This window comes from Lygodium microphyllum, chromosome 26 (genome assembly GCF_053477565.2).
Source record: "Lygodium microphyllum isolate KBCC chromosome 26, Lygodium_microphyllum_v1.1.10, whole genome shotgun sequence".
Classification (NCBI taxonomy): Eukaryota; Viridiplantae; Streptophyta; class Polypodiopsida; order Schizaeales; family Lygodiaceae; genus Lygodium; species Lygodium microphyllum.
This window is the reverse complement of record NC_141160.1, coordinates 103,653,718-103,797,896: the sequence shown is the minus strand read 5'-3', so window position 1 is coordinate 103,797,896 and position 144,179 is coordinate 103,653,718. Positions and strand designations below refer to the sequence as shown.

The 144,179-nt window shown below is 39.8% G+C and overlaps 1 protein-coding gene across 2 annotated transcripts; it reads right to left on the bottom strand.

Annotated features, from left to right (window-relative positions):
- Positions 1–43,916: 43,916 nt before the first annotated feature.
- LOC148013621 (ATP-dependent zinc metalloprotease FTSH 8, mitochondrial-like) lies at positions 43,917–98,599 on the bottom strand. 2 transcript variants are annotated; one of them, XM_087668368.1, is made up of 8 exons: positions 98,370–98,595; positions 78,538–78,823; positions 78,191–78,268; positions 65,546–65,682; positions 64,861–65,334; positions 63,947–64,714; positions 45,373–45,600; positions 43,917–44,792 (listed from the first exon to the last, which is right to left on the bottom strand). In XM_087668368.1, exons 1-8 carry the CDS (start codon positions 98,418–98,420, stop codon positions 44,304–44,306), a joined length of 2,511 nt encoding a protein of 836 aa, XP_087524494.1. In that variant the 5' UTR covers positions 98,421–98,595; the 3' UTR covers positions 43,917–44,303. The 2 variants fall into 2 exon arrangements, with proteins under 2 accessions (XP_087524494.1, XP_087524495.1); XM_087668369.1 differs by lacking the exon at positions 43,917–44,792 and adding an exon at positions 44,870–45,160 and having other exon boundaries at positions 98,370–98,599.
- Between the last annotated feature and the right edge of the window lie 45,580 nt (positions 98,600–144,179).

Below are 144,179 nucleotides of genomic sequence, written 5' to 3'. Positions count from 1 at the left end.
ACACACACACACACACACACACACACACACACACACACACACACACACACACACACACACACACACACACACACACACACACACACACACACACACACACACACACACACACACACACACACACACAAAATATGAAAGAATCGAGAATTCATGATTGAGAGAGTTAAGAGGTGGAAAAAGAGAGAGATAAGTGTTTGTGGTGCTAGATGTTATACTATTGATGATGAGAAGGATAGTAAGATGTTGTGGTGGTTGTGGCAATGATGGAGGTAGTGGTGCCAACAGTGGTACTTAATATATGCCCACAAGGAAAAGAGGACCAATTGGACTATGTGGACTCTAAAAAATGGAGGTTGCCAAAACAAGGCTCACTTCTCACATATACTCTCTGTAACAAAGAGACTAGAGTAATTTAGACTAATGTGACCACCTTGAGGTGAAACCAATCTTAGGGTAAAAATGCCCTAAACTCATACTACACCAATGTTTTGGTAGCCTGCTCCGTTCTAAGAATCAAGCACTTTGAGGCAAATAACCTTAGGCTAGTAAACCTCCAAGCAATAGACTCAAAATATAAATACAATGCCCTAAATTCATATAAAGCTAGCTTGAAAAGTTTGGAATTTAGTGACCAAAACATAAGGAATATGAGACCTATGGAAAGATTAAAATCATTGACAATTGGAAGGCCATTACCAACTACCAAAAATATCTTATAGGATGAAAAAGTCACCTCAATGTAAAAACCTTCATTGGCCCCCTTGATTTCATTCTTGACTCTTGATAATCAAAGGCTAAAACCCCCAATCCCCATCTATAGTGCACATTCATCAACCAAGAGGATCCCACTGATTGTTAAAGTCATCCAAGAGCAAAAAGACCACCTTGATGTGAAAAGTGTAATTGTTGACTATAAGATGTGAAAGCATTAGTCTTAACAAAAGTTAAAATGTAGTACACCATTGAGGTCAGGCAACTATATTTGTGAAACTAGGAGGGTTAAACTCCCGATATCCATTGAGCTCCCAAACTTGAGGACCCATGCATTTTTCAAATCTTGGAGACTAGGCAACAATGTGTACTATAACAAAGTGGAGTATACCTAGTTAGACATACGCACTTAGAATTAACTCAAGCACTTGAATTGCAACAAAAGAAACCAAAAGATCTTAAAGGAATGTCATAATAAAGAAAGCCTAAAAGCACTACATGCAACTTTACAGTAGATCTAGGTCAATTCATTTGAATCATCCACAACTCCTAGTGGTGGTCATCCTACCCTTGAGGGAACTATTGAATGTTCCAAAAAACCCTTAAATCATCTATTAAAAACCCATATTAGAGTGAAAAACTTAGTTTGTGTTGATTGTCACATGTTGAATTCTATTGTAAAACCCCACCTCAAGGAGAAAAGGAGGCTTGCCAATTATGTTGAAAAACGAATATATAGGCTCATGTGAAACCCTTATTTCTCTTACAACAAAGAGGCCACCATGGTCTGCATCAACTATAGACATATCCCAATCATGGTTTTAGGGTAAGGATAAGCAAAGGTGTGTAAAATAGCTTTTTAAAGAGATTGATAGTTGAACTTGTTACAAAACATGCTTTGAGCAAGAGATGGGATGAGCTATGGGGAAAAAAGAAGAACAAGTAGAGAGTCATGATGTCATGAAAGAGACTTGATTGATTTGATCATTGAGTGAATACATTCTTTAATAGCTTTTGAGCTAGGACACACTTTTTCCTTTTTGCTTATTATGGGATACAATACCTCGATATACATTGCATGTACCTTTAGCACTACCTATAGCACCATAAATCTTAACACTCCCCCCCTAAATAATTACATGAAAGGATATAGTCCCCCCCTCCTTAATGCCTACAAGGATTTTTACCTCATGTAGTGTCAAAAGAGTATATGTAATACAACTTCTTAGAAAGGAGTTTCATTACAATGTTTAGATGAGGACGATTCTTGTACATAGTTGGCTTTTTTATTCGAGTAGTGTTTCTCAATGTGTCAAGATTTATTGCAATTTTTCACTTGGGTTTTCCATTGTTCTAGCAATCTTGATCCTTTTGTGAAGCTTTCTTGCATGTTCTACAAACAATCTTTGAAAATACTTTTCTATAGAGTGTATAAAGACATGTACACTTCAACCTTTTAACTTTATTATATCAATGAAGTCAAGGAGTTATAACTGTTTAGATCTAACTTGGAAATATTCATTAGAATGTTTATCTTTGAGTTTTTATGATTGGGATCCAAAGGTTTTGCCTTATTCATCCCAAGCTTCTTTTTCTTTTGTAATTCATGATATATGATTAAGAACATCATTTAATAAGCCTCATGCAATTATCTCAAGTGCTTTATTACTTTTTCTTTTCCATGTTGGATTATTAGCACCCTCACATTCCTCAAATATTTTCCAAAGGTATCTTCACATTAAGTGATACATGGTTTTCATTTTACAAGTTTCAAAACCATTACCATTGGTTTTTTTCCATCGCTTCAATTTCAATCATTTTAAGGATCACGATGTCTTAGCAGTGACTTACACATCTATGTCTATCTCCATACATAAAGAAAATTTTGGAATTTACAAAGAGATTTATTTAGTCAATGAAGGATCCTACATACAAATAGCCTTTTATATACAAATTGGTTTAGGATAGGTAACAATATGAATAGGAACCTCAAATAAATGGATTTCTTGATAGGCTAGTGTGAAGGAAGATTTCAAAACAATTGGTTTTAAAATTATAGTGTGAACAAAGCTTAATTCAAACTAGTTTGGGGATAACAAGCATAAAAGAGGAGAAGGGCTTTATAGGTATACCATGGTGTTACCTATGGATGCACTTATATAGGGAGTAGTAGTCAAGCTCTGCTTGGGTTGTGTGTGATATCCCAACTTTAATTTCAAATCTTCATGACTTCTCGTAAAATGGATTTGAAGCACTCTAAATCATTAAATAGAGAAGGTCTCGAGCAAAATGGTCCAAGGTTCGTACCCGACATTTTCCCATATTGATAAGGATACTAGCCATCGGTCACAAAAGTTACCGCGTGAATGTGAGTCAAGGGCCATAGGTCGAATTTGACCAAACGCATTTAAAACTTGGAAAGTAAGATAAATCACAAAGCTTTAAGCTTTAAATATTAAAAGCTTATGAAAATAAAGAAGAAGGAGAAGAAGATATCAACGAACAGGCCCGCCCCCCCTTTTTTAATTAAAAAATAACGATGCCTTAATCCCCAATTTTGGAATTCCTATTTTCGGATGAAAAAGCATGGATTCTCCTTTTATAATTCAGCAATTAACTCCAGCAATCTCCCCCTCTTCTCAATTGGACGAGAGCCTTGGATTGAAATAAGATCATCCAAGAGCTAGGTGAATTAGTCATGGCATCTTTGGCAACCTCTCTGGACCTCAAAGATCAAATTGCAAGCATCATATTGCATCTTGAAAGCTTCTAGATTGTTGATTTGCCAAGTTACCCTCCATAAAGAGCTCTTCTTCTTGGCCATAGACCTTCTTCTTCAATTAAGCTATAAATACGAGGTATGGGGAGCCCTTGAGGGCAGTTCCAGCAAGAGAGGAGAGGCTCTTCTCAAGAGTATAGAACGATAGGAAGTGGGGCAAGAGAAGTGTAAGGATAGAAAACCTTGTCAGAAGACAAGAAGGATATTCCGCAAACTCTTGAAATCAAATTCTCCTTCCCTTCTATCCTATTTCTCTGTAGAATCAAGACTCTTCTCGATTTTTCTAAATTCTTGGTGATCGCCTTCCCCCATCAATCACAATTCTGTCAATCTAATTATCCCCAAGATCCCTCGTCAAAATCCCCTTATCAATCTTGCGATTAAAGACCATGGCCCTGAAGAAGAAAGTTACAAAGGTCATAGAGGTAGGAGCTGCTAATAACGTTGCGGACACAATCACTACAAATGGAATGACGAGTACTAGGGTTACAAACGAAGGTGCGAATACCATCAACCAAGCATATGTCATGGATCCCCATGTACTATATTTTATAATTAAGGTAGCTAGCATGCTATCACCCCATGAATGGGCAACAAAAGCTACATTCACAAAATAAGATTTTATTCAATTCCTACATATAGTCTTTTAAAAGAATTCTTAACTGCAAATTCCAAGAGGTAACTTGGGTCTGAACAAGATGAACCTAAGCGAGTACAAGGAAGGTATTGTGTCCCTAAAAGATTTAACATTTTTTATTTGTGTTGATCAAACGAAACCTCTAATGGGTAATCACAGACACTAATCCTCGGTATATAAGAGACATTGAGATGAAATTGCCAAAGAATACTATTTGTAATTAAACTAACTAAGATTTTCTTTTATTGCGGGCAAGGACCCACGAAACTCCAAAGGGGTTCTTCTAAAGAATAAAATTATTGTTTAGATTTTAGATTCAGTCCAACTAGATCTCGAGGAAGGGAAAATCTAAGAAGACTATTGGAAGATATTGCCACTTATGCTAATTTTTCCACTTATACTAATTTTGCCTTGATATTATGATTTTTGGAAAGAAAAGATTTGTCTTGGAAATAAATTTGTTAAAATTAATGCATTCAAAATAAGATGTTTGTGATTGTAAGTTAGGTTCTAATCTTTCCTAAAATCATTAGGCTAAAAGATGGATGACTGAGTATAGATCGCCAACTGAGGCAGTATTCTGAAAAGCACAGAACGTCGGGACTGAGACAGTGTTCTTAATAGTGCTAGACCTCCCCAAGGCTAGCGTGAATAAAACCTATTCCAAGGGGTTTTCCCTTTTGTTTCGCTTTAGTGAGTATAGACCAATCATGACGCAAAAGGTCTTGTCGTAGGAAACTCTAGTTTGTAGGAAGAGGTAAGGATATGAGAGGGATCTGGTCATAAACTCCTTAGGCTCTTACAAACTGCCAACTACCCTTAGATTTCCAAAATGTGTCCTAGAAATTCCAATACTAGTCGGGGAACGAAACTTGGAGAGAATAATACCTTCAAACACAAAACATTGTAAAAATTCATTTTTCTGAAAGGAACTATTAAGAAGGAATTGCTCAAACCTGTTTTTTTATCATGAATTAAAGGTGTATAATGAATTTGTATCAAGAGATAATTCAAAGAAATTGTTTTTATATGTTGAACCTAAAGTGATTGGAGCCCCAAGAGGAACACCAAGGAAAAGAGAATTCTACTGCAAGAAAATATCTCTTGTAACATCAACAAGCTTTTATTTCATTCTTTTGATGACCAAAACAAAGAAAACAGCAATTCTTCACGCAACATCATAGTAGATATCGCCCACGGATTTGATAGAATCAACCATAATATTCAACATCTTCATAGAATCCTTCAATAGAACAAGGAACATAAAAGAATACACTATTTTTTAATGGAAATTAATCACATAGTATTCATCTTCAATGTCTTCATAGTTTTCTCTCTCAATCTCTCATAAACAGATACACTGCTTTGATAGAATTGATTCTCTCTCTCTCTCTCTCTCTCTCTCTCTCTCTCTCTCTCTCTCTCTCTCTCTCTCTCAATAGTACATCATCTCCTCACTACAATGCTAAATAATGACTCTCAATAATCCTTCTTAGGTCATGGATGCACCTCCCAAGATGTATGTCTGATGCGAAGAGGCACCAGAGTCACTATAGTGTCTCTTCATAGCTCACTACCGTCACTATCTCTCCAGTCTTCTCTTTAGTCTTCACTAGCTGCTTCTTCCATTTGTTTTAGCTCTTTTGAACTTTCCAAAAGTTAGAAAACTTTTCCAAAGTCACACATACATTCTACAAAACACTTACAGAAGATCTACAGAACAGAACAGGAACAGAGCAGAGACAGAATAGAGACATAGGCTTTACAGAAGATTTACAAAGGGTTACAGAAGGTCATTCAGAGAACAATATATCCTCCTAATTCATACTAAAACCATTCCAAACTATCAAAAACTATTCAATAATCTTTCAAAAGATTTCAACCTTCAACCTTCATCAATCATCAAACTTTGCTTCATACAGAAGAAAATCAGAACAAAACTGAGGCTATACAAAAGGTATCATAACCAATCAGAACCTTAATAGAACCTATCAGAACATCACAGAGCCTCATATTTCTACTAGAAATCATCATGAGCTTCCAAAACATAATCAATATCATCCAAAACACTCTCAAAACACTTCCATTAACAACCATATATCACTCTAAATCCATCAAAAAACAATCTTTCAGACCTCAAAAACAACAAAAATCCATCAAAAATTCAGTCTTTTTTCACTCTCAACATATCCCCACACTTAGAAAGGAAGTGCCCTTGCAACCTAAGGAAAAGAAAAATATAAGTTCACTAAAGAGATCAATTTAATCTTTCTTTAATATCTTCAACAATCACTCCACCACGACCCCAACTTATCACCTATATCTCTAGAAAAGAATACTACTAAAGGAAAACTTCGTTTTCATTCGCACATCTGATAAACAATAAAAAGTCATGACAAATTTGTAAAGGATATAGAGGTTCTTCAACTCTTCATCGTAGACTTGCCATCCACCATCACCATCAATAGTTGAAAAGAGAGCTCTCAAACAAATTATTCAAATAGCACAAACTCATCACATACAAATTATTTCAAAAGCGATCCAAGGATAAAGACTCATCTACAAAATATTTTGGAGGATTCTGAAAGAATTGAAGGCAGCACATCCGTTCTAGCAAAACAAGGTATCTGCTAGGTAGACAAAGGGCATGAAAATATAGGACATCCAACTATTGGGAATCAATATTCACATTGACATTCATACAAAGCTTTGGAATGGCCATTTGATTGTTATGGGAATGCCTATGCATATATGCTAAGTACCAAGCAAAATAGGCTGTCAATCTCACTAAAGGATCTAGAGATTGTGAATATTGTTGAGAAACATGGAGGTAATTTTGGTATGCTTGACTAGGAGTTGTCCAGTCCCCTGGAATTAATGGCCAATTAATCTGTGGTCCCGTGAGAGAATTAGTTGAGCTCCATCCTCTTCTTCTCAGAATTTGCTGATCAAATCCTTCGTACCCACTAACCAACTGAGGGGGTTGAGAAATAGAAGTGGCAGGAAATGGAAGTAGAATAAGTAAAAGAGGATGAAGAGATAGGTAGGCAAAATCATAAAATGAGGAATAAGCTAAAGAAGGAGTGGCTGAAAATTTAAGCGAATCAGTTAGGAAATGTGTCAATTGATAAGCAGGAAAAGTAGAAGGTATAAGATGGAGAAGGACATGGCGGAGAAGGGAAAAAGACTCGATCTTCAATGAAAGAACAATAGGTAAAGATTGGAATTTGAGAAAAACCCCGAGGTTGGAAAAGGAGAGGTAAAATAGCTGCTGAGTTGAATTGATAAAGGGAAAAATAAGCATCATAACGATGGGCCATTGTTGATAGTACAATAAGCTAGGAACAGAGGGACCTAAAATAGATTGTCGATGGTAGGCATCAAAGATGGATGAATCAAATGGATGGTTCTTGGAAAGATAAGCTAGGAGATCCACCCTCAGTTGGTTAGTGCTCTGCACATAAGTAGAAGCTGTATTCTGGTATTGGTTCATGACTACATAATCAATCATTGAATGCCATAAAGTATCAGGGCAAGTAGCCACTTTAGAAGAATAGCAATGGAACATGTCATCTATCCTCAACTCCAAATAGTTGACATATAAGGCAGCTTGTAAGACCACATCTCCCACATACCAAGCCAGATCTACATCATCTGAAATTAACATATCACCTCGTAGATACATATAAGACAACAACATGGTATCCATCGTCACGGAATCTTCAAAGACCATACGGATAACTTCTGTCAGCAAATCAAAAGACCAAGCTCCACTCTAGCCATCCTCTGGAAGAGGGAGATCCATCATTGAGAGCTTAATATAGAAGGCCAACTTCTGTAACTGATAGTGGACAAAAAAGGAATGGTCGGGAGGAACATACTCCTGAAATTGCTCAAATGTAGACCATAATAAATCCATCCTGAACTATAATCTTTCCACTTTATCTTGAAACAATGGACATAATGTGGCCTGTCTCTGGAGAACTGCCAAGTCCTGCTGAGATATAGAAGGAATCATAGGAACACTAGGGCTTGGAGGAATGGACCGTGATTGTGCCAGTTGGTCCTGCAGCTGCTTAATCTGGGAAGCTTGGGATTCTAATGTATTGTGAGCATTCTGCAAAGTTGAGAGTTTCATATCTAAAAGAGTCTTAAACTCTTGAGCTTCTTTGGACATTTTTTCTTTCTCTTCCGAAACTCTAGTGACCTCTGACTAAGCCTCTGCTATAACTGAATTTTCAAAGAAGATATTTCTTCTCTTTGGGTCTCAATCATTTGTGTCTGCTGCTCCATCTGCTTAAACAAATTGGCAAGAGTGTCTTTAGCAGAGGCTAACTCTATGGTTGCCTTATGCATCTGGTCTTTAGATTGCATCAATTTTTCATAGAAAGAAGCATATAACTGTTGAATACACGCTGTCGTTGAGAGTTCAATAGAACTCTAGATGTCGTTACAAAGGAAAGGAATGGCATCCCCTGACATTAAACTGTTCAGCGAAGGAATTGATATTTCCAAAGAACCCTCTCGATGTGCCCTAAATAAGTTGTTGCATGTGAGGTAGGTAGGGAGGTCACTTCTAGAGGTAGTAGGAACTGTTACTGAAGGAATGACTGGGGAAATTTTCTCTGCCACACGCTTCAAGCGCTTCCGTTGAATGACCAATGGAGGAGGGAAATCAAGATCCTCTATGTCAATGGGTTCTAAATCCTCTGAAGGTGGAGGGGGAGGAAACTGATCAAATTGTCAGAGAGAGAACTAGGGAGAGAGAAAGAAGAGAGAGAAAGACTGCAGAAAGAGAGAGAAATAGAGTGACGAGGAGAGAGAAAGACTAGAATTGGAGAGAGAAAGACAGGAAAGGTGAAGAAGCCATGGAAGCTTGGAGCAAGAAGGGAGAGAAAGATTGTAATTGTATTGATATGTCAAAAGATGTGAAAAATTACAACTTCTCTCCTTATATACCAGTGTCAGTGTGACATGGCATATTATTAACATTCTAAGTATTCCCAGCTTCTTACAATCCATCCCTTCCCAAAAGTTTTTGTCCCCAAAAACAAAACTAGAAAGAGCTAAAGAAAAGATGGATAGAACAGAGTACTACTCTGTTTTACAGCTTAACAAATAGGGAATGAGTGAAGAATTTATCATTACAAGGGCTGAATTTGAAGTACGAAAAGTGGACCCTGCTATATACATGATTTGAAGAACCTTAGAAGCCATTGGAGCCATAGAATCTTCAACAAATAGTTCCAGAAGAAAGTAGACAGCTTGCTGGAATAACAGTCCCTGCTGGACCAAATCAGCCATAACTTTTGATAGAAGTGTCCAAATGAAGTGTACCACATATCAAAACGAAGCTCTTGAAGAGTACTTTAAGCTCATGTAGATAGCTCAATTCTGAAAATGAAGTACGACAAAAACTGTTCTAAAACAGCGTGCTGTCCTGAACCAGTCTGCACCAATACTAGCTCCATAAGCAATAGGCTTCAGCCACTAATGTATCCTTCAAGTATGGATACTCATCCAATATTGAATCAGGTCTCCAAGAAGCCTCTTCAGAGGGTAAACCTCTCCATTTAATCAAATATTCCACAATAGAACGTGATCGAAGCTTCTTTTCACGCTGACCTATAACAGCCTCTGGGATGTACTGAACAATACCATCTTCATCAATAGGTGGCAGCTCATCAACTAAATCCACTGGATCACCATAATAGGGCTTGAGCTGACTAACATGGAAGACGTTATGAATCTTTGTAGAAGAGGGAAGCTCTAGTCTGTAAGCCAAATCTCCAATCCGCTTAAGGATCCTATAAGGACCATAGAATCTGTGGGCAAGCTTATTACTGGATCCATCTTTCAATGTAGAATACTTGGATTTGGGCACCTTCAACAAAACCAGCTCTCCTTCCTGGAACTCTAAAGGCCTCCTCTTCTCATCAGCATACATCTTCATCTGATCTTGAGCCTTCCTTAGATTCACCTTACATTGCTGAAGAAGGGTCTGCATTCTATCCAACTCTTCCTTCCCATGAGGGTTGATCTTTTCGTTAAAAATGACTGTGGGTAGGGGCACCTTGTAACCATACAAAGCCTCAAAGGGTGAAACTCCTATGCTCGCATGAGTGGAATTATTATAAGCAAACTCAGCCAGGTGTAACCAAGAATCCCATGAGGTTTGGACATCATAGCAAAAATGGCGAAGATAAGTCTCCAACCATTTATTAACTCTCTCTGTCTGTCCATCAGTTTGGGGATGATAAGCCGTAGATGGAGCCAACTTGGTACCCATAGATGTAAATACCGCTTGCCAAAAGTTACTCATAAACTTTGAGTCCCTATCATGGACAATCACCTGCGGTAATCCATGCAATCTGAAAATATGCTCCATAAACTGGTTGGCCACCTGAGAAGCAGTAAACTGAATTTTTGTTGGGATAAAATGAGCTGCTTTGGTGAGTCTGTCAACCACCACATAAATGCTATTCCACCCCTTCTTGGTAGTAGGTAAGCCAGTGATAAAGTCCATAGTAATATGAGTCCATTTACCCGTAGGAATAGGCAATGGCTGCAATAGACCTCCTGGCTTATGGGTGCTATCCTTATTTTGCTGACAAGGCATACACTTCATAACGAAGTCCTTGACATCTTTCCACAGTCCTTTCCAATAAAAGCTCTTGCTGATCCTGTCATAAGTCTTGAAAACTCCCAAGTGTCCAGCTAAAGGCGAAGAATGCATCTCCTCCATAATTTTTCGCTTGAAGGAAGAAGTAGAGGGAATAACAATCTTGCCCTTCCACCAAATAAGACCATTTTTAAGCTGGTAGTGCGAGTTTTCTTCCATGAGACCTTGCTGTAATTTCTGAAAGATTTGGCTGAATTCCTCATCTAAGAGATATGCCTCTTGTAGCTCTTCAATCCAATCACTATGTAATTCCGTCATGGCTGATACTTTGCAGGCCCACATACGAGAGAGAGAATCAGCCACTATGTTATCTTTGCCCCTTGTATGAGTGATGTCAAAGTCATAATTTTGTAATGTTGCTACCCATCGTCGTTGCTTTGGAGTAAGATTTGACTGAGTAAGGAAATACTTGAGTACGCGATGATCACTATGCACTCTGAATCGGCTGCCATATAAGTAATGGTGCCATTTCTTGATTGCATGCAGAATAGCCAACATTTCCTGATCATAAACATTCATGGCCATCTCCTTATCAGTAAGCTTACGGCTTTCAAATGCAATTACTCCATGCTCCTGAAGCAAAACAGCCCCAATGCCACGGCCACTAGCATCACATTGTATAGTAAACTCTTTAGAGAAATCCGAGCATACAAGAATAGGAGCGGAGGTAAGTAATTCCTTTAACTGGTTGAAGCTGCTATCTGCAAGAGAATCCCAAAAGAAAGCCTCTTTCTTCAACCTGTCAGTTAAAGGGGCTGCAATTGCCGCATAATGCTTTATAAATCTGCGATAGAATGAAGATAGACCAAGAAATCCTCTAAGAGAGGTAGTAGTAGTAGGCTTTGGCCAATCTTTTATGCATTGCACCTTCTTGGGATCAGCCTGTATTCCTTTTTCACTGACTATATGTCCCAAGTATTCCACTTCAGTCTGCATGAAAGAACACTTCTTCTCCTTAGCAAAAAGCCTATGATGTCTCAACACATCAAAAACCCTCCTCATATGCGACAAATGATCCTGAAAAGTCTTGCTGTAGATCAAAATGTCGTCGAAGAATACCAAGACAAACTGAAAGAGGAAAGGTTGTAGAATCTTATTCATCAAGCTTTGAAAGGTAGCTGGAGCGTTTGTAAGGCCGAATGGCATCACCAAGAAATGGTAAAGCCCACGATCAGTCCTAAAAGCAGTCTTGACCTCATCACCCTCTCTCATGCGAATCTGATGATACCCTGATCTCAAATCAATCTTCGTGAAGAATCGAGCCCCCTTAAGCTCATCAAGCAAATCATCTATCCTGGGTATAGGATACCTGTTCTTCACTGTTATCTTGTTAAGATCCCTGTAGTCAATGCACATTCTGAAAGATCCATCTTTCTTTTTGACTAACAGGACTGGGGATGCATACGGTGAAGAACTTGGTTCAATGAATCCCATTTCAAGAAGCTCTTTGATTTGCTTGGCTACTTCCTCTCGTTCACATTTTGATAGTCTGTAAGGTGGCTTATTGATCGTCTTTGAGTTGGGTTCCAAATCAATGGGGTGATCCACCGCTCTCTTAGGAGGCAATGAAGTAGGTACTTCAAATAGATCTCTGTACTCCTCAAGAAGAGCTGTCAAGGCTGGATGGTTTGCTGAATTTTTGGGCTGATCCTGTGTTTCTTTGTTCAAATGCAATACAAATATTTGTGAGCGCTTCTTGTACTCTTTCTTGAGTTGTTGAATGGTGATAAGCTGAAAATCAGATTTACTAGGGATCCCTTGTAAACGGATGAGCTGTCCATTGGAGAAAAACTCCATATATAACTGTGAGAAATCCATAGTAATCCTGCCTAAGGTCATCAACCAGTCACAACCAAGTACAATATCTATGGGCCCCATTTCCAAAGTGATCAGGTTTACTTTGACTTCAAAATTTTCAGCCATCAGCAAAGAAACCTGTGGACAAATCTGTGTGCTGATTTCCTCTTCACCATTAGCCACTTGTACTCTAATGGGCTGCTGTAAGTCGGTGGGAACACAATTCAACTTGTACAAAATGGATTTATTGACAAAACTGTGGGTACTGCCACTATCTATCAGGATGAACACTGGCTTTCCACATATGCTTCCCTTCATACGAAGTGTATTAGGGTTCTTAGATCCCGTCCAAGCATCCATAGAGATAGAACAATTAGTGGCAGCAGGCAACTCATTACAAAATCCACCAGGATCAAATGGAATATCACCGCCTGGATCAAAAGGAAAAGAATCAGATGGATCATAGAAGTACTCCTGTCCACCATCATCCTCGAAATCTTCATTTTCAGCATTGATTGGGACTGCATTAACTTCATCTATGTCATTTTCAAGATCCTCAAGAACTAGCATACTCTGAATTTTTGGCTTGGCATTTTTGTATACACACTTTGAAGCATGGTCAGGAGTATACTTTTCTCCACACTTGAAGCATAAGCCTTTGTCCTTTCTTTCCTTGTAAAGATCCATGGGAATATTTCTAGAATTTGTATTGGCTGAAGTAGACTTAGGCTTATTGTCACCCTGCTTAAATTCAACCTTTGGACTGTTTGCTGTCCTGAAATTGCCTTGAAGCCTAGAAGCATTAAATGGGGGATAAGTTGGTATCCGTATGCTCCCACTAGGCATATGGTTGCTGCCATAATTGTTACCAACTTGCCCTTGCTTTAAAACAGTCCTTGGCTGTCCATAACTTGGCTGAAATGAAGATTCTTTCCTATACTTCCTTCCAAAGCGCTCTGCAAGCTCAATAGCCTTGAAAAGTGAAGTAGGATTTTGCGCCATAACATCAGCTGACAAGGATGGTTCCAAACCATACATGAACTTGTGTAACTTGGCCTCATCACTGATGTTTTCCACATACATGGTCAAGTTGAGGAATTGGTTTGTATATTCCCTTACACTTAGGCTTCTTTGTTCCAAGTTGTACCATCTTCGTTCTAACTTCTCTTTCTCAAGAGGTGAAACAAAGACTTCAGCCATAAGTGCCTTGAAAGCTTCCCAATTCTCAATAAGTACATTCTCTTTCTTGATATACCTCCACCAAGTGTGAGCAAATCCTTCTAAGTGCAAGGAGGCAAAGTGTATCTTCATAACATCAGTTTTAGGAAATATATCAAAATAAGACTCCATCTTAGAGGTCCATTCCTCTAATTCTGATGGTGAAGATGACTGGCCATTGAATTTGGATAAAACAATTTTGTCCTTGAATTCTCTATCATGGAAGGGTTGCTGTCCCAAAACTGGCTGATCAGAATTTCCAAGTACAGAACCCCCAAAATGAGATTGAAATCTTCCAACAGGTGGCTGAGAATTACCCTGTAATCTTCCTGTTGGTAAAGCACCCCTAGAATGCTGTGTATGCAGTCCAAAAGCTTGAGTATTGGCACCGTTCAAACTGCCCAAATAGTCATCATGCCTTTGTGAAGCTTCTCCCACTTCATATTGACTATTGGGTATGCCTCTTCTTCCTATGATTCCATCTCCATGACCATTTTGGTTGGATGGCTGAAGTGGAACTGAAGGATCAGTATTTGAACAGGCCTTTTCATTAGCTTCTTTTGATGCCACTTGTAATTGTAAAAGTTTAGAGACTTGTGCCATGAGTAGTTCATTGGACATTACCAATCTATCAATGGAAGCCTTAGTCTGATCAGTAGATTGAACCATCTGATCCATTCTTGATAGCATGGCCTCATGTCGCTCTCTATGCCTTAGTTCATGGGCACACAAAGTATCATTGAGCATGCTAATTTCTCCTTGTTGAGGCTCTTCAGGGTTCTCTTGAAATGTGCTTTCCATCATAGAATCCCTGATTTGCTGTGCATAGTCCTCCTGGACCTTATTTTTGCCTTTATGCCCTGCCATAATAGTGCAGTCCTGCAGTACCCCCTGTCAGTAAAACGGCTATAACTTTGGCTAGAAAACTCCGATTGCAAAACTTTTTTGTGCGAATCGAAGCTTACAATGCCCTCTTCGAGATGAGCTATAGCACGCTATAACAGGTTTAGGACAGAAAATTCTGTAACTGACTTTCAGAGTCTGAACTGTCCAGTCCTGCACCCTGTTTAGACCTGTAAGTGCCCTGTTTTGACCCTGTAATGCAAGAAAGTAACCTCCAAAGGCTACCAAACCCTGCAAAGGGGTATATAGGACCTGTGGGTACCCTGTAGTACCTGCACCTGTACTTCAGTATCAAAGGGTGTACCTGTATCCACCTGTAAATACCCTGTGGGTAACCTGAAAATGCCCTGTTTTACCCTGTTTTACTCCAATAGGTACTTGAGTCGTTGGAAAGTCTTCAATCTTCAATTCTCCACTCGCTGTACCTGTGTGAGGGATAAAACGGCAGGACGGGCTCCCTACACGGGCTCCGAATCACCGGGAGGTGGGCAAAGTTCCCCCCGGGTCGGTTGGTTGCACCCCTTCGGGATCTTCGATAGTGAGGGAGGGTCACCTCTCTTTTGTCCCACTATCTCCCCCGGCATCCACCTTTTTCCTCGGTGGGAATATCAACATGGCAGAGGCTAGTGTACTAAGCAATCAGCATGATATGCATTTGGAAAATATTCATTCAGCCTTTCATGAGATGCAATTGATTGAGATAAAAGAACTTGAGATGGGAGAAGGGTTTTACCTATGCAATTCAGTGACTCACTGATTGCTAGTACTTACCCTTTACAATTTTCCAATTTAGGCAAAAGAGAATCAACCAATCAATTGGATTAGGGTAAGCAAATGAATCAATCAATGTATTCAGTCCATAGGATTCAAATGTTATGCTGAAATCTCAAATTAAGGCCCTTCATTCACTGATTGAAGCTAATATGCATTAAGCAAGCATTGCATTCATGAATAGATGAATTCAAGCAAAGGTTGGCTGAGAATTTGATGAAAATGTTCAATTCTTTAATCTCTCAGTCAAATGGCTTAAGCTCAGCAATTGGATTAATGAGAGAGATTAAAAATTGAAGAGAAATACCTTGACATGGCTGAAAATAACTTGCCAAATGCTTGATAGGGCTCCCGGTTGTCCAATGTTAGCAAAATAATCCAAGAAGCTTGCTTATCTGATGGTAGAGACCGATCTTGAGGCTTCAAATGCTTGAAATTGAAGCATTAAACCCGTTTCCCCCAAATTTTTGCTCCATTGAAGCTCTTGATCCTCAATCTTAAGCCATCCCGTGCTTAATCCTTGCAATTTGTTGAAGAATCCTTGCTGAAATGATTCCACGGGCCAAAAGGATGAAGAATCTTCAAGAAATTGTCAAGAAATAGAAGCTTGGGCTGAAGCTTTCATGGCTGCCCATGGACTGTTCATGTAAAGTTCAAGAGATGCTGAAGAATCATGAAAGGAGCTGAATCCTTTCCCTTTTACTGATGATTAAACTTGCCAAGGGATCAGGAAGAGTGCCAAGGCTGAGGGAGAGCAAGGTTGGAGCAGGGCAGGGCTGGAATCAGCCCGAAAATTGCGCCGCAATTTTCGGGGCTGTTTCTGGCCTGTATGCTGCTCAATCTTGAGCAACCTTATGCTCAATCTGAAGCTCTTGAAGTCAGGGATCTATTCCAGGTAGATTTTGGTCAAGAAGATCTGAGGTGAGAGAGATATGAGTAGATCTTGGGGCTGAACCTCCATGGAACCTGCAGGAATTTCCAGGAAAGGGGAAAGAGAAACCCCTCTTTTCAAAGTAACCACAGTTTGTTCTCAAACTAAGCCCGGTTAACCATTCTTTACCCTAGTTACCTCCATTTTTGCATAAAATTTGATGACGTCCAGCCATTTAAGCCTTTACCCGCCATATCTGACCTTGGATAACTCCAGATGTAGTCATTGCTAACTGTAGTTGTCCTGCAGCACTCCACTAGTCACTGTCTTGTACCATTTTTGTCTGAAATTGGTTTTGAAATAGGAAAATGAGAGTGAAAATGGAAGAAAATAATGGATCAAAGACTGAAGCTCTGATACCACTTGTCAGAGAGAGAACTAGGGAGAGAGAAAGAAGAGAGAGAAAGACTGCAGAAAGAGAGAGAAATAGAGTGACGAGGAGAGAGAAAGACTAGAATTGGAGAGAGAAAGACAGGAAAGGTGAAGAAGCCATGGAAGCTTGGAGCAAGAAGGGAGAGAAAGATTGTAATTGTATTGATATGTCAAAAGATGTGAAAAATTACAACTTCTCTCCTTATATACCAGTGTCAGTGTGACATGGCATATTATTAACATTCTAAGTATTCCCAGCTTCTTACACAAATGGAGGAGGAGAAAGCACACCCTTCTTGAGGCCTGAATATGTCAAAAAAGCATATAAATATGAACCATAAGTTATGTTGGTAACATTCCCTCTGGTCACTTTGACAAAATGTTGGTCCATCTTCGTAAGAAGGTAAGTACTCCAGTCAATGGCAACCCCTTTAACACCATCCTGGAAGCTATGAAGAGCTCCTTAGACAAATAGTGGGATGGTGTCTTGGCAGGCATAAACCTGTCTTGGAGAAATTGGCAGACTAGCTTCCAGAGAGGACCAGTGATCATTGGAGGGAAAACTCCTAAAGTGTTAATCACCTTCTTGACATCAAGGACCTCTTTAGTCTGCTTCTGTAGTAGCTTGAAAATCTCGTCATTTGAGAATAAATGTCTGGCTGTAACAAAGGGTTCTCCTTTATAGGGAAGAGACAAAGCCTTCCCCAACCCTCTAGGTGTCAAAACCATGGAAGTACCATGAACCAAGCCCGATTTCTTACTGTATGACGCAAGAAACTCATCACATAGAGCTCGATCATTTGGAATCAAAGGGAGTGAAGCATCCACAAAAGATGCAAGGCCAGCTTTCGCGATAGGCTCAAAAGTCAGTAGGAAAGAATAATCCCTACTGATCAATGGGACATACTGAACATGAGGAGGAGCTTGAGGCGCCATTCAAATGGAATATACACACACCACAAACACAGACAATCATAGAGAATGCTTGCAAAACAACAAAATAGCTATAAAAAAGAAATCAATCAAAATAACCACACACAAACGTAACTAATTAATTGACCACCCCAAACAATCTACATCCTAGAAAAAATTTGGCATGACCCCTACACATATGCAACCAAAGGCTTCATGCTATGCAACAAGCAGTCACCCCCCAAGACCCTGTATCAAGCAAAAAAAGAAAACTACAGACCGCACCTGTAATCGTATCACACAATCAAACCATAATACCTCAAAAACCTAATCAGGACATAACCAGAACTTTGATAAACAAAAAACAATATCAGCTTAAAGGACTATACGTACCCATCCCACGAAGCGTATTTATTAAAAAGGGAAAAAAGTGTAGTGAGGGGAATGATTTTAATAAAGGGTTCATTTTAAGAAATTATTAACAATGGTTGAAATTTTATTAGGTTGTAAACCTTAATAAGAAAATGATGGTTCATTTTTAAATTTTTAGTTACAATTTATTAATGTGAAATTGTGCTTTTAACGAAACTCGGACTGCGATCCCCAGACTTAAGTCTCTAAATGCATATTCATTGATTAAAAATTTAATGTGTCTGAAGCGCTCTTCTTTTTCAGCGCATGCATTTTTCTGTGATGGCTGGTTCGTTTTTATTTAAAATTAAAGTACCTCTGAAGCACACGTAGCACGTGCAAAGTGAACAGCATGTTGATTTTAAGTTATTAGAAAAATGTGTGTTTAGCGCGAGCACGCATGAAAAAGTGGGTAAATAAAGTTCATTTTAACAATTAACTGTGGTTAAGGGATGACCAAAATAAATAAAGCATGAAAAATAGATACCTGGTAGGGGTGTGTATGCAAGAGACTGAGGGTGCACTAAGTAGTCCCAAATGCAAGGAATCCAACAAAAAAGCAAAAACCACTAACCGAAAAAAATAAAACACCTTAGTATTTGAAAAAAAAAACAAAAATAAAATAAGTAACAAGGCAATGTCAGTGGGATCATATTTAGTTTAGGCAATGTTCATTAGTGTTTGGGCGAAATTGTTATTATTATTATTTTTAAATTGTAATTTAGGTGTGTTTTGATTTTGTATTTTGTGTTTTTTGTATATTTTTTATTTTAAAATATTTGATTTATTAGAGTATCAGTCAAACCTAATTAGAAATGAAACTATCAGGCTTCAACAATGGATTTGTAAATTTTTTAAATTATTTTGTAATTTGACAGCTTATTTTTGGATGAATTTAGATTAAAAGTTTATCATTTGGGTCCAAAAATAATAGGATGATCATGTGCCAAGGTGTTTTTAGCTTAGAAAATATTCCAAAAGCAATGAGATGCATTTATGGAAATTATTGTGATTTTTTTGAATTTAATTCTGATTTTTTAGGATTTTAATGAATTTTTCTCAATTTTTAGTAAATTTTAAAAGGATTTTAAATATTATTAATTTTTTGGAAAATAATTTTTTGTATTATACTCAGCAAGATCAACCAAAAAATTACCTAATTTAGTAAGTAATTTTTTAATTGAATTTTTATGATTTTTTAAATATTTGTAAGTGTTTTTAGGTATTTTTCTCGGGTTTGTGGAAAATCAAAAAAGATACCCGGGCTACGTGTGAACAATTGTGTGTGCTCGGGGACGGCACGCACCACCGTAGGGAGAAGACCAAACGTGCGTCCTCGTGCGTGAACACTCGCAAGCAACTCTTATATGCAAAGGCACACCTGGACGCCTGCACGAACATGCGTAGACACGAAACCATCGAGCAACAAGTGGCTGTGTGTGGGGGGGTGGGGGTAGAGTGGTGTAGGGGTAGGAAAGGGGGCTAGAAGGGAGAAAACTGGGGTTAGGTTAGAGGGGGGTTAGGTTAGTGTGACCAGGGTAGGTTAGTTGAATGAGGGATAGGGGAGTTAACTAGGTCAGTTAGGTTAGCTAGGTCAGGTTCGCTAGCTAAGTTAGGGTAGTGAGCTAAGGCAAGTTAGTTAACTAAGGTAGGTTAACTAAGTCAGTTAGGTTAGTTAATTAAAGAAGGGTTAGGGAACTAGAGGAGGGTTAGGAGAAGGAAGGAGGAGGCAGCGGAGGAGAGGAGGGAGCGGCAGATGAAGGAGGAAGAGGAGGAGGGGAGCGGCGAGGGAAGGAGAGGAGGGGGGTGATGCGATGGAGGAGAAGAGGGGAGGAGAGAAGGGATGAGGAGGAGAAGGAGGAGGGCGATGAAGAGGAAGAGGGAGGGGAAGCGATGGAGGATGGAGGAGGAGGGGAAGGGATGACAATGAGAAGAGGAAGGGAGGATGGAAGGGGAGGCGATGGTGGAGGGAAGAAGGCGAGGGTGGGAGGGGAGGCGATGGTGGAAGAAGGCGGCCGATGGAGGGAGAAAGAAGCGGATGCGATGGAGATACGGCCGAACAGGTAAGTAGTTTGTGTGGTTTTTTTGTTTATTTATTTTTTGTGTTTTATTATTATTATTATTATTATTATTATTATTAAAATTTTTAAAAAAGTGAGTGAGTTAGTGGTTTGGGGGTTGTGTGTGGTTTTGTTTTTTGTGTTTTTGTTTTTTGTTTTGTTTTTTTTTGTTTTTTTTTTTGTTTTTGTTTATTGGTTAGTAATGTTTGTTTTTATTTTTATTTTATTTTGTGGGTTGTATGTGTGGGGTTGTTTTGTGTGTGTGTGTGTGTTTTTTTTTTTGGTGGGTTGTGCGTTTGGGGTTGTTTTAGTTTTTGTGTGGAAAGACAGTAAAAAGGGAACACACCCGTGTTCCGCGCGCATGCGCAGGGCGGGAGAGAAGGAAAAAAAATTTGCATCAACGGAATCAGACAGGATAGGGACGACAACACACGAGGCACAGAGGCCACGGGGGTAGGTCGAGGCACTGAAAACCAAAAATAGGCGCGTTCACGTGCGACACGAGAGATGTGGTGACAATCAAGAGGAAGAAAAATTAATAAAACCCAAACCAGACATCGGATCGAAAGTCCGTAAAAAGGAAAAATGTGCCCAAAGACAAGGAGAAGATGACATAAAACTGAAACACGGGTTCCGAGGCAAAATCAGGGTGTGCACATGGAAAAAACATGAAAAGCGGCTCTAAAAATATATATGAGGATTAATATGGAAAAATCCGCTCGCGAGAACGCAGGGCGGAAAGAAGGAAAAATGTGCCAAATAATGTGCCCGACAAAGCTATCATGTCAACACACAGTTTCGACCGAGAGAGGATGCGTTCACATGGAAAAAACCCAAAAATCATATTTGAAAGGGATTCGAAAATTAATATGGAATGATCCGTGCACATGAATAGAGGACAGCAAAAAGAAAAAATGTCCAAAAAAATATAATCGTTAGGGCTAACACATCAAATCTCAGTTCGGATGGGGTTAAAAGGTGTTCGCATGGAAGAAACAAGAAAATGGCGCTAAAAAACACCAATGAAAATTAATAACAAAAAATCCAGATGTGAAACAAGGCAGAGAAAAAAAAGAAAATTTGTGCAGAAAGGGTGGCCAGACAAGGCAATCCAATTAGAATGGAATTATGAAAAGAGTAGGGTAGAGTCACATGGAAAAAGGGCAAAACAACGCACGAAAAAGACACAAAAACTCGCAAAAATTAATAACGAACAACCCGTTACAGTGAAAGGACAGGGTGTAAAAAGGAAATGTGTCCACGGGAAGGCGTAGGACAGGACTAGTACGCTAGATTATTGTTGGGAAGCGAGAAGGATGTGTTCACATGGAAATATATCCAATGAGCGGGAATTGCTTTAAAAATTAATAACTCAAGAACCATCAGTCGGAACAGGGGTTGGTAAAAAGGAAAAATGGGCAATTTGAAGGGACGAACATGGACGTAAGGTTGGATTTAGATTCCGGTGAACGTAGGATGCGTTCACATGCAAAACGTCAAAACAAGGGAGAAAGGGAAATAGGGAAGAAACTACCCAAAGGGTCGGGTAAAGCTAGACGGGTGGGTGGGAAAGGGACCCCATAATGCATGATCAACATGAGGCATATACAGGGGGTATGCATATCAGACGTGTAGGAACATGTCCCCACACTTAAAACCTTAACGGACATAGTAGATTGATCGACATGGCCACAGACTTGTCAATCGACTAGACACTGGCGTCCCCACACTTAAGACATCACATACACTTGCAAACACAAAAGTAGGGTTAGGGACACTTGGCCCGTTTCGCGTATGGTTGAAGGAACCATCACTGCTACAGAAGGATTGGAGTTGGTTGCAAGAGAGATACCACGGCTCGCTCCAGTGTTCAACAAACATGGCAGGGATCATGCAACAACACCCAGGGAGGTAGTTGGTTGATGAAGCCCGTCGGGGGAGATGTCATTGACGAAAGATAGTCACTCAACTCACGGGCACTCAAATGGAATGAGAGAACAGTCACTCGCCCCATAACTTACATCACTCGAGTTAATATTGATGGAAACCCAGATCTCACACCCGGTTTAGGAATTGACAAGGGGGTGGTACAGAGGGAGTATTCCAGGGTGCACAATTGATGGTGCATCTGTGCGTCCAACCCCATTTGGCATAGGTGCAAGCAGGAAGGCCAGGGAGCCTTGCAGTACCGTGTACCGAACAGAGTGACGTGCCCTGTGCTAATGGCAGAGACCCATCCCATGTGTGCATATGGAAATGGGAATGTACCTAACGCCAATGGTCATAACGTCCCTCAATCCTCACCTCTCAATACTTGATTGAACAAACATTCGTCACACTCAACCTGCCCTCTGTCTCACACTCTGTTGAAAGATACAGAGGGTAGCCCATTCCTGAAACCCATTAATGTAATCCTCACTGTCACTTGGGCAGAGCTTGTATGCCTTGTGCACTTTTGATGGTGCAACAGTGCATCACGCCCTGTGCTGACATACAGTGCAAGAAGGAAAGCTAGTGAGCCTTATGGTGCAGTGCACAAGAACAGATCGTGCGTTGTGCATTGAGAGGCCCATCCCGTGCATACAACACTCCATTCACATATCTCGCCTCTCATTTTTTTGAAGGGAAAGACTGGTCACTCAGCCCACCCTCTGTCTCACATTCACTGATAGATATAGAGGGCAACCCATACACACGTCCCCATCCTGTTAGGATGAAAGCTCACATCACTCAAGGGGTTGGTGATGAAGATCGTGTCGGTTGTTTTCATTAGGATCTTGCAGATGAGGCGTACCCAAGGCGGCAGCCAACAAGTCGGGTACTTCAATGATTTGTAAAAAAGGTCGTCTGTTAAGAAGGGCAAACAGACTGATATTGCAGAGACAGTGCACCAGGGGAGGTGGCTTCAAATTACTTTCTGGAAAGGTTTTATTGGTGAATTAGCTATCCTGAACTGCAGGGTGTTACCACCTTTTCCACAATCAACTTCTCGCCCAAGGGTGTTTCCACCTTTTCTTGGAACGAGGCCTGTTATGACACGGAATTTCTTCCTTTTCTCCCATAACAATTTTGTTTTTTTCTTTTTCTTTTTATTTTTCTTTTTTTTTTTGTTAAGAAAGAGAATGGTAGAAATACCATGTGCCAGGACCAACCTCGCTACCGTTGTTGGATCAGACAAGAAGAAAACAAGGTCGGGTTGAGAGGTATCTATGAGGGGCTAGCAAAATGAGACCGCCTCATGAGGAGAATCATAAGGGCTATCAGAAGCACGAAGAGAAGGATGGTGCGACGCCTAAAAGGGAGAGGGTAGGTCGACTGTGATTGTCAAGTTCCCCAGGGAGGGAAGTACTTCTTCAGACGATAGCCATTGATCAAGAAAGGATCATCAGAGGCATCAATGGTCTGCACCTGAACATAGCCATTAGGATTGATAGGAAGTACCTTGTATGGGCCCATCTACCATTATTGAAGCTTGCCATGAAACTTGCCAAATCTCAAATCATAGGTTAGGATAACATCACCTTCTTTGAGCTCCTTGTGCTTGATGAAACTGTCATGATAGGCCTTGCATCGCGCTTGAGTGGTTTCCATGCACTGTAGAGCCATCCTTCGAATCTCATCTAAACATTCCAAGTGCAGGAGGCGGCGTTGTAGGGACTCATCATCTCCCAAGCATTCTTTAACTGCCACATGCAAAGAGGACAATTCCAACTCAACAGGGAAGACGACTTCTGTACCATACACTAGTTGAAAAGGGGGTTTGTCATGTAGCTACCTTATGGGAGGTTCTGTATGCCCAAAGGGTCTCTGTAAGTCGATTGTCCCAGTCGAATGATGTGTGGCAATCGTTCTTGTCAGGATCGAGCAAAGGATGTGATTGGTGACTTCAACTTGGCCATTGGCTCTAGGGTAGTAAGGAGTGGACTTACAATGGTGGATCTTGTACAACTCTATCAGCTCCTCCATGATTTTTTTAAGGAAACGAGTACCTCTGTCACTTACCAGCTCAAGGGGATTGCCAAAATGGGTGATAATATTCTCATACATGAACATGCATACGTTGTTACCATTGTCCCGCTTCAGGGCTTTAGCGTCACACCACTTTGTGACATAATCCGTACATACTAAGATGTATCTGTTCTGTTTCCATCTAGTAGGTGGATCAATGGGGCCCACAAAATCAATCGCCCACTTCTCGAATGGATTTAGGGGAAGAATAGGTTGCAGTGGCATGGCACTTGTTTTGGTGGGTTTATCCATTCGTTGACAAGCATCACATCTCTTACAATAGTCATATGCATCCTTGTGGAGGGTCGGCCACCAGTATCCTGCTAACAGAGCCTTCCTGGATGTCACTTCTCCTGTGAAGTGTCCACCACATGGTTCGTCATGGCATCCTTTAAATACTATGCTGATTTCATTCCCTGCAACACATCTTCGCAACACTTCATCTTTTCCTCTCTTGTACAGTGCACCGCCTAGCAAGGTGTAGGGGGGCTGATTCTAACAGAAGCTTCTTCTTCTCATGGCTTGAGATGCCAGGAGTGAAAGAAGAGAAGGATCGAAAGGAGAGAAGCATCGAAGCTTGCACTTGAGAGCTATGACAGGAGAGTAAGAGCAAGAAAGAGAGACACAAGAAATGGGAACTCCAACATTCACAATGTGTGACCGGGCCTTCCTTTATTCAAACTGTCACTAAAAGAATAAAGAATAAAGTGACGATGATGGGTGCCCACCACCTGCAGTGTGTAGTGATTGTGACTGTCAGTGTAGTAATACACGGGCGGCTAGGCGAAGGTGCCTTTACCCCCAACAACCTCCCACTTAAAGGTGAATCTACCCTAGTGAGGAGTGAAAAGAAGAAAAAAAAAAGATAGTACAACATGTACACATGTACAACATGATGAGAAAAGATGTCATCTCATCCCACGCCCATCAACCTCCTGAGGAAGGTAAAGTGCTCTGTAGAGAGGCTTTTCGTGAGCAGATCTATAGGATTCTAGTCAGTCGAGATCTTGACAAGATCAACAGACTTGTCCTCAATGACCCCACGTATGAAGTGATACCTCACCTCAATGTGTTTCGTCTTCGCATGGAAGACCGGATTCTTGGCTAACTGAATAACACTCATAGAATCCAAATGCAGTGTAGGAATAGCATCAATACCAAGGTCAGCAACCAAACGACCCAACCAAATGGCCTCCTTGCAAGCCTCAGTGGCTGCAACATACTCGGCCTCTATAGTAGAAAGGGCCATGCATTTTTGCACCCTGGACATCCAAGAATTAGCACCTCTAGCATAGGTGAATACATAGCCGGAAGTGGACCTCCTACTATCTGCATGTCCTGCATAATCAGAGTCAGTGTACCCCACGACTCTTGTATCTTGGCTGCCATAGCATATGCACATATCTGCAGTGCCCTTCAGATACCTTAGGATACCCTTCATGGCATCCTAATGCTTCTTGCTAGGTGTTGCCATATAGCGTGCCACAACACCAACTGCAAAGACAATATCTGGACGAGTGGCTATCATGGTATACATAAGACTGCCCACTGTGGATGCATAGGGAATCTTGGCTGTCTCGGCCCTCTGCTCATCTATCTGTAGACAATCAGCCTGTGAGACCTTCACATAAGAAGGCAATGGACAGCCAATAGGCTTTATATCCTGCATGCGGAAGCGCTCAAGGACTTTATGAATGTACTCCCTCTGTGACAAGTAGAGGAGTCCATGATGCCTATCACGTCTAATGAGCATACCAAGTACGTGAGCAGCCTATCCCAGATCTTTCATCTCAAAGCTCTTCTTGAGCTGAGCCTTAAGAGCATCTAGCTCATCATGAGCTTTCCCTGATCAGCATATCATCCACATAGAGTACCAAAATCAATAAAGAACCATCATGGGCTTTCTTCGTGTAAAGACATGGATCCATAGCACTCCTGTTATAGCCCTGTGACTGCATAAAGGCATCAAACTTATGATACCACTCCCTAGGTGCCTGCTTTAAGCCATAAAGACTTTTCTTCAATTTGCACACTAGGTGCTCCCTGCCAGGTTTTGCAAAGCCCTTAGGCTTCTCCATATAAATCTCATCATGCAAGTCCCATGTAAGAAAGCCGTCTTGACATCCATCTAGTATAGATCCAAGTCAAGCTGAGCAACTAAAGCCAAGACTAAGCGCAGGGTGGTCATCTTAACCATAGGAGAAAAGACCTCATCAAAGTCCACACCATGCTCTTGCTTAAAACTTTGCTACCAATCTAGCCTTGTATGCCGGCTTGGGGTGTCCAGGGGTACTTTTCAGCTTGTACACCCACTTGCATGGCAAAGCCTTCTTGCCCGTAGGCAAGGAAACCAAATCCCAGGTGTCATTCTTATGCAAGGAGTCTATCTCAAACTGCATAGCCCTCTCCCAGGAGTCACTATCACCCCTGCGCATAGCCTCATCACAAGTGAAAGGCTCTCCTACATCTATAACCAAGACATAATGCATCGAGGGCTAAAATCTATCAGGTGGACGTCTGTCTCTAGTAGACCATCTCACGGTAGGCTCTGCTGCCTACCCAGCTACCTGTCCAACACCTTGACCATGAGCATCTGCTGTAGGTGTAGGCTATCCAACTGGCTGTGTGGGAGCTCTCGGCTCCTCCTGAAATATGACCCTGCGGATCTCAACAACTCGCTCAGGCTACCTATGCATTTTGTCTTCATGGAAGACTACATCATGACTGCGGATGACTTTCCGCGCCTGCGGATCCTAGAGACGGTAACCCATCTCTCCTGCATCCCCATAACTAAGGAAAATGCATTTGACACTCTTAGGATCCAACTTACTTCTCTTGTCCCTGGGCACATGGCAAAATGCCTCACATCCAAAGACATGGAGATGCGCATAAGAGGGAGGTTTTTCAGTCCATACCTCCTTTGTAACCTGGAAATCCAAACCACTAGAGGACGATCTGTTTATGACATGCATAGCTGTACTAACTACCTCAGCCCAAAAGTTATGTGGTAGGCCTGCATGGCTAAGCATACTACATACACGATCCTCGATGGTTCTATTCATCCGCTCAGCCAAACCATTCTGGGGGGGGTGTAGGGGGTGGTCAACTGACGCTTAGTACCCCTCTCATCACATAACTGCTGTGGGAGCTTTCACTCAACCGCCAAGACCCACGAACCACTTATTGTTTCAAGCGTTCCAAGCCGAGCACTAATGGCTACCTCTCACATAACCGATGCGCCATCCATATCTACGAGTGTAGTCAGCTTACCTCCGTGCCATTCGAGTTACCTCCTCTCCCGCGCACTCCGGTAGCTCCACGATCCAAGTGTAAGCTTCAAGCAAGCTCCATCTTCAAGCTCCACGCTCCAAGCTCCATTGCCACGAGCAAGAGAAGAGAAGAGAAGAGAAGAAGAGAGGAGAAGATGGAGAGCTTCTCCTCCTTGGTCCCTCACCCTCACACACTCACTCCCTCACACTCTCACACTCCCTCTCTCAAGCACAAGCTCAAGCAAGCAAGAACAAGAAGAAGAAGAAGAAGAAGAGAGCTACTTTTGGCCACACACAAGAATGAGCTTCTCATTCACTTTTCAACTTTATATACAAAACCCTAAATCCCTTCTGGGCGGTCATCCCCTTTTTCCCTTTTTTACATGGCCGGCCATAGCCTAGGCCCTTTTTCCTATTGTCCTTCTATCTTCCTAGCTTCCTTTCCACCGCCCATCTACATTTACAAATTGCACGGGTGAGAACCTGACACTCCTTGAATTAAACCATGATGCGTTTGCGCTCTTTTACAAAAGTTTTGACTTGCGCTTTTCCTTGTGCGCCTTTCTCCCTTATTTAGGACTCTTCTCCTTGTGCATCTTTGTCTTCCGTTTCTCTTTGCCTTGGCCTTTGTCTTTGTCTTCTGCTTTAGCTTTTCTGGATTTTCCACCTTCGTTCTCTTGAGGGTTAACATTACCCCCCTCCTAGACGAGTGCCAGTCCCATGGCACTCACCGTCGTAGGTAGCAGGCTGTAGCATGCACCGAAGACGTGGGTGACAAGGACACCTGTGGTTTCCGTGGAGGAGTATTGGTGGTGGTGTGGCAGAAGGTCCTGGGAGCCTGTTGGTGGCCAAGGTGGCTGGTGGAAGGTTGTTGGAGTTGATGGTAGGGCTATTCTGTATTGGGGATTGCATTGATGGCTAGCACAAGTGTTGGTTTGTTGGGGATTCTGCACATGACGATTCTTTGCGGGCTTGTCGGATGGCAAGGGATAAGCATTCAGAGTTGGGTGTTGATGAAGAGCGAATGACACTTTTATTGGAGTCTTCAACACCTGCAATTGAAAACCTCTCATGTGGTCTCTCCCTAAGAATAGTGGTAGTCTTCTCTATTGTGCACAAGATATAGTGCAATTAGTTTGGGAGACAGGTCGAACTCTAAGCAAGCTAAGAGTATTGTCCTGCACTTGAGGACCCAAACTGTGTATATACTTCGGTGCAGGTATTATGTGAGTGCTTGTGCATACTTAGATATTACTTAGTTAGAAGTTGAGACTGTTAGACTTTCATTTAGATTGAGAAATATTGGGATTCAAAGGCTATGAAGAATTGATATTACAGAGATGATTGTGTTACCAGCCTTGATGCTAGAGGAACTATTGTTGAGATAAAGAGATACACTTGAGATTTTGCAAACCTCTTTGTAACATGTGAGACATCGAACAATTGAGGTAGCACTTGGAGTGAGCTATGCATGGACAAGGGTAGAGCATCGTGCGAATTGAATCGTGGATGATGAAGAGACGTTCGCCCTTGTTGAGAGCGTGGCTCCTGCCCGAACATAGAGTTTGGCCAAGAAGGAGGAGGTAATCTTTGGCCATGCTCTGTTGGCTATATGTGCTTTTTCTGCAGAGGTGTCATTGGGTTCTCATCCAGTGGCATTTCCATCATGGCTTTTGTTTCTTGGTATTCCTGTCACTTCCTCCATAATGGTTCTTTGTGGGGTTGGTGGTCTTGTGGTGACTTGGATATAAAACGCTTCTAGACATTGACCTCTGTCATTCTGCATCAACTTGTCACTTCGTGAGAGTACATGCTCGCTTGCATTAAGTACATCGGACCAATGCAATCATATTAAGACATAATTTTTCAGAATGCTATGATGCTTATCCCATTACTTGTTAAGGTCGCATACATTAACGATAGGTGAAGGAAGTGTATACAAGTGGGGATCTTGCCCCTTTACTCATCAAAAACAAAAAGTTATGGCATGATGACTTGCCAAGCTACTTGTACAACATAGGGGCTTAGTCGATAGGTACTAGGTGGGGTGAGTCCGGTTGGCTAGGCGACGGGGGCGGTGCTAGTGTGGGGCTCCCGTGAGGCTGAGCAGGGAACATGTCGGCCGGGACATGAATGGTGTAGTCCCGGGCTGCTACCATTTCCAGAATGTCTTTAAACAATTCATTAAATTCTGTCCTATCCCTGGCTGCCCTTTCTGCCCTTGAGCATCTGGTGCCCGAGTGTACGTTGGGGGTTTGTGCCACTAGTGTTGCCACATGCTGCGCGTTGCTTCGAGTCTCCACTTTCTTGGCCCGGGGATTCTTCAGCCTTCGTCTGGGACAGTGTCGCTTAGGGCCTCGCTTCTTCGCATACCTCTTGAGGGTGGGCACGTAGCGCATCGGCGAAGGGGTGTGTGCTGCATGTTCCCATCGGCAGAGGAGAGCGTCTTTGCAAGCCAGCTGCCCTAGGCTCTCCATGTTTTCCTCGTAGGGGAACCTGCAAGGTGCGAACCAAGGGTTAGACCTTGATACAGGATACAACTGTTCGCATGGTAGGGATTTTAGTGTGGTTTATCAAGCGTATACGACAAGAAGGGGAGGGGTGAGGTATGCAGTGTTTGTTGTAGAGGGATGGCCCCCATGATGATGTTCGTTTTACCTCCAGTTATTAATAGATATTGGCTTATGCTAAGTTGTGTGGACTGGTTGTCATGGAGTGGGATAGGGCATATCCTCAAAAGGATAGACCAAAAAGGGAAGAAGGTGTATAGAAAGGGACTACACCCTGTCTACACCATCAGAGTTGTTGGTCAAGGCTTCCTATGGTGGTAATGTGGGTTGCATGCCCTTCACTTGGAGGTGGGGATGGTCACACGGCTTTTAAATGCGTGATGAGAGGAGGACTTGATGAGCTTAGTTTGTCAGACCCAACTCTTCTCCATGTGCTTAACTATCATTACTTGTGTGTGTTGACATTGTTTATACACGGTGACACAAAAATCAGTGTTTATTTATATACATATTTATGAATCCATGTCACTTCACGAGGATAAGAACCAAGTGTAGAACTCGGGGCTGTACCGGAGCGTGGCACACGCATCCAATATTCGTGGCAGCTTACTCAATACCGATAGATATTTTGCCACATCGAGTAGCATGGAACCTTGTCCGAGTCTACTGGCTATATGCAACTCCTCCTCGGTGAGAACCTTATCAAACAAAGCGTTCTCTTGGCTAGTTCCAGTTAAGTCCATACCCCGAATGGCAGTCAGCACTCGAAGGGAAGTTGGTGCCACATAGGTTGGGTCTCTTTGAGACCGCCATTTGGCCAATTGCTCCTCTGAGACTGTCATGATCTGAGCCCCTAGTTCGGCCATTACAACGCGGCTTTCGCACCAACGCTGCTCAAATTGACTCTGGCCTGCAGACAATCGCTTTAGTTGCTCTATGTCTACGAGATTCGGTCGGCAAAGCACTTCATTGAACGTGACGGTTAAGCCCAGTTAAGATTTGTTACAACAACTTATACTCTTCTCATATGTCAATTCATCAATCCCCTCTCTTGGGCCTGTTCCATAAGACCACCTAATCATGAGGCAGAGAAACTACCTAGGAATGTTATGTTATAGCTTAAAGGGGGGGAATGTGTGTGTGTGTGTGTGTGTGTGTGTGTGTGTGTGTGTGTGTGTGTGTGTGTGTGTGTGTGTGTGTGTGTGTGTGTGTGTGTGTGTGTGTGTGTGTGTGTGTGTGTGTGTGTGTGAAGCAAGTCTAATCCTTGACTCCCCTCCCCCCACCTTTCCCCTTCATCCATCCCCATCCCCTTACCCACACCACCCCCCTCTGCCTTGCATACCTCCCCCCAAAAAAAGTGTGCCTCTAAAAAAAATTTAATAACATGTTTATCAAGGTGTGACTTCTAAGTTATGTAATATGTTGAATATTTAACTTATATGACTATAAAATGAGTGAAATATTTGTGGGGTAGGATATTAGATTTGGAAAAAGTTTTATATAAGAATTTTAAAAAGCATGTAATTCCAAGGTAGCTTCCCATAATCATCTCCACCTTCATACAATTAGGCCAACTTGCCCTACATTCTTCCCACCTCTTTCATCTTTGAATATGAATTATTCATCATGACCTAAAGAAGTGAAGATGACATTTCATTTACAACATTTTATACCTATTTTATTCTTTCCTAGCCCCCTTTTTAGTCCATCCCATAGACTAAAAGGTTCATGTATGTTTGCATTAGGGAAAATTTGAGGCCATTTGTTGGTCCTCTAAGGAAGCTTGACCAAAATATTCCCTCAAAAAATGGGGACATTGTAAAATCTAGCAGTATTATTCCCTAGGCAAAGAGAAATCTTTGGTATAGCTTCATTGTCCCTTTTCCAAACCCTAACAACCCATATATCAATGGAAAAATCTTGGCGAGTAGGTTCTAAAAATGCAATCTCTGACAAGTTTGGAGTTCGTTTGCAAAAATTTTATGGTTCCCCTATTTTTTGAGGGAATATTTTGATCAACTTCTCTTATAGGGTCAAAAAATGGCTTCAATTTTTCCCTAATGGTCTGTATAATCTAGCACCATTTTTCTAATAGCCAATGTCATGAAGGTAAAGGTAAATAAGTATATATATAGATACAAGTTAGTTTTTTTCCAAGCATGCATGGACTTTGGTGTGTTAATTCATCAACCCCCTGACTTTGGTGTGTTTATTCATCAACCCCCTTTTCTAGGTTTCTTGTATCAAACGACCTAATCACTTGGAGAGACACAAGGCATAGAAATTGTTTAGGAATGTCATGTTATAAAACACACACACACACACACACTGAGTGAGTGAGTGAGTGAGAGTGAGAGAACCAATTATAAGTATTAACTCCCCTCCCCTATCCCACACCCCCCTCCATCGCCCCTCCCCCCCCAAAAAAAAAGAAGTGCGCGTTTGAAATTTTTTGAATAGAAAGGTTCTTAATATAAATTTTACATGAGGTGCATTTATAAACCCCTTTTATTTTTGGAAAAATGTAAGTCAACAAAATGAAAAAACCCTTTCTTTTGAGCTCATGTGGTATATTACATGTTCTATAAGGTGACCCTCCCCCCCTCGAGGTGCTATGAGTTCAAATCTATGAAAAAGGCAAGAGAGACTCAACTGCCATGTGCGATTGAGTCCCCTAGTTAACTCTAGTAGCATATCTTTTGTGATGCTTTGATATAGAAGAATGGCTACCGCAATCAATGGTAGTTACTACAAGATTCATGGTCACACATGCTTGACAATCACTCCATTGACCCAATTAACTAGGATACACCTACGTGTGGCCTAGCTTTAAGGGGCAAAAAGGTGGGAAGAGTTTGCAATTGAAGTGAAAATTATATTATTTTATAAATAAAGTAGATTCAATAAATGTCATGGATTGTCTAGCCTAGCATTTCTCCAAATAACTTAACCAAATGGTGCAAGTTCGAACTTTGCTACCAAAAGAAAGTTTTTACTGAACCTTTTCAAGCTGCCCACTTTTAATAATCTTCCCGCTCCCAAGTCACTGCCCTAACTAGGTGTTTGTGGTTCTTCAAAGAAGTTACATATATACTTAAGTGGCCCATGTTTAGAGTTGCGCAAGGTATACACTCTTAATGACCCAACAAAAACTTGTCACCAACTTTTAGACTTGCACTTTAGCTGAAGTTCACTTTTTGGTCCTGCTCTCTAGAGAAGGACCATAGTTTTCATGTGCATTGTTTGAAATCTGTGAACAAATGTCAAGCTGACATGAACTTTCTAAATTGATTTTAGAATGTTTATTACATATTTTCTTTCTTTCCTTTTTATTTTCTTTCTCAAAAGTGGGTACTATGAGTCTCCGCCTACATACACCTAAAAATTTTACTAGCTCAAAAGAAGTTGTGTGTGACTATACACATTATTTATATGCAATTTGATATTAAATATATCTAGAAAATTTTTGAGGCACAATTGTCCCTTCTTGATGCACTCATATGACTATGCTTTAGTAATTGAAAACATACAAAATGAGATGAACTACCAAAACACATGCTCATTATTGAAAGTGCATCTAATAAATATCAAGGATCTATCAAGTTGATAATCATTAATGACACTGGCAATGGTAATGATGTCATGATCAATTCGTTTAGTGACCTTATATGGTAATAACTAGTTACAAACTACTACATATGGAGATGATTTCATTGATCAACCAATGACGATAGGTAGACTAATGGATCTTCTTGACAATGCATATTTTTATAGAACCGAAACATCATTGTTAGCCAATATAAAGAAAAGTCGTATTTTTCAATAACACTACATGAGTAGAATTAACAAAAGCTAGGCTTAATTTTTTGTAATTTAGTATTATGTTGATTATGCATCAACTAAAATTTATATACCTATTTAACCATAATGAACTGTTACAATTATCCAATGTTCATAGTTCAAAAAACTAGATAATGCAATGATATTTTAACATGTACAATCTAATGTATGTACTTAATTAGAACTTATATAACTTGATCAATACAAGGGCAATACCATATTCTTTACAAGATGAACTTGTCTTATACTTTATCATTGGCTTTTAAACTTGCACTTTAGCTTAAGTTTACTTTTCTTAGACTCGCACTTTAGCTTAAGTTCACTTTTCGTGTCTAAACTTTCTTTTTCTTCCTAAAGCAAAATCTTCAAAAAGGCCTTCCTTTTTTTAATTAAAGACTTAGTACTTTGAGGTCTTCTTAGAAATAGCATGCCAACTCTCCACTACACACTAACACAAACTTGTTCTTTAAGCCCCAATGTATTGTTCAAATGTATTTCTTATACTCTAGAGATCCCCTTGAATGACATTGACATTGTCATTAACATACATTTGATCCCAACAATATGTTATCGCATTGGCATTAGCATCTTTTTTGAATGTATTTCTTATTCTTGTTGATCCTCTTGAAATACATTGGCAATGTCATCAAGCATACCCTTGATCCCTAACATAAGGCCATGTGAAAGAGACAACCCCTCAATTACACCTCTTTGAATCAACCACTCTAAGTCTCTCAAGACAATATTTTACACAATAGCCAATTAGAAGGGGAGTAATTCAACATGGCAAGATTTTACACAACAACCAATCAAGAGGGGAATATTTAGTTGAGTCATCCATATGAAATATCAAAATTAAGGATATCCCTACCACTGTCCTCGTACCTCAAAACCACCATGACCATTTCAACAAGCTTAAGCTGCAAAAGCATAAGAGAATAGAGCCTTCACAAAAATGACACCAACACTTTTTTTTTTTAATCCCATTTTATTTAAGTTTTCGAGAGAACAAATCCCATACAAGTGCATCATAGGCACCCTCTATGTCAAGGAGGCCGATCATAATAAATTTGGCATCTTAGAGGCGGAAGCTGTCCAACCAATGCCAAAGTCAACTCTCAATATTGACTGCATGGATCTTTCAACTTTGTATAAAGCTATATTTCCTATAGTTGATAACCTCATGATGTGACCTTTAGTTCTCATGGTATGCAAGCTTTTGCCAAAAATCAATATGAAACATGTAGCATTGTAAGACGCATACAATCTTTACAAACTTGTCTTCTTAGAAACTTTGGGAGAAGCCAGATAACCCTTTTGTTAACCTACTAGGATGTGTAATCAAGGGTTATTACTTTATTCAATACAAACCCACACATGTTTACATATCCAAGAAATGGACATAGCGAAACATCACTCCAAAGAGCCTAAAATGGATGATCTTAATAATATTTCAATTTTCAATTTCTAGGTGCACCTCTCAAGTCCTTGTGCTAAAGTAGGTATGATCCAAGCAAGGCACCTTGAAAGATGTGTCGAGGTTCTTTTTTGGCCTAGTTATGATAATGCTACCTCTAGAAACTTCTAGGGTTTTTCAAAACACATACTTATATAAACCATAGACAAAGCTTGACGATGATAATAGTGCATTGATAACCTCTATTATGTTTATCAAAAAAGGCTAAATAGTCCTTCAAAACTCATACACAAGTAACCACATACTTATTATTTGGGGAGAGTAGTAATGCAAGGCTTAGAGTTAGAGTCATCTATCAATCTTTGTTCGTCCTGAAGAAGATCATGCAAGGAGATAAAATCCCATGCAAGTCCATCATAGGCATTGTTAAGTCAAGGTTGAATAGAACAAATTTGGTGTCCTAGAGCAGGAAGCAGTCTAGTGCCAAAGCTAATTGAAGATATGGCCACATGGATCTTTTGACTATGTATAAATCTGTAATGCCTAGTGCATATAATCTCATGTAATGCAACCCTTATTTCTCATGGTGCATTGAACATGAAACATGTAGCACTATAAGAGGTGTCCAAACTTTGCAAACTTGTCTTCTCAAAAACTTTCAAAGAAGTTGGATAACCCCTTTATTAAACTACTAAAATGTGTAGTCAAGGGTTCTCACATTATTTAGCATATAGTAAAACTCAAAGCCACATATTTCTATATCCCCAATTATGGTCATAGTAAGTCATCACTCTTGAGTGCCTAGAATGTGTAGTCAAGGGTTCTCACATTCTTTAGCATATAGTAAAACTCAAAGCCACATATTTCTATATCACCAATTATGGTCATAGTAAGTCATCACTCTTGAGTGCCTAAAATGGACAATCCCAATAGGATTTCAACTTTCAATTTCCCAACAAGCTTATTCTTGTGTCTGGATAGCTTGAGTCTACCACTTTTCCTACAACTCAGAAGAGAGGTAAATAGGTGAGTCTACTATACACTCATGGACTTCTTTACTTTCATGCTTTCATAGGGAGTGAGACAATAGAGTATAGATGGTTTGGAGCAATAGTACGAGTGAATATGTGTGAGGTAGTTTGCACCATTGGTGATCTAAATTCTTAAAGTAATAAGAGTTCGTCATCAATGCCCCATTCTTGATCTTTCCATTAGGCCTATCATTTTTATTCTATGGTCAAGACTAAATAGAATCAAATCAATAAAGGTGCTCATATTCGTACATTGTAGATGGCTAAGAGGTATTGGTGTGCTTGAGAGGGATGGAATGATGATACACTGGCCTTCATTTTGGTGTTTCACCTTGATTTTTAGGTTTTTGGTAGCTAAATGATTATCATAATTATCTTTAGGTTAACTCATACTTCTTAAAGGCTAACCAACCTTATTTGTTTTTTAGCAAATCATGATTGCTTTTCTACTCGTGAGCACAATGTTTGGCTGATTATAATTGGTCAAAAGCACATCATGTCTACTATTTTATGAACACAATTGCTTTCTTGAGTGCCCAACATCATTACTAGTAGGCACTTTTTCCTTTTCACCTTCCAACAATGACTACACTTGCGTAGAAGGTGACCATGATTGCTAAAAATTAGGTCATGATTGTCCCAAACTTGACCATGATTGGCTAAAGCTTGTTGACCATGCTTGTTTCCACAACCTCACTATGACTCATGTGTATCACCTAGAGAGTCAACTACAAAAAGACTCTAAGAGTGGCAATATACCTATCAAACCCTAGATGTGTTGTCAAATTTGTGGAAAAGAGGCAGTAGAGGAGATAGGGATTTAGAAAACAAGTGCAAGAGGAGAAGAAGAGCTAGAAGGGAGAAGGATTCACCCCCCTAGAGGAGGAGAAGAGAGGAAGAACAACAGATTTGCATCCAAAGGAAATCCACCATATAGGGCATTAGAGTGCCAATGTATGTCCTGCATCACCTCTTTATAATTGACTTGCCAAGAAATCAAGAAGAAATCTTGATGTTAACAAGTCTTCTATCTTCTCTACATCTTCTCTCCATATCTTGATCACATCATGTTCTCTCCAACTGAAGCATAGAGCCACATCTCTAAGTTATTAATCATCCCTTCAAACCATATATGACTTAAATATAGCCATAGCCAACAAGAGAGGGAAGATAAGAGACACACCTACTACAAAAAGCCAAACAAGAGTGAGGAGATGACCTAGAAGCCCTAATTTTTATCTCAAAAACCCAAAATATCATAATGAATTCACTATAAGAGAATGATGATTGACTGGTGATTAAATGATTATGACTACTAAATGATGATTAATGATTTCTTGGCCACATTCATATGGCCATGACTATGTGCTTTCTACACTGTCTAGAGCCACCATCACATGACTCTCTAATGCCACATCATCACATGATGGATGATTGAGGATCTCAACCATGAGTACAAGGCTACAGTTGTATAACTACACTTAGTGGTAACTGCTTGAAAAATGACTATTAAGTGCTTGGGTGATGACTAATGACTACTTGAAAACATCCAATAATTGCTACATCATCTAGAGTAAGTCTTGGGTGTAACCACATTGAACAACTTGACCTCACACCACAGTCTCACCACTAACCTCACCCTAGTTCTGAGTACCCATCCTTCACAACAACTATTGTAGTGACTCTCTCACCATGACTAAGTCATCATCTTGACTAGGATTGTGAACTAGGACTCCTTGTGTTGCTTTACTTGACCATGGGTCTGAGATAAATGTCATTGAGCGGGGATTGTATAAAAATGGTGCATGGCCTGTAGACATTGATCATGGTTGGCGAATGAGGGCTACAAATAATTCATCAGGGGAGCTCTATGCTGCATGTCCTAATGTAAAAGTGACGATTGGTGATGTATAGGAAGAGCAACACTTCTTTGTGCAAGATAATTCCTCATATGCAGTGATTTTGGGACAGCCCTATATTACATGTGTGCGTATGAAAACAAAGATGCTTGTGATGATGGTTCTGTTTATGCAAGAATCAAAAGCAAGGATGGGAGAAAAGCAGTCCAATTTCTTATTGTTTTTGTTAATCGTCCTAGAAATCGTGATACACTTCGAGAGTCTCCTTTGGTTCCAAATGCAAGGGAATTCAAAGACCTCGATTTTCATTAAGCATTGTTGTAATGCGGGGCTACAATGGTGTTGTTCGGTGGGTGTACTCGCCTCTTGATGAAATGAAGCATGTATTTACTATTGGTAATTCTCAGTTTACAGCAAACAGTTCATGTTGGTTTAAGCCTATGGAAGCTATGTGTAGGGTTGAATGCATATCTATGAAATGGGCTATTAAGAAATTGAGAGCATTGGGGTTGTTAGCTGAAAATGATGGCATTTCATGCATCTTTTATGGGTTGAATATTATTGACACTATGGCTGAAATTTCAACAACTATACATGTAAAAAATGAGGCTGAAAACAGAGTGTTGTTAGTATGTTCTTTCGATATGTATGATGTTATAGCATTGTTTGCTCAGCAAAAAGGATTACAATGGGCTGAAGCACTTGTGGAGACAAAGTATAAGACAGTTGACAAAAAGGTGAAACCAATTGCTTTGCCACTTCCACCAGAGAGTGAGGGTATGTATGAAAAAGTGTCAATGCAACCAAGCTTACAAGATCCTAAAGATATAGGTCATCAGTTTACATCTGAAACATTACAGGAATTGAAAGTTGATGCAGAAGGGTTTCTTTTGCCTACTAAGAGATACTGTTTTATGCAGATGTTGGCTAGACATGGGAAGGCATTTGCATTTCAGCCAAGTGAAATAGGTTGTGTGGATCCAAATGTTGTCACTCCTATGGTCATATTTACTGTGCCACATGTACCATGGAACTTGAGGCCTATTCCAGTGCCTATAGCTTACTTGCCAAAGCTGATGGATTTGCTAAATGAAAAGATTTGCATGAAGATCTTGGAGCCTTCTTCAGCCCCGTACTCAAATCGTTAGTTTACTATACCCAAAAAGAATGGGGCTTTGAGATTTATTCAAGACATGCAACCGGTCAATAAAGTGACCATAAGAAATATGGGTGCAAGTCCTATGGTTGATGAATTTGCAGAGGCTTTTGCAGGCAGAGTGATCTATTCTTTGGGTGATCTTTACTCGGTTATGATCAGTTTCAACTTGCAATTGAAAGCAAGGATATGACAACCATGAAGACTCCTTTGGGGTTAGTACGGATGTGTACTCTCCCACAAGGTGCAACAAACTTAGTGACACACATGACAAATGCTATAAATAGGGTACTCATGGATTTTATACCACAATTGACTATGCCCTTCTTGGATGATGTTCCAATCAAAGGGTGTGCAGTGGATGAAAAGAATGAAGAGATGGATGCTCATGGATGCAGACCATATTGTGGATTGTGAGAGGATTTTGACACATCTAGAAGAGGTGCATTTAACTCTTTTTGGACAAAAGTCTGTATTTGGAGTTGAAGAGGTTTTGATTGTTGGGCATATGTGTGGACCTTATGGGCGAAGGCCATCACCAGCAAAAATAGATGGGATTGATAGAATGCGAGATGTATGCACGAATGTATTAGAGGTGCGTAGATTATTGGGTGCATGTGTGTTCTATTTGATATGGATTCCTCACTTTGCACATGTAGCCGATGCTCTTTATCAGCTTCTAAGGAAAGGTTAGAAATTTCATTGGGAAAGGAAGCATCAGAAAGTAATGAAGAAATTGAAGCAACTCTTAAAATCTGCTCCTATGTTGAGAAAGGTTGACTATTCACATGGAAAGCCTATCATTATTACTGTTGATACAAGCCCAATCAGGATTGGATGGGCAATTGGGCAAGATGATGAGGAAGGGCAAAGATATACAATACGCTTTTGTACAAAAGTATTGACTGAATGGTTGAGAAGATATCTACATGTAAAAAGAGAATTATGGGGAATTGTGACAACCCTTAAATGTGATAAGGAGTATTTTATGGGTGCTCATGTAGTCATTGAGACTGATTATTTGCCGGTATTGGGTATGATTACTAGTTGTGCTACCCCAGACATTGCTATGCTCCGATGGATTGCATATATCAAATCTTTGAACCCTGAATTTCAACATATTGCAGGAAGAGATAACCCAGTGGCAAACATGTTATCTCGAGCACGCTATGAGAATGAAGATGGGATGATGGATGAGGGGGAAGAATATGACTTTCTTATGGCTGAAAATGATATTGCAAGAGAGAATTTAGCAATGCAAGGTGTTGCTACGACATTAACAGAAGCTTGGACAACAAAGAGAAGACACTTCAGATGTTTTGCATCTTGTGTAGAAGTGTTTCTAGAAGACAAATATGCAAGAGAGTGGCTGAGAATTTGTCAATATCTCAGTACATCAACAAAGAGAGATGAATGGTCAGATGAGGAGTTTAAGAAGATCAAGAGGAAAGCCTATGGATTTTTCTTAAAAGATGGATACTTATGGAAACATGCTAAAAAGAAACAGGGTATGCCATTGCGAGTTTTGGGTGATAGAGGTTCACAAGTAACTGTCATGCAAGAATTTCATGAAAGCTTATGGACTGGTCATAGAGGTCTTTGGGATACTTTTACAAAGATCAAAGAAAGATATTGGTGGCAAGGTATGTATAAGGATGTTACTCACTTTGTGGAAACATGTATGACATGTCAAATGTATTCAACTATGAGACATCGGGATGGATTGCAACCCACATATCCATTGTCTCTTCATTTTAAGTGGGTGGTGGATTTGGTCACAATGCCTACAGGTCTTTGGCAAATGAGGTATCTTGTGCTTGCTCATGAAGACTTGACTAATCAAGTGAAAGGGAGAGCTCTACGTACTAAGAAGACAAATGCCATATGTACTTTTCTCTTAGAAGAGATCTTTTGTTGATATGGCTGTGTGGGAAAAATTACTACAAATAGGGGTGAGCTAGATGCAGATGAGGCTCATGATTTCTTTGCACAATTGGGGATAAAGCTTGCTTTAGCATCAGCCTATAACCCTGAAGGAAATGGCAAAAGTGAAAGAGGTCATCTACCTATTGTGAAGGCATTGGCAAAAGCATGTGGAGAGAAGGTAAAAGAGTGGCCACGATTTCTCCCTTATGCTTTGTGGACTGACAGAACAACTCATAGTGCTGTTACAGGATATATGGCTGCAGAATTGATGTATGGTCAAAAACCTATCATGCCGATAGAAGAGATGACAGTCACATGGAGTGTGTTACCTTGGGAGGAGGAGTTGAATCGAGAGGAGTTGTTGGCCTTACGCATTAGGCAGTTGGAAAGAAAGTTAGAAGACATAGAGGCAGCAACTGCAAAGTTAAGGGCAACAAGGATACAGAACAAGAAACGGTTTGACAAAAGACATTGACTAAGACCAAGAACCATAAAAGATGGGGATTGGGTATTGGTTTATGATAGCAGTTTAGATAACTAGCATAGTGCCATGCATAAAGTTTCCAAAAGATGGTTTGGACCCTATGTGGTAAGACAGGTGTTTGCCAATGTTAAGTAACCCTTTCTCTTATGAAGCATACAAGAAGTATATATCAACTATCTTTAGTCTTTCTACCTAGTGGACTCTCCATAGTTCATACTAAACCGAAAAGTTTCGACATGTATAAACTCCCATGTGCGACCAATTACATGACCAAAAACAATCATATACTACCCAACTTGATGGGGTTGCCAAACATCTAGAGGAATGAATATTGGTCATGGTGTGTGTACCAAGCAGTTAGTGGTAAGCAATTGTCAAGGGTTTGATTGTTACATGTGTTGTTATCTTAATTAGTTCCTTTTATTCATTAAATTTTAAGCTCCTTCAATATCATGTGCAAGCTACCTCCTCTAAAATCTATAGGAGTCCTCTAATAGTGTGCTACATGACCACCCCCAAAACTTCTCACTAGTGTATAGAAGAGATTTAGCAAGGTCAATAACTAGAAGTTGATCGCATTTTGAAGTGAACTTTGTTGACATAAAATCCACAATACCACAACATATTCATGCCAAATGGGTTCCAAAGATGCCCCAATACCATCCAGTTTTATATAAAACACCCACTTTGTATACACAATAACACTTTTTCATTATTATAGATACACACAAGTGAAAACTCAATGCAACTAATCTTAGCTAGGAAGGTGTTGAATGCTACTAAGAAGGGAGGGGGAATAACTATAGAATAAATCAAAATTTGACAAATTTGACACCAAAAATTGAAACTATATTAACTTAGTGGCATTGTGTAAACGTAATATAAATAGGGATCATAATAAAGTTACTCTTCTAGATGCATTATTTTCTTGTTTTCATATAATTCTCACTAGAATTTGTTAAATAAATGTGCAAATGGCAAGACTTCCGACTCTAACAATGATCAATGACGCTCACTTACCTTTCAGAATCAATGATCCTAGAAACAAACACAAGATTGTGTTCACCATTGAACAATGTAGGGAGTATGCCTTACAACATACCATTTGGGGCATTTTTGGATCTTGAAAAACTTTAAGAAGCTAGTTAGCAAAATTAACAAGTCCAAAAAAGTAGTGGAATAATGTGGTCTACAACTCTACATTAAAACATGTAGCAAGCCCATTTACTTGACCCCATGTTTGAACTTCGTTCAAGACTATGAACCAACTCAAAAACTAGTGTTAGGATATTGGGTAAGGGAAGAATGTTAATGGAGTATAAGTATAGCACAACTAAAGAAACAACGCAAGGTCATGATTACTGTAACCTCTAGCCCCGTTTCTCAATTTTCAAAAGGAATTTCATCATCACATTCTTCCATTTTTCCCTTAAACAAAATCCCCCTCCCCAAAAAAAGCCAAAAGAAAAAAAAAACACCCACACAAAAGAGGAGGAAAAGTACCCAAACATCTCGCATCAATTTAAAAAAATTGCTCAAAACTGGACGTGTTCAAACAAACCAATCAGCATTTTCATACCTATGTCATAAATGCATATATGCATATGCAGAATCAAAACTTGTTAGTTTTTCTAACCAACCTTAAAAGTACAATCTTTCTCACCTATTCACATAATAAATGCACGGCTGCTTTTTTGAGAGCACTTGGATGTTTGCTACCCAGCATTAAGCAATCATAGCAAGGTAAAGGGGCCAAAACAATAACCTCCCCCTCCCCCTTGGATATCTTTTAAGAATTTTAAAGATATAAACCATAGCATTGGGTTCGAATAAAAAATTGGGCATTTGAATACTTTTTTTCAACTAGACCTAGCTACAATGTAAGAATTCACGATAGACTCGCTTTAAGAGGGCCAATAGCGCAACACTCAAGGATGCATTATTTAAATTTGTGTCATAGCTTAAAGTAGCTTAAAATGATATATCTTTTGTACAAAATCATCACTAGGGGTGCATTTCGCTTTTGGAGGGCATTCAATTTATTGGCATGAAGCTGATATAATCACACAAGAGGAAATTAAAGGTTAAGAACCCTTGTTCCTCTTCTTCCTTGAGATAACCTACTAGTTCGTCTGTCCTGTATAGATCACCATGGAATGTCCATTGAGATACCATTAGCAACTAGTACTTTTGACCTTTCCACATCAATCTCTGGAAAAAAATGGAATCTCCAATGACAAACCAAGAACTTTTACTTACAAGAGGTCAGCTGTAGTTTTTCTTTACAAGTACAGATGACATTTTTGAGTAGTCCAAAATGGAGGTGTGTCACCTCCCCATATACAGGATATATCTCCTTGATTTTCATGTTTACAGCAAGGATACCCTGCAGTCTTTCCTTTTTGTGCAATGTCATAATTTTAAATAAAAGCGGACATCATGCACAAGGCTGTGAAGATCACCCTTGACAAATCAGATGAACTTGCACAGAAATCGATGGCTTTACCTTGTGGTAGGCTTGAGCAAAGCAATGGGCAAATTCGAATCTCTTTGACTCATATCAAGAACAGCACTCCACAGAGGAATGATACAAAAAAATGCTCTTTTTCATCATCATCGTCACGAAATTGCTGGAGTACCTTCCAAAGATGGTTGTTGAGAGCTATCCCCATCCTCTTGTTTGTTATCTTCATGCTGGACTTCAGCCTCTGATACTTCCTCCTGGAAGCCCATTTTGAACCTATCATAATTACTTATCTCTGCAGCCTTGAATGGTCTTTCACCAAGAATCCTCGTCAAATCATCTTGGTGAAGGACTTCTTTCTTTAGAAGCTCCTGTGCAAGTAGTTCCACACCATCTTTATGCTCACGAATAAGCCCTAGAGTGCGCTTATATGCTATTGAGACCCATTCTCGCACCTCCTTGTCAATTATTTCTGCTGTTCCATCACTGTAAGGTTTTGTCATTTCGAATGAATCCTCCTTTTGAGGGAAGGATAGGAGTCCCACCTTCTCACTGAAACCAAACACTGCCACCTGTTGATAAGTCATTTTTGTCACTTTCTCGAGATCATTCTGAGCACCTGTTGATATCTTTCCCAGTAAGACCTGCAATTACTAAGATCTCAGGATAGGCTATCATGTTTGCAAACCATTTAACACATAAGCCACAAACAAAATATCAAAGTAGGTAGACCTTTAACCTTAACAAATTGGAAACAGCTCGTCCATCAAATAATATATACGTTTGTATTAGAATCATTAGTACCAAAAGCCCATAAAGTGCACACTTTGTACATTTGTAAACCTTGGGACAAATTATGGGAAACAAACAAAGGTCAGAAGACTCCTGATTTTCTTGATTATGTTTCTACATTGCAGATATATGTATAGTACCAAAAGCCTGCAAACTTCATACAGCCCTCCCTGAAATACTAATGTGTCTGTAAACCTTTGGACAGAGCTTGAGCCAGATTCTGAGTGAACAACAAACAAGGACTTTTAAGATCTTGTCGTCTATTTGTAAACTCCAGCAATTATGAATATCTCAGACACTTTTTGACTTTTTCGTAGAAATGCATTAATGAAAATCTATATCCATGATGCCATAAATTAAAACTCCAGCAAGTTTAGCATCATAAGTCCAAATTAAACTGAATTTTGCCTCAAATGTTAGAAGACGATGTACCTCTTCAGAAGCTCGCCCTCCTAATGTCATGCAAGTCATATCTAGCAATTGCTCCTTGGTCATTAGAAGGTTTTCATTTGGGACGTACTGGGCAAAACCCAAAGCCGCAGTACCACGTGGAACTATAGTGACTTTTAGTAAAGGTTCTGCATGCTCCAAAAACCATCCTACAACAGCATGACCTGCTTCATGGTAAGCCACTGTTCTTCTTTCTTCCTTGCTTATGACCTGGAGAGGGCTACAGCATGTTATCTCAACAGATCGAAGAAAATCATATGCACAACTGAAAGTGACTACTTACTGACAACACTTGATAGGAGTTCAAAGAAAACACCAAGATCCAGAACATATACTCAATATCCATCAGCAAAGGGTTAGAAATTGTTCACCACAAATCATCTCGAAGCAACGAAAACTGACAATTTGAGAAAACCAATGATCAAAGCCTTTGTACCAGTTATTATGACATCCAAATCAACAGAAACTTGTATGTGCAGACAACAGAAACTTGTACTTGTGCATGGTGCTAGCTCATCCAATTATCCAGGGTACACTTATGAGAAAAACTATGTATCATGATGGCATTGTAATCAGTCATCCTCTGGCATTTTGCTGCAATTTGCATCAGAACAATAGAAGCAGGAAACGCCCCAAAATGCCCCTTGGGAGGAGCCAAAACGCTGAAACGCAGAGAGTTGAGCCCGAAATGCATTTCCCCAGCTGAAACGTTGGCTGCCACATGGCGTTTCACCTTGCGAAACGTTTCGGACTGCACGTTCCCCACATAGCCGAAACGTTTTTGGTTAATCAGCTTGTTTTTCAAAATACGATAGTGATTGTTATTTACATCTTGTCACAAATGTTTCGTCCAAACATTTTCTTTTTAATGTCTTGATTTTAATAAATGTTTAAACATTTCTTTTAATGTCTCGATTTTTAATGTCCAAGTGATTTCTTTTAATGTCTCGCTTTTGTTTGTTTTGATCATGTTGTCCAAACGTTTTTAATAATAAATGTTTTAATTTAAAGTTTCATTTTTAACTATGTTTTGTTTTAATTGTGACGTCCAATTTCCAAACGTTTTTTATAGTAAACGTTTTAATGTTTGGCATTTAATCTTGAAAGTTATTAATAATAAAGTTAAAACGTTTAATAGTCAACATTTTTATGTTTTGTTTTAAACGGGGCTGCGTGGCATGACCCAGCTCCAGATGTATTCGAAGGTATTGCGATTAGTTCGTTTCTTTCACAAATCCGGATTCCGTAGTGATAGTTGTCATGCTCCAGAGTCCAGAGCCCAAGCTTTGTAACAGAATCCAGATCCTCTCTCTCTCTCTCTCTCTCTCTCAATACAGCCACTCCCTAAAGAACTTCAGTTATGAGCCTCTCTCTCTCTACCACACCATAGACTGACAATCCACTTACTATTTATGAGCCTCTCTCTCTCTACCACACAATAGACCGACAATCCACTTCCCAACAAATTCCAATTATGAGCTGAACAGTGAAAACAGAGCTAGGACTGCTAAACTTCAACTATGAACTAAGAGCTTAAAACAGACGTAGAACTACCACTAGCAACTCTCTCTCTCTCTCTCTCTCTCTCTCTCTCTCTCTCTCTCTCTCTCTACAACAGTCCGCCTGCAGATCTCTCTTTCTCTCTGTCTAATATATTTCAATCATAGAAATAAAGTAATTATCATACCACAGAGTCAATAATCAAATCTGTCATAAAGTTTCAAAAATAATGGAGGGGTAACAATCAGGTCTAGAAACGTTATAAATATGCACTTCAGCTTCGCCCCATGCCATTCAAGGCTAGAGTATCCAACTTAGCTTCCACACACACACACACACTCTCTCTCTCTCTCTCTCTCTCTCTCTCTCTCTCTCTCTCTCTCTCTCAGCCCAAAGCTTTCTCTTCCTCTCAAAATATGAATCCCGAAGCTGCTGAAGCCTTTCTCAATGAGACTAGCACAGAGGAGACAACCCAAGCCGAATATTGGTGGGATCAAGTGAAGATCTTACGCAAGTACAATAGTAAGAAAGGTGGAGCTAGGTGGTGGATGCGACATGACTATGGCATTGAATAAGGTGGATTGGTAGCAAGGGTGAAAGCCCATCAACTTGGTCTTAGTGGAACTGGGATTAAGTCTTGTGCCAAGCTCCCTATGGAGGAGTATGTTCGAAAGGACAAAGAGCACAAAATGTTTCAAGAAACAAGGACTCCTTGAAACCCCTTTGCTATTCCAACATCAAGGCAAGCCACTAGCACAACCTCTAAACCTCATGTACATGGAACTGCAACATCTTCTCAACCAGCCTCCTGAGGTGAACAAAATACTTTGTTTACTTGTTGGCATCCCCAACGTAAGGCACAAGCGGATGCAGCAATTGTTGTGAATAAAGGGTCACCGTGCCTTTTACGGTGTTTGGGTGTGCACGCACCCTTATGTTGAGCTAAAACACACTTTTCAACTAATTAGCATTCTTAAAACAACCCCAAAACGCACTTAAATAATGCAAAACCCTAAAAAGGGGAGCAGTCTGAGAGAGTTTCAGTGGTCCCCCAAAAACCCTAATTCTTTGAGGCACCCTTCAACATCTATAAATAGACAAGCTGCCCCCATTCAGCCTTATTCCCGTCTCTGCAGGTTTCACACCTTGAATGCAAATTTCAGCCATCAGTCCACACACACGTGGCTGTCCAGCCCTAGACACTGCTGCCACACCTGATGCTGCTATGTTTACTTCTCTAGTGTGTAGGCGACAGCTGGCAGCCCATCTCCATCATCAGGCGACAACTTCCTCTATTAGGCAACAACTTCTCCACACCAAGCAACACCTGCCCACCCTCTTCGTCATCTGTACAGCTTGCGTTTGGTGCTCCTAGTCCTCCTGAGACCTACATTTGCATCCTTTCAACCTACACTCTGACTGGTGGTCACAGACTTCGGATCCATCTCCAGTGGATGTCACTCTCCGAGACACTGCTCTGCCCTTGAGTATCTGTACACTCTTACATTCATTTGCAGTATTCATTCACTTCAAAGTTGTGTTCTTCTCTCCCTTCTTCTGTTTGTGTTTGAGTTTCTATGTTTGAGTTTTGAGTTTTGTGTTTAAGGTTTGAGTTTTGAGTTTAGGGTTGGAGTTTTGCTTTCTGTGTCTGTGTTTGTGTCTATCTCTTTGTGTTTCTGTCATGGTCATACACTGTGTTTCCTCAGTGCAAACCCTGGTTTTTCTTCACACCTTACACATGTACTGTGTGTGTGTGTGTGTGTGTGTGTGTGTGTGTGTGTGTGTGTGAAATCAAAAACCTAAAGTGGTACTTTTTGAGATTGTAATCACATCGCATCTCTCTCTCTCTCTCTCTCTCTCTCTCTCTCTCTCTCTCTCTCTCTCTCTCTCTCTCTCTCTCTATATATATATATATATATATATATATATATATATATATATATATATGCAAACAACAGCATTGCGTTAGGTTGCTAGAGTTGTGTCAAGATAGTCGTCAAAGCTGCATCAAGATAGTCCGTCAAGCTGCTTAGATTACTAGAGTTGTGTCAAGACATTCATCAAAGCTGCATCAAGACAGTCTGTCAAGCTGCGTCACACTACCTGTCAAACTATGTCAGTCCGCCAGGCTGCATCAGACAGTTTGTCAAACTATGTCAATCCGTTAGACTGCGTCAATCTATTAGGATGCATCTAACAGTTCGTCAAACTACATCCATCCATCAGACTATTCAGATTGCAAGAGGCAATCTAATCAAAATAACGAGCCAGATTTCTCATTATTTTTCAAAATTTCAAAGGTTTTCTGAATTAAATCTTTGGCCCACTGACACACGTTTGCATGCATAACCACAATGTGAAATTTTGAGCCGAAAAATCGGGGCTTTTTCTAGATTTGGGGATTTTGATGCAAAACAGGACAATTTGATTCAAAATTTGCAAATTTGGTGCACATTTGCCCAAGAAATTTAGGGCTTTTCCCATTTTAGTGAAATTTTGTCAATTTCACCAAAATTTGTGCACATCGAACCCGAGAAAATTAGGGCTTTTGTAGAATTTCATCAAATTGTGTAAGAATTGCCTAGTATATGCACTTGGGTACATGTATTGATGCAATTCACGTGGATTTGCCTCTAAAAATTTGGGGCTTTTGACCGCAATCATCAAATTTGTGCCCAAGAATGCATTTGGAACAAAAATTGCAACAGAATTTTGGAGATTTTACATGCAATTGGTGCATTGGCTTGAAAATCTGGCTGTAATTGATTGTGGAGTGCAGTAGCAAACATTCTCTAATTCTGGAAATTAATTTCCAGATCTGAAATTTCTGCAATTTCTTAATTTTCACTGCTGGCTGGAACTTGCAACGTACTGTGGTCATTTGTGTGACATTTGGGCTTGCATTTGTTGACATTTGAGTGAATTTAGTACTGCAAATCATGGCTGGAAACAGTGACAGCAGCAGCCTTTTGCACATCAAGAAGCTTGAGGGTGCACACAATTTTGCAATATGGCAAAAACACTGCTACAATGTCTTGGTGCAGAAGAAATAAGTGAATCCCATCAAAGCGAAGGGAATAAGACTAACAAGTATGGAACAAGAAGAGTGGGATGAATAGAATGAGCTTGTATGCTCTATCATAGAGCACTCAGTATCAACTAACTTGCTCTTTAACATTGAGAAGTTGAATTCTGCATATGAAATGTGGCAAAGACTTCGGGAATTGTATGCTCAGAAAAGTGTAGCCAGCAAGGTCTATTGGCTGAAAAAGTTGATGGACCTTCACATAAAGGAAGGTACAGCCATGTCTATACATTTGAATGAGTTCAACTCAATTTTCAATCGGGTGATTGCTTTGGATTTCCACATTGATGATAAGTTCAAGGCTACTTTTTTGCTATGCACTTTGCTTGACAGTTGGGATACTTTCAGCACAACTTTGAGTAACTCAAATGCTAAGCAAACAACTCAACATGTAAAATAATTCAGCAAACAAGTCTTCTAATGCATTGCACACTAGGGGCAGATTTCAACAAAAGGGCAGTTCTAAAAATAGAGCATGCAGCAAGTCTTGCGGAAAAAATGCAAAGTGTCATCATTGTGGCAAGAAAGGACACTACAAACATGACTCTTTTCAACTGAAGAAAGAGAAAGGCAAAAGCAAAAATACTAAAGACAACAAGGCTGAGAAAAAGGACAACCAACCTGCAAAGAAAAGTAGTGCAAAGATAGAGGAGGTAATTGTAGTCACTCATGAGAATGATAGTGACGGTGATATACTCCTTACTTCTTCTTTTAGTGCACATGCGTTGATTGCAAATTATGATAATGGCAAGAAAGGACACTACAAATAGGACTATTCTCAATTGAAGAAAGAGAAAGGAAAAAGCAAAAACACTAAAGACAAAAAGGCTGAAAAAAAGGACAACCAACCTACAAAGAAAAGCAATGCCAAGATACAGGAGGTAATTTTAGTCACTCATGAGAATGATAGTGACGGTGATGTACTCCTTGCTTCTTCTTTACATGCACATGCATTGATTGCAAATCCTGATGATGACATGCACACTTAGATACTTGATTTAGGTGCGTCTTCTCATGTCACACCACATCGTGAGTGGTTTTCTGACTACAATGGTGGTGCACATGGTGTTGTCCACTTGGGGGATAACTATGCATGTCAAATTGCAGGTATTGATAGTGTGAAATTGAAATTTCAGCATGACTCCATGTTTGTTTTGGTAGAATGTGACGCATGTACCTCAGCTCAAGAAGAGCTTGATAAGCACAGGGCAACTAGATGACAAAGGCTATCATACCACCTTTGGGAATAGCAAATGGAAAACTTGTAAGGGTTCTTGCATTGTTGCCAAGGGCTCTAAAAGTGAAATTTTGGACAAAGGGTATTACAACAGTTGTTCACTTGATTAATCAATCACCAAATATATCTTTTGGGTTTTTTTATTGTTGAGAGAGTGGGCAAGGGGAGGCAGGCAAGCCACCTTCATATGCTCACTTGAGAGTATTTAGCTGCGAGGCATTTGTGCACATTCACAATAAAGAACGCAACAAACTTAAGCCAAAGTCCTACACATGTATTTTTCTAGGATATGGTGATGAGGATAAAATAGGATATAGCTTATGGGATCCCGAAAAAAAAATTTGTACGTGGCAACGATATTATCTTTCGGAAAGATTGCATGCACAAAAAGTCTGAAAAGACTCAGTCAAAAGGGTTGTATTCCAGGAAGATATACCAATAGGACAGTAAAGAATGTCTGCTGGACAGTAGCAAACACCTGTTGTAAATGGCTAAAACCAGCCTTCCTTCCATGGATGGGTGGTAAATCCCTGATTACAACTTAATTACAGCAGAAAACAAGTAATGAAAATCTGAAAATACAAATTTACTTACCGATCATGGACAATGCACACCCGATTGGCCCCAAATTTGGCGTCCCTTTCGGTATTTCTTAAGCTTTATTGAAGAATAAGTTGATTTACAATAGGATTTTCCCGATCCCCTTCGCAATCCAAACTCTCATTGCTGTCCAAAGTGACCAGCAAGTCTTCAATCTATTTTGCCCCTTGATTCGGGCACTTGATTGGCCTTCACCCACTTCATAGGCAATGGAAATGCCAAAATTCAATGGCTGGCTAGTCCTCCATCTGAATTTAGCTGAAATTCACCTTCAACCCTAAAAAATCCAAATCTTAGAGCTTCCAATTTCTAACACGCTTCCCAAGGCTGCTGCCAACCCCTCATTTCTACTGTAAATTAGGGTTTATAGTAGAGCAATTTGCAATTTCTCAACCTCCAAGGGTCCAAATGCTAAGATCTTCGAAGCAAGACTGTAAAATGGCTAGGAGAAGAGAGAGAATGCTGAGGAGAGAAAATTCAGAGTTTTGTCGCGAAGAATGACTGAAAATCGATCAAACCCAGTTACTACCTTGCCACAGTAGCTTGTAGATGCAAAGAACTAAAGAAAATCAGTCATTTACTGTTGTTGCCCTATCTCAACAACCTCTAGATACTGTCACCTGCTGTTGATTGGTTTTCTCCTGCACCTGGCTGCCTCACAAGGTCCTCTAATGGCTGCAAATCAGACCAGCAATATCTCCTCCCTCCCTCCCTCTTGCAGGTTGAATACACAAAAAATGCCTCTCGAGCCTCTAAAGACGTTTTTCAGTCTTGCATGGGCATTTTTTACAAGTGGCAACCTTTCCAAATGGTTTTTCCAACCTTATCCATAATTAAATATTAATTTTTAATCTTTAAATACTGAAAATTAATCTAATAATTATTTTGATGCCCTGAAAAATAATCTAACTAGCCAATAATTAAATTGGCTAGGCAACTTTCATTCCTAAGTGTCTCTACGCTATCTTTGACCATCAGATTGGCATTAGGTACCATTAAACACCACTTCTTTTGTGTCACCAACTGATACTTATGGCCAAATGAATGACCTAGGCCAACAACTGGAAACAAATACCACCAAATAACTGTGAGACATAACTTATAGCAACTTTTGCCTTTGACATCCCATGATTTTCTCAGATCCCAAGCTCATAAATTTACTCTAATCCCAGTTACACCTCACATATGCAACATTTACTTAACCATGTGATTAAAAATTAATCCACATGTTAAGTGAGGTTTCAAAAATACATATCCTCATGACAACCCTCCCCCTTGAAATCCTTGCAATCGTCCTCAATTGCACTGCCAAATGCATCAAAAGCAAAGTACTACACTGAAATTTCCATAGAACATCATAGTCAACACAACATTGCATACTGCTGTTCAACCATTCCATATGCCCAACATATACTGAAAATCACCGGCCAACATAACATAAGACTCACAAAGAATCTCAAAAACATTGCCAGATTATCATGTGACGTCCATTACTCATGAGCTCAACTCATCTAGCAAAACCAAACCAAAGCATAGCATAACCAAGCATAAACCATGGCTAAAACATCAATGGCATCATAACATATGCTGTTGTCCATGAAACTAGATATAAACTATTGAAAATTGAGCATAATCTAATGATAAACTAATAACTTGCTGATCTGAGAACTAATCACAAACTGCTGCAAATGTGACCCTAAACTAATCACAAACTCGTTGCAGAAATTGACCAGCAATCAATGCAAAAACTTATGCAAAACTAATCCAAAAAGTGACCATAAACGGTTCTCAAGATGATTAAAAATTGAGCTTAATACCACTGAATATTAATGATCATACGCTGAAAACCAACATTTGATAATCAGCCCCTGATGATCATTAACTAATGCTACACCAAGCATAACCAATGCCATACCAAGCATAACCGATTACACACCGAGCATAACAAATGCAAATGTACAGTTTCAGAGCTGCAGTGAAAACCATATCGGCCTGCATACCAAACATAGTGACTAGTACACTGAATAGTGATCTTCTGGCAAACATACTGTTCAGCTACAATACCCTAAATATATGCCAAATACATTTGAGATCCACTACTTCTAGAGTTGTCCATTACTAAGGAGCAAAGGTGCCAGCTCCCTCACAAGCATCAGGTAATACTTTGGACCTCTGCTCTGCTGAACCTGATCGAGTCTGAACTCTTACTGGAAAGCATCAAGGCAAAGCTACAATAACTGAGGATGGTCTGCCAAGTCATCCTCCTCATCCATTTGGCATCCATTGGTGAATAATTTTGAAGCTTCACCAAGTACCTTCTAGAACCCTTACCCCTGATCTTGCTCTCTGTGTGTCAAAATCTGCTCTAGTATCAATATTTCATTGAGCTCTTTAACCTCTAGCTGAATTTCAGCAGACATATCCTTTGGCGCATCACCATAAAAAGACCTCAACAAACTGACATAAAAAGCATTATGTATCCGCTAATGTGGAGGTAATTTCAGCCGATATGTCACATCGTTGATCTTTTCCAACGCCTGGAAGGACCCATAGTATCTCACACTCAACTTCGAATACAATCTTTCTCTTCCTTTCATTTTTTTCCAACCTTGCCTTTTCAAAACGCAGCAATACATAATCACCCTCTACAAACTGCAAAGCACGTCTATGGCGATCAGCAACCCTAATTTGCTTTTCTTGCGATCTCTAAAGTACATATTTTATCTTTGCACAGACTACATCCAAGTTTTCCACATAACGATCAATCTCAAAGATCTTATCCTTGGTTTGCAGAATCACTGGAAGTTCGCATTAGCATCCAACCTTCCACTGCTTGCTGTGAACAAAACCCTTAGACTACACACATCCCGACATCTTTTGCCTATCATGCTTTACCTTCTACCATACGATACATGTCTTAACAAACTATTCTATATCATACCTCAAAGATAACCAATAAAAAAAATACTCCACTACCTTCACTCTGGCATCAATACCTCTATGTCCTGCATACGAAGAAGCATGACTTTCAGTGATAACTCTAGGCCTTAACTGCTTTGTGACACACAGTCGTCCATGCATCATCAAAAATCCATCTCTTACACAAAGTGTCCATCCCTTTGGCCATTGCAAATGTCACCACCTAGTGATACTTTTTGCAATTGCTTTCCTTATTTACTTAAATAAATATTTTATTTTTCTTTTATTTAGTTGTTGTTTCTTTTTACCCCCAAAGTTCTCTTGGAATAAGCCGGGATCTTTGCATGGCCAGAAAAGGCAACCATTGTGGAACAAATTTGACTAATGGTTTGTCTGAGCCTTAGGACTAGTTCCATATAGAATGGACACCGAAGAATAGAATGCCAGTGGTTTGGGACTGTGTGCTTAGCCACTAGAGATGGTGCAGGACAATGAGCCTCGCCTAGACAAAAGATACACATGTGAGAATGCTCACGGAATAAAAGTCCCTATAACTAAGCCACATTATACTTTTTGATGTGGTTGCAAAGATAAAAGTTGCTTAGAACAACTTGAGGAATGCAAGGGTCACCATCCCTAAAATTTAGGGAGTTACTATTTTTGGACCCCAGAATCTGTTCGCGTCATTATCTTGGTTTTTGCACAAGGATTAATTCTCTAGTCTGTGCCGAGGTCAAATTTTACACCGATCATGGAGAATTTTAGACCAGAAGGTTTAAGCGGGGAATTTGTTATATGTATGCCATGTGGCACAAATTCCCAAAAGAGAGAGTGTGTGCATTTTTAAAAAAACGTAATAGGCATAAGGGGCAAATCAGAGAATGAAGTTCTGAGGAGCTGAGGGCAGATTGCTGCAATTTCATCAGCTATGGAGAGTCCATCTCTGACTCATCTACGGAGGTAGAGCTTGCTCCCTCTAATCAACACTCTCTCTATTCTCAGAGGAAATGCTTGGCATGATGGGTTGATTCCATCGAAGGGTTTTTCCACTGTGATTTAGTGCTGTTCATGGGATTGTTTTACTACTAGAACGATGCCAGAGTAAAAGGGATGTTGTTTTGGACATGCTAGACAGTAAGAACAATGAATTCAGAGATCTAGACAGTAAGAACAGGGAATTCAAAGATCTGCAGACTGTCATTCTGCACATGAATCATTGAGTTTTGGTCACAGAAAATGCTTTCTTAAAAGGGATGTTGTTCTGAACATGCTAGACAATAAGAATAGTGAATTCAAAGATTTGCAAACTCCAATTCTGCACATGAATCATTGAGTTTTGGTCACAAAAAATGCTTTCCTAAAAGGAATGTTGATCTAGTCATATTGTACTATCCTTATGCAGCTGGGATTTACTCAGAAAAGATGAAAACCAATGGTTCTCAAGTTATGTATTTTGGAACGTTTCATTTTTGTAACTTTCCATCTTTTAATTGATAAAGAAATACCGAGAGGGGCACCGGTCTTTGGGGCCAATCTGGTGTTGAGCGAGGGAGTGAGGTCTCTGTGTTTGTGTGTATGAGAAAAGACCACGTATTAATTGAAGGAACTACTGATAGACCAGTTTCAGCAAAGCTGATCATAAACATTAGCAAAGTTCAATCAGCAACATATTGCTCTTTCATGGCATCCAACTCAATGTGATAAACCATATTGACAGCCGACAACTAAGATTTACGTGACAATGCATCACTTTTTTCACTCTTTCTCTGCGATTTGTTTCTCTTTCTAGCCCTATTTTTCAAATCTGCCCTGATTTTCAACTTTATTTTCAGATTTACCATTTTTCTCAGCCTTTGACTCTTTGACATGTGACTTGGTATCATCATCATCATGGAATCCTGCATCCTTTCCACGAAGCAATGTGTCGATTGTAGTTACAGTTTCTATAAGTTGAGACATGTTGGAAACAGTGGACTTAATGCAAAAAATCCCAAATACCCTTTGGCAAACCACTAATATACTTCTTCACCTACTCATAGAGGGGTACTATGCAATAAGAAGTAACTGCCAATAATGCATCCCAAAACTTCTTATTATACTGATCCAAGTTCTTGTAGTCTTTGGAATTCAACCGATTCCAAGCTGTCATAATGTCTACTTCAAAGGTACTTGTTAACCAATTTGAAGTAAACATTTACTTGAACTAGATCCAAGTGGTAGGTGGCTTCCCTTGAATAAGAAGTGTACACCACCACTGCAATGCATTTCTCTTAAAAAATGTGGCTACCTTGCATATCTTAGATGCCTCTGTGAAGTTGCCTCCAGAATAGGCTGCATCAAACTGCTAAATAAAAGCAAGTGCTTTCAACCTATCTTGTGTACCACTGAAAGGCTCAAACTTCACGCTTTTGCCACCGTCATAGTCCTTCAACAGACCTATGGCAGTCAAGTTATCATAATAGGCTGCTGCAAAAAGAATGCATTGGCTGTATTTGCATAAAAACCAGTACTATTTGAAGCACCTACATGACCAGCACCAAATCCTTGTGCTCCAACAGTCCTTGGGGATGCCGATACATATCTGTATGGCCTGCTTTGTGCCCCAAGCATCATGCCTATGCTACCATACATGGGATTAGGCATTCCACTTGCATTACCCGGATACATTGGGTGTTGTGAGCCATGCATTGGCTGCTGCATACCATAGGGATTTGTGCCATACATTCCTATATGCAGTGCCTATCCAGTCATAGCATGAAAAATGGTACCACCACCAAAGTATCTTTGTTGTCCCATGCTTGCATGTGCATAATTGCCTTACTACCCATGTTTCCATGGATTAGCACTACCAAGTTGGCTCATGGATGCAAACTATGCTGATCATCCTAGCTGCAAGAAGTCTACTTCAGCATGTGTCTTCACGTTCACAGGGAGAGCAATCTCTTGGATATCCAAGTTGCACAAGTGTGTTGCAGTCTACTACAGAGACCGAGCATGTGGCTGCCACTGAAACATGCAAGGAGGCTTTATGGCTTTCACATCTCTTAAAGAATTCACAATGGGATAGTTTAATAAACAACTACTCTCATCTTAAGATACGTAAGACAATGCACAAATGTTTCGTATATTCCTCTAATGACTTACTATAAATTAAAATGTCATTAAGGAAAATGACTATCCACTTTTCAAGATAGATCATTCATCATCTATTGAAAAGTTATGAAAGCATTGATCAATCCAAAAGGTAAAACCAAAATTAATAATATCCATACCACGTTCGAAACGCAATTTTCAAGACATCAGATATCCTCCAAAGACATCTATATATGCTAATGTCCAAACCTTAGATTCATTGTGGTGAAATAGTACACACCACAAAGTCAATCTATAAGGTCATCCATCCTAGGTATACTCCTATAATATTTGATCCAAATACTCACTAACATTTGTATTCATATTATTATTATTATTATAAAAATTTAAATTACATAAAAAATTATATGATTGAATTTTTTCAACAAAGCAAATATAAGTTATAACACTTAGATCAAAAAAATATTAAACAAAACCCATTGTTAAAATCATATATACATTATTTTTTGCGATCTCGAAAGGTAAATAGCCCTTAATCACATGGAAACGACCATCAAGCTTAAAAGAAAGTATATGATTTTTATAATCCATATACAAGGAGACCTATTCCTCAAAGAATCATGGCATGTCAAAAATGGCCTCAACATCGTCGAAGCTCATAAGTTGAAAATCCATAATTTGATGTTATTGTTAAATCAAAAAAGTATTAAGTAAACTTCATTATTAAAATCATGTTCACATTATTTATTGTGACCAAAAGGATAAACAACCCTCGATCGCATGGAAATGACCATTAAGCTTAAAAGAAAGTACATGATTTTTATAATCAATATACAAGAAAATGCATTTTTCAAAGAACCGTGGCATACCAAGAATGACATCAACACCGTCAAGGCTCATAAGTCAAAAATCCATAATCTGATGGTATTGTTGGATCAAAAGATTCAAGTCCAATACCAACTGATCCTAGCAATCCACTGTAGGGCTCTCCGTATATTAAACACCATAAATTTGGTTAACATGTACCTTATAGAGTCGTACTCCATATACCAAACAAGAAAAAATAAAATTTTAGTAAAACCGTTATCAAAAAAAACTAGAACCTCTTGGCCATTTATACCCTCCGTAACTTTCAAAAGGTCGTGCAAGCCAAATATGTTTTTATTAATGGAACCACTATTACTATTAGTAGTATCATAGTTGTCTCCATATATAGTACTGCACCATCCATAGGATACGGTACGGTACACATTAATACGATTTCGTACGAAAAAACAAGATAGCTTTGGTCACACCCTCCTAGCCTTTTTTTTTTCTAGCATCAACTTCTCTTGTTTGTATAATCATTTATGTGTGATATATCCAATCCCATCCATTAATGTTGTAACACATGTTGCACATGAAGCATATACCATAGAGGTTTTGGCATATTACTCTCAAGTAATCATCTTGTATACTCTAATAGCATTGCTTTTTAGGCTTTTACATACTTATTCTATCATCTTTAATCCAAAATACCTAAGTTTTTTTTTCGTACTAATATCATATTGTACCTTGTAAAATCTTAAAATACCATTTAGTATCATATTTTATCAGACCATACGATATCATACATTTCGTACCTAACAACTATGGCTACCATTATCAAAGCAATCTTTGAATAAAATTTCGAAAGATATACCTAGTGCTTCAAGAGTATTTATCGAAGTCTTGAAAGTAAAACTTCAACTTTTTGTTCTATGTACGCTCGCAATTACCACAAAAGTAATCTATCTGATAGCAAGCGAAACAACAGCTCTTCAAGAGATCCTCGCTATGAGTAACCTTGTGCTTGCCATCCTTTTTCTTATGCAACTTCAAAGACGGCTAGCAAGTTGCTGTTAAAATAGCCGATTTTTTTTACTTCAAGACTAAGGTAGCTCGATGGAAAGCCCCCATCGATTGGTTACCACTACTTGCAACTAACATATTATCTTCTTCTTTTTTTCATACATGTCTTGCAAACGTTCTCCAACGAATGAAGAGGATTACAAAGTACCTCATTTTAATAGTCTAGCAACAATCCAAAAAGGCTTTTGTTTTATGCAATAAATCTTTAAGATCCTCTAAGTGCACATCCAAGCTCTTCTTTCCTATATCAAGCTCAAATAATTTTTGAAAACTTTCAATCCGATCATTGATCACAAAACATTTCCAAAAACTTTATTGAAAATCAACCCATTTCACTAGCTTAGAGTATAGACCTACCCATTGAGCCTACACCTTCCCTTATAACATGATTTGTATCTGCCTGATACACTGGCATCATCAAACTGATACAAATCAAACTATGTCGCCCATTTAGCCAACCATGAATTGATGTTCGTCTCATCACATTCATTCTTCTTTTCTTTAAAGGAATCGGTTGGAATTAAAGAGACAATGTCCTCACAAATGAAAAATGAGAAGTACGCAACTCAACTAACTACCATTGCATTTCTTTTTCTTAAGCTTGGAAACTTGCTACAAGGAACAAATCTCTGTCAAATTTGAAAGAAGAGAAAGCTTTCAAATGCTGCTCGTGCGTGTGTTTGGGTTCAGAGAAAGCTTGACGCGCATCCCATTGTATTGAGGTTCAATAAAAACAAGCGCATCAAAAGAAGATACCCTCCTATGAGGAGCCATGATATTATTAAGAGAAAATGAGTGAAGAAAAGAAATGAAACTTTTTGTAAGAGCGAGATATAACAATTTGAAGATGGAGGAGTGCGAGAGAGAAGAATAAACAATAGAAGTGGCAATTTGCAAGATTAAAAAGCAATCTCTATTTAATGTCTTTTTTTTTGGGCCAAGGAGAAGAAGAGCTTTAGACGGACAATAAATGTCTTGGTAAAGCCTTTCGAAAAGAAGACTATTTTCTTTTTAAAAGAAACAATTAATAATTCTCTTTTTTTTAAATTAAAAGAGACGTGTGGCATTTAAAAATTTAGCCACACCTATCTAATACACATATTGCCCTCTACATTTGTTCGTCGAGAAGGAAATCACAATTCCTCCCAATCCACGTGGCCAAAAGTCAAAACCTCCCTCCCCGTCTCTCCCCACCCCGACTTACCCCTCAGTCGTCACATCAAGTCCACTAGAATATCCCAACTTGACGTCCATTCGAGGACGTCCCATTCTTAAGGTCCCAATTACTCTCTCGTCTACCGTTCATCTTGATTGCTCTTGTCTACCATTTGTTGAACCGTCTCCATCTCTCATCTTGAAACTAGCCTCCCTTTCTCTCACAATAGTGGTACTAACCCGATTAAGAACTTAATTATAGCAATTAATCAAATCACAAAAACTAAAATGTACACTTAACCATACAATCTTGGACAGTGGACACCCTAGTGGTCCCAAAATTGATGCCCCTTGCAGTATTTATTTAGCTTTTATTGCAAATTGATGGAGTACAATTGAGATCCTCTAACCTCCTCCGCTAATCCAAGTGCCTCTTGCTATCAAAACTCACCAACCAATCTCCAAACCGATTTGCCCCTTGGTTTGCTCAGGGATTAGCCTTCACCCTACTTCTTGAATGACGAACTCAATCCCAAATCTAATATTGGCTAGTTGGCCTCTTGAATCTCCCTAAAATTCCTCAATTTCAATTGTTGAAATTCAAGTCCTAAGCACTCAATTCTGAGCACACATCCCGAGGTGGCTATCAAACCCTAATTTCTACTATAAATTAGGGTTTACAGTATAGGTTAATTGAAATCTCTTCCTCTAATGACTTAAACTACTAGAAGATGATGAGGAGAGTTGGAAAATAACTAAAGAATGAGAGAAAATGCTATAGAGAGAAATTTCATAGTTTCATCGTGAGAACTGCTAAAAAACCGTTGTTGCCCTACTAGAACAGTCATGGAAGTTACCACCTATAACTTAGGACCACCAAAAAAATATTGTTGTCCCCTCCTGTATGTTATCACCTACACCAGAAAGACCTTGAGTTGCTATCATCTGATCCTAGAGGGCTCCAAACTATTGTCACCTACTACAGGAAAAATTAATTTAATAGTTATTCTAGTGCCCAAAAAAATAATTCCACCAATCAATAATTAAATTGGCTAGGCCAATTTGTCTGCCAAGTATTCCTAAGCACTTATTAGCCCTTAGACTAGTATTAATTAATTGATTAAAGCCTAATCTTTAATGTCACCACTGACATTAGTGGCCAATAAATTGGCCTAGGCCCAAATCTAATGTCGGATACCATCCAATACCTATCAAACATAACTTATTACAAATTTTGCCTTTGACGCCAACTAATATCTCGAGGTCCTAGGTCCCACACTATGAAATAATTAACTTGCATCTCACATATGCAAGTCACATTAGCACATTTGATTAACTTTTAATCAAATGCTAAGCAAAGCAATAACATTTCACATCCTCATGACACATCTACCATGTCAAGCTTCAAGGCGGCCACCTGCTGGAAACAACTATGTTTTTCTCTCAATCACTCATTCTCTCTCTCTAATCATCACAACACTTCTCTGTTTTCCATAATCCAACTGCTTCTCTCTCCACAACATAATTCTCTCTCCATGACATCCATAATCTGATAGTAATGTTTATGCTCAAAAGAAAGATAGCGCTACCATTAACGATGATTGAAACGTTAAGTGTTAATGTTAAAGTAACATTTAATGCTGCATTAACATTAATATTAATGTTGATATAAAACTACTATCATTTGAATTTCAGATGCTTGTCCGAGCCACAAGGTTACAATTTTTGGCGTCAATTTGCCATAGCCTTGGAGTGGCAGCTCCCTAGACTCCACTCGTCAGAACCTCAAACAAAACCTACCTCGCAAGCATCTCCTCAGCACAAAACCCGATCACGAGTATGATGGATACCCTGTAGCCACATTAACCACGGGTCTTCTCATAGCCATAACAGTTGTCCAACTTTTCAAGAACAAGAGTGCTACTAGTGAGCCATTAAAAGGATTAGCACTTATCTAAAATCACAGTGTACTAATCCCTATTTTATTATTCTTGAAACAACCCTAAAAAAGCTATTGATGCTGATTATAAAAATAAAATGGCTTCATTTGTGCACGGTAGGACAAATGCACTAAAAATCCTCTATAAATATAATCAATTGTGGGCATCCCTTTATCCCTTTGGCTATTCATCATTGCCACCTGGAGCTATCAGCCACCTACCCTCTCACTGCTGCCCATATCCCATCTGCAGCTGCTGCTGGCCTATTATCAGCCTGCCACCTTCACCTCAATCTGCTGAGGCCTGTTTGGAGGACATTGTCATCAGTGGCTGAATGCTTCAGCTGCTGCCCTGCCTGCCTATCCCTTCATCAGCAACCTGCTGCCCAGCCAGAAGCCCTCATTCGGGGCCAGCTACTGCTAAAGTTTAGGCAGCCACTGCTGCATTTCAGGCCACCCTTACGTCAAATGGCCTGCTGCATCATAAAACAACCTGCGTGTGTCATCATCCATGAGTGATCAGCAGTATCTTTCTGCCTGCTGCCTGCATTTTTCTGTCTTCATCATTCTTGCATCATATTCGCTCTGAAAGGCTGCACTTTTCTCCTCATGCTGTCACACACATCATCATTAGCCTGGTGGAATGCTTCTGCTGCATTTTGGGATCCATCACTAGTACGACACACTCTCAGAGCTGTTCCCAGCATCTCTGACACCACTCTCAGCTCAGCTCATCCCCTATCCTTGAGACAAAGGTTTGAGGCCCCCATTGATACAGAGACCCTCTTCAAGGCCATGACATTTCTACAGAGACTGTGGACTTAGACAATGGCCAAGTGCAAAAGCCCAATCAACAACCACATATAAAGAATTTGCACATTCATCTCCACCCTCAGTCACATACACACACCCCAAGCATTAAGTTTTAACAAAAGCATGTCTACCTGCTGTATCTGCAGCTTTGTGACCGAAAGCACAGGCAAATCCAATCAAACCACAATAAGACTTTAACACGGTTCAAAACAATGGAGTAAGAAAGGTCAGACACAATTAGGCTCATGAAAACAATAAGCAGGCTAAAAACTAAAGAAATTTACTATGCTGTGTAAAGAACATGAGCAAGTAGATGACCAATGACCTTATGTTTCTTTTCCAGTCCTCCAATTATCCTGTCAATAGCTGCCTCAAAATGCTCCATGCATATTTGTGTTTGTTCCTTTCTTGCTGCAAAAAGTGCCGCTTCATTGCAGACATTTGCTATGTCAGCACCAGCAAACCCTGGCGTAAGTGCAGCAAGTCGTTCAGAGTAATATGTTGCAGCCTTATCAAGTTTCAGTTTCTGTAAATATATACGGAATATTTGTTCTCGTCCTTTTATATCTGGTCTATCAATTGTGATTTGCCTATCAAATCGGCCAGGCCTCAATAATGCTTTGTCTAGAATGTCAGGCCTGTTAGTGCCAGCAAGTACCACCACACCCGATGTAGTCCCAAACCCGTCCATTTCAACAAGCAGTTGATTCAATGTACTTTCCCTTTCATCATTCGCTCCAGCAAAACCTCCACGGCCTCTCGCTCTGCCTATAGCATCAATTTCATCAATAAAAATAATGCTAGGAGCAGCCTGCCTAGCTTGTGCAAACAAATCCCTGACTCTTGATGGTCCAACACCCACAAACATCTCCATAAAATCAGAGCCACTGATAGATAGAAAGGGTACTCCAGCTTCTCCAGCAGTTGCTTTAGCAAGGAGAGTTTTTCCAGTCCCAGGAGGACCAACAAGCAATGCTCCTTTGGGTATTTTGGCACCCAATTCCTGATACTTTTTAGGATTCTTTAGAAAGTGTACAAACTCCATGATTTCCAATTTTGCCTCGTCACATCCAGCGACATCTTTAAACAGTACCTGAAATATAAAGTAGTTAGATTCAAGTCTTAGGCCTGAGAAAGAAACTCACTTTGACCACGGCAGACAAAGGACATATAATCTACACTGCCATCAATTACAGTAGTTGGGTAGTACAGAAGAACTAAACCAAGATAGAAGCAAACCTTATCTTTAGGGTTTTTGCTAAGTTTTGTGACACGGGCCTTCCCTACACTGAAGAGTCCACGTGCACCGCCGAAACCACCTCCACCACCACCTATGCCCAATCCACTCTGCATACGCCGTGAAAGATAGATAAATCCTGCAATTAGGAGGACTGTAGGGGCCAGCCTCATCAACTCTTGCTGCCAGCTTAGTTCATTTACGTAAATTACAGGCACGTAATTGTGTGGGTCAATACCCATTGCTTCTTGAGCTTCTTCAAGCTTTCGCTCGAAGGACTCTACACTTCCAATGTAGAAATAATATTTGTATTGGCTACCACCTGTGTTGGACCATGAATCTTGCTTTCCATCACTTTTTGTAGCCTGTGAAGGACTATTTTTGACATATACCTTTGCCACACTTTTATTCACAACTTCAATGCGGTCAACTAATCCAGGCTCAAGAAGCTTATTCTTGAACTCTTGAAAGCTTATCTGTGCGAAACAAAGTTCTATTAATAAGACTTTAAATCAAGTTATGAAGCCATAAAATAAAATTTAAGGGTCGAACATTTTGTTTTGGAGTTTCTTCCAAAATAATACCATTCTTATTTAAAAGTATACCATCTATGAGAGAAACAGTTACATCATGAGAAACTTGCGAGATGGCAATCAGTTGAGGAAGTGCAAAGGGAAAAGGAAGGACCTCTTGGGCATCATTTCGACCCAGTGATAGAGAAGCAAGCACAACAATAGTGCCAATAGCTGTCGTTATGAATGATCTTAATTGATCCTTCGTAGCCGATTCACCAAAACCTTTTTGATCATCTGACTTTGGCTCTTCTGCACAATCAGAAAAGTAGAGAGATGTCAATAGAATCTTACTCTATCGCAATTCCCAACTAAAATATAATTTCAAAGGTGGAAAATGGAGGACATTTAGATCCAGACTTATGACATACATCCACTCACAAGTGTTGATTTCACTAGCTTTTTTTCACACACACACACACAAAAACCAGTAAAACTTCAAAAGAGGCCAGGAGACTTTGTGAACCACACATGACCAAGAACATATCTAATTTTCTTTTACCTTTGGTACAAACACAACTATAAGAAAACATTAGCTGATCTCATACTATACACAACTCAACATAGATACCTTTGAAGAGCCTATTCCATGGTTCACGGTTCACCACTGTTCCCAAACATATCATTGAATTATAAAACCTCTGTACACAAATGCATACAATTCTAAAACAACCTGCAATTGAAGCCTCGTTTTGAAGTTGATCCGGTATTTCTAGCAAGCCCTATCCAGAGCTTACAAAATGGAACCCTTGCTTTGAGCCCCAATATTTCTGTAATGCCCTATCTAGAGCTTACATCTCCTTTGCATGATTTTAAAGCATGTTCTATCTGTATTGAGATTATAACTCTCTGCAAAGTTTTAAACCAGTGTTCTGATACACATTAATACACACAATTATTTCCTCATTAGCATAGCATCATGGGGAAAGAAAAGGGAGGCTGCCAAACGACGACAAAGTAATTTAAAACAACCTACATATGGTAAAAGCAACAGCGGCCAAAAATGTGATAGACAGTCAATGGTGACTGACAATTTGATGGTGAGGTTGACAGAGGTGTTGACTGAGAGGGGCCTCCGCACACAAACAATGCCCTTATTCACTGCTTAACTTTATAGACCTTCGGACAGCAAACGGAGCCACCATTAACAAACTTCTCTTTTGGTGTAGTTGCAAAGTGCATGACATAAATTCTACATTCCAGGTAAACCAGCAAACTATGCCTTGTGCAAAGCCCCTCTGAGACAATGATAGTGGTTTCTCTATGGTTTCAACATTGAGATAGAGATGGTGACACGGGTAGTTTCAACTAACATCAGGATGATGTGACCATGATGTGACAAACAGATAGTGACTGTAGCAATGTGACAGACAGTGATGACCTCACAGTGAATGGCAACAACAGTGACAATGATGATGACGGTGACAGAATGATAAAAGGCCAAGCTTTTGTCTTGCTTTCAGCTTGCAACATTACAAAAGACAAACGTTTGTGTTGCTTTGGCTTTAGACACTTTTTCAAAAAGATATCAATGCTAAAAAGACATTGAGCTGTTGAGAAGCCCATTCATTGACTGCATTTCTTTTCATTAATTCATTCATCACAAACCCAAAAAGGGGTGGGCACCCACATTGTGGGGTGCCATCCTAGATTGTCCATGCCTATAAATAGGGCACTAACTCCCCACATTCATAGTCATTCATCCACTCTTTCTATCAGATCACTCCATCCTATTAGTCCTCTCCATTCCCCAGCCTCTCCACTGCTGTTTACACCCCCACCGGGAGGACAACCCAGTTCGTGGATGATCCTTCATAGTTGTCTAATGCCTGGCAGCCTGTATCATCTGTTGCAGCAGATGCTGCCACCCAGCTGAGACATCATCAGGATTAATGCAGGCAACACCATCCACATCATCAGGATTTGCATTTTGATGCCTTGGATCTCTTCAGCATCTGTTCCGTCTTCTACAAGCTGCCTGCTGCCCCTCCATGCTGTGTTTTGCTGCTGGGAAACCCTCTACTGCTACATTACACCCCGAGGCAGGCCGTCTTGCCATTCTCACTCTAGAGCTCAATGGTTGCTGGTGATCGTCTCTTTCCTCTTTGATGGCATCTGAGGACTATGTTCCACTCCCTCTATAGTTGTCCTTCACCATTCAGCATTTATCTTTGACTCCCTGCTGCCCAGGGTACTGCATTTCACTCCCTCCACTGTGCAGATTTCCTACAGGCATTGCCGCCTGATCAGCCAAGATGATACAGTCATCTTCAAGCTTTGCTCCATTGTATCACCACGATTCAATGTTCATCATTCTTCACTCTTCTTCTGATTTTTTCTTCTTTCAATGTTTTTTGTACACTTTAGTGTTTCTCCCCAAAAACCCTACTATTTAGAGAGCTAAAAGATCCTCTTCATTGGAGATGGCAAACAAAGATTGCGGGTTCGACATCACCTTTACATTTCCCTTATTTTTGCTGTATCGTTAGAAGATACTGTCAGAGTGCAGCGGTGCGGAAGTGTAGGACTGAGAGAGAGAGAACGCAGAGAGAGAAGAGAGCGAAAGAGAGTGTGCTGAATACAAAGATATGCAGATATATACACGGGCGCAGTGCGCTGGACTGCGTGTCTCCACCTCGACGATGCAACCTGCTGTTCACCTCGAAGTCCGCTGCAGTCTGCACTGTCTCCTGTCTGAAATCTGCAAACAGAGACGGAATCTGCGCGTGCCACCGGTCTATAATGTGCAAGCAGAGAAGTGTAGGAGACTGCTGGAATCCTCGGCTATTTATAGCCAGGGAACTGGGCGAAGACAGGGCAGGTCGGCTGCATTAAATGCAGCGGACTGGACTGCAGGCAGTCGGACTGCCACGTGGCAGTCCGACTGGACTGTGCAGTCCCATACCGTACAGGCGCTGATCTTTAACACCCCCTCTCAAAGCCTGGGCAGGGCAGAAGCCTGAGGATCTGGAATGCCTCCGAAGTAGAGCCTGGGGAAGTGCCTTCGTAAACAAATCTGCAAGATTGTCCTCCGTCTTGCAGTACTCCACAGTGATGGTCTCATCCAGAAGCTTCTCCCTGATGAAGTGGTACTGGATCTCTATGTGCTTCGTCCGGGCATGAAAAACAGGATTCCGTGCCAAGGCAATGCAACTCTCATTGTCACATTGCAGCAAAGTAGGACGAGTCTGGGGGCAGCCAAGCTCCTCCAACAATCTCCGAAGCCACATAGCTTCACATGTGGTGGAAGACACGGCCCGATACTCCACCTCAGTAGACGAAAGGGCTACCGTGGGCTGCTTCTTGCCACTCCATGAGATAACACCTGCACCCAAGGTAAAACAGTAACCTGTAGTAGACCGCCTGTGGTCCACATCACCAGCCCAATCCAAGTCGCTCCAACCTGCAAGTACAAGATCTGAACCATCTGTCTTTGCGGGATAATGAATCCCTAAATCAAACGTCCCCCGCAAATACCGAAGTATCCTCTGAGCAGCCTCCCAATGCACCGTCTTAGGTTCACTCATGAACCCTGCCAAGAGCCCAACAGCAAGTGTTGAGAAGCCAAATCAAGGATCCAATCAACTGACAATAGCGGGAAGCATCCACCATAGGAGAAGCTGAATGGGAAGTGGCCTTCCAGTTCGGATCCATAGGAGTAGAAAGGGTCCGACAATCCTCCATCGCAAAAGACACCAAGAGCTCCTGTACATATCTCTGCTGAGAGATGAAGATCCCCCTCTGAGAGTGATAAATCTCATGGCCCAAAAAGAAATGGAGTAGACCCAAGTCCGTCATCTCGAACGTCAGATGTAAAGCTGACTTCGTCTCTTGGACCTACTGTGCATGATCACCTGTGACAATCAAATCATCAACATACAACACAAAAAGCACACAACCACCCTCGGAAGTGTGAACATAAAGCTATGGATCGGCCTTAGAACGCCGATATCCCAACTGAGACTGAAGGAACGAATCAATCTTCTCGTTCCATGCACGCGGAGCTTGCTTGAGGCCATACAAGGCCTTCTTCAACCTCTAGACTTTCCCATCTGAAGATCCAAAGCCAGGAGGTTGCTCAACATAGATCTCCTCCTTCAACTCACCATTGAGGAAGGCCGACTTCACATCCAACTGGTAAACAGGCCATCTCCTATGGCCAGCCAAGGCAAGAACAGCTCTAATGGTCGCCATACGAGCAGTGGGAGCAAAAGTATCATGACAATCAATCCCTGGGCGTTGTGCAAAACCTTTGGCAACAAAGCGAGCCTTGTGCTTATCCAAAGAACCATCGCTAAGGTATTTGGTCTTAAAGACCCATTTGACGCCAATCACCTTCTTATTCGGGGGGCGGGGCACGAGTGACCAAGTGCCATTCCTCTCAATAGCCTCCAACTCGGCTTCCATAGCTTTCTTCCATGGTGCGGACTATAAAGCCTCCTTCACGGAGGTGGGCTCTCGATCCTGCATAACACGGGTCATCAAACAATAGTTAGAGCAAACTCAGTAGAATGCACCTGGTGCCTCCGTGACCGCCGCGGACCATCTTGTGGTCCCCACTCCTCAGGAACCCCCTCAATCCCTGAATCACGGAGTGTGTCACAGGCCCAGCGAGGAGGAGGCCGAACCTCCCCTCGTCTCTCTCCATCATCTGAAGACTCTAGAATATCCACCGGTGGTAACTCCTCAGGGGTGACCGGTGGAACAGTAGACTCTGTGTCAGAAACAAAATCATAATCAAAAGACATGGGCTCCAGTGGAACTATAGCAAGAGCCCAACTCTCCCCTAGATCTCCAAGAACGCAATGCTCCTCACCCGTTGATATAGCCGGAACCTCCACAAACCGCACATCGCGACTAGTGTTCCCATCCCGCTTGACGGGATCATACAATCGATAGCCTTGGGATTGAGAGCTGTAGCCAACAAATACCTGTCTTCGGGAAGCTGCTTCAAATTTATCACGGTGAGCCTTGGGATTGGGAGCTGTAGCCAACAAATACCTGTCTTCGGGAAGCTGCTTCAAATTTATCACGGTGAGCCTTGGGAATGTGAACATAGGCATCACACCCAAAGACCCTAAAGTAAGAAACATCGGGCTTAGTCCCAAAGTAAGCCTCAAAAGGGGTCATCCCTTCAACGGCCGAAGTGAGGGATCGATTAAGGATGTGGACTGCAGTAGCCACAACCTCGGCCCACAGGAACCTAAGGGGTCTGTCGATGCTCCATCATGGTGCGCGCCATCTCGATCACACTGCGGTTTTTCCGTTCAAGAATGCCATATCCGGATGATAGAACCTTCCTTGACCCACGATCAAGGACTGGCACCGAATTACTGTCAAACTCCACCAAAAGTCCCAGGGAGCAAATCTTATGAACTGACAGGAGATGATACCCTAATCCTGGTACATGCAAGACCTCTGAGGTATGGGTATCACCACGTCCATCTGGAATAAGCTGCATCTTACCCCGTCCTGCAATAGATACTGAAGAACTATCTCCAATGAGAATCTGCCCACGCGAGGATCGCAACTGGGCAACACCATCTGATGAAGGAGTCATGTGCCGGGAGGCACCACTATCAACGATCCACTCTCGAGCCTAGGGAGCCGTCATCGCAGCATCAGAAGCATTCGGTGAAGAGTCCTCAATGACAGCTAGATGAAGAAATGCAGCTGATGAGGGTGCAGCCACCGCTCAAGAATCCTTTGTGTCCTTCTTGTTGGTGTCCTTGTCTTTGTCAAGGCAATCCTTCTTCCAATGGCCAGTCTTTCCACAAATATGGCATGTGGATTCTTTGTCCTTGTCCTTGTCCTTGTCCTTGTCCTTCTTTGACTTGTTATCCCCCTTCTTCTTCTTTTGGTCCTTCTCCTTCTTCTGAGAGGCTTGACCTGTCAGCGCCTCCGACTTGGAAGCATTCTGTCCCTTTAATTGTTCCTCTTGGTCCAAGACCATAGGAACTAACTCTTCCCAACGAAGAGTAGACTCTCACCCCGAAGCAATAAGGGCAGAGTAGAATGTACGGAATCGTGGCGGCAACTGGAACGATAGTGTGATCGCCATGTCTTCGGAGGAAATCGGCTTCCCCGCATTCTGAACTTGCATCTGGAGCTGCCTTAGCTTGTTGATGTGCTCCCGCAGCGAAGAAGACTTGTTTACGGACAAGGTCCGCATCTGTACCTCCAAAGAAACCTGCTTCATAAGGGTCATCCGATTGTACATCCAATCAAGCTCCAGCCATATCTCCCGAGCCACCGTCAAGTGCTCGATGTGCGCTATCACGGCTGTAGTACAAGATAGAAAAAGAAAGAAACGAATCCTCGCATTCAGTTTGTCCCAGTGAGACTGAGCCTTGGCCAACTCCGCACGAGCATCAGAAGAGAGTTTGGACTCATCTCTTACCGAGGGCCGGTCGATCTCCTCCTGTACAAGCTCCGCCAAATCATAGGACTCAAGGATGGCCAACATCATGACGCGCCAGATGCGGTAGTTGTCGCCGTCGAGCTTCTGATCTGCGGGAAGAGCCGGTAAGACAGGCACCTTCCAGTCCATAATCGACTGGAACTCCAAGTCAATCTCTGTAGACATCTTCACCTGTAATGCCTTCACAAACGCAAAAGCAGCCCCCTCTGACTGTGAAAACTCAGCCAGCTAAGGCTCTTCTGCGTCCTGAAACTTCTTCACCCGCCGGAGGCGATGAAAAAGCAAAACCTGCACTTGTAAGCTGAAAACTCAAAACTTCCTCCACGTCAAACAGCAGTAAACAGCAGCAAATCCACCACCTAGAATCCTTTCTTGCGCGCCCACGCTTGCTTCAGCCTTGTTCCGAGGCGCAGCCCTCCTGTCTGCCCTCAAAACGCTGAAAACGCAAATTTGAGTCACGATAGAAACTCCTCTTCAGGTTGGTTCTGCGCTCAGTCAGCCCTCTAACACTGCTCTGATACCGTGTCAGAGTGCAGCGGTGCGGAAGCGTAGGACTGAGAGAGAGAGAGAACGCAGAGAGAGAAGAGAGAGAAAGAGACAGTGGAAGATGAAGATCTGCTGTATAAAGTGTGCTGAATACAAAGATATGCAGATATATACACGGGCGCAGTGCGCTGGACTGCATGTATCCACCTCGACGATGCAACCTGCTGTTCACCTCGAAGTCCGCTGCAGTCTGCACTGTCTCCTGTCTGAAATCTGCGAACAGAGACAGAATCTGTGCGTGCCACCGGTCTGTAATCTGCGAGCAAAGAAGTGTAGGAGACTGCTGGAATCCTTGGCTATTAATAGCCAGGGAACTGGGCGAAAACAGGGCAGGTCGGCTGCATTAAATGCAGCCGACTGGACTGCAGGCAGTCGAACTGCCACGTGGCAGTCCGACTGCACAGTCCGACTGTGCAGCCGACTGCACAGTCCGACTGGACTGTGCAGTCGGCTGATCTTTAACAGATACCCTTATCTTTAACAGATACCCTTATCTTTTTCTCCCTCCCACCCTCCCTTTACACATTTGCCACACTAGTGCTATGGCCTCCGTGCTAGCCGAAGGATGTACTGCTGGGTGCACCTCCTGCAACAAGAACAATCATACCACCAACAATTGTCAACATCAACCTTTGCTCCCTACCCCACTAGAGCACACACGTCTTCCCCCCCTGCATTCCTTGTGCCACCTCACCATTCTATGCATTAGAGATCATTCTACATCAACTATCAAATTTATATGCTCAAGGCAATAAGACGCACACGATGCACACTAAACTAACCCCTTGCAAGCAAAAGAGGCTCTAAGACCCCGTGAGGCGATATGCCCTCTAAGAGATCACTGCAATACGTTAGGAGGTTTCCTCCATCCATTTTCGCATCTAGTAGCTTCCACGGCCCATGATTCTACAATCCGTTCCACCAAGAGGCGATGGGCATTGGGTATCATCTCCTTGTCAATCCGCTCCTTCAAGAGATAGTGGTTTTCGACTCCACCTCCGCGTTCTACTCCACTAAGAGAACAATTGTTGCCCAGCTTTGGCTCGCCACTCACAAGCACTAACCATTTCCCCACCTACTTTGTATGGCTCCACAAACATTGACTCCGATGCAAGCATCCAGGAGTTTCTATGAGATACCCCTCCCTCCACTCCCTCTTCTACTCAAGTTCGAGAGGCCACGTCTAGGAGCTACCTAGCTTTTGTTCCATTGGAGCCCCAAATACCTTATTCAACACTCCCAACAACATTTCCTTCATCATCAAACACTCTGGAGGCCATGATCCATGAGTATTTAGATTCCCTCTCTCTCTCAAAGGGGATTCAAAGGGGACTCATCTTTCTTCACCTTCTAAGGAGGGGGATCCCATTCCTTTAGCTTCAGAGGGGGTCCCTACTCATCGGGTTCTTCACAAATCCTTAACCTTCTTGGAGTGGTTGTCATCTCCATGCAATCTCACCCGTTGATTCCCATTGATACCCAAGATCTTCAGGTTCTTCCTAGTTCAGGGCCTTGGATGTTTCAACCCTAACTTGGTGGCTAGACCTTCGTATTCCTTCCAACATGGAGTCACAGAGCTTGTGGCTTCTCTCCCAAGGTCGAGTTTTGGATACTATTAGTTCATCATGTCTATTGTTCTTCACTACAAGTTACCTTACACATGGAACATTCAGATTACAAGGTGGATAAGTTGCCCTACAAATGGAACATTTAAATCACAAGGTGGATCTTTCCTCTCTTGCACATCTTACGGCTTCTTTTTGGGCCTAAGAGGGGGTGTTGAGAAAACCCATTCATTAACTACATTTCTTTTCATTAAGTCATTCAAGTTTCACTATTACACCCCCGCCCCCATTTTGGGACGCCATCCTATACTATTTTTTCCTATAAATAGGACACTAACTCCCCATATTCATACAGTATCATTCATTCATCCACTCTCTTTCCATTAGATCACTCCATTCTATCGATCTTCTCTCCATATCTCAACCCCTCCATTGCTATTTACACCCTGACCAAGACAACTCAATTCGTGGACGACCCTTCGTAGTCGTTTGATGCTTGGCGGCCTATACATTTGTTGCAAGCTATGTTTGCTAGCAAGATGTTGCCGCTCAGCTAAGGTTTCATCAGGTTTGTTGCAGGCAAAACACCATTCACATTATTAGGATTTATGTTTTGCTCCCTGGTATATCTCTGACATTCGTCCCGTCTTCTATAGGTTGCTTGCTGCCCCTCCATGCTGCATTTCACTACTAGGAGGCCACCTACTACTGTGTTTCACCTTGAGGCAAGCCACCTTGATGTTCTCACTTTGGAGCTTGGTGATTCCTAGTGATCCTCTCTCTCCTCTTTGATAACACCCGAGGATTGCGTTTTGCTCCCTTTATAGTTGTCTTTCACCATTCAACATTTACCTTCGATTCCCTACTACTCAAAGGACTACATTTCACTCTCTTTACTATGCAAATTCCCTACAGGTGTTGTTGCTTAATCAACCAAGACAATGCAATCATCTTTGAGCTTTACTACATCATATCAGCATTATTTATTCAACATGATTTAACATTCAATTTTTCTTCTCACCATGTTTATTGTACGCTCTGTGTTTCTCCCTGCAAACCCTACTCTCTCTCTGATATGGTATGAGTGCATACAATCCCGTCACTTTTCTTGACATGAGCTTCATAAAATAACTATAAAGCTACATCCAATCTAACATAGCAAAATCATCATCCACTTCCAACAAGCAATTATAGGCAGCCAACATTGACAACCAATAAGCCACCAATCAACTTACTACCAAGAATGATTGGATTAGTGTACGCAACATTGTTAGTTTGGGCAAAGGTAAAATCATTGTAATCTCCTTCATCAACATCTCCTTAATTTCAAAAACTAGTAAAATCATCAGCATCTCCTTGATTCATAATCATGATCTGCCTTATTTCATGGTGTCATGACTTGAATGGTAATAATTCTTATTAACTAACTAGTATACTTAAGTATCTTATCTTCCCATTCTTGATTCTAAGTTCTCTTCTCCTTGACTTCTACTACTTTTGTTGTATTTGTGTCATACACTTAAAGTTCTAGTTCTTTGTTCAAGCATTTCTTTACAACCACCTATTAGCAGACTAGTCGACTCATGAGTGAGTCTAAGTGTGCTTTAGTCGGCTGGGCACACATTTTCTGCATTTTTCCATTGCTTGATCTATGGAGTTTTTGTCATTTTATGCTGGCCGACCTGATTATTTTATTATTATTCAGCTAGCCAACTTTTTGTTGTTCGTGGCCTATTTATCGGCCACTACTCCCTCCTCCTTAGTCATTGTTAGCATACTCGATTACTTGCAAGCCAATGCCAACAATCACATCAACCAGCTAACGGTGGCTCGCTGTTGTTTCCAACTGTCTCATGTCTTGGTATACGGATTCCATTTCCCGAGCATATCTCTAAGTTCTTATTTTGCCGTGTTCTTTTGTTTTGCTTTCTCACGGTCTCTCTTTCTTTTCTCTTGTCTTGTGCAGTCTATTACAACAGTCTTTCTACACTTCCATTGCTACTCCGACTTCTAACACCACCACCACTACTAAATACAAAGAAGATTGGAAGCACACATGGAGGGTATACTACCACTAATACAAATTGTGTTGTAACAATACGTGGATCAAATTATCACTTTTAAAGCAATTTAGAGTAATTTTAAAAATTAGACTAAAAGATGGGCATCAGAAAAGGAGACCTTGGACACTTACAACCGATGATTTGTTGGCTAGGAACCATGCCCTTAAATGTCAATCAAGTTATAAACTAAAATTTTGAGTGGTCACCAGTACTGTACTACAAACCCTGCAATTTATTGCATGACATCTATACATGCCTATAGGAGGCCACTCAGTTGGAGATTTATTTTATTTAGCATCCTTTGCCAATTCCACTTGCAGAGTCTGTTGAGCTAAAAAATAGATTATAAACTTACATGTTACTGCCAACATTTTCATCAAATTGCTAAACTTTCCTAGAAAGTGTATGTGTCCCATATGCCAAATCCTAATTTGGGAGGATCCACATATATAAATAGACCGCTTCCTACCACTCAGCCTTCATCCTTTTCTTGCGAATTGTTGGCACCCTATCTACTCCTTTCTACACCACTTCTTCAAGCAGATGCTTCAGTTCATGGTGTTGTCTACCAAGCGCCTGCTTCCAACCTCCTCCACTACTGCCATTGCTGTTGACAACTAGTGCACAACCTGTTTGACACAGCCCTCATCCTAGCGACTGCTGGAAAGCCTATGTTTGCTACCAAACTGCTGCTGTACAGCTGCCACATCATCAGCCAGCCATCACCATCATCCTAGACTGCTACATTTTCAGCGTGCAGCTACTGCCCGATCGGTCATCAACATCTTCAGCCTTGCGTTTTTGGAACGGTGCAGCCTGCATAGCTGTTCTCTGCTGATTACAGCAACTAGTAGCTGTTTGGAGGCTGCCCGCTGTGATATGATTGGCCATGACTACACTATTGTTGCAGCTTCTTGATCCAAATAAGCCTTGCAAGGTTTGTGCAGCTGCCACTGATAATAAGCAGATCTTGTATTGACTCAAGACAACTGATCAAATCTCATTCAAGTGCCACACACTCTTTACAGTTGGATGCTGTACAGCATCCAAGAAAATGAGTTTTTGGCGGTCATCCATGTGCTTAAAGTTTTGTGTCCTTGTTTGTGTCATGTCCAATTCCCTTTACATATGGCACAGCTTCCTTAATCTCACTAAGACACGCCTAATTGTGTTAGCATGTACAATATACTAAACTGTATTGAGAGATGTCTTGGCACATGAGACATGAGCCAACCAAGATATGGAGAGCCAATAGACAGTTAACAGATGGTCAAGTGGTAGCTTGCAACATGAAACAGCAACTAGGGGTGGATAATACTCTTTAGGATTTGGCCAATGGACACATGTTACTAAAATCAACAAGGCCAAGAAAGTGCATGCGATAGTTGGTCACGAGCCGTGATGACAAGACTAGCACATGAGACAGATATCTGACTGATCACCTGACACAGTACAAATCAACGACAGTTTATCTGACTGCATGGGGCAAAACATTTAAGCACAGCAACAAGTGATGGCCCAAGACATGGTCAACCAAAAGATGGGCAGCTGGTAGACAGTCACATGAAGAAGAGGGTAATTTGCCACATGACCAACTAAGCTAAGGAAGTCCTCAAATCACAAAGGTTATGCAAGTCACAGGTGACAGAAGTGACTGACAACACAACAATACTAGCCGAATTTCCCAGTTGGAAGCAAATCACCTGTGTCACATAGGCAGACTTTCAGTTGGCCCACTCGTATCTTAAGTACACACAACCAAGAAAGATTCCAGAACTATGAATCACAATACCCCTGCATAGCCCTGTGCACAAAAAGACCCTGTTGTTCACACAAGCAGGCGATGAACCACTATTCACATCCCTGTAAACAAGCTGCTAAATTGTGTACATGAGATTTATTACAATACATGCAAACATGCATCACATCTTGTAACTCTCAGAGTAATCATTTGAAACCAGTGTTGAACTGAAAGGATGCAAGCCAAAGGAACAAGCACTCGGACATGATGCAAAGTTTCGCTTTTCCAATGGCTGAGATTAGTAGGGTAAATGGGCATGTTTCCATATCTAGGAATTAAAACTATCCCAGTTGCCACATCAATAGACAATCAAATAAGAAGATACCATGATACACTACAGGCAAAGACAAAATATGTAGCTTACCATTTTTAGTCTCCTCTTTTGAGCTATCACGGCCTTTAGGCAACTCCTTTTTGTGTCTAGGGTAGAAATTTTCAAACCCTGATTTAAAAACACCAAAAAACGACTCAGAAGGTCTTGGCAAATGCCAGCTAACACTAAAATCATGAAACCTGCATAGTTTCTCGAGCATTCACAAAGTGTTCAACATGAACAAAAACTTTATCATTGTGACAACTTAAAGATGGTCCTCCTTTACACCTTCAAAATCAGAGAATGAAGAACACTAGAAAAGCCAACAATGCACGTCTATCATTCTCAATAGAACATTTTGAAAACTGAACAAAAATCGCTAGTTTCAAAATATGTACCACTTTTATGAGGAGCCTCGTTTGAGCAGTATCTTTGCAATCCTGGAACATCCAGTAGCAACTTCCCAGCTGTCTGACCATTTAAAGGATACTGTAAGGTTCCCCCAGGACTGATAGAATGCCTAGTGGTTGATGATCGATCATCTTTTACAAATGGTGCTTGTAAAACTCCGCACAACCTTGCCGCAGTAGACCTTGAACGCAACAAAGAGCAACCTTCCTGATTCGTAGGTCTTTGTACACGGGAACTTGAACCTGATGTAATGTCTGGAAGCCAATTTTTTTCCTGCAGTGTGCCAGAATGAGAGATCACCCCTGACAATGTAAAACCAACAAGTACTCAATGTGTTCTTAAGTCCATGCACTAAGATTAATGTGACATCATTGCTTACTCAAAACATCAAAGATAATCAGGGGTGAAGCATAGAAAGATGTTGCACAAAAAGCTTTGCATGCCAATGAAGGTTCCCTCCTTTGAGATGGATGACCCAAAGTGAAACATGCACTACTGCTCCAATGCTTCACTAGCTTAAAAACCAGGTGCTCTATCAAATATCAATCACAGGCTACAGCTAAAATGTGGAGTACATGATTTGCACAGAGGACAAAACATATTCGTATGGTTTTGTCTTTTCATGTTTACAAAAACTGTTGTGAAGCTAGTATAATATCTACTTAAACAAAAAGAAGGCTTCAAAAGCTTCATTCTATCATTAGAAATGCAACTGGAAGGTTCGAAAATGCTCATCTTCAGGTTACATTTGCTTCAATCACTGACTGCATTAGTATGCTTAAGTTTAACACTGTAGTTAACTCTCAACCTAAGGTACATATGCAGCAACAAACCAAATCATCCTATGAGATGTTGAACCGCCCTGGATTGTGCATAGGATGGTGGACCACCTGGTCAGGCAATTCATCACCAAGAGGGGTGACCTTGTTATTGTGCATCCAACTGGTTATAATAGAGCACTATGCAGCAAAGCCATGGCAGGAACTGCAGTTACAAGTAGTACAAAGATGTACTCTATCAGAGACCTGGAAAACCTGAACCTGCAAAACACTCATGAGCAGCAACCACAAAGTAGGGCAGGTTTGACTCACCTCCAATCATGATAGGCAAACACATCTGGTCTGTCCCCATAGATCACGAGCTGAACTACTAGATGCACCCCTCCCCTTATCTCTAGGCACCAGTAACATTGGTCATAGGAGTCATAAAATGATCTAGTGCGAATGTATTAGGGGCACTTTAAGGTCAAAGCAACCAAGTCCTATATATAGAATCAAGGCCCATTTCAGCACATCATTAAGTGATCAACACTCTTGGACTTTAGGCCATTGGACCAATGCATCCACACTAGGAAAATGTGGTTTGGTGGTATGAGATGCCAATTCTTGAAAAGTGGTCATGACACGGTTCGCTGCAAGCCCTTGGTTGGAGGGTGAAGCCATTGTTGGGAGACGACTCTAATGTCCTTACTGCAGTATATTCTACATCATGGCCATGGCTTGCGCTGAGCCTCCTATATAGGTTCAATTCTAGGGGGATGTCATTAGTAGATAACATATTTTGCATGTCAAAGTGTTCAGTGTGGGTGCCATCACCATGACCAACAGCTAGTGGTCATTTCATTTTTGTGGCAGTGCAATTTTAGGTTGGCCAACAAGTATTCAAGCACCTCATGGTTGCTGGCCAAGTGCATTTATTATTGTATTTATTCGTGCCTATTTATTGGCAATCCCTCCTCCTCAGCCAGTACATTCATCAGATACTCATCCTACAACATGCCTGCTGTCTGGTGTGGAGGGAGGGATGCACTCTGCTGGCTGCACACTCAGCCCATGGCATTGTACTATTCTTGAGCCTTGATATATGGATTCCATTTCCGGAGTCTATGCACTTCGAGTTCTTGTGTTCTTACTGTTCTTTCTGTTCATTGCAGTTTATATCAGCAGTGTCTTTTTGCTTCCGTTGCTCCACACTTTTCTAACATGGCATCAAAGCATGTGTCTCTTGGTTCCAGTCCTACCTACTGTGTCCCAAAACTCAAAGATAACCAAAGTTTTTGTGTCCCATAAGCCAAAACCCTAATTTTGGGAGGGTCCACATCACTCTATTCATCCCTTGCTTTGCATGTTACCCTAGTTCTTCCCAACCTCCATCCATCAAGCACCTCATTCAGCCTGTTGTCCTGGTCATCTCCAAATATAACTCTTCAGCTTGGCAAATCCAAGCTAGGTTTTGCCCCAGCTTGTTGATGCTGTCATGAGGACATGTATTTTTGAAACCTCACTTAACATATGGATTCATTTTTAATCGCATGATTAAGTAAATGTTGCACATGTGAGGTGCAACTAGGGTTAGAGTAAATTTACGAGCCTAGGACCTGAGAAAATCGTGGGATGTCAAAGGCAAAAGTTGCTATAAGTCATACCGCACATATACTTGGTGGTATCTGGTGCCAGTTGTTGACCTAGGTCATTCATTTAGCCATAAGTGTCAGTTGTTGACCTAGGTCATTCATTTGGCCATAAGTGCCAATTGGTGACACTATAGAAGTGGCGTTTAATGGTACCTAACACCAATCTAATGGTCAAAGATGGCGCAAAGACACTCGGGAATGGAAGTTGCCAAACCAATTTAATTATTGGCCAATCTGATTATTTTCTAGAGCACCGAAATAATTACTAGATTAATTTTCAGTATTTAAAGACTGAAAATTAATATTTAATTATGGCTAATGCTGGAAAAACCATTTGGGAAGGTTGCCACTTGTCAAAAATGCCCATGCAAGACTGAAAAACGTCTTTAGAGGCTAGAAAGAGGCATTTTTTGTGTATTTAGCCTGTAAGAGGGAGGGAGGAGATGTTGCTGGTCCAATTTGCAGCCATTGGAGAACCTTCAGAAACATCCAAGGGCAGGAAAAGACCAATCAATAGCACGTGACAGTATCTACAGGCTGTTGAGATAGGGCAGCAGCAATAAATGACTGATTTTCTTAAGTTCTTTGCTTCTACAAGCTGTTGTGGCAGTCATTCTTTGCGACAAAACTTTGAATTTTCTCTCCTCAGCACTCTCTCTCTTATTCTAGCCATTTCACAGTCTTGCTTCGAGCATCTCAACATTTGGACCCTTGGAGACTAAGAAATTGCAAATTTCTCTGCTATAAACCCTAATTTACAGTAAAAACTAGGGTTTAGCAACAGCCTCGGGAAGCGTGCCAAAAATTGATAGCTCCAATATTTAGATTTTCCAAGGCTAAAGGCGAATTTCAGCTAAATTTAGATGGAGGACTAGCCAACCATTGAATTTGGGGCATTTCCATTGTCTATGAAGTGGGTGAAGACTAATTAAGTACCGTAATCAAGGGGCAAAATAGATTGAAGACTTGCTTGTCACTTTGGACAGCAAGGGGAGTTTAGATTGCGAAGGGGATCAGGAGAATCCCATTGTAAATCAACTTCTTCTTCAATAAAGCTAAAGATATACCAAAAGGGGCCCAAATTTTGGGGCCAATCGGGTGTGCATTGTCCAAGATCAGTAGGTAAATTTGTATTTTCAGATTTGCATTAATTGTTTGCTGCTGTAATTAAGTTGTAATCAAGGATTTACCACCCATCCACGGACGGAAGGCTCGTTACAGATGCCCTAGCATTTCTCCACACATTTCACTATTCTACGATCGATTTTAACTTCTCTTTGCCAAATCTACTTTCCAAATGTCCATATTTTCAGCAACTCTGCCTTTATAGCCTGATTCAAGCACACTCCGAGCCTACTCTCTTCAAATTTGTTCCTATGTGTGCACACGTGTGTGTGTGTGTGTGTGTGTGTTGAGCTATATCAATTGAAATGTTGAACATGTGGTATTGGGCTGTGCTTCAGTGCGCCTCTCTCTCACACCCCTTGCCTTACTTCATCTTCTCTACATTTCACCTAAGAGGCTCCTAAATGGCTCCTTCAAGTTGCTCTACTGATGACAAGCTTTAAGTGACCCAATTATCTTACTTGGAAAACTATAATGAAAGCTTGGTTTGTGCACCTATGGTATGTTGTTTCCAAAGTTACCTTATGTCCCTAGATACCCTCTCCTCTTCCAAATGATTAGGATGAAGCAACCATGAGGAAGCAATCCTTATTGGGATATAGATGATTCCAGCATACAATTTGCACTTCTTCAATGCATCTCTAAAGAATTTCCTTTGGCATTACCCCCTACAAGACATCTTTAATAGTGTGGGAGAAGTTATAACTTGTTGCTTATACAAGCTTCGTCAACAATACAAGCTATGACCCATTATGGTCAACAACAAACTATCAAGCTCAAGGTAACTAATACAATTTAATCATTCCTTCTTCGAGTGACCCAAATACAAGATTAGCTTGGACACATGCAATCCCTCCTTCCAAAAGCACATCTTGTGGGGATTGTTCTCCACACACTCTCTCCGAAGCTTGATGGTGTGACACCTACCTTACAAGCTCAAAAATTGGCAACATCTATTAGTTATCATCATATGGTCTCTATGTTGCTTAAAAACAAGGCTTCTTTGAGTTTATAGAGGAGATTATCATCTCGATATGGCAGTAAGTGCGATGCCTTTATAGCTTCAAAGAGACGTGGCAAGCAAAAAAGAAGAAAACTATGTGTTACTAATGTGGAAAAAAGGGCATCTCTAAAAAGGATTAGAAGGAAGTAGCGGCATAATAGGAGAGTAAGTATCCCCTCATGTGAGCTCAAGCTAAGAGCCAATCCCACTCTCTATCAAGTAATAGCCCATCATGCACATGGATGTCAATCCCAACTCCAAGATTTGAAAACCTGCCAAACTTCGATTGATGCATAAGCGAAGTCTCTCTTTGAATCTTGTGTACCTGAATACCTTTATAGATGAGGCTTATCAATCCCACCTTACCACCCTCTCACACTCCCTCTCTAGCACTAAAGAGTCGTGACGGATCTCTGCATCACCTTGTACTAGAAAGCAGCAAAAGGAGGGGCTACCAAGCCCTATCCTCAATTTGAAAATGAGAACCCCTTCTACGCCTTGATTAGAGAATCCGAGTCGAAGTCAACAGAGGAGGCAATAAATCTGTATCCTACTTCTTCTTGGTCTCCTTCCTCAAAGCCACTAACTTCTTAAAATCCTAGCGCAAATGTCTCTTCTTACCACAATGATGACACTGGGCCTTCGAATTCTTCCTGTCATTCACCTCTGAAGCTACAAATGCCTCATTGGGGCCACCATACTAAGATGGAAGCAAAGCATTGACTATTCCATTAAACTCTGGTGGGAGCTTGTAGAGCATAGTCTCAACAAGATGAGTCTTTGAAAGCGCAGACTACATGTGCCGAAGTTGATCCTATACCTATGTAACACGAAGTAAGAATGACTACATAGTATTTTTTGGCTTAAACTTCATTTGTTGAAGCTATCCATAGAGGATAACTGCACCCATGGTCAAGGAAGCCTCATACAACATCTAAAGTTATCCATAGAGGGTCACTACATGCATGGTCAAGGAAGCCTCATACAACATCTAAACCTTCTCCCACACTGCTGAAGTTGTCCTACAAGAGGTGACAGCCGATAGAACCTCTTTAGAGATACATCAAAGAACAATTGAACATGCAGGATCATGGGAATCCCATGTAAGCACAACTTTTTCATTGTTATCCTAGTCCCAATTGTCATGAAGAGTGGGAGGTTGGGTACACTCAATCATAGTAGCAATGGAATAAGAACGGGAATGGGAACGCAAGGTCCTAAGGGAATGGGAACAAAGCCCCAAGGGGAACGGGAATGTAAGGAGAATGACTTGTACTGTAGAAATGATTTAGATATTTCAAACTATTCATTTATATATTTCATAAAAGCTCTTTGAAAAACACATGCACAATTTGCAAAACATGATAATCTTTTTCATAGATAAAAGGATGGTTACATTGAAATGGCACATAAGATCCAAAATAGATGATAATCTATGATTATACTACATAAAAGAGTCAAGAAGCATCAAGTAACAAGTATAGTGGACAAAATATGGCAGCTTGGAATTTGAAAGTCTCTCAAAGTGACCATTGGATCATACATGGCTGCCACTAGTAGCAGACTATCCAAAAGACTATCATCCACATTGTCTAAGAAAGCCATATCATCATCAAAATCAGCATTTGCAAGTTCCAAAACATCCCACCACAAGACAGCCCTAATCTTAAACCAATCTATTTGTGCATCAATTAACCCAAACCTTCCTAACTTGTTTCTATAAAAAGCAAGCTGATCTTTCACCAATCTTCTCTTAGTATCAATGGGAACCAACCTAGAAAGCACTATGTCCCCAACCTTGCCTTACCCCATCATCCTTCTCTTGACCACACCCTTGGAACTCTCGATCTAATACATATGCTGCTACACACATAGATGAGTGATAAGCATTCTATCTTGCCTCACATAAATCTCAAACTTTTTGATACTTTGTATCATCCAAACAGGGTTGTCCTAGCTTCTCAATCGTGCGATCTGCCCCCTCATAGACCTTTCCAATGCATGGCTCTCGTCCATCTACAATTCACATTAAGCACATGATTGGCTTCATGACAATATTGATGCTTTTCAATTCATTCCAAAATACATGATCTTGTATGATGTTCTCCGCTACTATACCAACCCTTGATCTAGAAGTAGCCCATCCCATCCACTCATTACTTACCACCAACCGCTTCAAGGATAAGCTTACCTTCTCAAGTTTCTTTATCATGAGAAAGTTATAGCCAAAGCGCATCTCAAAGTACTTTAAGAATCTTTTTTCAGTAATCTCTTGCAAAACCCACTAAGAATGAATTGATGGCTTTGGATAAAACTGATTATATCCTTACCCTTTTGGATGAAGGGATCAATCCATGACAAGCTACCAATGTCTTTCAACAAATTGCTCAAACAATGAGCAAAGCATGAGTTAAATGTGATGTGTGTCTCTCTCCTCAAGTCTCATGCCTGCTGCCCTATTTGTTGCTTCACTATCAACAGTAAATTCGATTACATTTTCAGCCCTAACTTTTTCAACGCCTTCCGCCCATTCTTCCACAAGCTGATCTGCACTTTTTCCTATACTTGAGGCATCATGTGAGCAAATGAATTGTATCTTTCCTCGAGAAAAAGAAAACATCCCATGGATGGACCATTTTCAAGTATCACTCCACCCATCCACTATCAAAGAGACACCATTCTTCACCCAGCTTTCTTGCACAGTTGCCAAAGCACATTCAATTGCATCCTTTTCCTTTTGCAACAAAGTGGTACGCAATGTCTCATATGATGGAGGCTTATAGGTTGGACCATACTTTGCAATCTCTTGGACCATCTGAAGGAAGTAGGGAGATCTTATAACGTTGAATGCAACATGATCCTTGTAGAAAAACCTTGACACAACTACATCCACCCTCTCCTTTCTATGAGGACCCCAAGCTGTTCCCAAGGTTTATTTCTCCCTGCATTTTTCATGATGGGATTACAATCCACTGGACAATTTTCTTACCTAGAGGCTGAAATGATTACACACGAGTCCCAGCACATGGCACCCTACTCCCAAAAATCCAATAGTTTACACACCACTCGTCACACTCTGAACATCTTGTGAGTCACTTTCGATAGTCCCGACAGCACCCATCACTTTACCAACGTTTCCCTTTGGGGAATAGCAGCCTTCATATTTCCCCATCACAAGTGTTCCCCCGCAGCATTCCCCTGTTTCTTAAGCATTTTTTTGATGTGGAATGCGTTCCCAAGGGGGTGGAACAATGTTCCCTTGCTACTATGCGCTCAATAGCTCCAGAAACCACGTACCACAATTGCTTCTACACAAACCATGTTTTCATGATAGCACTTCATGTTAAGTAATCAGGTCCATGAAGTTTGTCATCAATAGAACAAGGAGGAGAAGCCATCTAGAGAGCATAGGTAGAGAAAATAAAGCATAGAGAGAGCGTATAACCCAACAACACAAATTGCACAAATATTGAGTTCACATGGAGTGTAAATTAGAACAGATCATAGAACGATTGCAAAATCTAAGATAACCGAGGTGAAAACAGTCAAAAGACTAAAAAACTTATCGCCCAACCTACACAAGCATTAAATGCAGAAAATGCAACGGCTAGAAATTAAAACACATATAAAAAGGTCTTCTCATCTACTCTCTTGTATCCATAACTCTCCCCTCTTGTTTATGTGACCAATCTTTTGTATATCAATAGTTATCAAGACATATTTGTTAGAGGTAGAGTCATCCCCTGGACAAGCTGTGTGAGGGTTTCGGCACAATTAGTGTTTGGTACAGCATGTTTTCCCGACCAAGCAGAGGACACGTCAGCAGTAGGCAGTACAGTGCCATGTCAGCAAGGTGCCATGTCAGCAGCTGCAGTCGAACAGTGCAGGCTGCAGTCGGACTGTTTTATCATTATTTTATTCAGTCGGCTGCATTTACTGCAGCCGACCTGGTGCAAGCATTCTTTATTTTCTGGCTATAAATAGCCAGTTGATGGCACACTCATTCATTCATTCAGGTTCTGATCTTGAGATTTGTTGGCTGAGACAGACTGTGCTTGGGCTGACGGAGATCGAGGTCTTCAAGACAGAGACACACGCAGAAATTTCCTTTGCCCTTGTGTATATTTCTGCACTCTTATATAGCATACTACATTGCAGATTTTCTGCATTTACAGCTCCTCTCTCTCTCTCTCTCTCTCTCTCTCTCTCTCTCTCTCTCTCTCTCTCTCCGTGTGTGTGTGTGTGTGTGTGTGCTCACTCTCTCAGTCTTTGTCCTACGCTTCCGCATTGCTGCACTCTGACATGGTATCAGAGCGGTGAAGACAAACTAACTGAGCATTGAACCTATCTGAAGAGGAGATTTCAGCGCGACACAAGGCTGCATTTCCAAGATTCGAGGGCGAGTGGGAGGGTTGTGCATCGGATCAAGGCTGAAGCGAGCATGGGCGTGCGGGAAAGGAGTCTAACTAGTGAATTTGCTGCAGGTTCTTGCTGTTCGAAGGGGAGGAAGGCTGCGTTTTAGGCCTTCCATTGCAGATTTTACCTTTTCATTGCTTCCGGCGGGTGAAGAAGGTTTGGGCAGCGGAGGAACCAGCCCTAACAGGCTGCATTTACACAATCAGAGGAGGCTGATTTTGTGTTTGTGCAAGCATTGCAGGAGAACGTGTATATAGAGGCTGATTTGGAGTTCCAAGCGATCATGGACAAGAAGGTGCCTGTCCTACCGGCTCTTCCATCAAATCAGAAACTTGATGGTAACAATTACCGCATTTGGCGGGTGACGATGTTGGCCATTCTAGAGTCTTATGATCTGGAGGAGCTTGTGTTGGAGGAGATCAACCGGCCCTCGGTGCTAGATGAGTCCAAATTCTCTTCCAGTGCCCGTGCGGAGTTAACCAAGGCCCAATCTCATTGGGACAAACTAAATGCCAGGATTCGTTCTTTTCTTTTTCTGACGTACACTACAACCGTGATAGCTCACATTGAGCACTTGATGGTGGCTCGAGAGATATGTCTGGAGCTCGACTAGATATACAACCCAATGACCCTGATGAAGAGGGTTTCTTTGGAGAGGTGCAAATGCGGACCTTGTCCGTGAATAAGTCTTCTTCGCTTTGGGAACACATCAACTAGCTTCAGCAACTTCAAATGCAGGTTCAAAATGCGGAGAAGCCTATTTCCTCCAAAGACATGGCAATCACTTTACTGTCTTAGTTGCCGCCAAGATTCGGTACCTTTTATTCCGCTCTTATTGCATCAAGGCAGGAGTCGACTCTTCGGTGGGAAGAGTTGGTTCCTATGGTCTTGGACCAAGAGGAACAGTTGAAGGGACAGAATGCTTCCAAAACGGAGGCTTTGGTTGGTCAAGCCTCTCAGAAGAAGGGGAAGGACCAAAAGAAGAAAGAGGACAACAAATCCAAGAAGGACAAGGAGAAGGAATCGACTTGCCATGTTTGTGGTAAGACTGGTCACTGGAAGAAGGATTGCCCCGACAAAGACAAGGACACGAAGGATTCTAGAGCAGTGGTTGCACCCTCATCAACTGCTTTTCTACACTTAGCAATCATTGAGGACTCTACACTGGTCACTGGAAGAAGGATTGCCCCGACAAAGACAAGAAGGACACCAAGAAGGACACGAAGGATTCTAGAGCAGTGGTTGCACCCTCATCAGCTGCTTTTCTACACTTAGCAGTCATTGAGGACTCTACACTGAAGACTTCTGATTCTGCAATGGCAGCTCCCCGGGCTCGTGAGTGGATCGTGGACAGTGGTGCCTCCCGGCACATGGCTCCTTCTCCCGTTGGTGTTGCCCATTTGCGACCTTCACGTGGGCAGATTCTCATTGGAGACAGCTCTCCTATGTCTACTGTTGCGCGGGGTGAGATGCAACTTATTCCAAATGGACGTGGTGGTACCCACACTTCTGAGGTGTTGCATGTGCCAGGCTTGGGGTATCATTTACTTTCGATCCATAAGATTTGTGCTCTTGGCCTGTTGGTGGAGTTTGACAGTGATACTATTCAAGTCCTTGATCGTGGATCGAGAAAGGTTCTCTCTACAAAGTATGAGAAAAATGGCATCTACAAATTGAAGTCTTCTATAGCTCTTATCTCTCTTCTTCTTTCCTCTCAAACACCGTCCGAGCTATGGCATGCTCTGTTTGGCCACCTGAACTGAGTACCTTCGGAAGGCGTCACGAGAATTGTTTGTCCGAGGTTTGCCGGACATAGTGGTGAGCCATCAGCCATGTCTCTCCTACATTCATGGAAAACTGCATCGGGATGCAATTCCCAACAAGGCTTCAAGGAGGTCTACTTCACCTATGGAGCTTGTATCTATGGATCTTTGTGGCCCGATGAGGACTGAGTCTCTAAAGGGGAGCTTGTACTTCATGTTGATTGTAGATGACTATAACAGGATGACATGGGCCTATTTCTTGACTTTGAAGTCGAAGGCTTTCTCTCACTTCAAGGATTGGGTTCTTTTTTAGGAGAACTGATCTGGCCGGCAACTGAAGTCCTTGCGTTCAAACAAGAGAGGTGAATTTATGTCTAATGAGTTTGCTTGTTTATATGCAGATAGGGGTATTCACCAGGAGTTTGCTAACACCAACACTTCCCACTAGAATGGCATTTTGGAGCGGAAGAACCGAAGTGTGATCGAGATGGCGTGCACCATGATGGAGCACCGACAGACACCTTAGTTTCTGTGGGTCGAGGCAGTGGCTACCGCAGTTCACATCCTCAATCGATCTCCCACTTCGGCCGATGACAGGATGACCCCTTTTGAGGCTTACTTTGGAACAAAGCCTGATATCTTTTATTTCAAGATCTTTGGGTGTGACGCCTATGTGCACATCCCGAAGACACAACATGACAAGTTTGAGGCGGCTTCCCGACGACAGGTTTTTTGTTGGCTACAACTCCCAGTCCCAAGGTTATCGTCTGTTTGATCCCGTCAAGCGGGATGTCTATATGAGCCGAGATGTGCGGTTCATAGAAGTTCCGGCCACTGAGGGGGGTGAGGACCACCTCGTCCTTGGAGATCCAGGGGAGAGTTGGACTCCCGAGACAGTTCCTTTGGAGCCAAAGCCTCTTGATGGAGATTCTTCTTCTAATTCAGAGTCTTTCTTTCCATTGGCCACCCTTGAGAAGCTTCTGCCGGTGGATATACCCAAGTCTTCAGCAGATGGAGAGAGACAGGGAGAGGTTCGTCCTCCTCGTTGGGCCCGTGATACACTTCGAGATTCAAGGATCAAGGGGGTCCCTGAGGAGTGGGAACCACAAGATGGACCACGGAAGTCACAAAGGAACCAAACACATTCTACGGAGCTTGTATGCTCTAATTATTGTTTGATGACCCGTGTTATGCAGGATTGTGAGCCCACTTCAGTGAAGGAGGCTTTGGAGTCTGATCATTGGAGGAAGGCTATGGAAGCCGAGTTGGGGGCTATTGATAGGAATGGCACTTAGTCTCTTGTGCCTCGTCCCTCTCACAAGAAGGTGATTGGCGTCATGTGGATCTTCAAGACCAAGTACCTTAGCGATGGTTCTTTGGACAAGCACAAGGCTCGCCTTGTTGCTAAAGGTCTTGCTCAGCGCCCATGCATTGATTTCCATGATACTTTTGCCCCCATTGCTCGTATGGCGACTATTCGAGCTGTTCTTGCTTTGGCTGGCCATAGGAGATGGCATGTCTATCAATTGGATGTGAAGTCAGCCTTTCTCAATGGTGATTTGCAGGAGGAGATCTATGTTGAGCACTCTCCTGGCTTTGGCTCCTCGGATGGGAAAGTTTACAAGTTGAAGAAGGCCTTGTATGGCCTCAAGCAGGCTCCGCGTGCATGGAAAAGAAGATTAACTCATTTCTTCAGTCGAAGTTGGGATATAGGCACTCCAAGGCCGATCCGCAGCTTTATGTGCACACTTCCACAGTTGGTCGTGTGTTGTTTGTGTTGTATGTTGATGATTTGATTCTGAAAGGGAATCATGCACAGAAAGTTCGAGATGACGGATTTGGGGCTTCTTCATTTCTTCTTGGGTCACAAGATTTATTAGTCTCAGAGGGGGATTTTCATCTCTCATCAAAGGTACATTCAGGAGCTCTTGGTGACTTTTGAGATGGTGACTTGTCGAACCATTTCTACTCCTATGGATCCGAACTGGAGGCCACTTCACACTCAAATTCTCCCGTGACGGATGCTTCATGCTACCGTCAATTAATTGGGTCCTTGATTTGGCTCTCAACACTCATGTTGATCTTTGTTTTGCTGTGGGTCTTTTGGCAAGGTTCATGAGTGAACCCCAACAAGTGCATTGGCAAGCTACCCTGGGGATTCTTCGATATTTGAGGGGAACCTCTGACTTAGGGATTTCTTATCCATTAGGTACAGATGCTTCCGATCTTGTTCTTGCAGGTTGGAGTGACTCGGATTGGGCTGGCGATGTGGACCACCAGCGGTCTACTACAAGCTATTGTTTTACCTTGGGTACAAGTGTTATCTCTTGGAGTAGCAAGAAGCAGCCCATGGTAGCCCTTTCTTCTATTGAGGTAGAGTATCACGTTGCGTCTTCCACCACATGTGAGGTTGTGTGGCTTCGGAGATTGTTGGAGGAGCTTGGCTGCCCCCAGACTCGTCCTACTCTTTTGCGATGCGACAATGAAACTTGCATTGCCTTGGTACGAAATCCTGTATTCCATGCTCGGACGAAGCACATTGAGATCCAATATCACTTCATTTGAGAGAAGCTTCTGGATGGGACCATTCATGTGAAGTACTACAAGACGGAGGATAATCTTGCAGATTTGTTCACGAAGGCCCTTCCTCAAGCTCTTCTTCGGCCGCATTTCAAATCCCTCAGTCCGATGCCTCGTCCAGGATTTGAGAGGGGGTGTCAGAGGTAGAGTCATCCCTTGGATAGGATGTGTGAGGGTTTCTACACCATTAGGGTTTGGTACAACATGTTTTCCCAACCAGGCAGAGGACACGTCAGCAACAGGCAGTACAATGTCACATCAGCAGGGCGCCACGTCAGCAGGCGCCACGTCAACGGCTGCAGTCCAACAATGCAGGCTGCAGTCAGACTGTTTTATCATTATTTTATTCAATCGACTGCATTTACTACAACCAACCTAGTGCAAGCATTCTTTATTTTCTGACTATAAATAGCCAGTTGGTGGCATACTCACTCATTCATTCAAGTTCTGATCTTAAGATCTGTTGGTTGAGACAAACTGTGCTCGAGCTGACGAAGATCGAGGTCTTCAAGACGGAGACACACGCAGAAATTTTCTCTGCCCTCGTGTATATTTCTACACTCTTATACAACATACTACACTGCAGATTTTCTGCATTCTCTCTCTCTCTCTCTCTCTCTCTCTCTCTCTCTCTCTCTCTCTCTCATAGTCTTTGTCATACGTTTCCGCATTGCTCCACTCTGACAATATTGGCTCAATGATTTAAATTAATTTAATGCTCATTTAATTTGAAAGGCGATTTATATTATTTATGTGTTTCAACATATGGTTAAATATTCATTTTTCTATATTTAGGGGTGGCCAATGACCAAAACACCCTAAAATTATACTTGGGTCCTTACTGACAAGATACCCAAGAGAAATCGCAAGTTTAGTCGAGCAATCAGATTGACCAAAAAGCCCACATGACAAAGACTTTTTCACTTGAATAGTCACATTGTGACTAAAAGCCCATATAATGAATAGTTTCAAAAAGTAAAACCATATGCTCATGATCAAAGAAACAAACAATGAACGAGTGAACCTATACAATTAAGCTCTCCCAAATCTAAATTTTTAACTCCTAAAATTCAGGAGATAATTATTTTTGGACGGTTGCTCAAATGGAAATTCTATTTATATCAAAGACTCCAAAATTTCGCATGAAATAATTTTGTCTTCAACGGTTATCTTAAATTCTTAACCACTTGTTTGAGAGACGTTTAGAGTAGAAGGCTTTGAATCTTTTTTCTTTAGAAAAGTAATATATCATATCTAGAATAGGATATATATCATTTTGAAGAGAAGTCTCCATACACTTGTCATTTTCGACTCATTTTCGATAAACACTTGTCATTTATAGCCTCAATCAAAACCAATCTTCCTTCATGGAAAGGTGGTAATTCTTTGATTACAACCTAGTTATAGCAACAACATTTATTATAGAACTAAGAAATGCAAATTAACTTACAATATTAGACAATGGGCATCCTATTGGTCCCAAAACTAGTGCCCCTTTCGGTATTTCTTTAACTTAAATGAAAAAGTTGATATACAATGGGATTTTCCCAATCCCTTTCGATATTCCAACTCCCCTTGCTATCCAAAATGACCAACAAGTATCCAATCTGATTTGCCCCTTGATTCGGACAATCAAGGGGCCTTAACTTGCTTTGAGGGAGATGGAAAATGCCCCAAATTCATTGATTTGTTGGTCCCTCCACTTAAATTTGACTAAAAACAACTTCAACCTTGTTGAATCCAAGTCCTAGAGTTTCCAATTTCTGGCATGCTTCTCGAAGCTGGTGCAAAATCCTAATATCTGCTACAGATTAGGATTTACAGCAAAGGAATCTGAAATTTCTCAGACTCTGGTGATCTCAACGCTGTAATCTTTGGAACAAGGCTGTAGAAAGGCTAGGAGAAGAGAAAGAACGCTGAGGAGAGAGAAAATTCAGACTTTCTTTGCAAAGAATTAAAGAAAATCAGTCATTTGTTGTTGTTGCCCTATCTCAACACCCTGTAGATGCTATCACCTGCTGTTGATCAGTCTTCTCCTACCCCTGGCTGCCTCAAAAGGTCGTCCAATGGCTGCAAATCAAACCAGTACATCTCCTCCCTCTCTCTTGCAAGCTGAAATGTACTAAAAATGCCTCTCCAACCCTTGAAGACCTTTTTCAGTCTTGCATAGGCATTTTTGACAAGAGGCAACCTTCCCAAATGGTTTTTTCAACATTGTCCATAATTAAATATTAATTTTCAATCTTTAAACATTGAAATTTAATCTAATAATTATTTTGGTGCCAAAAAAAATAATCTAACTGACCAATAATTAAATTGGCTAAGCAACTTCCATTCTCGAGTGTCTCTGCACCATCTTTGACTATCAAATTGATATTAGGTACCATTAAACGCCACTTTTCTAGTATCACCACAACCGACACTGATGGCCAAATGAATGACCTAGATCAACAACTAGCACCAGATACCACCAAGTACCTATGTGGCATAACTTAAGGCAACTTTTGCCTTTGACATCCCGTGATTTCTTTGGATCCTAGGCTCGTAAATTTACTCTAACCCCAATTACACCTCACATGTGAAACATTTACTTAACCATGTGATTAAATATTAGTTCACATGCTAAGTAAGGTTTCAAAAATACATGTCCTCATGATAACCACCTTCCATTTTTTAGCACCCTAGCCCCACATCTATGTATTGGAGGTATCTCTTCATTTTAAATAAGCTCTCATGCTGAAATTTCAGCCACATGCTTGTGCTCTTCGATCTATCAATCATCCAAGAAACACTAACTACTATTGATCTAGTCCAAGCACTGAAGAAGAAAATCAGCTTGCTGTCCGGAGTATATAGAAATTAGGGTTTCAAAACCCTAATTTTCAAAAGTGTGTCAAATCAGCCCTTTCTTTATGGTTCAAGCACGTGGTGTCCATAGTTTGTTTCAATAAATTCTTGAAAGGAAAAGAAACTGTTTCCCCTCTCAACGTGGTGTCAACTCTTCCTTCTCTCTCTCTCTCTCTCTCTCTCTCTCTCTCTCTCTCTCTCTCTCTCCTCTTGTCTTTTGATTTTCATAGTGATAATAAATCAAGTTGGTTAAGTTCAAAGCATTGTCATTCTCACATTCTTTCCACACTTGTAAGTTTTACCTATTTTCTCACATTCTTGCTACTCTCACCATGGAACCACCATAACACCTCTTCTCATCACCATGGTTTTCTCACAACACATCTTTTGAGGCCCCCATCATGAGCCAATCCCAATGCACAAAGGGTGTCCCTTTGACTTCTCGTGATCTTAAGCACATGCATGGACATCGTCCAAAGCATCTTCTTACTTCATATCCAATGCGAACTTGATATTATGACAGCTCAATAAGCTCAACTCAAGGAAAAACACCAACAACTCAATGAGCTTCACTCTCCACACTTTTCATTTACATCCATAACCTAGTGTTCATTCCTCTTCTTCAATTTCAGCGTAATTCCTTTAAAGGTGAGAAGAAGAAATGTGTTGAGACAAACATTGACTCATGGCTCACTACATGGACAACCTACTTTCATTTGAATCAATTTCATGGTACACAATGTGTTAAACAAATATAAATCATGCTTCAAGAGAGACATACGCTTAACGGGTAAGGCTACGCTCCAAGCCTAAGATTTCAATAGAGTCGAAACCCATTTTTTGTAACCAATAACCAAATTGAGAACTTTAAATTATTTGAGCTTGGCATAAGAAAAAAGTAATTGGATGCATACTCACAAAAAGAATATTTTGCACAACACAAAAGGCTTAGACAATCTCCATGCACTCCTCTACATGTGTTATTTTTGTAGATTGCTACCCAAAAAACAAAACGCGATCCTCTTCTTTGATGGATATCCATTCGTATGCACAGAATTTTGATACTACTTTGCAACGAGCAAGGGTGGCCAATTGACGAGTAGTTATTGTATGACCTACACAAGAAAGACAATAGCATTTGCTACCCTAGCAATAATCATGCTACTCCCATGTCATGACCATTGTTGTTCAAACCTATCACCACTATTGCTAGCATGATTGATAACACTAGGCTATCTAGAAGATCACATTCTTGTTGCTTTCAAAGATAGCTACCACATCAATATTCTAGTCAGAATTGCTACATTTTGATGTTATCCATCCATTGTTGTATAGTGATCAATTTGTATGAAACACTAGGACTTGAATGTGGAACTTAAGAAAGATGAAGAGATCTTCATCTTATGTTACAACAAATATATAGTCACCTATACTTCAATAGTTATATGGACTTGTACAAAGCAATCAAACAACCAATCCAAGCACAATCCAACACTCTTCACTTTAAATCCTTAAACTAGATTCATTGTCCCATCAAGGATAGAGGGACAAGCCACAAGCAAGAATAGAGTCTTGTCATTTTCCCAAAGTGGAGCCAACCTATTGTGGATCCCTAAAGATGACCCTTCGATAGTCACAAGAACTCACATGTAGTCTTGCTCTAAACAAGGGGAGACTATGTAATGACATGTTACAAACAACTAGCACCTTTAAGGTATATGTTGAATATAAACATAATAAAAGGAAGCTTTACACAAAACAAGTGGGTTTCTAGATCAATTGGAATTACATGGCAAGACTTAACATACTTGCGACCTCTAGACAAACTCCCACTCAGCCCAAGAGAGTGGCGGATCTAACATGCCTTTTCTTCCAATAATCAACTCAATTTGAAGAGAAAGATCCACATTGCAAGAATATACCATAGCCCAAATACTTCAAACGATTTGATAATGTTATACACTATGTCAAATCAACAACTTGGACATGAAATCAATCTTGACATTCATACAATACTTCATGGTGAAGAGATGCACTTCAACAAACATAACAACAAGTTTGTTCCAAACACCCAACTTGGAAGAAAGTAAGCATGTACTCTTCTACACCTATTGCTACCTTGTAGGATCAAGATTGTTGAGAGGAACCTCAACTTGAGGCTCTATACAAGCTTGTCCTATGGAAATACAAGACAACAAAGAAAAACGAGAAAAAGTAGCTGGTTAGTCTTGCTATCCGCTATGTTGATAGTTTTGCTAGAAGAGCACAATTTCTTCTAGCATCTTTCTTGAAGTCTGAAAGGTAAGACCCTACTGTAGCACAAAGACAGTCTTAACCAATATGATGATTGAGCAAACCTACTAGGCAATTGATTTAGACCCTGCTCTAGCGCAAAGCCAATCCTAACCAATATACAAGTCGTTATACATGTGCAGCATATGCTCAAAATCAATTCACATAGATGCACTACATATAAACCACTAAAAGTGGAAGTTCCTTATGATAAGACCTACGGAACTCAATATAGAAAGGACATTCCTATGCCTTATGTGAGCACTTCTTAAAATGCTGCAAAGAACTTTCCATGTACCCATACACGTTAACTTCTTCAAATTCATACAATAAAGGGGGCGCTGTATGTACAACAGTCCTCGAGTTAAGTTGTTGAGCACTTTTCCATTCTTCCACTAGCCTTTTAAAATCAAACTCATGGTTTGTTACAAAAAGAGTGATGCACTTCAACATGATTCTACAAGTGAACAGCACTTTTTCTGAAACACAAATACTCATTATTGGCATCATACACATCATGTTAGGCTATCTTCATTCTAGCAGCTCATTTCCCTATAGGCTATGCAAAAAGTGTTTCCTCTAAGGAGGGACTCCTTTAGGATCTTCTACATCTATTTACACATCCTTTTTTTAAAAGCCAGGCAGAGTTTCAATCATGATCAATCTCAGTTGTTGACATAGTTCTACATATTTTCACAAGTACAATGAGCACCTATTTGATGTTAAAACTGAAAGTTTGACTGGGAACAGGAATGCCGCCAACAGTATGATGACCATAAGTAACATGGCTGGTGAAGTATGGGAGATAAACAGTTCCACATTTACAACTAAAATTCTGCTTTCTACCTGTTTTACCACGCTGGTTAGTGATCCACATTGGATTGGAAGAGTTTGTGCCGATAAAGCTTAAAAATTTGGACATGCAAGTAAAAACATTTGTCCTTCGAGATATTAAACAAATACCTAGAGCTGAATGGAAGCACAAGCCTCGGTGAAACATTCACAAGATATGGAGACTTCAAGCAGCTAAGTTGCTACACCAGCCAAGCCTGTACATAATTGACATTTCCAGTCTTTGCCAATAATATAACCTCGTGGCTAAGAGCAAATAGGTGTGGCACATCAACAGAACTGTGCCAAATCCTCTGCAATTGTGCTACTCGAGGAACATTAAAGCTTGAATATGTCCGTGAAAAGTTTACGAGCGGACTGTTCGATGTTAGATGAGATCATGCATTCTCACATACCATCAGCATTAACAGAGAAACTAAGCTTGTTCAATATGAGCAAGCAAACTTGGTTAAGGGAATGCGTTGTCATGACCGACTCGAACAACAGAACGACAGTAGACCTTGCGTTTGGCTGGAATGAAGCACTTACAAACGAGCGCGTGAGAGGGCGCCGGAACAGCACTAATCCACGTCTTGACATGACCTCCGGTGTCGGCAGTCCTGTTGAAGCGAGGCCTGTACTCGATCTCTGTGTTATCTACTTGACACGAAGGGTTGGAACACAGGCAGACAGAGACGCACACAGACGGAGACGGAGGCGGGGGGCGAGAGAGAGAGAGAGAGAGAGAGAGAGAGAGAGAGAGAGATGATTGGGGGGGGGGGCGGGGGGGTTGTATATGGAGAGTAAATGGAAGAGTAAAAGGTTGTGGGAAGACCCGAAAACAGGAACTTTGAGAGGCGAAAACAGGAGGTGTGCTTTTGTTGTAAGCTTCACCTTAGCATCCTTTCAATTTTTTCTTTAAGCGTTATTGAGTCCTTTATCCCCAAGCAATCTTTGATAGATGACGTCACTCGTGAGGTTCCTCTATCAGCACTATTTGTCCTCCAAAGGGCTGCTATGCACCCATGTAGTCGATCGTTCCATGACATCAAAGTGCATGCGGCATTGCACTCGCAAAGAATCTCTTCTTCAAGCTTTGTTTCAAAGCTAATACAATGAGTGCTCAATGTCATTGTATGTGAAAGGAGTGTGCACTAGCTTGCATTGGAGCATTTCCCTTTTGTTTCCAAGAAGAGCACTACTTAAATTCCAAAAGGCAAGGTTTCAAACAAAATGCAAATCCATTCATCAGCATTATTATTTTTTGCATAGATGAATCCATCATCCCAATTTTTTTAAGAGATGCAATTTAATTATCTAAAGCCCGTTGTAGCTTAACTTGACTTTTGACACCCAAAAAGAAGGAAATCAAAGGAGTGGCCTGAGTTGTGTGGCATAGTACTAACCCTTTCACCCTAGATGAATAGCTTTCTCTCTCAAATATGAGTCCAATCGCTTGCTAAGGATATGTAGATCAACATCTGTATACTTTGCAAATTTCCTTCTAAATTTTTCATATGAGTTGAAGGCACCATGTTTGTTGTATCACTAATCTTTGTAAGCTTTCTTTGAGATAGTTTACATATAATCTAAAAATGTAAGGAATAGTTTAGTCGAAATCCATAGGAGTACCACTATTGTGCAAAGTAGGAGGCCATTGTGCATTCATCAATGTGATCAACTTAAGATAAATCCCCTTATAAGCTTATGCTTGCAATGTGAAGAAGGAGCTCAAGTGCATGGTCATCAATGCATCAAGCTCAATATAAGTTCCCATATCAATATTAAGTTTGTAACTTTATGTTATGATATGCTTGAGATGAGACAATGTACATGATCCGCTAGAATCCACACAAATTGGAGGCGTATGGATTGTTATGCATAGTTGCAACTTGAAACTTGGCATATGAATTGACATGTAATGAATAAAGGGAATTTAGAAAATATTTATTAGATGTTAATATGGCCGATGATAAAGCCTAATAGTGTTGGTGATTATAATGACCATGATGAATCGTCTTAGCATAGTTGTTATGTTAAGGTCACACATGGCACGACAGCATGTAGCCATTGATGACTATGACATATTGGATAAGCTAATTAGATATTGTATCTACAATCGATAACCATCGTGTGCTTATATGTGATGCATATGATAAGTGGTTTTGCTATAGTGTTTACAATAAATAGATGAAGCATTAGAGAAGTAGGTCATGACAACACTCCATTGTGTTACAATTGTGGAGAAAGGCTACCTTGCAAGTAAAGGCAAATTCACTCCCTACCAAGAGTCTAGCCTAAGTTATGTATATAGTTTCTATGGAATGTGTGTATCATGATGAGGTGATGAGGATATACATGCCATTTAATGCAATTGGAGGCAATGGTGAATTCACATACTATCCACAAGAATGAGGATAAGCAATTGGACAACATGCTTAAATATGTGTGCTTGGATGTATTCATCAAATGGACCATATGCCACAAAAACAATCACTAGTAGTAGTAGGGAGCTATGTGATGTTAGTGCCACATAACATTGAGATAGGTTCTCAAGGATGGAGATTGTGGTGTGCTCTTGTAAGGGGCACATTTTATGACCCAAGGTTTCAATGCGATATAGTTACCAAAGGCATTAGATAGAAGTCTATTGGAGTTGCCCCTAGACTCCTTCTCAACATGTCTACCATTAATGATTCACCATGATAGATATTCTCATTGCCATCAAAATTTGTGTTGAGCCAAATGCACCAACAGTCATGACTTTGGATGGACTTCTATTGTTTCAGAATCTACAACTCACTTTGTTGACAATCTCTTGCCTTGTCTCTTAACACTCCACTGTAACTAATCAAGTATCCTTCTCTCCAAACGAAGAAAGCAATAACACAAGACTAGCTTCAAGGTGTAGTGAACACACCAGCTTATCTTCCCACATTGTAGTCCAAAAGCTTGAAGGCTCAAAGATGGTTCCATGACCACGATTAACACAATCCAATGCCATCGCTCCTTCACATCCACCACCAAGCATAGCAATGAGTTAAGAAACTAGTAGAGAAGAAGAAGAAGAAGAGAAAGAAGATGACGAAGAACTTCACCTTCTCTTAGTCCCTCACTCAACACACCTCTCACTTACTCTCTCTCATTCACTCTCAATAATGGAAGCAAGATAATAGAATAGAAGAAGATAATAGAAAGCTTCAATAGTTACACTAATAGAGGTTCTGAAGCATGGATGCACCAAAAGGGTGAATACAACTAAGACCTCCCACCCTTCTATAGACACAAATTAGGGTTAGGGTTAGGTCACCTCTCTAGGATGGTGCATTGTTTTAGGGTTAGGGTTTGTGACCCACTTTACATTTTAGGGTTTCCACCATTGTGAATTAGGATTTGCACCCTCTTTTGGGTGTCCTACCCACTTTGTGGGATCTAGGCTAATCAATCCTCATAGCATGCTCATACCTTAGTCTAAATAAACCAAGCCTAGTGCAACCCGTGCAACACTTGTAGGTGCAACAATTACAATTTGGGAGATAAATACAATGTGCACAGTTAGCTCTCACAAAAATAATATAACCATAATAATATGATATCCATGAAGTACGATAATAATACACAAGTACCCAAAATAATATAACGAAGCTTGACAAAATAATAATCCACCATCAAATAAATTTGACACTTTTGTAGTGACCTTGTTTGACTTTAGCCTTCACAAAATACTATTAACATTAGTTCCCTCCGAGACAAGTATGAGTCCCATGGCACTCACATCATAGGTAGCATGCTATACCTTCCTGTTGGGGGTAAAGGCACATGTGCCTAGACGCCTGTGTATTAGTTACACTACTAGTACCCACACCATGTATTAATTACCTACATACATGTACACTACAAGTGGCAGGCACCCATCACTGTTATTTTATTCTTTATTCTTTTAGTGTCATTTGAATAAATGGAAGGCAGATCACACATTGTGACTATTGGAGTTCCCACATATTGTATGTCTCTCTCTCTCTTGCTCCTATTCCTTCCACCATAGCTCTTGCTTTTGCTCTGTGCTTACACTTCAGGGCTCACTCCCTTCAACTGGTATCAGAGCCATCTTCTCGCGAGCTTGGCATTGCTTCCACATCCATTCGAGCTATCTACATTAGGGATTCGCCATCGACAACCATTGATTCATCTCTTGAGGTTTGTATCAATCATTTATTGATCCAACACTCAATTAGAACCTCTTCAGGCCTAATTTAGGACCTTGGTAGAGGTCATTCATCACTATTTTAAGCCCTATTGTGGGCAGCAAAGGCAACAGCAACTCCATGCCAGTTTGCGTCCGTTCACAGGCTGCTTGGGACAACAACACTCCTCTCGGATGCTTAGCATTGGCCCTGGCATTGGCTTTAACCCTTCACATTGAGATTGGACAATTGATATTTAGCTCATTGACTGTGTATTTAGCATACAGTCTGTTAAAACAGGGCAGCCCCCTGTCATTGATGCCTCTTGGTTAGTGGTGATGCATAAACAATGCCCATTCATGCTTGGTTAATGCCCATACATTTTGGGAAGCTTACCCATTGATTGGAGATCATTTTGGAGCTGATTTGAGCATTGTTCTTGCTCATTTTCATAGTGATCTGGTTGTTGTAATAACCAGGGCTCAAGCTCATTTGATCAGTGGCATGCTCTTTTGATGCCCAATTTGCTATATATGATGCTACTACGTTCGAGGATGATATACCTATGCTTTGAGATCATTTTGGGCTAATTAGAGCACTTCATTTGCTTAGTCTAGACAGAGATTTGCTATTGTTTATAACACGGCTAAAGCTTATTTTATCAGTGAAAGCATAGTCATAGACATTGCGAATATTTTTCCATAAGTCCCATGCGGACTGCCCATCAGAGACAACATTATAGAACACCCACTTAGAGAGGGACAATATGATGGTGGACTTACATAGCTCATCTAATTTAGCCCAAAAAGCATCAATAAGTTCACGCTTAACACCCTTATGTTTCAAAGGTCTAACTTGCATTTTTTGCACTAAAACTTGCCAGATTTGAGCCTTCCAATAGCTGTAGTGTTAAGAAATGACAAATGATGGATGCTCTAGGAAGAGATGTCTTGAATCCCATATGCACAGTGAGGAGAGTGGAACAACCCAACTACTATAAAGCATTATACTTGCAAGAGGAGTAATGCAATACGATGGTACTTTTGTCCTTTCAGCTGAAAGTTTGATGAGTCATTGTCCAACCACACAAAACAGTGTTTATGAATCCAAGTCTCAATCTTGAAACCTAATTCACTTGTGTGACATTCTATTTTTAACTCTATGTCTTCATGAGTTCACTCCATCTCTTCAAACCACCATAGCCATGCTCTAGATCCGTTCTTTTGACATGTAGTTGGTGATATCCATCTTGTCAATATTAAAGACAGCACTATCACTCAAGCCACTAGCCATAATAAAGGCAAAAAAGTGTACAAACTTTCAAATAGGGCTACTATAATTACTACAAATAGCCCAAACCCACTGCTAAAACAAGATGAAAAACAAGGGATATTGACCAAGCAATGAATTGGCCATAAACTCAATGCAAAGAACTATCAAATGGAGGCGATTGCTTTCATAAGCAATGTAATAAACTACAATTACAACATGCTAAAAATGAAGTATAATGATAAGAAATCAATGCCAAAGATGGGCAATCACTGATATAAGACAAACTGCAATTGCCAGGGGATAGCTCCAACTAGCAGTGAGTGAATATATGCATGGCACTAAGAAATGTCAAGGAATTAGTGTGTTAGATTGAAATCCCATAAGCATAACCATCATGCATAGGCTGGGTCTCGTGGGTAACATAAGAGACCAACTAAAGGCACAATAGACTGAGCAATGTAATGGAAGCTCAATACATAACCAACAAAGATGCATACATCACTGACAATATTGTGGCAGAGATAGGTGTCAGCCCAAGAGGAATGTCAGATTAGCCCACTTACCCCATCAATTACATATATAAAGCATGACAAGAGCATGTATATGTCATCGAATCCTATGGTTTCACTAAAAGATCCTCAAGCTCAACTTCATAACCAAATGCTCAATGTAACATCCAAGTGTCAAGTAGTGGCTCCCATGGAATAAAAGTCGAATGCTAGACGAGCAAACAAAGCTCAAAACATCATGTGGAAGGCATCCATACATCCAAGATCCAAGTAGCATGTATCCAAGAGGATCCAAGTCAAGATGGTTGACAAAACATCCACTGTAGCATCCAGGGCAATGACTAATAGACCAATGTCATTGTCCAAAGCTCTAAAATAACTCAATGTAAGTCAAGAGAAAGTCCAAATGTCCATCATACATAGCCAATACATATAACATCCATATTAGACATCTAATATCCAAGTGGATAGCTTGAGTATTATCCAAGGATAATAGGCATAAACAATCTCAAGTGGATACCTATTGTAGCAAATGACAGACAATGTCAATCAAAATGAGCTTCAAGTCATGGCCCAAATGCATTCCAGAACCATGACAAAGCACATCACATCATCCATAAGCATTGGTACATCACCCCAAATAGTCGGTAAGCACTCTGGACATAATCTTTACAAGTTTACAATATAAGTAAACTTAACCAATCTTCAGACATTTGCAATTACTCTCTTGTCACAAGAATGACTATCATCTTGATGAGGACACTGCAACCAATAATATAAAGCAAAAGTATGAAACTTCTTTAGGGTAGTTTATAGAATAAATTTTCTCATTATGTTCCAATCATATTAATCAAAAGACCTTACCACAACTTGTCTATATTGCATTTTTACAAGTAAATCGGGAGGCATGGGAGGCTTTTTCTCTCGCACTTCAATCAATCTTTTTACAACTCTATACCAAAAAGACAATAAAATTTAGAGTACTTATAAAAATAAAGATCAAGATATATAGAGTACTTGAAAAAAAAAAAGATCAAAATATCAAGGAGACCTTGGATTATGTAACTTACATCTTAACATTTCCATGGTTTTCTTTGAAAGAATTTATGAGAAAATATTGCTTGTGCACATAGTTTATTCTAATTAGGCTCTAGTGAGAATTGAAAATAATCATACTTCAATAGTTTAGCAAAACAAAATCTCATAAAATTTAACAAAATATCAAATTACTTACTTTTCATTGTATGGAATTAGAAGGAGATCCAAAGTGTCAAAGTCAATTGGATTGAACCAATGATCAAATGCACTTGGATCAAGCTCTCTCCTCATATAGTATGAGATAGATGGATCAAGAACCTCAAATTTTGTTGTATATCAAAGCGGAGCTCATGCATTACACACCTAGCAAAGGAATAAAGATAGTGAGCATAAACATGAAAAATCTATTACTAAAAAAATATAGTAAGTAAAAATAATTTTGGATATATTATACCTCATTCCAACAAGAAGAATAGAGTCATTTACTTTTCTCATTTTATTCTTGAGGATTTGAACACAATTAGAGTAAAAAATATCATGTTAGATCTTTTGTTAATATCACTAGGTAAAAAGCAAGAGACATTGAACCCCTTAGGATCAACCCTTTCAAGAAGGGTAGATAGCTCTTTTTCAAAATATGGTAGCTGCTTTGCTTCCTTTTCTTCTGCCTTTTTCCTTCTATACTCCCTTCATTTATCTGACTACTCTTTTATGGCCTTTTCCTCTTTCTTATATTGTCTTGTGTCTTTTTCCTAGGTGACATCTTTAACCTTAGGATCTAGATCATCTTTCTTTTTCTATATGGAGACACATTTAAAATATTGAAAGTCTTCTCATCAGTAAGGGGGATTGGCTCAAGGACCTTTGAAAATATGTATCTCAACCTCCTAAGAATTATCATGTCATTGTCCATTAATGTAAGCTTATGTGCATGAGTAGCACAAATATAGGAATCTTGAAAAAACTAAATCAAAAAATCTTTTATAGCCTCCTAGATACAATTGAGAGCTATCCTTGTCCATTTTAAACTATCGAGACAACGCTTGTCACAAATTTATCTAACAAGCCATTGAAAAGGCATTTTTGGGATTGCATTATTGAGAGCCTTCATTGCAATTCTAATCTCCTTCTATTATCTAACATGCTGTGAAAACTTTCTCATTGGCTTTGATTTCCTTGGAAGTTTAGATGGCTTGGAGGATTGATGGATCTTTGAAGCAAGGCCTCTAGGATCAACTTTTTGCTCTTTTGTAGTAGACTTAGTTCTAAACATCTAAAATCTCCAAAAATAACAACAAAACTCAAAATTAGAAGATTGTGAAATCTAACGTATAAAATGTGAAATGAAGACATGCCCATGACAGAGAACCTCTATTTTCATATTTCATACGTTGAATAGTAATAATTTTTTATTTCTCAAATAAATGAGAAATTTTGTAAATGAAAAATGATATAGTCATAAATAACTACTAGCAATAGTTTGGATAGTCAATAGATTACTATAGAGCGAAGAGTCATATGAAACACGAACCAAGATCTATCAAAGACTTTCCAAGTGCCATTCTCATGTTTTACAAGTTTGACTAGCAAGAATTTATGGAAGAACAGAAATTATGGGAGAAATATATCATGTTTTAATCAGTATTAGATTACATGTTGCTATAAGAAATAAATAAACAAAAATTGTGCATTGTGTGTGTGATGAAGTCTTACGTTGTTGTTGGGTATTGGAAAATTTTGCCTTGTGATGAAGCTGCCTAGCGTTGGTGAAGTTGGAGCAAGAAAGGAGCTTAGTGATTCAAAAATTCTTTTTAAAATGGCTTTTTTTAAAAGTATAATGAGAAATTTACTCCACATGTGCAATGGCTATATCATTGTCGTCTCGGAACTTGTGCCATGTGTCACTGATCTTTTCAAACATTATGGCACTTTTATGGCATTATTTTTTGGGTGAAAGGGAAGAGTTTTGAGCCGTCTTTTTCTAGTTTAAATATTGTATTTTCTAATTAGTGCACGGTACCTTTTGAGTGAGTTCTTAGGCGACCGTTTGTGATTAAATAAACATTGTGAAGCCAATTCAAGTTGTTGTATACACAAACTCTTCTTCTATGCATTTTTTTCTCTCTTCCACAACCATACACCTTACGCATCGTAAGCCAAGAATACATGTGCTCTTAAAGAAACCAGTTTATGCTCACAAAACAATGCATTTCTAAGGTAACAAACTTCTATTGGTTATTTCTCTTATGCATAGGCATTGTCATCTCTTCTTAATTTTGTGGAAGCAATAGAAATTATTGAATAATTTATTCATTCTTAATTTATTTTAAAGAGTCAATCTTTACTTAGTGTTATCTATTTTCATTGTTGAACAATATATTGTGTTCGATCAAATGTGATAAGACTCTAGAAAGCTCTTCTGAGACCTCTATACTCGCTTTCACAAATCCTGAAAAAATCCAAGTTTTTTTTTTAGCGAATGTCGAAAATTGATGCCACACTTTGCTGCTTAGATTATAAACTCTCATTTCATAAGTCAAGGTTTTTTGTATTCCTAAACTTGTCTTGTTGTTTCAAAATTTCGTTTTGTGAGAAATCAGGATGACTAAAAGAAAGATTTCTCTAGAGGGAATGGAGGAAGAGGATCTGGAGGATACATGTGATGAGAAGCTCATTTATTTCCTTCATGCAACTAGAAATTCATCTAGATTCAACTATATCTAAGATATGCTCAATGTTCCCTTTGATTTGCAAGAGCTCTTGAAGGATCTTGAAGACAAACTGAAGGATTATAGGGAGTGTTATGATAGACATGTGTAGGGCCTAGAGATTGAGGGAGTTGTCCATTACAGTGATGTGTGTAATGGAAGCTACCAATGTAACTAGAACAATTTTGAAAAACAAGGTTTAGCCTCATTGATGAGGAATTCAAGAAGTGGGAAGTAGATTTCCCTTTTCATTAGGATTAACATAAATGTCTTCTTATCCACAAGGTTATTGGATTTCTTGTATATTTTCAGTATATGGACAATTCATCTTTAGATACAATAAAAGAGAAGAAGATAGAGGATATTGCAAGTAAAGATAAAGAGGTTGAAGAGAAGGGGAATATGTTTTAAGAGGATGTTGAGAACCAACTAGTGCAAGGATTTGATATTGCTTTGTTTAAAAGTGAGAATATTATAAAAGTGGAAGAAAAGGAGATAGAGTTGAGTGTAGAGATTGAAGAAGGTCCTCTTGATTGTGTCCCAACATTTTCCACTCACCTCATCAACAAAAAGAGATATATATTGCTAAATGATATTCAACACCTTGTTGATCTCAGAGAAGATTACTACTTAGCAATCCTTGCAAGATGGGGTCAATTTGATAAGAATTTGATAGGTTATGAACATGAATTGCTAGCAAAAGTCTTGATGTTGAGAGAGAGAATTTTCAAGATAGCTCTGCAGCCTTGCTTTCATGTATTAATCAGATTGTGGAATATGAAAAGGAGGGGCTACCTATAGAAAAAGACTTCTCACAAGTTCGTCAAAGACTTGGTATTGATGACATGGGGCACGAAAAGAAATTGAAGTCTCCTTCAAAGGAGAAACCAAAAAGTTCAATAAATCTTTATAATGATAGTCTTTTTAAAGAATATGAAAACCATAAGGCATGAAATATAATTTTAAGATATCCATTGAGGTTTATATTAGAGTTTGTAATGCATTATAGATAAATATTATAGGATATTTATCTATTGATATCTTACACTATGTGGTTCATTATGCAAATAGAAATTAAAGATCCAAACAACTTTATTGGAATAGATAAGGGATCAAGCCCATTGAAGCTTGGCAAAAGTGAGCCTCTGTCATTATATTGGAAGCTTAAATAATCAAACAATTGCAATTTATCATAGTAGGTTGTCAAGCTCTCCAAGCTTGCCAATGATGGCTCTGAAAGCTATCTCCAAGGTGTTTGGATCCCAAGTTTTCAATAGAGGATCATATAAGATAATTTCGGTGGAGAAGGAAGAAGTTGTAAGAGTTTTTGGCTTCGTACCTAGATATAATGGATCTAGGGCAAGATACTTTGGAGTTCTTGGCTCTTATTTACTCTCCCATCATGTAGGAGATACCAAGAATTTGAAGCTCCTTCTAGACTATAGGAAACAAGAGTTCTTATTGAGTCGAATGAAACAACATATTTCTCAAAAGGCCCCAGTAAGTTGCCTGAAACTAGAGACTCTTCTGCAATAACAGAGTCGACTAAAAGATGTCAAGGGTATCTTGAAACCCATCTTTTTCAATCTCTTTGTATAGTTTGTAACCATTCTAAAAATCTTTGCTTTACAGAATAGTTTAAATATATCTATTTTCTTCTTTGGGTGACAGTTTGTATAGTCCTTACCAAAGATGACATATTACATGATGTGGTTGTGTCTTTGAGCTTGAATTTGTGTCAAATTTGTCTATAGAACCATCGGAAGACCTTTAATAAACTATTTGCCTTGTATCTTCCACCCCCATGTCTTGTGTGTCTAAAGTATTTTGTTATTGCTTGATAATATGATTTTTCCATACCTTGGGTTGACCAAATAAATAGAGATCTATATTGCTTGATAAAATATGGAGTATGGTTGTATAAAATATACTACATAGTTAATAAATAAAAAAAGTTAATTTAAAAACCTTATATGAGTTAGATAATGAAGAGACATACATATGCAAACTTCTTACCATATAGTGAGTGAAGTGTTGATCACCTCATTCTTTTGTTATTACCTTTTTAAAAAGGTTCAATTGGTTTTTGAAGTCTTTGAGATCATCATTATTCCATTTACTTTTATCACAATTAAAAAATACTTTGTTTAGTATTTTCCAAACATTTGCTTTTCTATTCCAAGAAGCTTGTTCAATATTAGCATGATCCTTAACTGCATTATATAGGGACTTCCACTAATTGTATCTAATAGTTGAGCCACCATTCCTAGAGTTTATCTTACCAAGTCTCCCATGAAAGACTAGGAACCTTCTAGCCTTTACTCCACCAATAGATGCCTTTTTGGGAATACAATTGCCATCCTTAGACTTTTGAATATTTGATTCAACAACAACATTACCACCATGCAAACCAATTGCAGATAAGACTTTTTCAATCTTTGTTATAGGATCTGTTTTAGATGATAATGGCTTCAGCTTCCATGCAAACCCTATATAAAGATGAACAAGTTTTTTAATTATCCTGCAAAGTGCATGAAGTATATAGATACAAGCATTCACTAAAGGAATATCTAGGATTGACTGTGGATTCTTATTGTGCCTAGAGGGAGCTCTATTTCAATTGCTCGAGTTTAACCTTATGACTAGGGATATGCAATAGAGGCAAGAAGATCTAGAGTTGGTTCCCTTTAACACATTATACATACATTTGAGTGTCTTTAAGTCACTAGTTATGTGCCACTCAATCTTATAGTTCTAAATTTGTTCAACAAATACCTCTTCTCCTACTTGTTGTCTCTTAATAACATTGGCTATTGGTGTTTGATGAAAAACTTAATATGATATATTAAAATCCTTTGTATCTACTTCGAATGCTCCTAGCCACTAGATGTTGTGTTTAGATTAAATACTAATGACATTGAGTGATTGCAATAACATGATGAATTAAGTGCTCTATTTATCAAGGTAATAGAGACCCTCTCTAATTTTATGCATGTCAGAATCTCACTTTCATTAAAATTTTACCATAAATCTAGCTACTCCTTGTGCCTCTTCTAGTAATAGGTCATAGAATCTTATCAGTAAACATTGTAGGGTGGGAAAGTCAAGGAAAATATTGTTAAATTCATTGAATACAACTTCATTTTTCTTGCTCTTAAAGCTAGCCTTTATATGGAAAGGCTCACCTGGAATCTCCGTTACTTTGTTATTCACTCTTTGTCTGATAGTTCTAACCACACAGATGGCCTTGGAAGTATGCGAAGCATACATATCCTTACTTCATATTTGATTGTAAAAGCTAGAAAAGTTACATATAAGCATATTGACTGATACCAATACCATCTAGTGTCTTTTGCACTAACTCAAATATCCAAAGAATGATCCTTTATAAATCAATCCAAGCATTGTTTTTTTGCCTTTTTAAATTTCTCATTCTCCAAAATATCTTTTGAAACTACTGAGGAAAGAATATGATAATAAAATTGGGATGCTTTTAAATAATCTCTTTCACTTGTATTCGATTGAAGAAGAGATCTAAACAAAATTAATATCACAAATCAATATAATTAATTATAAATAAATCCATATTTAATATTTTTAAAGTGACAAAAAGTGTACCCTATTGCTTGGATTCTTTTGCTGCAACCACCTCCTCCTTGTTTTAGACTCTCAATATTTTTATGAGCCCTTTGTTGATTTTGAAGGCCTAAAATAGTTTGCTTTCGTTAACAAAATTCAATGCGTTTCTCCAACGAATGAATCCTTTGTTGATAGCTCTCTAGCTTCTACAATAACTCATTGTTATGTTTTGATAAAAGATGGTTCTCCAATTTGAGGACACCCTTTTCTGCAACAACCAAGTTATGTATATAACCTAGAAACCCATTATAACCATGACCAATGAATCTCATCAACGAAAAGCTATTATAGAAAGATAGAGTGCTATTTTTACTAGGATCTTTGGGATATAGCTTGCCATCTAACCAAAGACCAAGATTCTTATTTCCTTCAAACCTGACTATATGTTTAATAAACTTTGTAATAGTAATGGGTTTTGTTCTCTTCCTTATTGGTTCATACTCACTATCCAACTCAATATGAAGATAATATAGAGGTATTTTACTAGAGCTACATAGATCATTTGATGAGACTGATCCATAGCTAAGGATGTGATTAGAAGATTGGATTGAAAAACTATGTGAATTAGAACAATAAGGAAAACAAAGAAGAAACTAGTAAGGAGAGGAAAGAAAGAAGAGAGTGAGAATGGAGGGAGATAATCAAACATCAAACAAAATTCAAGTTGAATGTCAGTTTTCACTTTAATGAGGATGAGTAAGATATTCATTATGATAGCCTTTGTCACCTTTATGGCGGCCTAAATTTATGGGTTTGATGTGGCCACGAGAATATCATGACAATGACTTTTAATGATTTTTTATATGTTTACTTACCAAAATATAAAAGTTTTTACAAATTTAAAAAATATTTTTATTTTAAAAATATATTCTTTCTCTAGGGTCGCTTATATAACTATTTCAATACCTCAAATCTCCCCTAATGATTGTGGAAAAGTAGGACATATTTGGTTGTAGCACTATAAAATGCGTGAAGACAAGTGCAATGAAAAGGGCAAGGGTAAAGTATAAGACACAAATGATAATCACAGCATTGTCCATCGCAAGTCAATCATTAAGATTGAAGAGATTAATGTTGTGTAGACTAATTCTAATGATGATTTCATACTTGCAACTTCTTCTCTTGATACTTCACATAAGTTGGGATTAATACTTTGTTAGGGTATACTCAGTGTTGGTTGATAGATTTAGGGGCTTCCTTTGATGTGACCCCTCATAGAGAGTGGTTTCACTCCTATTGTAGTATGATTGGATCTATTCGTTTGGGTATGACCTGGCATTGGAGATAATTGGTATTGGTGATGTCCAGCTATAGTTTTGGTTTAGGTTGCATGTTTACTCTTCGTGATGTACATCATGTATTGGCTCTCACGAAGAGCCTTATCTTTGTTGGCACTTTGGATAATGCAGGTTATATAGTTTCTTTTGGTGCTTCCTTATGGAATATTACATGTGGAAATCTTGTCATTGTACGTGGTGCAAAGTCTAATACTCTCTACCCCTTGCTTGTATCTAGGTCAGTTGACCATATTTTGACAGTGGATACAGTTCCACATGTATCTCTATGGCATCATCACCTTGGATACATGTCCTTGAAAGAAATGAAAATGCTTACCCATTTGCAATATCTTTTGCCCCTTGACTATAAGTACTTTGAGTCTTGTGATCATTGTTTATACGACAGGTAAACATGCAATATGCATAAAGAGTTTGGTATGATATACATGGGTGAGCCTTTGGCTCTTGTTCATTTAGATGTATGTGGTCCCATGTCTTATAAGTCACTAGGAGACACAAAGTATTTCGTTACTTTCATTGATGACTATATGCATAAGATCTAGGCATATTCTATTAAGTAGAAATCAGAATCTTAGCTACCTTTCAACGTTGGCTTGCTTTAGTTGAGAACCAGTCTGGGTAAAATGCCTAAGGTCAGATAATAGGAGTGAGTATATCTCCAAAGCCTTTGTGTAGTTTTGTGATGAGAGGGGTATTAAATGTCAATTGACTGCCCTGTACACCCTATCCTAGAATGGTATGCCTAAGCGCATAAATAGGACAATTTAGGAGTGAGTTTGTAGTATGCTTAGCCAAGCAGGCTTACCACAACATTTTGGGCTGAGGCACTTACTACCATTGTACACTTGATAGATCAGTCTCTATGTATTGCTCTTGACTATCAAGTTATAGAGAAGGTATGGTCTGGAAAACCTCCCTAATGTGCTCATTTGTGTGTCTTTGGTTGTGAGGCTTTCTACCATGTATCCAAGGACAAGCACAATAAGCTAGATCCTAAGTTTAGGAAGTGCATCTTTATTGGTTACAAAGATGCAGGTGAGATGGGCGATCGCCCATGGGATTCACAAGCTCGGAAGGTTATCTCATAGCCATGATGTTGTTTTCCATGAGGAGAAAATGCATTAGGAGGAGCCTCCTACTACTATATAGCCAGTTAGACGGCCTATAGTAGTGTGGCTGATGCTCCAATGGCCCAGATCCCTGATGCTCCATAGGATGTATAGGTTCCATAACCCGCCTTGAAGTCTATTAGAGATAGACGGCAGCTTGCACGATTTGAGCCCTCTATGGATTATATTATGGTGATAGATGATGGTGAGCCTCTTATCTATGATGAGGCTATGCACAAAGGTGATAGTCACTCTTGGGACAGGGCCATGCAATTAGAGTATGAATCACTACAAAAAAAATCATATGTGGGATTTGGTTCCCTTGTGCTTATCTACTAGCAAGTGTGCTGTGCTATGCAAGTGGATGTATAAGTTGAAAAGTATCCCATGGGTGCCCCAAGCTGGGATACAAGGCCAGATTAGTTGTTAAGGGCTTCAAGCAGCAGGAACACGGTGTTGACTTTGATGAAGTCTTTTCTCCTATTGTGAAGATGACTATCCTATGCTTGGTACTGGCTTTGGTTTCTCAATTCGACTTGGATATTTATCAGATGGATGTCAAGATGGTTTTTCTTCATGGAGACTTATTTGATGAGAATTACACGAAGCTGCAAAGACGAAGCACATTGAGGTGAGTTACCACTCTATTCAAGAGATTGTTGTGAGGACAAGTCCCTTGAGCTTGTCAAGATCTCAATTGACCAAAATCTTGCAATATGCTCATTAAAAGTCTCTTAGCATAGCGCTTTGCTTTCCTTAGGAAGTTGATGGGTATTGGATGAGATGACATCTTTCTTCATCTTGTTGTACTTATGTACATTAGTACTTTGTCACTTTTTAGTTGTTCTCTCCTCACTAGGGGCACATTCTCCTTTAATCGGGAGGTTGTTGGGGGTAAAGGTGCCTGCATCTAGCCACCCATGTATTAGTTACAGTGACAATACATGCTTTGCATATTAGTTATCCAAAGACTTGTATAATGCAATAGGTGGCGGGTGCCATCATTGTCACTTCATTCTTTATTCTTTTAGTGGCATTTGAATAAAGGGAAGGCCGGTCACACGTTGTGATTGTTGAAGTTCCTACATCTTCTCTCTCTCTCTCTCTCTCTCTCTCTCTCTCTCTCTCTCTCTCTCTCTCTCTCTCTCTCTCTCTCCCCACACCGTAGCTCTTGCTTCTGCTCCATGCTTCCACTTCAAGGCTCGCTCCCTTCACTTCCACCAAAGGTGCAAAATGTTTGGAACAGTCTATGGAGAAGTAGTCTTGATGGAGAGAAATAAAGGCTGTCGATGAAGAATTGTGCATGATGAAATTAATATGCGTTAGAAAAAATAATGGTAGCATGAAGGATCAATGATGACTTTGTTGAAGAAGAAATCATGGAATGGTGAGGATATAGAGGCCACCAATGTTGATGGTTCTTATATACTTCAAATGGTCTGTCACAAAGAAATATTGCAAGTCAACTTGTGCTCTCCCTAAGGGGTGTGTCCAACTTGTGCATTTATTTGGCACGTTCAAGTGTAACTTGGAGATGGGAACTCCATGAAAGCCTAAAGTGTTGTCCCACACTTAAGGACCCAAAACCGTGAAAAGGTTATGGTGTAAATATTATGTGAGTGCACATGCATACATAGTCTAATACATAGTTAGAAGACTACACCATACATTTATCTCTTGATGAGGGATGACAAAGGCATCTTGCATGAGTGAATATGGAAAAAAGGGTCATTGTTGCTGAGGGAAAATGAAGTTATCGTAGAGACATTGTTGGGGAGATGGATAAAAGGTGGAGTCCAATCCAATAAGCTCTTGAAGCACATGGTTCTTCGTCGAATCAATACAAGGGGGAGGGGATGAAATGGGTCCCTTTTTGCATGAAGTAACTTTTCCTTCTTATTTGGAAGTTGAGCAAGTAGCACTGGGACAAATAAAGTGGAATGGAAAAGGTGTGACTTAAGGAGACAGGTCTAACCAAGGTGAGCTGAGGCTCCCTAGGTATGTCCTGACCTTGAAGTTCCTTGGGTAAATGTGGGGGAAAATGGGAAAGAGGATAAGGGATTAGAGATGGAGCCAATCGATCAAAGCCATTGGATGCACCTAACTTGAGGACCCCAAGGTGCAATGTAGTGTATGGATCATTTTCCTTGCACTTTTTTCTCTTGCGCCTTTTGTTTTTCTTTCTTTGTTTGTCTTTTTGTAGTTTGTTTCCTTTTGTGTTTTTCTCCTACTCTCCTTCTTGAATAATACAATGTCAGATAAGTTGGCTAGCAGCCTTACAAAATCAAAGTGGAAGCATGAGAGATCTAAAGGATGATTGAGAATAGGAGACTTGGTTTAAAGAATTGAGTTGTGCACTAGAGTGTACACATGGAAACAGAAGATTGAGCCTTGAACCTTGAAAGCACCTTGCCTCATTGATGATACATAGCTGGTTGAAGAAGAACTAGTAGTAGGTGATGAAGACATGTAGTATTGATGAAGCAAGTGTGACTTTCCCTCAAGAAGTAGAAGACTATTGTATGTTGCAGTCAAGGGATGTGATGGATGAAGAAATTAGGATGTCGATATCAATGGTGCTTAGATGTCTTTGTCTTTGATAGAGTCTCTCGGATGATTTGGTTTTAATGATGTTGCCATATATTGAAATATTCAAAGAAAAATTCTATTATTGATGATATTGGCTGGAAACATGAAGTGCATTGCATTGCTATGTCACCTATTATTTGCTTGCATTCACTTGGTGAAACCTTGAGAATAACATGCAATGATGCAAAATCAAAATATATAAAGAAGTATAAAAAACTTTTTTTTTTGCATTTCAGTTGTGTACTACGAGCGAAAGTTGCGATCTCATACCTTGATCTTGCCCTCATAGAAGATGTAGCATTGTTTCAAAAGTAAGAGGGTCTTTGGCTCTTGTCTATGCAACAAAAGAAAAATATATATAAAGAAAAAAAATGTTAATTATATAGAAGTGTCAGTATTTTGTAGTTTTTGGGATCCACCAGCCATAGAAATTTGGATTGTACTCCAACTCAGCAAAAGCATCCAAGTCAGTTAGTTTCATAGACAACTCACAAATGTAAGTAATCACATTGCTAACCAAGGAAGGCCCTGCAAAGCGACTAGCAATGTGCAACTCCTCTTTAGTCAAAATCTTATGAAGCAATGGGTGGTATTTCAACTTTTGTGGCAAGTCCAGATGCCAGGAAGTAGTCTGATAGTAGGTTGGATCGTATTGAAGCGTAATAACTATACGACATTGCTCAGTTATTGTCATAAGAAGACTACCATCATAAGCAATCTCAAGTCGATGAGAAAACCACTTATGCAAGAATGGAGTCAGGGAATTGCAAATTTTAGCATATTCAACTTGAATCAAGAGTCTTTTGTGGTAGAGGTGTTCACTCTTTTCCCAAGTGGGATGCCAATTGGAAGCAACTTGTATTGTTTCATCATTAGCAAGGCCTAAATCAATCATTGTTGCAAACATCTTGGCATAAGTAGTGAATATGGCATCAAATTGGAGTAGCCATTCTACTTTAGAGGAATTAAAATTCTTTGCCAAATGATCAGCCATGATATTGAGTGGTTGGAAAACAAGAAAATGCTAGAGACCAAAAGGAGCGTTAGGTTTAGTAGGGCTAGACTAAGCAACCTCCTTTAGAGTATATTGGGATTCAACTACTCAACATGGTCAAATTGGTGGTGTGGGTTAGTAGGGATGTTAGTAGTTGTGGCCTTAGGGTTTAGAATTTCAAGCACACTGCTTTTAGCCACTATGTCGGTGTTAGTAGAAGTTTTATGGACATTACTCTACTTCATATCATGTAATGAAGATTCACTTTGGATGGTAGTAGAAGTAAAGAAAAGCTGAAATTCCATGTCACTCAGTCTTGGAATAAACCACTCATAGAAGTTAGGATTGTATTGTAATGAAGCATGGCCATCAAGAAGTTGTGAGTCATGTGTAAGGTAGAAAGTATATCTTATTACATCAATCATCATGTTGCTTTGTCCCAATAGGCTTACAATGTATAGCTCTTCCTTAGAAAGGAGTGTGTCACATAATGGATCCATTTCAATAAGTTCAGAAATATTGACACCGTGGGCACTCACAAGCACTCTTAGAGGTATAGATGCTACATATGTTGGATCATGCATGGAAGTCCAAAGTGCCTTTCCCTACTTAGCAATAGTCATTAGATGGTTGCCATACCTTGTAGCTAAACCTTGAGTAGAATACCATTTCTTTCAAACTCACATTGACCTTGAGCTTTCTTAGCTAATGTTGCAATGTCTTCCTTGCTTGCCATGCAGTACTCGGGGTGGAACACAAAGATCAAGTGATGCTTCTCTTACTTTGCCTTGGCCATTTTCGTCAGATAGGTCATTGATCCTTTGACATTTTCTTAGTTGTCAGTTGTGGATCTTCTTTAGTGGATTGATCAATTGCATTAGGCTATTGTTGCTCGTTTTTTTGTGTGAGCTTGGATGACAAAGGTTCCTTCTTTCTAGGAAACATTGGCTATTTCAAAGGATCAACAACTTCTTGGAGTTGTTGCTTATCAACATTTGAGGACTCTATCATGCCCTTCTTTGGACTTACTATTTCAGCATGAGCAATATCACTAAGGTAGTGTGGCTACTTTATGTCCTTTGTCTAATTCAATGATGGCTCAACCATTGCTAGCTGCACTTGCAGATTAGTAACTACTTCAGGTTGTTTCACTTCTAGATTTGTGGACATTGGTATCTCAAGAACTAACCACTCGATCACTAGCTTGTCAATTTTTATCTCATGTGCACAGGAGTGAACCCAACTCTCATAAAAATAATGCAACCATAGTAATCTAATGTCCATGAAGTACAATAATAATATACAAGTGTCCAAATTAATATAATGAAGTTCAACAAAATAATAATCCACTATTAAATAAACTCGACACTTATACTGTGACCTTGCTTTAACCTTGTTTGAATTTAAACTTCACAAAATAATGTTAATAATTTGCTACATCTATGATCAAAAAGTGAGGTGATATCATTCTATTTATGTTTAGGCATAGCAGCACCTATGCCTCTAGAGATGTATAGAACATGATGGCAATGAGAATGTTGCATGTTGATTATGTTCTAATGCATCCTTTCTCTCATGCTTGCCACTTCCAAGACATGCCATGAGTTGGTGGCTTATTGTGGCTTGTGGCCTAGGCTTGTCCTTTGGTGCTACTCCTACTATAATAAACTCTACTTTGCCTTTGTTATTTTTATTCTAATTCACCTTCCCTTTCTACTACTACCTCCCAACCTTCTACTATTATTCCTCCTAGTACATGCAACATGTTGCCCATATAATAGATTTGCAATCATAAACATATTGCCCATACCATAGCGTATAGCTAGAGAAGTGCACATTACAAGCAAATATGAATATGGTGCAAGTTGCAATTGTGTTCCATTTGCACTTGGGGACAATGGAGAGAGAGAGAGAGAGAGAGAGAGAGAGAGAGAGAGAGAGAGAGAGAGAGAGAGAGAGAGAGAGAGAGAGAGAGAGAGAGAGAGAGAGAGAGAGAGAGAGAGAGAGAGAGAGAGAGAGAGAGAGAGAGAGAGAGAGAGAGAGAGAGAGAGAGAACCTTGGCTAGTTGGAAAATAGCTTTGTTTGCTAGAAATTTCAACCTTCTAAATGTAAAAAATGTAAAATGTAATGCGTTGCTATTTCACAAAATTTACTTTTTTGCTACATGTTAAATGCCCTTTATAGGAGTGCATAGATGGATTTCATTAACAATGATTGGGACTTCATGCCTAGGCCACATTTTGTACTTACGACAACAAATTGTGTTAAGCCATGCTTCACATAACAAGATTGTTGTTGGTCATACATATTACAAACATAGGCATCATATTTGGCTGCTATGGTCCCCTCACTAAAAAACCACTTATGCACTAGAGTTGTGGCTTTGTGTAGAACTCCTACACATGTGTGCCTCGGTGTTTTAGGGTAAATTAATGTACAATGCATATTTACCACTAACATACAATATTTATATTACTTGATAACATTAAACATAGTATAAATAGCCAAATATATTAATTTAGTCAAATAGTATGTTTAACTATCTATGTTGCTAACTTTTACTATTTTATGAATATTAATATACTTAAAGTATAATGTATATTTATCATGCTTTGGGAGATGATGAAGGAAGCGTTGGGGTGGTTGGTGAATTCTTCGACAAAGACTTTGAGGGAGGGGATGCGATCTTTGGGTTTGAATATATAGTTATGGTCATGCATTGGGGCATACGTGCTCTAGACCTTTAGGAAATTGTAGTGACATGTTGTGTAGGATCATAGATCTTGTTGTATACCTGTGGGCAGAGGCAAATGATTAGTTTACTTTGGTTCTTGATGGAGATAGTGCAATAGGAACACTAGATGAGGTCATTGTCAAACAAGGGCTTCATCCATGATGGCTAAAGTTCACAAACTTCCCTCAGTCACCGTACTCGATGATTGTGGAAGGGGGCTTTCTAAAAGTCTCAAATAGACTGTACAATGAGCTTGTGCCTCATATGTTCACCTACATTAATGAGGTTGTTGACCAATATGAGGGGCAAAACACATTGGAGATTTCAAGGTATTACAAAGTCAAAGACAGTAGGGATGTTGTCTAGAGATTGCCATGCTTCAAGTTCCTTATATGTTGATTGGAGGTTTTTACATTTTAAGTATCTTCTTGATGAAGCGGGATCAAAAGTGGGAGCTCAAGAGCATGCTAGGTCACACCAATGAACATCATTTCATTTCATCCACAAAATGATGGTTAGACTAGGAGGTAGAGGTGTCAATTATCCAAGTCCTATTGATGAAGTTGTGGAGGAGCTGGACACGAAGGTTCAACTATAGGATCTACAACCACTTGTGCTAGCTCAATCACAAATCATATCTCATGAATATCTAGTTAGCTCCACCATGCTTGTTGGAGATCCTTCATCAAAACATTCGTGGATTGCGCTTTAACAAAGAATGGAGGAAAATTTATACTTCAAGAACAACATGGCATGATGTAGTAGCCTCATCCTCATCATCCTCCTACTCCTCTTCTAATGGTTGTGATGCCATACATACTAGTTTGAATAACTATTTTGTTGTTGGATGAGCAAGTCCAAGATTACCATGATACCTTGTTTAAGCACATATCATTCATGGGTGATGGTGACAACATCAGTGACCATCTATGTGACTAAATTTTGGTTCTTTGCCCTTATATTTCAATGTTGTTCTTCAATGGCATGTGTGGCTCTATGTATATTCACACGGATAATTTCTACTAGTCTAGAAAAATGTCATTGCCCATAGGTTGGGACCTTATTCTATTTTTAGAGCTGGATCAAGTTGTAGTCTTTGTGATAGAAGGCCTCCTCTAGATTGGCAACTTGATTTTTCTCTTCTTTCAGTTATTGGTTGTTCCTGGCCATCTCTTCCTCTTAGTTTTTGTTTTCTATTACAACTACTCTTCGTTTCTTTTTCTATTCCTCTTAGTCTCTTTTTCTATTTCAACTACTCATTAAGTTATATGGCTTCCATGGTGGCAGTTTCGGTTAGCTATTAAGGCTTCTTCTAGCTTGTCTTCTATGTATTGAAACTCCACTTGGATATCTATTGTCTTATGGGGATGGGGTTTGGGAGGAGTTGTGTTGGTTGGTGCTATTTTGATGGGAATTGAAATATAGCTTGATTTGATGGATTGGATAGGCACTACATCTTGAATCTCCTTAAGAGTTTGAGAAAGTTGTTGGGTGAGGGTTACTTCTTAGGAATTCTTGAAATTGATGGGCATCTCTTAGGTTGGTCTTTATCATTGGTACAACTTCACTCGATTCAATGTCAAATTGACTAGCTCTATGTAGTAGGCTTTAGAATTTGATCATATTTCATGTCTATACGTCCACGAGCTTCTAATCCTTTATAGTGCTCTTTCCATTTTCTTATTGTCCCACTAATGATGTAAATGTTTAGCCACTTACTACATCCTATTTGGAGGACTCTATGGTAGGTTGAAGCTCAACCTTTTCAACTAGATCTTTTAGAAATTTATCTAACCCACATTTAAGTTTGTCATGTAAGTCCTCTTGAGCCTATAGTTTCTTTCCATTGGCCTTTGTTTGCTTTTCTCCTTCATCCTTGTTTAATGCTTGAGGCCTTAGCTTTGGCAATGAGCTATTTGCATTTTGACTAGCAACACCAATTTATAGGGATGTTGTTGTCCTTTATGATGCTTTCCTTTTGCTTTCATGGGGGTCATTTCTCTATAGCTTGTGTAGTTGTTGTGTCTATGCTGCTTGCCTATGTACTTTCATTTTTAATTTTAGTATGATTTCTTAGATCGATTCAATCTAATTAGCATTCTAATCATGCCTAGCGATTTCACTTATGAAGATCTCTTTCATGGACTTATTGGGTATCTTTGTCATGTGGCTATGTGGTTGGAAGGTAGGGTAGATGTTATAGGTCAATAGAGTATTCATACATGTTTCTTGGTTTAGGAAATATGATAATTGCACACACCCTCTCCATTGATATTAGGATACTTCACAAGAAACCCATAAGCATAGTTGGTAATTTTATTGGTTGGTCCCAATACATGTTAAACTATGTCATCATTGAGAACCACAATAATCTAGGGTCTATTTGGGGCCCTCCTTGTGACTTCACCAAATTTGGTTCTTCTTCTTGACAAATTTTAATATTTCATGCATCAATCAAAGTTGGTTTCATAGTCAAAGTTTGCAACGTATTTTTGTAGCTTGATTGAAGAGAAGCACTCTTGCCCTTGCAGGTTGCAATGGCTATATTGATGAGGCATTGCAAGATCCTATATTGAAACCTTTGTGATATAGCCAATCAAACACACTAGTGGATTGGAACAAAAACAAGCAAACGTGAGAGCTTTTTCGTGCCTTGGATGATGAAAAATACACCTCAAGGCAGCATTTTTCTAGTTTCACTTTTAGTTACTATATCAAACTTGGAGATCACGTCCTTTAGGGTCATATCAAACATGCATAAGTTTATTCCATTGAAGGATGATTGTATGGCTAAAATTCTTAAGATTTAAAAAAAAAAGATTTACTACTATCAAGCACATAAATTCAAGAGATTTCTTTGATTGCTTGACAATTCAAGCAAAAGCATGAAGGCTTTCTATTACACAACTACATAAATACCACAATTTAGGCTCTAGAGTGTAGTATAGATGGATGCAAACTTCAATCCTTCATGGTCATCAAGAAAATTTAGATCAAATCTAAGCTCATACTTGGTTCAATGTAGATTTTTAGCCTCAAAAGGAATGTATGGCTTTGATGATGTGAGATCAATTGATTTGATGAGGTAGAAAAGTAGATATGGAAATTATTGATTTTTTGTGTGCACATATTCAACTAAAGGCTACAATTGGATGTCCTCTTTCCAACTTGAAGTGTTCTTTTTTAAGCTCAAAATAATCAATTTTCCTCCTAAGGTCTATATTTTTCATTATGAGATGCTTGAACTTTCCCATGGATGGTGTCTCTTACATGTCTAGTGATTGTTTTGGTGCCATAATATTTCCTTAAGATTCAAAAACCTTATTTCTTTTTTTGGCCTCTCATTTGAGAGCTTCTAGTTATAACTATGAGCTAGTAGTCTAGCCAAATTGGGGCTACATAGGTATGGCCACACTCCACCATGTTCTTTGCCCTATCATTTCAATGTTGAACATTAACTAGTTGCTTAGTTGAGCTATCTATAAATGGCTATTCACTCATATTTCTCAAATATGAGTTTGTGCTCCTCACAAGTTACTCACATATTGGCTACCATCTTAGCCACAATTTCATTGGCCACTTCCATATTGGTGAGTAGTAAGCTTGTACCATCATGCTAAACATGCTTATAATTAGACCAAGATTAGTAGGGGGATTTGGTTTGCAAGGTAACATGTTCTCTTCACTCAAATTTTTCTACAAACTCCTTAGAATTTAGTTACCTTTTTTTAAATGATTCCTTGGTTATTAGGGTTTTAATCTCATGGTCATCATTTGGTTGCATGGCCATCAACTTCAATTGCCGATTCATCTTGAGGGCATGGTTTAATTGTGTTATTTTTTCTTTATATCAATAAGATTTTTTGGAATTCAATACCTTTGTTTATATAGTTGTTGACATAGGAGTAGGTGTCGATTGTGATTCTTTTACCAAGATTGAAGCCAATTGCTTTGGCTTGTAAGCCATGTCTTGCTTTTGTGGCACCTTGCTTTGAATGAGAACTTTCTTTTGATTGGGCTTTTGAGTAGTGCTAGTGTCATGGTTTTTATATAAGAGGGATATTGCTCCTCTTAAATTTATTTAGCACCTTGTTTTCTATTGATTCATGTGCTAGGGGCACTTTATCAACTATGTGATTAACTTTTCGGTTCTCTTTGGGTAACAAGGAGTGAGAGAGGACAAGAGCCAAAGAAGCCATGAATCCTTGAGTGTCCCAAACTCAATAGAGAGTAGCTTGCCAATGGGAGAGTGGATTATCATACACTTTGCATCAATAATCTCAAGGTATTTTCTATACTTTGGCATTTTTCAAACTATCGTAATCAATCTCCAATCAACTTTAGTAAAAAATTAGTTATCAACAATGAAGATGATCAAATTGGTGATTAATAAGATTGGCTATGTATTCCAGAATATGATATTGTTATGGATTATAAGTTTGAGGATTATGGTTTTTGCAATGAGGATGTCATTATGGATGATTTTCTTAGTTCTCTTATTGATGTCAAGGACAATAATGTAACTACAAAGTTGGATTTCAATGAAGGAACTTTCCAATAACTTGATGTACAATTAGCCATAGTGCAAAATGCACAATCTTGGGATGTATTTATTTAGGATATTGATGTTTCTAGCATGCAAGATAATATTTCAGGTCATTGCATTGCTCAATCTAAAGAACAAGCCAGTGTTCTACTACAAGACTTGTGGGATTGTAAGATTAGCACTATAATTCCTCCATAGGAAATTTAGCAAGATTGCAAGATTGGCACTATATTTTCTTTGCAGCAGGAGTTGGTTGAATATGAAGAATTTCAGAATGCAATCAGTTTGCATGGTTTTTTTGAAGTTCTGCATAAGATACACTCTATGATTCAATTTTCAATTGAGATGATTCCTTGGCTTTTTATTGAGCTTGAAAGTGAAAGAAATGTAGCAAAAATTGTAGCATTTGAAGCTTTTTCTGTTATCAATTAGCTTTAAGAAGAGAAAGCATTACTACACCATGAGGTTTCTCAAGTGAAGAATGCAATAGAATTCTAACTTTCACATTATTTTGAGGCTACTAATTCTCTCGAGGAAATTGTTTTGGAGAAGGATAACGAAGTTACTGATTTGTGAACTCAATTGGCATTTTCTCATGCTTCTAGTCAAGATGTTATTCTTGAGGATCTTTATGCATTGAACGATCAAGTTGTTGATGTTTCAATTCAGACTAATATTTCTAAAGTTCTCAAGTACTCTGATCAATCTATCACTAAATTTGAAGCATATTTGGAAGTATGCAAGTATCTACAGTGGATCTTTATGTTGTTCATATTATAGCAAGAATGGTTGATATTATTCATGCTGATTGGTTTTTGAGCACAAAAGTGATGATTTTGTATGAGGTGGATGCTTATAGCAAGAGCATCTTACAATTTTCTATATTAAGAGAGTATCAAAATGGCCACAAGAATCTAAAATTTAGTAATTCTTGTAGCATGACCCTGAATTGTTGTAGTAGGACTCAAATTTCCTACATCAATATCTTGAATTCCTACAATAGCGACTTGAATTTTTCTTGTGCTTGCAACAATAGCTTGCATTCTTCATGTACCTACAATAGCAAGTTGAACTTCTATATTTTCTACAAAATTTTTGTAGTTCCTACAATAGCAAGCTAAATTTCTTCAATTCCTATGGTAGGAAAAAGGTACTATAGTAAGTTGAAAAACAATCAGAAGTTCTACGAGAACCTCAAAAATAGCAAATACGATAACAATGAACATCACAGATTCCAAGAACTTGAAAATCAACATATACAAGTTATTGTGGATTATCTTATATATTTCTTTCAGGATGTAATGTCTTATTCAAGATCCAAATTGTGTGGTACACTGTGATACATTTATTATGATGAAAATGCTAGAGCATCATCATCGACACATGCTCGAGTCAATGTGGTTATTATTTTCAATTGGAATAGTGATGGTGCAAAAACTTGAGAGTCACCAACATAAGTGCAATGAAATATTGTCACAATTTGAAAGCTATTTATTCCATAAAATTGGAAAATGACCATAATATGCATAGAATTCCACATGGTTGCTTTAGGCACTACAACAATGACTATTGAGAGTTATGCAATCACACCCATGTGACAGCCTCTTTGTATGGAGCAATATGGCAAGACTGAAATAGTTCATTAGAGAGGATGCTTGAAATACAAGATGCTTGAATCCCATAAGCATAGTGAAGAAAAAAGGAACCATCATGAGCCTATAAAGCGATGTACCTTCTTATCATTCAATGATGAAATACCATTGTACTTTGTCAATTCAGTCATAGTCAGTGTCATACTCAAGATTTTGTTTATGAGTCTAAGCTTCCATCTTGGAACCTAATTCACTTGAGTAACAGTTGGTCTCTCTAGTCTATGTCATCATGAACATTATCTTTGTCTTCCATCTGCCATAGCCATGCATTTTAACATGGTATCAGAGCCATGGTGAGTATGGCACTGATCCCCCAACTCTTTTCCACTTCTAACTAGCTCAGCCTGAGCTTATGACTTCATTTTCATCTTCCACCTTGTGGTAGCCATAGCCAAACTGCACCTACCCACCTTGGAGTCTCTAGATCTCTTCAACCAGGCCATCTTAGCTGAAGCTTTCTTATGGATATATCTTCTTAACCTTAGGGCACTTTCTCCTGGCACTTCAAATGCTGAATTGGTGATCTGTAGCTCCAACATTGTGCAAATTCATAGTCAATGTTTAGAATTGCGCCTATTCCAGTTCATACATCAATTCTTCTCCTATGTTGTGTGATTTACCCTGTTAGTATAGGGCTTTGAAAGTTCACTATGTAAGCCTACTCCCCATATAATATCTCTCGTAATGATCAGCTATTTGAGCTGCACGAGCTAAAAGAACAGTTGCTTGTCTAGAACCCTAAAGAATATACAGCATGGCACGCCTGCATCATCTTAGTTATTTGGGTTTAGGGTCTAGGGTATGAGAGAGAATGTGTGTGTGGGCCAGGATGGCTGATGAGAGAGAGTGCATGTGGATTGGGATCATTTTGTTGCCAAAGAAGGGGTCACCACGGCGGCCCAATATTTGATGTAGAAAAATATGACTAGCACCCCCCCTTCTCACATCTCTCTCTTTGTATGGCACATGTCTCACGGTCTCTCTTTTTCCATCTCTCACTCTCTTTGACATGCATTTAATGCCCCACTATGTCAAAGTGGTTGTATAAAGTCACACACCCCCTATGACACAACGCCTTCCCCTCCCTCAAGTTGTGGATTATTTTCTTAATCTCACAGGTATGTACACATCACCTCCCTCTCTCCCTCTCTCCCTCTCTCTCCTCCTCCTCCTCCTCCTCCCCCCCCTCACTCTATCCATCACCCCCAGTCTCTCTTCCTGGCTCCCTCTTGGTGCTATCCAACCCCCTCTCTCTCTCTCTCTCTCTCTCTCTCTCTCTCTCTCTCTCTCTCTCTATCCAGCACCCCCAGTCTCTCTCTTTGGCTCCCTCTTGGTGCTCTCCAACCCCCCCTCTCTCTCTCCATCCGTGGCACCCACATCCACACACACACACACTCTCTCTCTCTATCTCCCTCTTTTGCTCTCTCTCTCCCACAAAAATCTTTATATCCTCTCTCTCTCTCCCTCACACACACACACTCTCTCTCTCATATTTGGCACCTGTATCCATACAGATACACATGCTCTCTCTCTCTAAACCCTAAACCTCTCTCTCCATGGCACCCACATCCACTCATGCACACACACACTCTCTCTCTATCTCCCTTTTTTACTCTCTCCTTCCCACACAACTCTCTCTCTCTCTCTCTCTCTCTCTCTCTCTCTCTCACTCTCTCACTCACACTCTCTCCTCATATCTGGCACCTGTATCCATACATATCCATACATAGACACACACATACACACGCTCTCTCTCTCTCTCTCTCATGCCAAATACTTTATATATATAACACTTGCATGCACACACATGCATGTACACTCTCTATCTCCCTCCCTCTCTCTCTCTCTTTCTCTCATGCACACACTTTATATATCCTCCTCTCTCTCTCTCTCTCCCTCTCTTGTATATGATATACACCCCCACACTAAGTCTTTCAATGGACACCCATATCTGGCATGAGAATTCGTACATGTGTAGATAGCTTTGGAAATGGATCCAACATCCAGTGCTACACCAAATACCGAGGTCTGCATGTATGTATCGTCCCTCTCTGCCAAACCTATTATACACTACATAAGTAGTTGGTTCCTGATGTTAAAGAAGGAAGACATTTGCAATGGCAATGGCTACAATGTTCTTGCTATCACCTGTGCAAATGGCCGAATACAAAGCACACCAATCCATTGTAACAATGACCATGAGGCTATCTAGGTATATGTTTTGGATACCTTGGTCTCACAAGACTATCTTGGCGAATACGAAAATGGGTCTACATTGCAACCCTCCCCCGCTCTAGACCTCACCTAGAGCCCTTATAGCATTGAGAAAACAACAATCACCATGGAAGCCTCACTACCCCCCTTGGACATTGAGAAAAACAAAACCATCCCTATCACACTTGATGTGGAAGAGGCGGGGATGCAACAATCCTGTTATGCCGTAAGTGTGGTTGAGTACGTAATGTTGTTGGGGGGCCAACACTGAGTCTTACTTGTGCCTCATTGCACCTCATGGTTATGTGTGCCTTGATGAATAAATAGTCTTGACATTGGCCTTGCTGACATCACATAATACACTACATACTCACACTTGGAGAGCAGGATGGGGGGGCTCTTGCAATAGAAGCATCCAAGGCTTCTGAGACTAATAGCTGACATTCCAATAGTCGGTATGGTGGTACTGAGTTTACCTACATGGCATGTATTTGGACTTGATTAGTATGATTTACTTGCAATAGGATACTAGAACCATGCATGTGACTCTGCAATCACTTTAATGATAGTGGAGCGAATGAAGAATCTTGCACCTGTCCATGCCACCTTGTTTGGGGAGCTAAAAATTGACATGCCTGTACAATCTTTATTGGGAGGTGCGAAAGACCATAAAGAAAATGGTAAGAGACTTTAGTGCAGCTGGATCTTGACACCTGCAAATAACTATAGCTAGAAGTCTAATGATGGGTGCCTTGGTTCGTGAGCAAGGTGTCCCCAGGTCCGACACTGAACTCTCGACAATGGTCAAGGAACTCCAACCACTCATTCAGAGGAACATGTAACATATTATTCCATTCACAACACATTTTAAAATATCTTTAAAAGGCCATGCATATGAAGATCAATATTTTGTGCATGCAGGTCCAAACACATGGTCCCTGCAGCACATGCTGAGAGTGATCAGGGAATGGAATCTCGTCTTCTAAAGTTAAAGCAATGTTGTGCATACAGATTTTTCCATGGTAGCCTATTTCCTGGGCAAGCCGTTGACAATGATAGTAGGCGCTTTATATTCAAAATGATAACAATTGGGCCAGCCTTAGGGGTTGACTTAGTGAATCGTATGTGAAGAATGGCACTGGGGACCTATGCAATAGCTGGGTATGCTTTGACCACAAGCATCACATTAATGATTGGACCACCATGGCAACAAATGTGTATGACCCAAGGTATTTTCTCTTACTTGATTTACTGTCACAAATATGTGAGATGAAGGAAGAGGATACAGATGCATAAGCTATTTTTTGGACAAAGATGAATAAGGTGATGGAGAAGGGTGGACACCCAAGCATTGATTTTTGAGGATTCATGGTAGATGAGGCAGCTACCAATTGGAGGGCCATCCACATGGACAACGTAATGCAAGGAAGGGAGTGATATTGCTTATTTAATTGGGAACAAAGACTCCAAATACACACATCACAGTGTGTGTACAAGAGTTTTCAAAATGAGCATAAGTGCTTGTGCCGCATGTAGAGGTGTGCAATCATGGAAATGATGCAACAATGCAATATCGATTCATTTGGGCTTGGTGGGTCTCAGGGAAAGTTGCGGATTGCAATTACCAACAATGGATTGTTGGCTTAGTTGGTGGCATATCAGATATCCACGTTGGAGGTAGCAGTTTGTTCGAGTAAGACTAGTTTGTAATAGTAGGATGTGATGTGTGGTGCATTTATTTTCTCACACTCCATATCTTCTCGTGCTATATTTTTGTTGAGGTGGTGGAGGACATTGCTCATATGCCAACCATGAACTTGGCAGAGCCAATGCATGCAAGTTGGTTGGCAAAGGGAGGGATTCAAGGGATCTATTAGCTTGTACAATGCATGTGTCAATGATTTGGCCAATGCTCTATTACAGAGCACAAAACGACATGCATTCATTGGTGGAAAGTTCCATGGTGTAGGACTCAATGCAGAGAAGCTGTTGAGTTGACTACAACAAGGAATTAGTCCCACACCTTGAGCAACGGCAAGGGGATGGTTGAGGAGGTGGCAAGAGAAACTGAATTGCATAAACGTCTCGATTTTTTAGGGGACAATGTGATTGTACTAAGGTTTGATGGGAAAGTGGGGTTTGAGGAAGCCAACACCTCTCATAGGGCTGAGTATGTGACCGAAAATATACTTAGAAGAAAGGGTACAAGAAAACTAAACTTTGAGGACCCTTTGCCTTCCGACCAATCGAGGGAAGTATCACCAAATTTTTTGGAGGAAATGGTGGTGGAGATAGTCCTTCATGACACTGTTTGGGCTATAAGAAGGATTCTAGCTCGCAACCATGTACAATGTCAAGGATAGTTGGGAGGTAGAGAGGGAAAATGCAAAAAACCTATAAAAAATACGTCACATGGGGTGCTTGCACCTTCATTTTGGGGCATCATGGAGTGGTCTAGCTCAAGAGGAGAAGCTAGCAAATCAACATGGAATGCTGTGCCAATTCATGTGGTTTTGTAATGATAGTGTGGACCATACATGGAACATTTGTTCTTCCATTCAATATGCACTGCCCAAGGATCCACAAGTATGGCAAGTGGCACAAGGCACTAATTTGACCGTAGAAGAAATTCACATGTTGGAGAGTGGTGGGTTTGTTTTACAAAAGGCCGCACAAGGGGCGGATGTTAACGAGGGCTTGTGTAGATATTAAAGAGGTGTTTCACAGGCTGCAGGGAAAAGGATAGACTCAACGTTGGCTCTAGATGCAACTGTGAAGGGCCACATTGTGGTGAAGGCTTGGAAGCATGAGGCTTTCAAACTAGATACAACTAACTCAAGTGTCATGCATGAGTGTTATGATGTGCACATTGCAAAGAATCCAACATGTAATTGTCGGGATTTCATGGAGCATGCCATAGAAGGAAAAGTGTATTTGGCATGCAAGCACCTATACTATGTGTACCTCCGAGTGTTTGGGATGGATGTGGATGCCAACATGTTTATACACCAACCCACACTCACTGCAGAAAACTTGCACATTATATTTGGAGCAGAACTTTTCCAACACCACCTATATAGTGACCAGCAATGGAATGCCAACACTACCTCTTAGCACAATTACATTTTATTTTGTTGAGAAGTCATTGTTATATAATCCATTTGGATGGCAAGCCTTTGGTGAAATTTTCTCTCTTAATTTGACAAGCAAGAGCATGTTTCCCAGAGTTAACACAATATAAATATACATTTGTATTGCTTGTATGAATTGTCTTGTATCATTTTTGTTGGGGAGAGGAGGGGAAGGGAGAGAGAGGGGGAGGGGAGGGAGCTATCAATGCATTGAAATTAAAGTTCTAAAAACACCTAGTGGCTACCCAAGCATTCACATAGAGAGAGAGAGAGAGAGAGAGAGAGAGAGAGAGAGAGAGAGAGAGAGAGAGAGAGAGAGAGAGAGAGAGAGAGAGAGAGAGAGAGAGAGAGAGAGAGAGAGAGAGAGAGAGAGAGAGAGAGAGAGAGAGAGAGAGAGAGAGAGAGAGAGAGGGTAGTGGTGGTGGAGGTGGCAACAGTATTGGCAGTGGCAGCAAAGATGGTGGTAGTGGTGGTGGAAGTAGTCGTGGTGGTGGTGGCAGCAGCAGCGACAACAACAATGGTGGTAGTGGTGGTGGAGGTAAAAAAAATCAAGGGGTGGAATAAGTGGGCTATGTGGAACAAGAATTGGAGGTTGCCCAGAAAAGCTAACTCAAAAAGTTCGCTTCTCGCATGCACTTGCTTTGCAAGAAGAAATGTAGCTACCCATATTAAAAAGCAATCAATGATATTATTTCAAGACTCTGAAGACATTTCTACTGCCTCAAAGATGATGATACCTTTGCTTGAGGGGGACATGGACATGAAGATTAATGCAAGCAAAGTCAATGAAGAAGAAGACCAAGACCATGAAGACAAAAAGAGCAAAAAAGAAAGGAAAGTAGACTACATCAAAGAAGAAGACAAAGAAAAGAAGATCTGCTATGCCTACCATAACGTATCTGATGAAGAAAACCACAAAGGCTTGTCGGTCCTTGCCTCCACTTTTCGCTAGAACTTTTTATTGTATGTACTTGCCATTAATGCTCCTATCATACACCTTATAAAACTCCTCATGTAGCCTATGCATAACAGCCTCTACATACTTAGTGAGGCCTTGTAATATTTCCTGGATGTCAGCCATGTTTTTTGGTACCTACACTTAGCCTTTTCTATGGTAGCCTCTGGATGATTACCATGTTTGTGGCATACCCACACTTAGCAAGGTTCTACTCATGACAACCTCTGTACACTTAGTGCCTTTTCATGGTTGTGATTGAGGAGGGGTGTTGAGAGTTATGCAATCACACCCATGTGATAGCCTCTTTGTATGGAACAATAGGGCAATACTCAAATAGTTTACTAGAGATGATGTGTGAAATATAGGATGCTTGAATCCCATAAGCATAGTGAAGAAAAAGGCAACCATCATGAGCCTATAAAGTGATGTACCTCTTATCATTCAATGATGAAATACCATTGTACTTTGTCAATTCAGTCATAGTCAGTGTCATACTCAAGATTGTGTTTATGAGTCCAAGCTTTCATCTTGGAACCTAATTCACTTGAGTAACAGTTGGTCTCTCTAATCTATGTCATCATGAACATTGTCTTTGTGTTCCATCCGCCATAGCCATGCTCTAGATCCATTCATTTCAACAATGACTTGCATAAAATTAATTCCTGCAACTTACTAAACCTATGAATCCTTTTGTGGCTCATCATAATCAAGCTAAATCAGTATTCTGAGCCAAAATCCATTAGTTACATGTTTAACAATGTCTCCTTGCATTATAGCTAGAATGAAAGTGCCTTGAACTATTGACAGGTAACGAGCCATAGTTCCATTGTACAACCATTTCATTGCAATATGCTAGGGATGAGAACTCATCATATAGAATGATATCTATAATATATAATAAAGAATAAAGATATGGATGTCTCTCATGTTTTTGCTCATTTTTTATGATTATGACCAGATGTATGATGGATATTCTTGATATTACATGAGATTATACAATTGGTGCCATGGTTTTCTTTGTATTTCTGATATATTTCTAGCATATTCTCTAATTTATCTCCGATTTGCTATTATTAGTGTTGTATAATGTATTCTCATGTTCATGTGTCATTACCATTGAGTTTCCTATGAGTTGGTTAATACAACACAATGTGTTTTCTACACTACCTACAACAATGTACTATGTTTTTGTATGAGGCCCTGTAGTCCTATTATGCATTTTGCATTGATTAGGGGTTGCATTTTGTTTTCTACACTACCTACAACAGTGTACTGTGTTTTTGTATGAGGCACTACAGTCCTACTATGCATTTTGCATTGATTAGGGGATGCAATAATAAGCACAATGATTAGAATTTATTTCAAACTCAACGTGATGATTTACTTGTAGGTCGTAATAAGATGACTTTTATTGAATGACTAAGAAGGTAGATAGGAGATGCACAATTTATTAATTCAATAAGGCAATTGAATTGTGAGATTATCTACTCCCAAAACAACGTTGTCATGGTTCAAGTGTTGTTCTTTGTCATGGCTCTTGCTTTAGCCCACCTTGTTAAATTATATATAGTAAGATGATATGCCGTACTTGTGAGTATTGCTGGGAAAAATAGGACCATCATCTCTTTTATAATTAAAGCTTTAGTATTGCCACAATGTTAGAGAAAGCTAGTTGTATGCTTGAATAAGGTGGACCACCAAATCTAGGATTGAATACTTTTTGTGCTATGGCTTTCACATTAAAATGGCCTCCTCTTCTAATGGTACCTCAAATTTTCAAATTTTTGGTTATGGATGCCATAATCAATTGTCTAGCGTGACGCTATATGATCTATTATGTAGGTTGATAATCATTTCATACCCATCCTTGCCCAATGAGGGCACAACTATAATAAAAATTGATATCTTGAACGTTAATCCACTCCCACTTGTTAGCCTCTATAGTTTTTCTACTCGACACATGTAGGCTAGATTATCTCTCAATCTTCTAAGCATATCTAGTGCTATGCTTAGCTCATACCTATTCTTAGGAATTTGATAGGGAATGTCCTCATCTAGATCATGTAAGGAATTCAACATTAGGGAGACATTAGGATATGGGGATGTTTTTTGGCTCATTTTTATATCATGCATCTTCACTAGTTGTAATATCGTTCATTAGCACCCTTTGCTTCTTATCATTGTGGAGACTTGTACTAAGTCTACAATCGGATGCCTTGAGTTCCTCTTCATCTACTAATTGTAGGTCCATGATTGCAAGTATTGCATCTAGTCTTGCTCATCCTAAGGTGTGGGAATGTATATATGGATTGGTCTTGCACATGAGTATAGTCTTTATATCCCATAAGAATTTTTAAGATGCATGTAGGTCCACAAGAGAAGCTTTCCATGTTTCTATTTCAACTCTCAATGCTTCCTTTCAATTTCTAAATAACACTAGGCTATTTCCTCATCCTCTATCAGATTAACCAATCTGTGTGCACATCCATCATCTTGACTTTAGAGTTATTGACCATTATCAAGTTGAAGTGAACATTCTCAATTTGGGGCCCATCCCATTCCTAAATAGCTTCGGAGTAGACCTCTCTAGTACCTATGATTTATTGTCCTACGGAGTGTTCTAGATTAGCATCATGATATAATTATAAAAATGAGCACATAACCAAATTCCTTTTTATCTAGCATGAGTTTGGGTAATTAAGGAGAGATAATTTTCTAGAGAGAGAGAGAGAGAGAGAGAGAGAGAGAGAGAGAGAGAGAGAGAGAGAGAGAGAGAGGAGGGAGGGAGGGAGGGAGGGAGGGAGGGAGGGAGGGAGGGAGGGAGGGAGGGAGGGAGGGAGGGAGGGAGGGAGGGAGGGAGGGAGGGAGGGAGGGAGGGAGGGAGGAGGAGGGAGAGAGAGAGAGAGAGAGAGAGAGAGAGAGAGAGAGAGAGAGAGAGAGAAGTGTTGGTAGTGCTAATAGTTGTGGTATTAGAAAAGAAGAGGAGAGTAAGATGTGGCGGTGATGGAGGTGGTAATAGTGGTGGCGGCAATGGTGCTTGATATATAGCCATAAAAAAAAGACCAAGTGGACTATGTGGAATAAGAAATGTAGATTGCCACAAAGAGGCTTGCTCCAAAAGCTCATTTTTTGCGCACACACTCTCTACAAAGAGACTAGGGTAGTTTGGAATAATTTGACTATCTTGAGGTGAAACCAATCTTGGGGTGGAAAATAACCTAAACACAAACTACATCTATGTTTTGGTAGCTTGGTTTTGTTTCTAAGAATTAACCACTCTGAGTCAAATCACCTTAGGCTAGTAAAACTCCAAGCAATAGACTCAAAAGCCTAATACAAGGCCTCAAATTCATATTAAGTTGACTTGAAAATTTTGGGATTTAGTGATCAAAACATAGAGATATTGAGACTTATGGCAAGATAAGAGTCATTGTCAATTGGGAGACCATTCCAACTACCAAAAAAATCTTATAGGATGAAAAAATCACCTCAATGTAAAATCCTTCATTGGTCCCCTTGAAGTCATTCTTAACTCTTGATAATCAATGACAAAACTCCCAATCTCATCCAAAATCCATCCATACTACATAGCATAGTCATCAACCAAGAGGACCTGATTGATTGTTGAAGTCACCTAAGAGAAAAAAGACCACCTTGATGTGAAAAGTCTTACTATTAACTATATAATATGAAAGTATTAGTCACAAAAAAGCTTAAATGTAGTGCACCATTGAGCTTAGGAAAGTATCTTTGTGAAATCAAGAGGGTCAAATCCAAATTGTAATTGCCATATTTCTTATACTAGTGGAATTACAATTTGGTCATTAGTGGTCTCAATCATCTGATTCTCTCCCAACTACTCTGTAGCCTTTTAACACATCTATATCTTTGTCTTTTGGCCTTCACAAGCCCTATAGAATTGTAGTTAGAAGTAATGGTTTTAAACATAGAATTTATGGCTACCAGTTGTGGTAATATATATGGATATTGGAGAAACCAAATTAATTGGTGATGAGGAATGATTTCCACTCTCTCTTTCTTAGTTAATACTAGGCGTTTGCTTGATTTTCTATTTCCCTTTTCCAACAACCGCATTGCTTGTCTCACTTTTCTTCAAAAAGTCGTAGTCTCTTTAAAAGGCCACATAAAAGTACGACATATTCTAAAGAACACATGTGAAAACACTTACTACGGCTTTCGATGCTAGCCTCTCTTGCACTTGGTTTGCCTTCAAGTATTTTAGGTATAATGCCTTCTCATTGGAGGGGAATTCACCTTCAAGGTAGCCAAGTAAGATAGGGAATCTCTTCTCAATCTCTTGTACACCTCCTTGTCTCATTATTGCTCAATCTAATAGTCCTCATACATGCATTGATCCTCCTCCAAGTCCACCTAGTCCTTGCATTCTCTTGGAAAAGTTTGTAGCACCCCCTTCTCTAATTGCATGTACATGAATTTGCCATACATGGTTCTATTACTTACGAAGAATATAAAAATAAGATAGCATTGCAAACATCCTTTTAAAAAAGGATGTCATCTTATATCTATAGAGAGGTATCCATGCCACTAACTTGCATAACTTTTGAGTCTCAATGTTGTCATTTGGTTTGAAATTATGAAAAGCAATCTAAAACATGTCATCTTTGTGCTTTCACTTTATCTTTTGTGTAAATTGAAAGAACAAATTGTTATCAACTCAAATATTGCACTAGTCCTTTCAACTCGGCCGCCATAATCTCTTTTTACCATCAAACAATATGGCCTAGAAAGTCCCCTACTTGATCCCTGCCCATCAATGTTCAAATTTTCTTATTGGAATCTCCATGATCTTTAACATTCTAATGCAGCTAGCTTTGTTCAACTTTGATGATGGCATGCATAATCTCTCTTTGTTTTACAAAACCTCCATGCAATGGGAAAAGAACATTGTCGTCATGAATCATGTGCTATATATGCATGACTAATAGCTATGGAGAGGTAAAAACATACTAGTACCACTTTTATCCAAGACTTGGGTTACCTCATTGATGCTATAGTATGCCTTGGCCTACTTGGATCTAAATTCTGAGTTGGAGTCAATGCCTATTTTTGCTCAATTGGCTACACATGCATATCATAGTCATCTTGCACTTTTTAAATCCTAGTTATGTTAACAGTATTGACTTAGAATTTAAGGTCTTGCAATAGAAAATGGATTATACACTAAGTTTAAAGGAAGTTAACTCCACATGACATGGGTGAGAGCAATCAATGGTGCTTGGTACTATGTGAGAATCGGTGACAGTTTTTTGTGTGCTTGCACCCATGCCTTCACGTCCTCATTTAACTTATCAAATATTGACACACGGTTAGTCTACCCTAAGATTCTTACTTCACAAAAGAGATTTGGATATGAAGTATGGAAGCCCTCCTTTTGTGCTTATTTATATAGATTTTGGCCATGTTACAAGCATGTAGGTTATATTAATTAACTCAGCAAAAAAAAAAAACAATCCAAGCATTGAAAGACAGATGCTTTCTATATACCTATTTATATGAGATAACACTGATAAAATCTCACCCTTAGCTAGACTTGTCACTTTTACCAAGTGATAATCAATCCATACGTAGATGTTTGTGATATCTCGACTTTGATTTAAAATCTTCTCGACTTCTCACAAAATGGACTTGAAGAACTCTAAAATTCATTAAATAGAGAAGATCTCGAACAAAAAAAACCGAGGATCGTAACCTGACATTTTTTTCGGATTGATAAGGACTGTAGCCACCCATCACAGAAGTTACTATGTGAACGAGAGTTATGAGCCATATTAATCATTAATATCAGTGTCTATAGTATGGATGGTCCAAAATTACTAGATTTTTGGACAAAACTAGCATATTTTTGATATTATTTATTGCAAATATCCTAAAAAGCTATGGAAAATTCTAGAATAGGATGTCATGTAAATAAAGCAAGTGGTTTTTTAAGCCAGTTTTGGAGATTTAATAAAAAAAACAAGGATTGTCGAAATCGTATGTGTCATGATTGCAGTTTACATGCAGCAAATAGCACTCCAAAACGAGAAGAAGAAGAAGTGATCTGGAAGATTTCTGATCAAATGTCCTAGGGTTTTACCCCCTTTTGGAGCCAATAGAACCATCAGATTGCATCTTGGAAGCTTCAGATTGCTGATTTTGTCAAGATCCCCTCCATAAAGAGCTCTTCTTATTCTTAGCCACAACCCTTCTTTTCTAATTTAGCTACAAATAAGAGGCATGGGAAGCAGTTGAAAGAGGTCTGAGAAAGAGGGGAGAGGCCCTTCTCAAGAGTATAGAGCAAGAGGGAGGAAAAGAGAGGGAGGTAGAAGGATACCCCCTGCCCCCCTCCCCCCCTAAGAGGTTGTGAGAGGGAACTAGAGAGGGGGAGAATCAAAAAGAGAGAGAGAGGGAAGAAGATCTCGAGAGGCTATGAGCGAGGGAATTAGAGAGGGGGACTAGAGAGGAAACAAATTAAATCAACCTCCCCTTGTCTCGGTCTTCAACTTGGCAAGTTGCTCTCACACTCTCCCATCCCGAATTCATTCCACCTTCTCTATCTCTTGAACCCGCTTGCGAACAATGGCTCCAAAGCAACAGAGCTACAATAACCAGAACAAAGGAGGATTTAAAAGTCAAGGAAAAAGGACCCAAGGCTAATTTCACCAAGGTTAGAAAAAGAATGCAAAATCCAATGCAGTTGGAAATTTTGTTCCTACCTAGGGAAACATGAATAGTCTTAGGTGCTTTCACTATAATGAGCCAAGACATTTCAAGAGAGATTGTCCAAAGCTTGTTGGAAACCATTGCCAAGGCCAATTTAGAGGTCAAGGCAGAGCTGCTCAAGGCCGTGGGCAAGTAGCTATAGCAAGAGGAAGAACACCAAATATTACCCTTAAAGAGATTAATGAGGAAGACCCTACTATGGAAGAAGATATTGAAAAAGCAACGGTTCATGCTGCCTTCCACAAGAAGGGTCCAAATCATCAATATTCGATAATACAGACATCGGCTAGTCACCAAGGTAAATCATTTAAAGTTTTGATTGACTGTGGAAGTACACACTCATTTATTTCTCCCAAGTGTGCTAAGAAGTTAGGAATAGATACAGTGAATGCATCAAAACTACTTGTGGAATTAACAAATGGAAAGGAAGTACTTTCTACACAACAAACTGCCAAGGTAGAGTTTATCCTAGGAGAAAACCTTTCAAGTATGAGATTCAGAATAATGAACTTAGGAGCTTATGAATGTTTACTAGGAATGAATTGGTTGATTCCCAATGATGCTCATATCCATTGTGGAAAAGGTCAAGTCACATTTCAGGATTTGAATGGCGAAATAACAACTACACAAGGTGAAACAGGGAAACCTAAAGTTCAATTAGCAAAAGCTTTTTGAATTGTGAGAGGCTTGAAGAAAGGATTACTAGTTTACTTGATAAAGCTTAAGAAGGTAAATCAAGATGGTCAGACAGAAGAAAAATTATCCTGATTAAAAGAATACGCTGACGTATTTCTTGAAGAGCTAACTGAGTTACCTCCGAAAAGAGAAGTCAAACTTGTTCCATGAGCCGATCTAGTGGCAAAAAGACCTTACAAAACGTCTATTCCTGAAGCCATCAAACTAAAAGAACAACTCAAACAACTACTAGAACAAGGGTATATTCAGCTAAGGAGTTCACCATGGGAGCCCCAATATTATTCCAAAAGAAGAAAGACGGAACTCTCTGTCTTTGTATCAACTATCGAGGGCTAAACCAGGTAACAGTGAAGAATAAGTACCCGATCCCGAGGATAGATGAGCTTCTTGATCATTTACAAGGAGCAATGATATTTTCTAAGATCAATCTTTGGTCAGGATATTATCAGATTGGAATGAAGGATGAAGATATCCCTAAAAATGCCTTCAACACAAGATACAGTCATTTTGAATTTATTGTGATGTCATTTGGGTGACAAATGCCCCAACTACCTTCAATTGGTTAATGCATGACATTTTCATGCCTCATCTTGATGATTTTGTTCTTGTATTCTTTGATGACACCCTAACTTATTCTAAGGAGGAAGAAGAACATGAACCACATCTTTGCATTGTCCTGGAGACGATGAGAACATACAAATTGTATGCCAAGAAGAAGAAGTGTGTCTTCTTCAAAAGGAAGATTGAGTACTTGGGATTCATAGTGTTTGCTAAAGGTCCTGCCAAGGTCAAAGATGTTCAAGATTGGCCACCCCCAACCACTATCAAGGAGGTGAGAAGTTTTCTAGGTCTACCAGGATGGTATAGGATATTCATCAGAGACTATGCCCAAATTGCAACACCTCTTACATACCTACGCAAAAAGCAAGTTGCCATTATCTGGATGCCAATTGAACAATCTAGCTTTGAGAAACTAAAGCATAGTTTGATAATTGCTCCTATCTTAAGGCTACCTGACTTAAGCAAGGAATTTGAAGTTGTTATAGATGATAGCTCTCTTGCATTGGGATGCAAACTAATGCAGGAAGGTCATCTAGTAGCTTACTCTTCGAGAAAATTGAAAGTCTATGAAAAGAGATATACTATTCACGACTTGGAGTTGTTTGCTATGATTCACGCTCTCAAATTATGGAGACATTATTTGCTTGGAAATAAGTTTTACTTAGTCAGAGATCATAAAAGTTTTAAGTGGATTTTTACTCAACCTGATCTTAATATGAGGCAATGATAGTGGATTGAAACTTTGTAGGAGTCTAACTTTGAAATTAAGTTTAGACTTGGTAAAGAAAATGTAGTAGCAGATGCCCTTAGTCATACAGTCTTCCTTAATGCTCTTATAGTTGAAGATCCATCTAGGGTAGAAACTCTGACTACAATGGTATCAATGCCAACTAATCCTATCATCGAGTTGACTAAGGATGAAGCAAATAAGGATCCAGACTATCAACAATTGTTTTGGGAAGTTCAGAATAAGGAACAAGATCCCAAATTCAAGCCTAAGTATCAAGAATTCTCTACAGATGAAGATGAAGGACTTGTTTATTTTAGAATGGGACTATGCATTCCTTCAAGTCAGACTCTCAAGAGAATGATACTTTGGGAAGCACACGACTCTCCTTTTTCAGGACACTTGAGGTATGCAAAAACTCTTAATGCTGTTAGGAAAAGCTATTATCAGCAAAGACTCAAGGGCGATGTACTTAAGTATGTCATTGACAGTCTAAATTGCCAAAGGGTAAAATCTGAACATCTCAAGTTGCCAGGAAAACTCTAGCCACTTGACATTCTTTAGATGAAATGGGAGTTTATTAGCATGGATTTCGTAGTTAGGTTACCTTTTGTGCAAGGAGGATATAACTCAATAATGGTAATAGTAGACATGCTAACAAAGGTTGTTCATCTTATTCCAACAAAAACCAATTACAAAGCTTCAGATATTGCAAGAATTTTTGTAAAAGAAATTTTTAGGTTACATGGATTACCTAAAAGGATCATTGGTGATTGCGATTCTCTTTTCACATCACATTTTTGGAAGAGTTTATTTGAAGCCATTGGAACCCAACTTTGTTTTAACACTGCTTATCATCCACAAACTGATGTGGGCATATAGAATGAGTTAATCAACTGATTGAGGATATTCTGCACACATCTTGCATCAAGGAACCTAAAAGGTGGATTCAACATCTACCCTTAGGGGAATTTGCTTATAATACCTCCTATCATCAAAGTATTCAAATGACTCCATTTCAGGCACTATATGGTCAAGATTGCTATATGCCACTTAATTTTTTTGATCCTACTCTAAGGGTAGAAGCTTTGAGAAAATATTAGAAGAAATGGATGATCAAATCAAGATTATCAGACAAGATATTCAAGCTGCTAAGGACGATAAAAGGCACATGCTCATCTAAAAAGGCAAGAACGATTTTTCAAAGAAGGAGACATGGTCTTCGTCTGTGTCCACCTAAAGAAGATTTCTTTGTCTTTAGGAGAATTTAAGAAGCTAAGTCCAAGATATTGTGGACCCTATAAGGTTCTCAAGTGCTTGGGACCAAGCGCTTACAAGATACAACTCCTTGAGAATATAAAAATCCACAATGTATTTCATGTTAGCTTATTGAAAGCATACATAGCTAACCCTAACCATATCCTTGATGATCAACAAGTTGTAATACTTAACCAATGAGTCCTTGAGCTACAACTTGATAGAGTAATCGATGTAAGGGAGAGAAAATTAAGTAGTAGAACCCTTAGAGAATATCTTGTCGAGTGGAAAGACTACCTTGAAGAGGATGCCACTTGGATTGACTACGAGCCACTATGTAACCAATATCTCCAGTTTCATTCGAGATCAGGACATCTCGATTTCTCTAAGGGGGAGAGGATGTGATATCCCGACTTTGATTTAAAATCTTCCCAACTTCTCGCAAAATGGACTTGAAGAACTCTAAAATCATTAAATAGAGAAGATCTTGAGCAAAAAAAATCAAGGATCGTAACCCGATATTTTTTCCAGATTGACATGGACTATAGCCACTTGTCACGAAAGTTACCACATGAACGAGAGTTATGAGACATATTAGTCATTAGTGTCAGGGTATGGATGGTCCAAAAAAACTAGATTTTTGGATAAAACTAGCATATTTTTTGATATTTTGGATATTATTTATTGTAAATATCCTAAAAAGCTATGGAAACTTTTAGAACAGGGTGCCGTGTAAAAAAAACAAGTGGCTTTTTCAGCTAGTTTTGGAGATTTAATACAAAAAGAAGGATTGGCAAAATCACGTGTGTCACGATCGCAGTTTACGGGTAGCAAACAACACTCCAAATGGGGAGAAGAAGGAGTGATCTGGAAGATTTTTGATTAGGTGTCCTAGGGTTTTACTCCTCTTTCGAAGCCAACAAAACCATCAAATTGCATCTTGGAAGCTTCAGATTACTGATTTTGCAAAGATCCTCTCCATAAAGAGCCTTTCTTCTTAGCCACAACCCTTCTTCTCTAATTTAGCTATAAATAAGAGACATGGGGAGCCGTTGAAAGACGTCCGAGCAAGAGAGGAGAGGCCCTTCTCAGGGGTATAGAGCAAGAGAGAGGAAAAGAGAGGGAGGTAGAAGGATATCCCCCTCCCCCCAAGAGGCTATAAGAGGGAGCTAGAGAGGGGGAGAATTAAAAAGAGAGAGAGAGGGAAGAAGATCCCAAGAGGCTGTAAGAAAGGAAATTAGAGAGAGGGTTAGAGAGGAAATGTTGAGAGTGGAAAAAGATTGAATTTTTGACTGATTTTTGTTGTTTTTGAGGATTGAATGATTGATTTTTGATGGATTTAGAGTGATGTATGATTGATAATGGAAGTGTTTGAGAATGTTTTGGATGATATTGATTATGCTTTGAAAGTTCATGATGATTCTCAGTAGAGATATGAAGCTCTATGAGGTTCTGTTGAGGTTTTGATTGGTTCTGTATACCTTCTGTATAACTTTTGTTTTGTTCTGATTGTCTTCTGTATGAAGCATGGATTGATGATTGATGAAGATTGAGATCTTTTGGAAGCCCATTGAATAGTTTTTGATAGTTTGGAATGATTTGAGTATGAGTTATGAGGTTCTGATGACCTTTCGGAAACCTTTTGTAGAGTCTCTATCTCTGGTCTGTCTCCGTACTGTAACTGTACTATAGCTGCTTTGGTACTGTACTGTAATTGTTCTGTAGACCTTCTGTAAGTGTTCTGTAGAATGTATGTGTGACTTTGGAAAAGTTTTCTAATCTTTGGAAAGGATGAATCT

What these genes read in the sequence shown, in the direction of transcription:
- LOC148013621 (XM_087668368.1), bottom strand. Translation starts at nt 98,420, where the DNA reads ATGTCAAGACGTGGATTAGTGCTGTTCCGGCGCCCTCTCACGCGCTCG. An exon ending in GCCCTCTCACGCGCTCGTTT is followed by an intron (nt 78,824 to 98,369) that starts GTAAGTGCTTCA and finishes GGCACACTGCAG; the next exon opens with GAAAAAAATTGGCTTCCAGA. An exon ending in GAGGGCGAGCTTCTGAAGAG is followed by an intron (nt 44,793 to 45,372) that starts GTACATCGTCTT and finishes TAGTAATTGCAG; the next exon opens with GTCTTACTGGGAAAGATATC.